The sequence below is a fragment of the Lynx canadensis genome, chromosome C1 (genome assembly GCF_007474595.2).
Source record: "Lynx canadensis isolate LIC74 chromosome C1, mLynCan4.pri.v2, whole genome shotgun sequence".
NCBI classification, from domain to species: Eukaryota; Metazoa; Chordata; class Mammalia; order Carnivora; family Felidae; genus Lynx; species Lynx canadensis.
This window is the reverse complement of record NC_044310.1, coordinates 51,914,186-52,058,364: the sequence shown is the minus strand read 5'-3', so window position 1 is coordinate 52,058,364 and position 144,179 is coordinate 51,914,186. Positions and strand designations below refer to the sequence as shown.

The 144,179-nt window shown below is 43.1% G+C and overlaps 1 protein-coding gene and 1 pseudogene across 4 annotated transcripts; one reads left to right on the top strand and one right to left on the bottom strand.

Annotated features, from left to right (window-relative positions):
• The first annotated feature begins 3,474 nt into the window (after window positions 1-3,474).
• LOC115519726 lies at window positions 3,475-4,154 on the top strand (annotated as a pseudogene).
• A 75,400-nt stretch (window positions 4,155-79,554) lies between these two features.
• On the bottom strand, window positions 79,555-142,398 carry PGM1 (phosphoglucomutase 1). 4 transcript variants are annotated; one of them, XM_032594313.1, is made up of 12 exons: window positions 141,887-142,332; window positions 108,358-108,520; window positions 107,866-108,012; window positions 106,270-106,395; window positions 102,997-103,187; window positions 101,553-101,707; window positions 98,415-98,530; window positions 88,735-88,870; window positions 85,262-85,445; window positions 82,645-82,779; window positions 80,094-80,201; window positions 79,555-79,884 (listed from the first exon to the last, which is right to left on the bottom strand). In XM_032594313.1, exons 1-11 carry the CDS (start codon window positions 142,130-142,132, stop codon window positions 80,112-80,114), a joined length of 1,689 nt encoding a protein of 562 aa, XP_032450204.1. In that variant the 5' UTR covers window positions 142,133-142,332; the 3' UTR covers window positions 79,555-79,884; window positions 80,094-80,111. The 4 variants fall into 4 exon arrangements, with proteins under 4 accessions (XP_032450204.1, XP_030181819.1, XP_030181820.1 ...); XM_030325959.2 differs by lacking the exon at window positions 141,887-142,332 and adding an exon at window positions 113,914-114,313; XM_030325960.2 differs by having other exon boundaries at window positions 79,555-80,201; window positions 141,887-142,398.
• Between the last annotated feature and the right edge of the window lie 1,781 nt (window positions 142,399-144,179).

Genomic DNA, 144,179 nt, shown 5'->3' with positions numbered 1-144,179 from the left:
TATATTCAGTGCCAGCGTGCTCAATAAGGCATCTTTTGAAACCAGACAGAGAGGGGAGTGTCAAATACATGTATCAGTTGTAGAGTGGCCAACCATCCTAGTTTGCTCCAGACTCAGAGGTTTCCTGGAAAGTAGGAATTTCAGGGCAAACCAGGATGATGGCTCACACATCAAGTTGTGTAGCCTTAAAGAAACTACCTCCCTGCTCTGGACCACAGAGGAATTTGGACCAGGATGATCTCTACAGTTCATTGGAGTGTTACTGTCTGATTTCCTTCTCTGCAGAGGGACAGGGGGTCATCTCTTTGATCCCAACCTCAAGGAATCTTTACTGTTTCCTTCTTTATGACTGAGTTCTTCCAGTGTATTCTAGAAAGCCCCCTCTGATTGGATCTACACAGCTACAAGAAAACTCATAACAACAGCTTTCGACTGAACAGGCCTGGGTGTAATAAACTTCCATTGGTATCTGCCTTCACATTGTAAGGGATACTTCACATTTATCACATCTACTCAAACTCTCTCAGCCTCTGTTTTCCCATCAAAAGGAGAATAATAAAAATTGTATTTCACAGAATTAGTGAGAATCAAGTGAGATCAAAGATGTAAAAGTGCTTTTATAAATTGTAGAAAAATATAAAAATGTATCCATGCTGTCTCTTAACAGAGAGTGGGTATGTGATTCACAAGCCCACTTACATGTAGCCCCAGGTCTGTGTCTACCCCCATAGTCTTGCCCCACACAGTACCTAACCCGTATGGGCTGCTGAAGATGGAATTTTATATTCTAAAGGCTCTGGATCCTTTCTCATTTTAGCCATGATTCTAGCCATTTGCTGTCTATAACCTCCTAATTCAATAATCAAGAAGCAGAAAACTTGTACTCTACATCAGGATTGGATATGGAGATTAGGAAAACAGGATGAGAAGAACTCAAACTCTGGGACATTAATTAAAACGTTTAGAAGAGAGAAAAAAGGAAACCACATCATTATGGTCGTGCAATTGTCTAATCTCTTATATAGGCAAAATGGCCTCTATCCAGTATAATTCATAGAGGTATTTTGAGGATCATTGGGACAGGAATATGAAGGCCCTCTCAAAACCATGTAAAGGAGGCTACAAAATTAAGCACTAGGCACGCCTATGTATATGAAAATAGATGGCACACATATATTTCATCTCGTCTGACATTCTTATTTTACAAGTGATAATATGAAGAGCTAGAGACAATTTGTGCACAGAGACAAGAGCCATGATGAAAACTCAAATCTCTTGACATTCAGCCAGTGCTCACTAATCATAAGGATTACCTTACTTTGGGATCCCCCAGAAGTAGGTTTTGAGGCAAGAATTCAAGTGCACATGGTTTATTTAGGAAGTAGCTCCTAAGACCTCTAGTTGGGCAGTGGGAAGTGAGATAGGGACAAGAAGGAACCAATCAAGCAAGGCTCCACTGTGGACAACTGGAGTGTCCTCCTGCTGAGAAACTGAGGGAAACAGGATAGATCCTGGGTCTCAGAGTTATTCCAACTGAAAGACAACAAGATCAGGGTATTTAGCCTATCCTTCACTTGGTGACAGCTGCTGGGACAGTGTCAATTCCTCCATCACTTCTAGCATACAGGTAGAATAGGCTCCAGTGACCAAAGACTGCCCTTGGAAAAGATTCACAGGATTTGGGAATTAGAGGTTAAGACAGCATACCCAGCAGTGGTACAAGCTGGTACCAGTAGACACTGGCAGGCACGGATGGCCATCTATGACTGGTATCTTGGGGGTCCGCTAGTCGAATATACCAGAGAATGGTGCAATTACCACTATATTCTGTTGCAATGTAAACCCCATTAAGGCAAAACTGTATATATTTTTTGGTCTGTTTTGTTCATTGTTGAATCTTTAAGGTCTAAAACAGTGATAGCACATCACAGCTACTTATTAAATATTGGTTGTGTAAATGAATAACACCCCTCACAATTGGCCAGTCTGCTTCTCCTTAAATGCTCCACCAGTGAGGAGGTACTGGTGAAAAGTTAAGGCAGCTGGATCATTTACTGAACCATCCTCTGATAGAAATTTCTTCCTGACATTAACTTCCTATGTGCTTCCCTGTAACACTTATCTTCTGGTTCTAATTTTCTCTGGGACCAAAGAGGAATAAATTTAGCTCCCCGTTCCACTTGATATATTTCAGATATATTTGGATAGCTGTGTGTGCCTGGTTTCTTCAGCTGTCCTCTTATGATATGGTTTTTAAGATCTTTCACTTTGATGGTAGTGGGAAGAACATGGTATTAGGAGTCAGCCCCGTCACCTTCAAGGGGAGTAATCTTGGACAAGCTTCTTCCTCTAAAAATATGTAGATGAGGTTAATAACACCTATATTTCAAGGTTGGTGTTGAAGATGTACTGAGACCATGTAAATAATGCCCTAGCCCCATGCCTGATACTTGGAAGGCCCCCACAAAAGTGGGTTATTTTCCACTACCCACAGCCCAGTCAGCAGCCTCTGGTTATGATTCATCTTGTCAATAGATGGTTTAGGTATGACACCCACAAATGGGCTTTCTTGTACATCTCTACTTAAAGACAGAATATAGAGGGACTACAGTAACCCTCACTCTGCAACGTTTAAAAGACCCGAGTTGGTCTGTGATAAAGTCAGGACTAGAAAGCAACCCTATTAATGCACTCTAAGAATACAATAGGCTTTTTAGGCATCCCCATAGCAATACTGTTTCCTGTTAAGCTTATACTACACAACTAAAATCCTAAGGCCCTCTTTTTGTGAAATATTCTACTATACCCTGCATCTAGTACAGTTGATTTTTTGAATCTAAGTGTAGGACTTTCTATTGATCCCTACTGGATTTCTTTTTTAGTTATTCCCTCTTTTCACCACACCACATCTGCCCTTACAACAGACAAGACTACCCTTAAACTCCTTACTACGTCTTCCCTGTCTTCCAGATCACATCATCATTTGGTGGCCTGTCCTCCAAAGATTAACAGAAGACAGAGAATATTAAAATCCCTCTGCCAATTTTGCTACTTTTCAGCTGCTCTTTTAAAACTTCTACATAAGGATGGAAGTGGAAGCTCTTAAACCACTAGACGTTTGTAGAGAATGCGCATTTGCTTTATCCAAACTCTTTTTGACCTCTAATTCCACAACTATGAGAGAAACAGTAGTTTAGCAAATGGATGCAAATAATGAAAGGAGATCCTAAAACACAAACTCTAGAAAATGTCAGAAAACCAGCCCACTAAAGTAGCAGAAGTGCTGGATTAGAGGTTGAAGAGTCACTTTTGAGTCATGACTGTGTCACCAACTAGCTGTAGGACTTGAGAAGGTTTTCTTAACTTCATTAGGATTCACTTTTCTCATCTATAAAATTAGAGGAATTGGGCTAAAAATTAAAAAAAAAAACCTTAATGAATAAACTATAGCTCTTTGTCACATCTACTGCAAGAATGAACAGCAATCAGACTGTTGACATTCCAGGAAATGTCCACATCACTCTGAAGGGACCCACCGTTATTGTGAAGGGCCCTAGAGGAACCCTGTGAAGGGAATTCAATCACATCAATGTAGAGCTCAGTCTCCTTGGAAAGAAAAAGAAGAGGCTCCAAATTGACAAATGATGGGGAAATAGGAGAGGAGAGAGCTGGCTGCTGTTCACACTATCTGTAGTCATGTGCAGAACATGATCAAGGGCGTTACACTGGGATTCCATTACCAGATGAAGTCTGTGTGTGCTCACTTCCCCATCAATGTTGTTATTCAGGAGAATGGTTCTCTTGTTGAAATTTGCAATTTCTTGGGTGAAAAAAAATACATCCACAGAGTTCGGATGAGGCCAGGTGTTGCTTGTTCGGTATCTCAAGCCCACAAAGATGAGTTAGTTCTTGAAGGAAATGACACGGAACTTGTAACAAACTCAGCTGCTTTGAGTAAGCAAGCCACAACAGTTGAAAACAAGGATATCAGAAAATTTTCAGATGGTGTCTATGTTTCTGAAAAAGGAACAGTTCTGCAAGCTAATGAATAAGATCTAAGTTGTCCAGCTACAGGAACAGCAAGATGCCAGATGATTTTTCAGACTTGTTTGTGATATTTTAAAGATGCAGTAAAAGCTGTATTGATTCGGGAAGAAATAAATAAATACATAAGCTATAATGATCCAGACAATGGAATATTATTCAGCACTGAAAAGAAATGAACTATCAAGCAGTGAAAAGACATACAGGAAACTTAAGCGTATATTGTTAAGTGAAAGAAGCCAATCTGAAAAGGCTAAATATTATATGACTCCTACTACAGGATATTCTGGAAAAGGTACAACTATGGAGACAGTAAAAAGATCAGTGATTGTTAGGGATTGGGAGGGCAAAGGAGGGATATATAGGTGGAGCACAGAGGATTTTTAGAACACTAAAACTTCTTCAGGATACTAGAATGGTAGACACATGCTATTATATACTTGTCAAAATCCTTAGAATGTACAACACCAAGAGTGAACTACAATGCAAAAACAAAAACATCAACAACAACAAAAAACAAAAAACCCACCTTGCACATGTTAAATAATAACTACCACATATGCCTTATCATTTACCTCCCACAGGTAGGTTTTGCCGTCACCTCCATCTTACAAATGAGGAAACTGAGGCTGGAATGTGAGCACCAAAGATGGGATTTGAACCTAGATCTTCTGACCACAAGCTCAGGGTCCTTTGCTTTTCCTCGTATGGCCTACCTCCCAGATCTCAAATCCTATGACATTTTCTTGGAAATCAATTTGTATCTATTTAGTGTCCAGACTACAAAGGAGATTCTCTGCAAAACTGTTTCATTTGTTTTGTGCTATTTAAAGTTTATGCAGTTTACATGGAAGGCAGTAAAATAGAATGATTAAAAGGATGGGCTTTCGAGTCATTTACTAGCTATGGAATATCTGGCAAGTTAGCATCTCTCAGCCTCAGATTCCTCATTTAGAAAATAGAAGTAACGACAGGACTTTCTCTCCAGGAATGTTTTAAGGATTATGGGACATAGAGCATGTCAAGCCCTCAGCACAGTGCTTGATATAAATATGACTAAAGAAGGTTCTGTTACTATTATTCTTGGGTACACTGTGTAGGTCATGAGATGCGGTATAGCATGGTTCAAAGTGTGGAGTCCCTGGGTTGAAATTCCAGTTCTGCTACATACTAATCATTTACTTTGGGCAAGTTGCTTACCCTCTCTGTGCTTTAGTGTCTTTACTCGTGAAAAGGGGATGACCATAATAGCACTTACCTTGTAGGACTGTGGTGAGAAGATAATGAGCTAATGCATTTGATGCTTAGATTAGTGCTTGGCACATAGGAAGCTTACATACATGCTAGCTATGGAGATCATCCCTCTTTCCTTCCTTCAGTAAATCTCAAGTCCATGGTTGCAACCAATCAAACGCAAGACCACTTTGGAATATATTCCCATTTTCTTAAAACCCACACCAAAGGAATCAGCTGTCACTGCAGTCTCCCCACGTCTGACTCGAGGCTATGTGTCATCTGTTCTGATGAGCGCGCTGCAATTGTCCCTAACACCTGTGCAGATTGCTGGCACCAGGAGGCCTCTCTGGAGCAAAAAGCCCACTAGCAAGGGTCTGGGATGATCAGCCAATGTTGGCAACGCTAGCTGGAGTAAGCAGAGCCCTTTGGAGTCAGAGTGACAATTTAGAGATCCTTGGCTTCTTGCAGGGAGTGTAGAGGAGAGTGTTCCCTGGGTGATGGTGGAATCCACACTCTGCCTAGGAAGAGTTGCCCAAAGGGTTATGTAAGGTACTACACAGAGCTTACAACCACTCCAAGGACCTAAATCTTGTGTTCAGCCCCTTCAACTGAATGTCCCACAGCCAGTTGTGTGGCTGGGCTTGCTCCCCAGTTTGTGTTTCTGCCTAGAGAGCATGTTTTCTGCTCTGCACATGCACTCAGTGCATCTGGCAATGCCCAAAACCTCATTCTTTCAAGCCTCTCAGATGCTAAACATACCTTACAAACATGTGTCTTTCCATTGTCAACATAGGATGGAATGCTTGAGGCAGATGGTTTAAAGGAAGACCCAGCCAACAATACCAATTAAAAAATAACATCCTTACTGGGGTAAGGGCTAAAATAAAGCATTTCTTCAGGTGGTTGCTGTGGTTATGTGAGTGTCTGTTGCACACTCATCTTGCCGACTGGTTGGAAGTGTCTAGAACCTAGTGGCGCAAACCTCCACAGTTACCAGGGGTTAAGCAAAGCTATATTCCTGAAGTATTTATCTGAAAGAAGCTACAATAAAACCTTACTTTTATATTAAGAATATAAACTATACCTGGCACCTGGGTGGCTCAGCTGATTAAGCATCTGACTTTGGCTCAGGTCATGATCTTGTGGTTTGTGAGTTCGAGCCACACGTCAGGCTCTGTGCTGACAGCTCAGAGCCTGGAGCCTGCTTCAGATTCTGTGTCTCCCTCTCTGTGCCCCTCCCCAGATCATGCTCTGTCTCTCTCTGTCTCTCAATAATAAACATTAAAACAAATTTAAAGAACATAAACTATATCTAATATAATATGACATAATTATTAAATTAAAATTCATAGTTTGAGTGAATCTTTTTAGATAAAACATAGAGGGGCACCTGGGTGACTCAGTCAGTTAGGCATCCAGCTTTGGCTCAGGTCATGATCTCATGGTCCGTGGGTTCAAGCCCTACATTGGGCTCTATGCTGACAGCTCAGAGCCTGGAGCCTGCTTCAGATTCTCTGTCTCCCTCTCTCTCTCTGCCCCTCCCCTGCTCGCTCGCTCTCTCTCTCTCTCTCTCTCTCAGAAATAAACATTAAAAAAAATTTTTAAAGATAAAACACAGAATCTGGTAGTAATTTTGCATTTCTAGGATATTCATTCCCCTCTGCCATAAGGAATGTTTCTATGGGAAAGTTTTACAAATGTTGGGCCTAAGTCATGGTGAGAAATACAAGAGAGAAGACAGCATAATACAGAAGATGGAGGGCTGGGTGTGGGGTCCAGAGACCTGAGTGTGGGCTGGGACTCTGTCACCCAACTTGCCGTGTGACCTCATGGTTAAACAGGGATGTTAATCCTTGTCCCGTCTGCCTCCCAGGGCTGTTGTGAGAATTGAACGAGACAATGCGTGTGAAAAGAGTTTTCCAAACTACAGTGCGCCACAAATGTAAGTTATTATGACTCAGCCTTGTTGTTTTTGGAAAGCGTGTTTCATTTTATATATCACATGTATTCTCCACCCCGCCCCTCCCCCCACAGATCAAAAGTGTTTGCCTTCCTCCTCAGAGTGAGGGACCTCTGATCTGACAAAAAGAAATGAAGTCACCAGGCTTGCTCTTGCCCAGTTTTATGTCCAGGCCATGGGAGAAGCACGCTCCCCGCAAGGCTGAGCGGCCCAGCCCTCGTCGCCCATACTGAGGGGAAGCAGACAGAGCCCAGCAGTCACCACTGTCTGAATTTCATTATGCAGGTCTCCAGACAAGCAGAGGGGAAAAGTGCAAAGGAGCGGGTCAGCGTCTGAAATGTGAGAGGGACACCAGTCTCTGAAGTGTATGGGAATGGAAGGAAACTTAATACTGCTCCAAAGGGGAGAGGGAACATTGCATCATGTGAAAATAATAGCAAGCGGTCAGTAGAGCTTGGGGTTTGGGAAGGCAGGCTTGCCCACTGACCCATTTGCAAAAAGGCTTTGATGCCATTCTGTGCCAATCCAAGGTGAATCTGCACCAGGAGACTGATGTAGAGTACAGGAGGCTGGGTGCTCACAGGGACTGGAGATTGAGCTCAGGTCCTGAGCAACCTGAGAATACTGCTGGGGGTGGAGCGGGCAGTGTGAATCCGAAACAGAGCTCTGAAAGGAAGCCCCAGAGTTGGGAATTGGAGAGAACCGGTCGAGTAACCAACCAATTAGTCAAAAGTACTCTTTACTGAGCACTTAATATGTCCTGAATACATACTTCACTTATTCCTCACAATAATCCTAGAGATAGAGAGCATAATCCCCATTTTTAGTACAAAGAAACTGAGGGTCACTGAGCTAAGGGACATTTCCAAGGTCACAGAGCTAGTAAGCAGCAGAGCCAGAGTCTGATCCAGATCTGTGCAACTCCAGGTTTCTTGATTCTGAACTCTCTGCTAGCCCTCTCCAAAGCAGAATGGTTGGGAATTGAGCGGAAATGGATTAAAACATAAGCATGGAAACAAGAGAGAAAGGTCTGGATTTTTTCCATGTCAGTGACTTACTTTTCTGGGCTAGGGGAACACGAGTGTGGTTTCCTGTGGACATTTGTAACACAAGAATTGGCTACCTTTCCCAAGTAGGTAACTCATAGCCTATCTTCTGTGGGTCTGGGTGAGGATGGAACTGAAGCCACTATTGAGAGCAAATGCAAAAGTTAGCAGGAACCTGGGGAAGAGTGCATGTTGGAGGGGAACAGACTTCCTGTGTCACTGATGAGATCTGCCCTTGGTACTTTCATCATTGATCTATTGCCATAATAATGCTGCATAACAAACCATCCCAGCATTTAGTGGCTTAAAATCACAACCATTTGTCGTTTCTCATGCCTTTCAGGGCTGGCTGAACAACTAGACTGATCTGAAATGGGCTCATAGGATGTCAGCTGGGTTTGCTCAGGTGTCTGCCACCGGCTGGAAAATCTGTTGGAAATGGTTGATCTAGGATGGCCTCAGCTAGGATGATGCAGCTCTGCTCCCCATGTTGTCTCATCTCCCAGCAGGCTAGTTCAGTGTTGTTCTCATGGTGAAGGCAGAAGAATATGAGAGAAAGAAGAGGTGTGCGAGATCTTGGGCTTAGAACTGACATGCCGTCTCTTCTGCCCCATTCTAGCAGCCAAATCAAGTCACAAGACAGCCCAGATTCAAGAGGTAGGGGAAAAGATTCCATCTCTTAATGGCTGACAAAGTCACGTTGCAAAGCACTTGAAGAACTGCAGGCATTTTTTTTTTTTTTTTGGCAGTCCGTCTACCACAGGATTCAATCTTAGTCCCAAAAGGAGATGAAAGGCAGCATCATTTGCCAATATTCTGGGCCATGCCCATTTCCCTGCCAAAACCCCTTTGTCCACTAAATGTCATTTCTTTTTTTTTATTTTATTTAAATCCAAGTTAGTTAATGTACAGTATAATAATGGTGTCAGATGTAGAATTTAGTGATTCATCACTTCCATGTAACACCCAGTGCTCATCCCAACAAGTGCCCTCCTTCATGCCCATCACCCATTTAGCCCATCCCCCCACCTGCCTCCCCTCTAGCAACCCTAAGTTGGTTCTCTGTATTTGAGTTTCTTATGGATTGTCTCCCTCTCTGTTTTTCACTAAATGTCATTTCTTTGTCCAATTTTTATGTGTCTTGCTGGCACTAGACTGAGAAAGAAGTGACACAATGACTCTATAGTTGGGCAAATAAAAGAATGCCTTCTTTTTTTAGTAGTAGTAAAATTCAGACTGCTTACCCACTGACTTCATCTCTCATTTCCTAAGAAAGTTGCATTAGGAATTATACTTACACTTTCTCAGTGAACCATCCCAGCCTATCTATATGCGTATGGAAATGCTATCAAATTCCAGGAAACAGAAGTTCATTTAATATGATGAATAATACTGGTTTTTTTTGTTTAAATCCAAGTTAGTTAACCTATAGTATAATAATGGTTTAAGGACGGGGGCCTGGGTGGCTCAGTTGGTTGAGCATCCTACTTCGGGTCAGGGCATGATCTCACAGTTCGTGAGTTCGAGCCCCGCGTTGGGCTCTGTGCTGACAGCTCAGAGCCTGGAGCTTGCTTCAGATTCTGTGTCTCCCTCTCTCTGCCCCTTCCCTACTTGTGCTCTGTCTGTCTCTATCTCTCAGAAATGAATAAACATTAAAAAAAGTTTTTTTAAATAATGGTTTAAGGAGTAGAATTTAGTGATTCATCACTTCCATAAAACATTCAGTGCTCATCCCAACAAGTGCCCTCCTTAATGCCCATCACCCATTTTGCCCATTTCCTCACCCACCTCCCCTCCAGCAACCTTCAGTTTGTTGTCTACATTTAAGAGTCTCTTGGGGCGCCTGGGTGGCACAGTCGGTTAAGCGTCCGACTTCAGCCAGGTCACGATCTCGCGGCCCGTGAGTTCGAGCCCCGCGTCAGGCTCTGGGCTGATGGCTCAGAGCCTGGAGCCTGCTTCCGATTCTGTGTCTCCCTCTCTCTCTCTGCCCCTCCCCCGTTCATGCTCTGTCTCTCTCTGTCCCAAAAATAAATAAACGTTGAAAAAAAAATTAAAAAAAAAAAAAAGAGTCTCTTACGGCTTCCTGGAGACTACTTTAGATTATAAATATGTAGAGGACAAATATCATTTTAATTGACCTTGCTATATGCTTTACCTAGTACCAGCTTTTTAAAAATTTTTTTTTCAACGTTTATTTATTTTTGGGACAGAGAGAGACAGAGCATGAACGGGGGAGGGGCAGAGAGAGGGAGACACAGAATCAGAAACAGGCTCCAGGCTCTGAGCCATCAGCCCAGAGCCCGACGCGGGGCTCGAACTCACGGACCGCGAGATCGTGACCTGGCTGAAGTCGGACGCTTAACCGACTGCGCCACCCAGGCGCCCCAGTACCAGCTTTTTTACTTTGCAAAGTGTATTTTTTTTTGTCATTGAAAGTTTTTACAATCTACTTAAGGAGACAGGACTAAAACAAGATAAATTAGAGAAATAACACAGCCAAAGATTTATTAAGCCAAGTGTTTTAGAAATCTTATCTTATTTAATCTTCATAAGGGGCAGATCTAGGATATGAACTCACTGTTATCTGACTATCAAAACTTTTTTTAGCCTAAAATAATTATTTCCCAAACATTTGCCATTCATATTTTTCATATCTGAGTGTCACCTGCACTATTATTTCTTTGACATTTTTCTTCAAATTGGTCTCAGGTTTTGTTTTTTTTTTTTTTTAAGTTTATTTATTTATTTATTTTAGTAATCTCTACACCCAATATGGGGCTTGAACTCACAGCCCCAAGATCAAGAGTTGCATACTCTTCTGACTGAGCCAACTCAGCACACTGGCCCCGCTTTTTATCTTAGCATTATTCTAAACTATAATACCCATGAGTTTCAAGGGTAGGATAGATACCTATTTTTCCTGATTTACATTAAAATATATATGTAGCTATTAAAATAGAAAAAAAAATGTTTATCTGTGTGCCATCCAAAATTATATCAAGCCTTCAGTGATCATTGTACCACTCGTTGGGAAATAGTACACATTTTTAGATGAGCAATGATATTAAACATAAGGAAGCTCTAACCCATGCTATAGATTGTCCAAAATGGGAGAAAGTCACTGCTGACTGTGGCTGATTTCATCTCATTCTAATAAACCCTCCATGAAATTAACAACAACAACAAAGGTAAATGCTACTACCACTGCCACCCCACTGCTAAGACTGAGCTTGTGATCTCAATTGAAGACACTGAGCCAGTAATTTATTTCCTACGATGCGGAAATCATGAGTTCCCCAGAGGTGTGCCTTTGAAATCCCTTATATATTAAATTGTTGGCATCACGTTTGACATTGCTATGCCAAGAGCTGGCTGTAAATGTATTGAAAAGACCAGACTTCACTGGTGCTGAAGTCAAAGGAGCAACATGGTTGTCTGCTCTGATGCCAGACTTCCTGGATTTGAATTCCAGTTCTATCATATATGATTTGTAACCCTGAGCAGGTTACTTACATTCTCTGTATCTTGGTTTCCCCATCTGTAAAATGGGGATTATACAAGCGCCAATGTCACAGGGAAGACATGATTCAAATAAGATGCTGAAAACAAGGAAACAAAATCACTATCTCCAAAAGATAGCTGTATGCTCGGGTTCTTTGCAGCATTATTTACAACAGCCAAGACATGAGGGCACCTGGGGGGCTCAGTTGGCTAAGCATCCAACTTCAGCCCAGGTCATTATCTCGTGGTTCATGAGTTCAAGCCCCGAATCAGGCTCTGCACTGACAATGTGGAGCCTGCTTGAGATTCTCGCTCTCTCTCTCTCTCTTTCTGCTCCTACCCCACTTGTGTGTACTCTCTCAAAATAAAGAAATAAACCTTAAAAATATATTTTAAGAAAATAATAGCTAAGACATGGAAACAACTTAAGGGTCCACTGATAGATGAATGGCTAAAGAAAATGTGATAGATATATATATATATATATATATATATATATATATATATACACACACACACACACATTCATATGAATATTATTCAACAATAAAACAAAATAAAGAAATCTGGCATTTGTGACAAGATGGGTGGTTGTTGAGGGTATTATGCTAAGTGAAATAAATCAAAGATAAATACAGTATGATCTCACTTATATGTGGAATCTCAGACACTGAACTCATAGATACAGAGAACAGATTGGTGGTTGCCAGAGGCCAGGGATGGGGGGTTGATGAAATGGGTGAAGGTGGTCAAAAGGTATAAACTTCCAGTTATAAGATAAATAAATCCTGAGGATGTAACTAACATACAGTATGGTGACTATAATTAATACTGCATTGTATATTTGAAAGTTGTTGAGAGAGTGTATCTTAAAAGTTCTCATCACAAGGAAAAAGAAATTGTAACTATGTGAGGTGATCGAACTTATTGTGGTCATCATTTCACAATATAGAGAGATTTCAAATAATTACTTTGTATGCCTTGGATTAATGATATCTCAAACTAGAAAGAAAAAAAAAGATGCTGAGAACAATGTCTACGGAGCACCTACCACCAGAGATTTACTTGTCATTATTGGCTTTAGGCCTTGCAGCCTGGAAGACAGTGAGCAAGTTACTTAGTCTCCCTGGGCTTGAATATCATCATTTAAAAAATGGGAGAAATACTACCTGTCAAACCTACAGCACTCACCTTATTGGATCTTTCAACTTCAGACCTCGGATGGGCTTTCCTGCTTCTGAGATCCCCTTGTAACAAAGCCATGGTTCAGGCTGACTCACAAAGATAGGGCACCTGAAAGGGGAGAGAGGGACTCAGTCATTCTTCTACTCTCAATACATGCTTCTACTACTGATTCAGTATGAATGGTGTCCTTCTGTGTGCATGACACATGCTAGCTCAGCTCACTTGCTCTGCTCTCGGGAATTTGGTGGAGGTACACAAGACTCCTTCTTGCTCCCTGCCTACTTGCTACTCTGTCAGCCACCATCTGGAAAGCCCTTTCTAGATTGACCTGCAGCTACTCTGCCCCCAAATATGCAGGAAAAACCAAGCTGTGCATGCCTTCCCTGCCCTTGGGGTCTATCCCTCCTGATGTCCCCCTTTCTTTGACCCTGGGCCCCAGATAGTAAGAAACAACTTCTCTGTTGTCCTCAGGGCAAGAGCATGGAGGGGGATGAGACCCTCAACACAGAGCAATGTGCACTCCGGTTTGGGGACTGGAAAGCAATAATGCACCCAGTCGTCCAAATTAGAAAATTCGATTCAGTCATGCTCAATAGGTCCCCCCACCAAGTCCTGGCAATCCTAATTAACTGATATTTATTCAAAGTAGTACATTTTTCATCATCCCTATTGCTATTACCTTAGTTTTAGTCTCATCCTGAGCCACCCGGAACATGGCAAACATTCCCACCCTGCTCTAGCCTCTTCCTCCATGCCAGAAAAAAACTTGCTAATTACTTAGCCATTTTCCAGTGGTTCCCCAGATCCTATGGGATAATCAAAACCTTGCACTTATGAACCTTAATAGTTCAGCTGTGGCTTTCCTCCATTCCCATGCCATGCCATTTCCCCCATACACAAGCTTTGCTGCAACCAAATTGAATTTCTCCCCAGGCCCCGAACATACCATCTTCTCAACAAGCTCAGCCTTTGAATAGCATCTTAAATGTCACTGCCTCTAGGAAGCCTCCCAGCTCTTCCAAGCAGGACTAGCTATTGGGCTTCACAGCACTTTGTACCTATTTCCATCAGCACACATACCATGTTATGGTGTAGTTGTGTGTCTATACAGGCAATCCAGATCTTAGTCCCATAAGGTTCGTTGAATTCCAGTTCTATGCCCTGTGGAAATCTGAAGCCTTTCCTATAGTTTTTGTGAATTCCCAAAGGTCTGTATTTTCCTTGTCCCCCAACTGCAATTCCTGCTTCTATGCATGCTGCCTCTGGTCTGCACAATGTTGACCCCAATGTGACCAGGGCCATCATGTAAGGCTATATAAATTTTGCCCTGCTCAAGGGCACAAAGCTAAGGGGGAAAGGAGGTCTGAAAAACCAACCTGTGCCCTACTCACCTTCTATACCCACCCAGAAGGGGCACCTTTCTCCAATTTTCACAAATGTGTAATGAGGGCTGGCAGTGGTCCTGTGCTCTTCCCAAATTTCCAATACAAACCCTTCCTTATAGTGAACATTTGTGATACCAAAGACTACTTAAATGGTGGGTGGGGGGAGAGCAGGGTAAAATGCAGGCAGTGGCATTTCTATCCTTAAAATACTGTTTTAAGTTTCCTCTCCACCAGGGAAATTTTACTGCCATTTCCTATACATAATCCCCAACCTCACACCAATTCATTGGATCCTCTCATCCCTCCCATTTCTGTTCTACTACCCTTCTTTTCCCTTCCCTTCTCTCCTTCTCCCCCACCCCTTCTTCCTCTTCCTTTCCTTCCTCCCCTCTTCCTCCTCTCTCCCCTTCCTCTCCTTCTCCTTCTTCTATCTCTCATTTTCCCAGGAGCAACTTAACCACTTTATTTGTTCTTCATTTTTCGGCCAACACAGACTCTCTCTTTCACCTCAGAAGTTTATCAAGATGTTTTTGGAAAGAAAGAATGTTCATTCCCTAAAGGATGCCAGTTAACATCTACTGTTAATGCACATTTCAAATTATTACACATATGTCTGTTTCCCCCCATGTCTATTAATTCTTGGAGGGTAGAAGTTGTGTCTCTGGGGTGCCCTTCTTAGATTTAGTCAATATTTAGTAAAGGACTGAAGCCATTTGGAGCTAATTAAGACCAGGCTCAAGTTTTCACTCTGCCACTTATTCACTGAGGACTTTAGACAATTAGCCTAACTCTTAGAGCCTCAGTTCCTTCATCTACAAAAGCATCAGGACTAGCATGAGGGAAGTGAGGCACACAGGGCTCAAAATTTAAGGAGGCGCTCACTTGTAGGTTTGACAAAATTTAAGGAGCCTGAGAGTGAGTGCCTCCTTAAATTTTGTACTTTGCCCTAGTCCTGACCCAGATTATAAAATAGGGATAATAAGGGTATCCATATTGTGAGCCACTAGCATTTTTTTACTGAGTTTTAGTGAGTGTTTTAAGTGTAGTTCCTATTATCATTTCAAGCTGCTTTATATGACATTGTTCAGGAGAATTGTTAAATTTAATAGAAGCTATTTGAAAAGTAATGTTTAGAGTTATAATGATTCAAACAGACTTCTAATAATTTTCAACTTGGTGGAAAACAATGTTTTATACACACATTTGTTGTCCTAGGAGTTGGGATATATATGAATACCTCTTCACGTCTTATCCTGAGTTATTATTACATAGAGTTGTCATGTGAGAAGCAGTTCATTGTTTATCTTGGAATATCTGTCCACAGGAATTTTGGTTAAGCCTATATTTGTACCTCAAGTTTCATTGCTCTAAAAGACAAATGCCCATCAAGTTGGATGTTTCAGCACTCCCAGGTTGGACATGTGCCCCAGATGCCCTTGGAAAAGTGTGCCTCTCCTGGCAAACTGCCATGAAAATTCTCATTGCATGTCTCCTCTTTGGTTTTCAAACAAGATCCCATTCTGACATGTCTGACTCCTCTAATGTTCTCTTTTTAAAAAAATTCTTCCTAACTTGTTGTGATGAGCACTGGATATTATATGTAAGCAATAAGTCACTAAACTCTACTCCTGAAACCAACACTACCCTATATGGTAACTAACTTGAATTTAAATAAAATATTGGAAAAAAAAATCTTCCTGACATTAAAACAATGCCTTCAGAGGGCATTAGGTCAGGTATAATGCATACTCAGGTATAATATATATAATTTCTTATATGAACCTCTGGGGAAAATATTACGATTATTTTGAAATATACTAAACTCACCCATAAAGTTAGAGCAAGCTTTTAAAACTGTAAATGTCTGGACTCAACTTAGTAAAATCTTCACAAGAAAGTGTCATAGTGCTCCCTCTGGGTAAAAATAAAAAAGCTGAGTCACCCCCACCTCCTTCCCCCACTCCCCTCCCCCAGTCAACACACACACCTGAGGCTTCCCATGGTGAAAATTCCATGTCATGTAGCTCATGTGAAGTAAGATCATCCTCAAATAGCCTTTAAACTGGGTGAAACTTCATCCAGCTGTTTTCGCACAATGTGATGCCAAAGAAATGCTCAGGGACTTAAACACGTTTATGTAGTGGTGGTTGATGATTGACAGGTGAGAATGTCAGGTGGGCTGAGGGACACCGAACAGCGGCAGGCAGTACTTGGCACATAGCAAGGCTTCCATCGATGCTATTATCTGTTGTGTGGGACATGCAGAGTGCAGAAGGGTACACACTCTGTCATTACGTCTACGAGAAAAAAATGAGGGAATATACGTAAAGCAAAAAGACATCCAGAAACTACATGAAAATGTCAACAATAGTTGTGTTTGGACAACCAGGAATTCTTTCCCTTTCTTCTTTTCGATATATTCTCATTTTTCTTTAATGAATTGTATTATGTTTATCATGTTACTAAATTTTGAAAGATATTTTTGAGCTGCTCTGTTTTGTCTGCTCTCAGCCTTTATAAATCAAATACTCTCAAGACCTCTAAGGTGTTTGTCCTGAGAGAAAGGATGTGAGGGTGACTTCAGGGGAACTGACAGGGAGCTGTCCTCTGGCAATAAAGCTAATTGCTTTTTTACTTTTTCTTTTTGTCTTTTTCTTTTTTGTTTTCCCTTTTCTTTTTCTTCTTCCACCCTCCTTCCCTCCCTAAGTGGAGCTGAATCAATGATTTGCAGCTGGGAGAGCAGCCACAATTATTTCTCTAATTATTTTTTTCTACCAAATATTCCCATTGCCAAAGCTGCCTGTGCAAAATGAAAACACATAAACATTTACAAGCTTGTTATTGCTTTTTAAGCAAAACAAAAATGAATTTATCCTAAAAGCAGCCAGACGGTGTGAGTCGACCTATTTTTTTTTCTTTAAGTTCCTTTTTTTACACCAGCAGATTTAGTAGCCAGAAACTGCCGGAGTCTCTTCACAGAATCCGAGCAACATAAAGACATTGACCTCTGTTAAACTCCTGACCAGCCCATCCAGTGAATAAAGTAAACAAAAAGCCCACAACTAAAGCTTGATTTTATGCCCCAGCTGTGGGACAGGATGTGAATTTTTTAAAACAAACAAACCAACAACAAAATGCAACCACTACCACCAACACCCCAGCATAAGGTGTGGCCCCACTCACCCAGAGCAGCACAAGTCCTTCCCCGAACGCTCCTGCACTAAACCCTGCATGAAACATGACTCAGAGCTCTGGGACTGTAAGAACCCAGCCAGAGTTCACCTGGCATTAATTAAAAGCTCTGACTCAGGTGGTATATATGGAGGGACTTAGCATAAGTCAGTGCAGCAGTTGACAACCTTGGATGCACTGTCCTGATTCTTTGTGGTGAAAGGAGGGAGGGGGTTAAAATGATTGAGCACCCTTACAGCTCAGGCCCCCTCACCTACCTTAGCTCGGTTCATCTCTACAACGACCCTATGAGGTGAGGATTAGTGTTCCCATTTTGCAGGAACAAAATGAGGAAACTGGGGCCTAAAGAAGTAAAGTAACTTGGGGAGTGTCACCCAGTAAGTTCTTGGCAGAGCTAGGAATAAAACCCAGCTCCCCTTCCAGTTGCCCAGTAAGGATGGACTGGGAACTCCATAGTTTGAAGGATGCATCCCAGGAATCTCAAACCTGTTCTTTACCCAAATATTCAAGTACCTCAGCCCGACCCTGTGTCTAAACGGGCTTCTGAGTGGTTTAAAGGAAAGGTGGGGTTCTTTTTTAAATGACATTTTTGCTCATGGTGTGCTTATGACACCATAGCAAGCATAACTTCCCATGGAGTCCGTGACCAGGTCTTAGGAGATGAAGAGGGTGATCCTGTCTTGTCTCTGAATCTTGTCACCAGATAGCACAGGAGTCAGGCTCTTCCAGCCTGATCCTAAAGTAGCTACAGCTCCCTCAGCAGGCTTTAGTTTAGCCTGGAAGGTTATGGGGTTAGAAGATAATGGGCAAATATTTTAGGACCAACTCCTCATAAAAGAACAGGAAGGCCTGGGAGAGGATTTCCCCAAATCTTATCTATTCCTGGTTGGACAACAGTCAATCTTCAGGACGGTGACACATCACAGTAAAAGAGCTGATTGCTGTAAACTTGATAAAGTTCTCAACCCAATGTTAAAATCAGGAGAAGATGCTTTTTGAAAAAATGTATGTCATAAGGAGGTCTTTTCAGAATTAACAGTATATTTTAAGGCACTCAAATAATTTGTCTATTCTAAAGCCTCATGTCTTAATCAACTATTACAAAATCTTCCCTCTTTAGAATCTTGGCAGGATTTTGAATTGGGCACTGATTAGTTTGGGGCAAGAGGGGATTGGTAGGCATTCACTTGGGGTAGGGAGAGATTTAGTTCTTTTTGAAAAGAAGGAGCAGAAGTGAAATAGATATAAAAAGGTAACCCTCCTCACCAGGCCTTGGTTCCCACCGCTGAACTGCTGAGTCTATAAGCAGGCTCCTGCTTCATAAGAAAATGACCCCTTAATTTTGGCTCAAATTTCCTTTTAGTCATAATTACCTGTTATTATAATAATCTTATTACCACAATACAAAGCTCTAGAGGATAGGGAAAATATAAAAATCACCACTAATCCTATCACCAGCCCATAACAACATTTCAGGGTTTTTTGTTTTTTTTTCCCCCCCTGCAAGTCTTTTTCCCTCTGTACGAGCTTCATTCATCCATTCAACAAATATTTACTGGAGAACTGCTATGTGTCAGATACTGAGTTCTCCATTGTTATAGCTATTGTGCTAAACACAACCTTTTCCCTCATTCTCACTGAATAGTACAAACAGCTTATATTTCTAGCATTAGAAAAAAATGGGCAACATAAAACCCCTCAAAATTAAACTCTATCCTTGAAGCCCAAGGTGATGTCCCAGGAGCACCTTAGGAGATCCTCAATGTGGGAAATGACTGGAGATCTAAACTCTGGTTATTTCCTATTCATTTGTGCAAGGAGAGGGGACCTCAGCTGGTCAGAGAGCCTGGTCTATCACTCATATCCAGGCCCGTCAGCCCCAATTACATGAGACCTTGACTGGAGGACAAATGTCCTCCCAGAAAGGAGCAAGCCTTCCCCTCCACACCTCCTGCACCTTCTCACCTCCACTGACCTGGAGCCTGGGCAATCTGGAGGCCTTGGGCACTTTGTCCCAAAGAGCACAAAACTAGATAATCTAGACAATCTGTTGTGCTCCTTGGGCCCTTGGAACAAACAAGATAGTAGTCCCCAGTTTGCCCATCTTGCCCTCCATGACAGTCAGCCTGGAGCCATACTCCCTCCAGGTCCTTGGCCCCCTGTGCCACCAATGTTGGAACATAAATGCAGAAACCACCAATCTTTCCGGGATCCAACAGCTAGCACAGGGTGCCTGTGTCTCCAGCCCACCTGGCAGGAACCCAGCACTGTCCTCCCACCCCTCTTGTCGCCCTCTCCACTCCCCAACTTCACGGCCCTAAACTGCCTCTTCCCGTGTTCATCACATCCCCACACAAAGCTCGGGAGGGAAATTGAGCTGAGAGCACATGGGGAGACAATGGGTCCAGCAGACTTCTTGGAGGCCTCCTCCTAATGCAGAGGGGCTTTCTCAGTGTGAAAGGCCCTGAGGAAATAGGGCCTTCATCTCCTTCCCCAAGGGTCACTCACCCCAACTTCCATCATGGTCTTTGTTCTTAGAACAAAAGCAGCATACATGAGGCCAGAAAAAAAATTCATGTGACTATAGATACAGTCAAAATCTCTTGATGATGATTTGTTCCCATTTTAAACATGAGGAAATTTAGGCTCAGAGAGGTTCTGTGACCTGCCCAAGGTCACACAGCTAGTAAGTAGAGAAGGTGGGATTTGGACCCAGGCAATCTCACGGCAGAGCATGAGTCCTAAAAACTGTCCTACATCACCTCCATGCTAGTTACATGGTACCTACTATGTTCCAGGCATTATGCTGGGGCCTTTATACAGGTTTCTTTAGTAACAAAACAACCCTATGAGGAGATTGTATCTAATCACAGTAAGTAATTTTCTGGACTCAAATGGACTCTGCCTACATTCTTTTAAATTCAATTAAGGCTATCACCTCTGATTTTGTGCCCTTTTTCCTCTGCTTTGATGTGCCACATTACAAAGAATGTGAATTTCAGTGTGTAATAGGCCTGCATTCAAATCCCAGTTCCCCCATATAGCAGCTCTATAACCTTGAGGCTCAGTTTCTTTACACATAAAACAGAGGTACATAGAACTTCCCAGTGGGTTGGGGGAAGAGGTAGTTAAGTGAGAGAGTACGGGTAAAGCATGATACCTAACATCGGTGTCCAGTCAATGACAATGCTTATTAGTAATAAACAGCAAGTATCGAAACGATGCATGTTCGGGGCTTCCTGGCTTTGCCACAGAAGCTCCACAAGTCGGCACATGGTGTATTAGAAAAGAGTTCAGTGATATTTATCCAACGTCCTTATTTACATGAGAAACATGATATGACAGCTTTGCTCCTCATCAGCTTGCAAGCGTGAGCACCTTGAGTTATACTACCTGTTCATAAAACAAGGATGATAATGTACTTATTCAACTCACCTGAACCATATGCTTCCCCACACTTCTCCATTCTCACTCTTCCTAATTTCCACAAGACAAAATGTTATTTTCTCTGTGGAGAAACTCTCAGACACAGAATCCGAAGCAGGTTCCAGGCTCTGAGCTGTCAGCAGAGAGCCCCATGTGGGGCTCGAACCCATGGACTGTGAGATCATGACCTGAGCCAAAGTCGGATGCTCAACTGACTGAGCCACCCAGGCGCCCCAGGATATTTGCCATCTAAAAAAAAAAGCGTCAACTTTGGGGTTTGGGCATGGTGGGAACAGTTTCAATCTTGGATGGTGGCAATGAAGACTGCACAATTTTTTTCATTCTATCCAGCCCTACTTTTAACTGAGTTTGGCCTTATAAGTAGCTCCTAACTCTAGTAAAAGGAAAGAATGCTGAGCCTGACGTCAGGAAACCTGCTTTTTATTTTTCTTATTCATTTTTTTAATGTTTATTTATTTTTGAGAGAGAGAGCACAAGTGGAGCAGGGACAGAGAGAGAGAGAGAGAATCCAAAGCAGACTTCGTGCTGTCAACACAGAGCCCGACCTGGGGCTCAAACTCACAAACCATGAGATCATGACCTGAGATGAAATCAAGAGTCACACACTCAGCCAAATGAGCCACCCAGGCACCTAGGAAACCTGCTTTTTAGCTTTACCCTTGTCAAACACTAGCTCTCGAATTCTAAGTGAGTCAACAGATTCCTGGGAGTCTCCGTTTTCCTATCTGTAAAAAGGGAGAAAACGCCTAGCTGCTAGTGTTGTGAGGCTTAAAAAAGATAATGGACACAAAAGCACTCTGAAAATCCTGGATAGCCAAAAGACATGAGATGTTATTGTGCACTGTACTGATTAAACTCTAAATTATCATTGATAACCATAATACTAACAGTAAGTTCCAGTTGCATTTAATTTCTGGTAAAAAGCACTTTCCAGAATGACATCCAGCTTTGGTCTGTGGTCATATAGTTTACTGGTAAATACTTGTGTATGGGTTGCAAGTCACATCCCAGATGTGTCTATGCCAACAGTAATGCAAGACAGCAATCGTTCCAATGTCTGATTCCTCCTCTCTGAAAGATGTTGTCCCATTGTAAGTAATGGCACACATTTGGTATATTTGGAGAGTGGCAAGTGGCCATTGTGGCTAGAGGAGAGTGAGGCAGGGAGATGGCGGGAGGGAATGAGTTCAAAGAAGCAATAATAGACAAGGGTTTGTGGCATCATGGAAGGGGAAAGCCACCCAGAGGGCTGTGAGCAGAGCGTGATGTGATCCAGCTTGGGTCTAACTGGATTAGTCCTTGTGGAAACAGGGAGGCCATGAGAAGAACATAATCTCTACAAGAGGCATGGTGGCTTGGAGTAGGGAGCTAGTGGTGGAGATGGTGAGAAGTGACAGGAGTCTGAATAGAAGAAATGATGTGTAGGAGAGAATGACGTCAAGGATGAACCCAGATTTTGGCCTGAGCAACTGGAAAGAAGACAGTGGAGCAGGTCATGGGGAGACCAAGAGTTCTGCTTTTAAAAATATTTGCAAGCATTATACTTTTGAGTTTTACTAAAAAAATTTCCCATATATGATTTAAAAAAAAATAGGGGTGCCTGGGTGGCTCAGTCGGTTAAGCTGCCGACTTCGGCTCAGGTCATGATCTCGTGGTCCGTGAGTTCGAGCCCCGCGTTGGGCTCTGTGCTGACAAGCTCGGAGCCTGGAGCCTGTTTCGGATTCTGTGTCTCCCTCTCTCTCTGACCCTCCCCTGTTCATGCTCTGTCTCTCTCTGTCTTAAAAATAAAACATTAAAAAATAAAAATAAAAATAAATTTTTTAAAAAAATAAATAAAAAATAAAGGGACCACATACACATAACCTGCATTATACTTTTCAAAACAATTTCTCATCCACAACCTCATTTGGTCCTTGTGAAAAGCAGTCTTGTGAAATTGCTGCTACTATCCCTACTGTATCAGTGAGAATTCAAGCAGAGACGTGGAATCACTGTGGTTGACAGAAAATAAGGGATTTGTTTGAGAATTAAGACCTTCTGCAAGTGTATGAACTGCCGGAGAAGTGTGTTGGGTGTTGTGCCTACTGTTGACACAGGTCAGTGGACTGCAAGTTGGGAAGGAAAGCTAGATGTGAAGTGATACGAGCAAGAACAAACCGGAACCCACATGAAAAATCTGGACCTCATATAGATTGACTGGAACCCTTGTCTGTCTTCTGCCACCTCCAATCTCAGTGTCATGGATGAGCTGTAGGAGAAGCTGTGCCCTTTGCACCCAACTACACGTACTCTGGCCAGGACTTGACAAAAGCTAGGATTGAGGATCTAGGAGGATCTAGGAGGAGCTAGAGGCCCTGTGGGCCCACCTCTGTCAACTAGCTGAGTTAGTAGATCAGCAGCAAAGTGCATGTGCTTCCACAGTGCCTGCCACAGCTTGAAAAGGGTTCCTGCCCTCTTGCAGTGTTGGTGGGAATGCAAACTGGTGCAGCCACTCTGGAAAACAGTGTGGAGGTTCCTCAAAAAATTAAAAATAGACCTACCCTATGACCCAGCAATAGCACTGCTAGGAATTTACCCATGGGATACAGGAGTACTGATGCATAGGGGCACTTGTACCCCAATGTTTACAGCAGCACTCTCAACAATAGCCAAATTATGGAAAGAGCCTAAATGTCCATCAACTGATGAATGGATAAAAAATTTGTGGTTTATATACACAATGGAGTACTACGTGGCAATGAGAAAGAATGAAATATGGCCCTTTGTAACAACATGGATGGAACTGGAGAGTGTGATGCTAAGTGAAATAAGCCATACAGAGAAAGACAGATACCATATGGTTTCACTCTTATGTGGATCCTGAGAAACTTAACAGAAACCCATGGGGGAGGGGAAGGAGAAAAAAAAAGAGGTTAGAGTGGGAGAGAGCCAAAGCATAAGAGACTCTTAAAAACTGAGAACAAACTGAGGGTTGATGGGGGATGGGAGGGATGGGAAGGTGGGTGATGGGTATTGAGGAGGGCACCTTTTGGGATGAGCACTGGCTGTTGTATGGAAACCAATTTGACAATAAACTTCATATATTGAAAAAAAAAGAAAAGAAAAGGGTTCCTGCTTCACTACCACCTTCCAAATCTAGCAAAATGTGCCTTGGAGCCAACTTGAAATGGAATCCACCAGCTTATGAGTTGCTAGAAAGACTCATAGCTTTGAATACCCAAGTGGACAATTTGTTAAATAAAGGGAAGGGAATTCTGGGAACCAGGATCCCAGCTTAGCTAAGTTGACATGGTATAAAACCACCACCCTTACTTTACAAGTGAAGAAAATTACCACCCAGAGAAGTCAACCAACTTGCCCATTGCCTTGCAGAACATTGGTAGCATTTTATCAGGTCCCAGGTTTGCTGACCCCTTGCCAACTGACTTTAGTTTATATTCTTTGAATGCTTGCTATGTGGCAGACACTGAATCATCACATCCTATGCTCGCCACAAGTCTATAGAATAGGTATTATTATGCCCGTTTATAGATGAACATGCTGAGGCTCAAACAGAAGTCAATGAACCAATGTAACATGGCTATGGAAAGGGAAAGCTGAGACTCAAACACAGGCTGGTCAGACCTCAAGCCTCACACTCTTAGCCTCCCTCTGGGTGTGTGGTCTTTCCTGCCACTAACTCCATGCCCGCCCTCTTTCCCAGGGTGGAGTATCCGAACATGGCTCACACTAAGAGAAATCCTGACACCCCAGTTTCTCCTCTGTAGTCTGTGGTGCTGGTCTGCGGCCAGTTCCCTGCCACTCCAGGGACAGTGTAAACCCATGGTGGGAAGTGCCCTGGTTTGTGCAATTAGGAGGTGCACCGAAGGAAACATGTACTCCAAACACAATGGGCCAAAAGCACCAGAACACAGCTCGGACCTGGAAGAAGCCCGTCTGCTCTTGGCCACAGTAACCAGAAGCCTAAAAATCAAGCAAATGTTCCCTTGATGCTGAGAAATTTCCCATGATTCCAGAGAGGCCAGGAAATAGAGCTGGGTGGGGGTAGGGGAAGGCCTAATGAATGCTTTAGTAATGAAACTTAAGATCTGTGGCTTTGGAGTTAGCAAATAACTCTATATTCGTTTAATTCTCTTGATGATGACCCTAATAATATTAATAACATCCATTATTACTCATTGCAGTTGACTGTTTATTTTGTGCCAGGCTCTCTTCTAAGCATTTCACATTAATTAACCCAGTTATCCCACACAGTAAGCATTTAGAGTAGGGAGTATTATTGTCACCATTTTACAAATGGGGACGCTGAGGCACAGAAAGTTTAAATAACTAGCCCACAATTATAGGAGCCCAGGGAGTCTGCCTCCAGAGCATAACCTCTCAACCTTTACCCTAATCTGTCCCTCAACAACCCTGTGACAGAGGGAGACAGAAAGGGAGAGTGGCAGGACTATGGTTCCCATTTTGCAGATGAGGAAACTGAAGCTTGGGATGGTTGAATAAGACATCTAAAGCCTTCCTGGCAAGCCAGGTTTGAAGCCAGAGCTGTTGGACTACAAAGCCCATGCTCTTTCCACTCTGCCACTCAGCGCTGTTAAGTGAGTGGCACATTCAGGACTTGAAACCAAGTCTAACACAAGCCCAACCACAGTTGCTTATGATTTGCTAGAAAGACTCATAGCTTTGAATACCCAAGTGGACAATTTGTTAAATAAAGTCAGCCTAGAGGCCCAAAGCTATCTGCCTGGTGAGTGAAAGGGTGCTCTCACACTTTCAGCCAGGAAAGTACCAACACTGACTTCCCCACCTTGGAAATGTTGCCTCACACCCTGGAACCAAAAGAACAAAAATATTCTGATTCTTGGAAGTCAGACAACCCCAACTCTGGTCTATGGCCCTAACTGGGGTCACCTCAGTGTTCAGCCCCTTGGAGAAAATGGTGTAGCCACTTATCCATAATTCAACAAAATTCATTCATCCAGCATGGCCTTACTAGGCATCCTCTCCATACAGACACACTACGGGGGGTGGGGAGGACATACACAAAGGAGCTCACACACAGCTCCTGCCCTCAGTGACTTTATTGGGTACCTGGAGAATTCCAGTTCCTTCCCACGACCTTCCCCACCTATACCACTTAACCAAATAATGTCAAGAAACACTATCACAGGAACCAATGGAAGTTAGTAGGAAACAGCTGATAAAAATTTCTTTCATCATTGACTCAGTTAATAAGTAAATATACGTTGAGTTTCTCTTATTTGTCAGGCACTCTGCTAGGCACTTTGGAGGCGAATCACATTTAATCTTCAAAACACCCCTGTATAGGAGGTATTACTATCTTTATTTTACAGATAAGGAAACTGAGACACATGGAAGGAGAATGACTTGCTCAAGATTATCCTGGGGGTTAGTGTTAGTAATTATAGAACCCAAATCTGACTTCCAACTCGGAGTTCTTTTATTTCATTGATCTATTTTTTTTAATGTAAGCTCTATGCCCAACATGGGGCTTGAACTCATGTCCCTGAGATCAAGAGTCATATGCTCTACCAAGCAAGCCAGCCAGGTGCCAGGTTCTTTTAATCCCATCATACTAGAAAGGAAATTATAAGATCCTGGAGATCCAAGAAACGGGGAGTGAGAGGGGAAAATTGATGAGAAGCTAATTAAAGTTTTCTTTTTTTACCTACCAGTGAAAAGCAGAAGTGACTAAGACAGCTAGTTACCCAACAACGTGACCTGTTCCCCATCCATAGTGGACAGATGTTGCAGGAAGTGACTGCCAAGCCAGGTCTCCCTTTCCCCTTGCATCATGCTATGGCCATGTGACTTGTTCTCACCAATAGAATGTGGACAAAAGCAATGTATATCACTTTTATGTCTGAGTATTTAAGAAGTAGATGTGCTTTCTACTCCCACTTCTCCCATCGGCTGGTGGACGGCAGAGGGTCCTGTGGACACTGGGATCCTGCAACCCTCTTGGGAGAAGAGCACCTTGGTAAACAGATATGTCTGAGCTTGATGTGAACGAGAAATGAATTTCTATTCTGTTGGTCCATTATACATTTGGGAGGAGCTGTTATTTATTACAGCATCTAGCATGACCTTAACTAAATGTTGTGGCCATATTTAGGCCAACATGCTAGGCTCTGGGTTATTCATTCCACCTTACAGGTAGTAAAGAAATCAATCTATCTGTACCTGTATCAAATCACAGTTACATACAGGCTAATCAGCCTTTCTTTTTTTTTTTTTTAATTTTTTTTAACGTTTATTTATTTTTGAGGCAGAGAGACACAGAGTATGAACGGGGGGGGGGGGGGGGGCGGTGGTCAGAGAGAGAGAGGGAGACACAGAATCTGAAACAGGCTCCAGGCTCTGAGCTGTCAGCACAGAGCCCGATGCGGGGCTTGAACTCACGAACCGCGAGATCATGACCTGAGCCGAAGTCGGATGCTTAACCGACTGAGCCACCCAGGCACCCCTAATCAGCCTTTCCAAGGACAGGAAAGGCCCTTGATCAGAGGTGCAACCTTCACTAGACAGTGAGGACTCCAAGGACAAGAGCTGTCTCACTGTTCTCTGCATCCCATGTCTCAGACAGTGCCTGGCTCCTGGTGAACATTCAATGTGTGCTTAATGAACAGATAATTTCCCAGGACCTCTTTGCCACCAGAAGATAGTAAACGGATGCAAGACTGAAACTTAGTGGCAGATACCTTGAAACCAGAAACAAAGGGAGTATTTCTAAAATCTCCAGGAGAGAATCTTAAGTAAGTCTTGAGCCTCCTCTCCACCAGACAGACCTGACAAACACAACAGCAGATAGCAATACGGAAATATTTGGGACTTACAACAACATTACACTTATAGTAAAACAAAAGAAGAAATCCCTCAATAAAATACCCTTGTGAAGGCCCCAACAGGGAAGGTTTCCTATGTCATGAGCTGAAGGGTTTCAATCCTGTCCTAATCCATGACCGGCCCTCGTATTCCCAAAGGATTTTTCTGCTTAGAAAGTTTTATGGGGAGGGCCTTGAAATACCCTGGGGGAGAGCTTATGGTAAATGTTTTAACAGGGTACAGTAGCCAAAATATGATACTTGATGTGGAAGAAAACCCAGATGGTGGCTGAGATGTCAGGAAATACAATTTTCTGTTTTATCTGGGGAAAATTTTTTCCCTGAATTCCAGAACCTATGGTGATCTGGCCTCATAGAGAGTCAACTTGAAGCCTCAACACGAAAGGATCTCTTTGTATTTGTTAGGAAGGGGGTCCTGGACCACTACATCTGGGACCACTCAGCAGCTGGACTAGGTCCCTCTAACTAAGCTGCAGCAGAATTCAAATGATTTGACTAAGAAAGAGATTCATTCATTTGAAGGCCTGTGGGCTGATAAACATGAATGAGTTGACAAGAGCCCATGCTAGGTGACATGTGCCCTGCAGATATTGCTTCTTTACCATGGATACTTTGAAGATATTTATCTTCACAATAACCCTGAAAAGAGGTATCATGCTACCACCTTACAAATTCATCAACTGAGGCATGCCGGCCATCCAGCCAGGAAATGGCAGGGTCTGGCTTCAAGTCCAAGTCTTAGAGGATGCCAAAACTGCAGACGCCCCTTGGGTAGTACCCTCCTGACTCCTGATCCAACATGTTTCCCACCACAGCACCACTGCCTGGGGCAAAGGGAAAGACATTCCTGCCTTAAATTACACACAGTGCCTCCACGTTAGGATTTGGTTTTGCTAAAGGGACAGGGCTAAAATATCTATAATTTAAAGGCTTAGGACATACCATAAATACATGAGCTCTCAGGAAACTCCTTGGCCCCTCACTTTGGTGTCTAGTTAATTCAATTGCCATCACCACCAAAGGCAATAGCATACATTTCTCCTCTTTTGCTTCTATCCTTATGAGCACAGCGTTAGCTGTTGTTCTATAACCTTCTTTTACGATGAGGTGCCTGAAATATAACACTCTCAGCAGTTTAGAGCACAAAACTGACTTTAACACATTATGGTACATTTGGGGATTCAAACCTCTTGGAAGCAGGTCAAATGCAGGTACCGAGTTTGCTGCAGAATTCGGCTAGCTGAGTTGGACACATAAAGCTGCCTTTGCATTCCAACCTGTTATACCTCTAAGCCCAGCTCGATGATTTCCCCAAGCCCCAAAGCTGGGGAATGCCAAGCTCATTCTGGCTGGAAACCAAGTACAGTCTCCAGAGCTTAGACCAAAATTGTTTTTTCCAGGACCCCTTGACATGCCTATGTCACCTGCCTCCTTTTCTGAGCCCCTCTGAATTCCCCTCTCTCTAGGCCAGCCATTCTTGCTCTCTACCCCAACCTCCTCTCATAAAGTTTTCTTTTCCTTTTTTATCCTTGTTCTGCGGAATAATCATTTAAAAATTTTTTATATCCCTTGGTATTTAAAACTGCCTACTTATCACAAAAATAGGACAAAAAGCATCATCCACATCCTGCCACTTGCCCTTCCCTAGTTCATTTGCAGACATAATACCTACAGAGTTAGCATATTTATATCATAGGTACAATTTGGGCAGCTGATATATTCCTTTATGGCTGGGTGGCAAATGGATTTCATCTCTTGTCCTGACTCTGTTCAGCCTACCTGGGCAGCTGACTTAAAAGATCCTAGACTCAGCAGGTAAGTGTGGTGGGACAATTCGTGTTTTTGCCATTGACTCATGTTATGGAGAAAGGACAGTGTGGGAGCACACAGACATACTTGCTTTTCTATATTGTCAGTGTTTGTGGTAGTTGTCTGATAATATCATCTGTACCAATTCTTCCCATCCCTGGGGGCATGGAAGTCGAGTCTATTTCCCATTGAATCTGGGCTGGCTTTTTGACCAGTTTTGACCACCAAAAGGCAGTGAAAGTGACACCGTGACTTCTAGCCCTTTGAGGTTTTTTTTTTTTTAGTTTATTTATTTATTTTAAGGTGGAGACAGAGAGAGAAGGAGAGAGAGAATCCCAAGCAGGCTTCTTGCTGTCAGCACAGAGCCTGACATGGGACTTGATCTCACAAACCATGAGATCATTACCTGATCCAAAATTAAGAGTCAGACACTTAACTGACTGAGCCACACAAGTGTCCTAGTCCTTTGAGGTCTTAAAGCCTCTTGGGATCTAGCCACCATGTAAAGAAATTTCAGTTGGACTAGATGGGAGATCCCATGGAGAGAAAGAGAAGCCCAGTCAGCCCCAGATGTTCCAGCCACCTCAGTGTAGCACCAGGCACAGGAATGAAACTACCTTGGTTATATAGCCCACGCCAGGTTCCTAGCTAAATGCAACTACATGAGTGACCCCGTCAGTATGACATGCACCAGAAGAATTTTCCAGTAGAACCCAGCCAATCCACAGAATCATGAGAAATAATACAATGTTGTGGGTTTGACCACAATTTGGGGTATTCTGTTACATAGCAGTAGATAACGCATATGACACGATTATTTTACTGGCTGATTTTCCTAATTTCCACTTTAGACCATCAAGTCACCTCTTGCATAACATATTCCCTGACCCTTCTCCACCCAGATGGAAATTGCAGTTCTCTCTTTTGTGTCCCTTGTGACTCTTCAGCTGTCTCCTCTCCTGGACTGTGGATTGCTGGAGGCCACCGTCTGGATTTCATTCATATGTGTACCACCAGCTGGCATAGTGAGTGGTAAGAGCTCAATAAGTGTTTGATGAATGAACCCAATTAATAAGTTTACCATTGCACTATGTCTTCCCTCTGCTTGCACTACTGCCTCCCCTCCCCCATGCACTGGCAAGTCTCCCTCACTTCACCAAATCTCTTATCAGCAAGGACTTCCTCTACCACCATATTCAAAATAGCAACTTCCTCTATCCCTCTATAGCCTTTTATCACTTTTATTTTCCTTGATAACCTGTATAACTCTCTGAGAGCTTATATACCTATTTCTGGCATGTCTCTCCCCATTAAACTGTAAGCTCATGATGTCAGAGACTTGTTTTATTCACTGCCATGCCCCAGTACCAAGAACAACACTTTACATCTAGTAGGTGTTCAATAAATATCATTGGATGAATAAATAACTTAATATATGTATCATAACAAGAACTACAAATTTTGGTAGTTTTCTCACTTTGAATTTGGGCTGTCCTGTATTTCATCTTTGAGCCTTTGTGGTAGGCATGGTTAGCACACACCAATATCCAGTTCTCTCTTCCTGCCTGGGCCTATAGAAGACTAGTCATCCCAACAATTTTGCAGTTAGGTGTGGCCATGTGAGTAGATCTGGCCACAGGAAGTGAGGGGAAGTGACAGCTAGCACTTCCAGGCTGAAGCACAGCTGAGAGAATGTGTTTTCTCCACAAGTTCTCACCCTGCCTTATGTTGAGATGATGGGGACACCAAATCAAAGGAGTGTGGGATTGTGGAGACACTGTATGGAGAACAGCTGCCCTGGAGAGTCGCCCATAACCACAGGGGACTTTTCATGAGTCAGAAATAAACTTGTGTTAAGTCACTGAGATTTTAGAGTGGGCTGTTAGTACAACAGCCTAGCCCAACCTGATCCAAAAGAGCCTATTTGGTTCAAATTCCTTTAAATCTGAGAAATAGATGAGGCACATGTGTGGGAAGGAGGGAAAGAATGAGGTGTTTCCATCACCCAACTACTAATCTACAATTTCAAAGCACAGAAGTGCAGACACTCAGAGAAGTGTCTGCTCTGAGCCAGGCATGATGCCAGATCCTAAGCGAGGCACTGAGGAAACAGGGATGGATCTGACCCTATCCTTCTCCTCACAGAGCTCACAGACCAGTAAGAGAGACAGGCATGTTACTAAAATATGATGGAATATTGCATGGGTATAGTTCTACTATGTACAAAATGCTCAGAGCACACAGAGGGTGGGACAATTCTTTCTGCCTGTTTCCGTATTAAGGTCACTCTGGGCTTAGCTGAACAGGCACTGTTCCTAGAATACTCACAGGAGCCAGAACAGGTCAGACTATGTCTGGCAGTTAAAGTGGGCAAACAAGAAAAGGGGGTAAAGTTTTCCTTCCTTCCTTATCATCCCTGCTGTTGTCTCCTGCATTCTGGCTCTCCTTTCCCAATGTGGAAGGCCTCCCCTGGCTCTGCATGTCTCCCCTGAGGCCTGTCCCCTAAAATCAAACTCTAAGCTGCTGTACTAGTCAGGATTCTCCAGAGAAACAGGGTGATTGATTGATTGATTGTAAGGAATTGGCTCACGTAGTTATGGAGGCTGAGAAGTCCCAAAACCTATAATCACAAAGTCGGAAACCCAGGAGAACCAGTTTTGTAGTTCTAGTCCAAGTTCACAGGCTTGAGAATCAAGACAGGCAACAGTGTAACTTCTGGCCTGAAAACCTGCAGTCTCAAGACCCAAGAAGAGCCAATGTTTCAGTTCAAGTCCCAGGGCAGCAGTCAAGCAGGAGTTCCCTCTTACTCAGCTTTTTTTGTTCCATTCAGACCTTCAATCGATTGCATGAGGCCCACCCACATAAGAGAGTGCAATCTGCTTTACTCAGTCTATTGATTCAAATGTTAATCTTATCCAAAAAGAGTCTCACGGGCAAATCCAAAAAATATTTGACCAAATGTCTGGGCACCCCATGGCCAGTCAAGCTGACACATAAAATTAGCCATCGCAGCTGGTGACACTTGTCCTGCCTGCTTTCCCATTGATTCACGGTCGGTTCACCTTAGGAAGCAAAAAGGAGAGGAAGAGAATCCAATAAAACATTGCACAATGACAATGAAAATAAATCTCATTCATTTAGTGGCTATGGATAGCCAGGCATGTTAGACACATGCTCTCTAATCTTTGTAACAACTCTGCAACATGGGAAGAATGAGCCGTATTCTCTAGAAGGAACTTCAAGGTCAGAGAGGTTGAGTACCTGGCCCAAAGTCGCACTACCAATAAGTCATTGTATCTGCTAGTGGCTCTTAGAAGTCTGTACAGCACAGGCTTCTATCTCCTGCCCTGTGATCCCTGCCCAAGATCCTGACTTTCACATCTGTTCTGCCTGCTCTGGAGCCCTATGGTTATAGTTTCCTTCCTATGTATGTGCAATAGTGAAGTAAAAAATCCCAGCTACCTGCCACTTAATAAAAGGATGTGGTCATGTCAGCATGAAGACAGCAGGGCAGTAGATCAGCCGATTGCAAGAGTTTCAGGAACTCATATTCCCTGACTTCTCCCAGCAACCTCACCTTGCTACTTCTGCAAAGTCATTAAGGGAACAGCTTCTGGCCCGGAAGGTGTCTTCCAAGGGCACCCATGGGAAGACAATTCAGAAGCTGGTGCTCTGATGACAAGGGTCTTCTGTATCTGTTGCCCTTGAGCCTGGAGACCTCTATCATTTCTGCCTAGGTTAGTTTTATAGACTCTTGAGGAACCATGAGGCTACCACTTTAAAACAGCTCCTTACCCTTTATTCACTGGTCACTTCAAGTATGTGATCCAGTTGCTTCTCCAATCGGAAACAATTAAGGAGGAGGTAGTGAAGTCAGCCAGCTGAAGTGCAGGTGCAGGTGGCCTCAGGAAAAGTCAGAAGGACTGTTGTCACTGTACCTTTGGGTGCATGACGAGAGGACAATGAGTCAAAACATAAGCATAAGCCAATGTCTTCACCCGTTCTGGCTGCTGTAACAGAAAACTGCATAGTGGATGGTTTATAACAACAAAAGCTTATTTCTCAGAGTTCTGGAGACTGGAAAGTCCAAGATCGAGGTTCTGGTGGATTCGGTGTCTGTTGGGCCCATTTCCTGGTTCACAAACAGCTGTCTTCTTGCTTTAACCTGACATGGCTAGAGGGGAAGAGAGGGCTCTCTGGGACCTCTCTTTTAAGGATACTATTCCCAGTTCACGAGGGCTCTGCCAAAGGCCCAACTTCCAAATATCACCACATTGGGAATTAGGTTTTAACATATAGTTTTAGGAGGCACAAATATTCAGTCAATAGCAGGCAAGGAGCACAAGATCTTTAGGAACAAAACATTTTTAATGTTCATCTTCTGCTGAGAAACTGTTAGCCCAAGAACCAGGACATTTCCTTGGTTACAAAATTAAACTCTGTGAGGGTAAAGGGCAAGATAAACATGCCATTCTAAGAGTTTCTGAGGACAAACCCAGCGACTGTGTGTGTGTGTGTGTGTGTGTGTGTGTGTGTCTTTAAAATAGTTCTTACCTACAATTGCAGTTGGGCCAAGACCAGAACGCTTACTCTAAAATCCACACAAACACCATGCATCCTCCATTTCATCCAACGTCACCTGTACAAGAGGCACGTTTAGTATAAGAAAACACTTATTCTTCCCATCTGAAATACAAGCTCTTGGGATTTCACAGGGACCTTTTGAGGAAAATCTATAACCAGTGATTTTTCAGTCTTTGTTTTGGACTCCAAACAAATAAAAAAAATAAATATTGGTGTTTCTACCAGCAACAATAACTCATTATTGCGTAGACATAGGGTTTTACTGCAGGATGGGAGGGTGGGGTGAAGAGAGGGCATGTGTGAACTAAACAAGCCCCTCAAATGATTTGGATGCACAATGGAGAGATAATTAGCGTGGACTTCTACATGACACAGATCCTAATAGGGGACTGCCTAGTCCAGCTTCGTAGACCAGACAGATCTCACTTTATTTCTTCTTTGTCTAATTTAAATTTAAACAAATATCTATTAATAAGACAATTAAAAATAAACTTGAATCTCTTTGGATCACTCTCTGTTTTCTTTTTATCTTTTCTAGAAAATTAAACCAGCCAGGAGCTGCATTTGCAGGAGGACATGACTTTAGAATCAGAGAGATCCAGGCTTGAATTCTAGTTCCTCTCGATGCAGGGCACTAAATCCCTTGAACCTCAGTTTCCTCATCCTTGGACCCAGATAATCCTATCACCTTTTAGCATTTGAAGTGTCTTTTATGCAACAGACACTCACTAAATGTTTTCTGGTCCGCTGCCTCTCACTGTAGGTTACCTCCCAAGTACATTTCTAAGAATTGGCCTGTTGTATATATTTGTCATTTTTAATAGCTCTAGAGTATTCCATTGTGATAATGTCAAAATTTGCCCTGCCATTTCTCCAGTGGCATTTGGATTGTTTCTATTTTCCTTTCTTATGAATTGTACTGCTATGAACATCTTTAGACAGATTACTTTTTTCTCCTTATTTCCGTGAAATAAATTCCCAGCAGTAGAATTACTGGATCGAAGAGTAGGAACAGCTTTGTAGCCCTTGTTATTTATTGCCAGATGAATTTTCATTTTCTAAGAAACTGTCATCTGAGAGAGCCCAGCATATGTGGTAGATATTACGAACGGTTTCCATCTGTCACTGCTGTTCCTGTCACAAGACGTACTGGAGAAACCATTCCCAGACTCTCAAATCCCATGAAGGGCACTAAGTGGTAGGAAATGTGGAGTAAATAGAGAAGAAATATAAAGACCTGGAATGTGTACAGATGCAGGGCTGGGAGAGTGAAGGTTGATCAAGTTCTCTGCATTTAGGGATTAGGATATGACAAGACCAAGTACTTTTGTCTGAACATAAAGGATGCTGGGGGACAATTCTTCAAATAAGTTCATGTTTACTCTTTTTATTCTATATACATTTATGAGCACTTACCTAACTTAACTCACCACCGGCATTTATGTGGTGTCAGAACCTGCCCCCCCCCCCCCCCCCCCCGCCGCCCCCACTCACTTTAAAGTTTGAGAAAGGTGAGAGGTGAAAGTCTGGCCCTGCTTACCAAGGGCTTCTTTCTACTAAGATACTGGAAGAGAAGAGACTTGCTTAAGAAGCTAAGGAAGCCACATTAAGGGTATGAGTAGAGCCTCATAATCAGAGGCAAAGAATAAAACTGAGGTACAGAACACAAACAAGAGCTTCCCTGGGATAAGCAAATAAAAGAGAAGCAAGAGTGTCGGGGACATATTTGGAATAAAGGAGGAAACTGGACAGGAGTAGGGGTGGAGACAGGAGTAAGACAATAGTAAACCAAGGCAATTTCTTAAAGCTTTTTAATAGTGCTATTCAAATCTCAAATATCTTTGCCAATGTTGTTTCCTGCTTGATCTATCTATAACCAAGAAAGCTGTATTAAAATAGTGAAGGATTTGTTAATAACTCTTTGTAGATCTAACAAAGACTTTACATATTTTGAAGCTATGCTCTTAGATAAATGGGTTTTCAACTATCTTCCTGATAAATTGAACTTCATAGTATCATGCTAAGTGATTATCTTTTTAAAGTTTCCCCTCAAAGTCTATTTTAATTTGCATCAATTTCACTAACCCTGCTTTCCCTTGGTTGATATTTTTCCTGTTATATTTTTTTCTAGCCTCTGACGTTAAAACTTGTCTGTGTTCATACATTATAATTGAGTCTTTTATGGAAAGCATGTGCTAAATTTTGGTTTTATATAGCCTGAGAGTCTTTGTGTTTTAACAAGAGAGTTTAATCCATTTACATTTATTTGGATTACTGATTGATTTGCATTTATTTCTACTCCCTTATTTCTATTTGTCTTTTTTTTTTCTATTTGTCTTTTCTATTCATACCACTTTTACTGTCTAATGCCCACTCTTCTTACCTTCTTTGGATTGATTGCATTTTTTTCTTTTATCCATTCCTATTCTTTTCACCAAAGTTAAATAGTTCCATTACCTTTTTCTCAAAAAATACCATGTGCTTAGAATGCCTTAAATCTGATCACCCACTTCTCCACACTTACACACTATTTTTGTCCATATTATAGTTCTATTCTCTTTGCCCCAAACAGACATTAGACATTATCATTATTTTGGAAATTAAATGTTTTCTTGGTTTTGTCTACAAATCTACCAAAATCTTTACTCACCCTTATCTTTCTTCAAAAACATCAATTGCTTCCAACCACACCCATCCAATTCCATTCTCTTCATGGATGTTTTCTCCTTATTACCCAAACACCTGACCCATCACTGTATGGAAGTACACTTGTATACCTTCTCAGTTTACCATGGGGAAAATTTTAACAATCACACTGCCTCCTTTTGCCAGGAAAACATATGAGCTTTATCTACCATGAGTGATGGCATTCTTATTGCCAGCAATCAGCTCAAAAGTTTCATGTTAACATTTGCATTCTTAGACATTCCAGGAACTGTCTGCTGTGGGTCAGATTTCCTGGAAAGCAGACTCTGATATGGATATTAACATATAATAAACTTACTGGGGGAATAAGCTCAGAATAAACACAATGAAGGGCATGAAAAAGCAGAATTAAACTGAGGGAGAAGTTAGGGTATTGAAACACTCACAGCAAAGTTCTCACCTAATCCTGGATGGAGCTCTGGAGCTTGGATGGATCTTCAGTCTCTCAGGACCCCTCAGAAAGGGGGTGTGACCTTGGACGAGAGCAATGTTCACATAAGTTTCAAGTCAAAGAGAAGGAGAGCAATGGAGCGACAGCTTGAGGATGTGGTATGGTCAGGAAGAGATTTCTTTATTTTTTTTAAGTTTATTTATTTACTTCTGAAAGAGAGAGAGTGCGAGCAGGGCAGGGGCAGAGAGAAAGGGGAACAGAAGACCTGAAGTGGGCTCTGTGCTGACAGCAGAGAGCCTGATGTGGGGCTTGCACTCACAAACCATGAGATCATGACCTGAGCCAAGGTCAGATGCTTAACCGACTGAGCCACTTAGGCACTCCAGGGAAAGATTTCTTTAAATGAAAGAAATGTTAGCACTTTTTAGGTTAAAGGTAAGGAACTAGAGGAAATGGGGTTTTCCAACCATCAGGAGGCCTGGCAGTGGGAGGGAGGCCCTTTGCTGAGGCACTATGGCACCGTGAGAGAAGCAGCCTTGAAAACTCTGGACCACTAGGGAAAATAACTCTGTGTATGAGTGCAGATGTGCATGTTTGAGAGTTACTCATTAAACAATCGTGAGAATGGAGAGGTATGCCTGAACCTCACACAGATGGGGAGATCTTGAAGGGAACCAGACCTAGAAAAGAATCTATGCTTTCAGGAAATATACAATTTAAAAAACCTGTTGAACTTACTGAATCACTATTTCCCAAACTTCTATACCACAGAACTTTTCGTTTTTCTGGAATATCTGTTGATGTGTCTCATAGCATTCCTCAAAACATAGTTTGGGAAATAATGGGCCAAGTAACAACCTCAAGACTTTACTCAGTCTTCCAATGACCAATTCATAAACCAGGACATAAATTGAATGAAATAGAAGGCTGATTTAAAAAAAACACAACTTTTTTATTAACGGTGTTTCAATTTGGAAAACATTTACAGAGTGTCTATTATGTACTAGAAACTGCTCTGCGCGCTAAGGACATGGAGATGACAAAGGCAAGAAGGGCCTTCCTTCCACGAGCTGGCAGCCTGTAGGGGGTCTCAGGTGGTCTCTAAATAAATGTTACACTGAGCAGCAGACCCCTTGATAGGAAGACAGACCCTGGGTGACCAGCACAGAGTGACCTTGCGTGTTCAGACATCGCCTGGACACCTCCCCTTTGTGACGATGGCTCTGAGGAAGGAGAAAGGCACAAACCAGGCCTTGGTGAGGTGAGTTCTGGAGAGTCTGCAGAGTGCAGGGGGAGACCAGGAGTTGGGGCAAGGGTCCACCCAGACTGATACTGTCATTATCTGCTCACATAATCCCAGCCCAGGCCGGGTTTCTTAATCTCCTGGAGCTTCTGTCTCATTTGCAAAATGACGATAGTAATAATTCATCCTCACAAGGTCTCCATGAGGATCAAACAGGAGAAAAGGGATGTGAAAAAATTACGTAAACGGTAAAGCACTCCACAAAGAGGGATCTTATGACTTACTTATTCCTTCACAAAGTGCATTTCAAAGAAAGCTAAACAACTCCCCCAAACTTTCCACTCTCAGGGCTATTTTTATTTTGTGATTTTCCAAGCCTCAAAATGAAATTGAAAAAAAAAAAAACCCAAAACCTTCCGCGGCTGCTTTTTATATGGTAGTTTATAAGAGTCAGGATGAAATAGAAATCATGATAGCACAAGGCCCCAAGTTTACATTCTCAGAGGGAGGCCGAGGGCTGGGAGCGCTGATGACTTTAGAGAGGGCAGCTGAAATCACTAACGCCAGCCCCGCTCTAACCAGCCTGTGTAGTTTTAAGTGGTCTAATCAGCCCTGCTTTTCACAAACACAAATAAATAAAAATTGACATTACATCGGGCAACAATATGGCATGCCCTGTGCAATTAGAACCAGCTGAGTTTATGCACCCCATGGTTTACAGAGAAGGCAGCCATGCACTGCGCTCTGGGGACAGATGTCTATGTGGCTTCTTAACACACATGTTCCAGAGCAGTGGTTCCCAATCCCTCGGGGGGATGCAGACTTCTTTCAAATGGCTCTGGGGATCCATATGTTGCAACAGTCATGTCAATAGACTAGCTAAATATTGGCTCCCACATATACGTGGGCAAAATTTTCAAGCGTGCATGCATCTACTACAGGCTTTGTTCTTCAGGTATTTTCTCAATTAACTTACACTAAAATCACAAGACTGTGACATGGGGATGAAGTCTTATGTTAACAAAGGGTTGTCATGCTCAAAAAGGTTGGATCCCATTGCTTTAATGTGACAAAAGCCCCAGAATTTATTAAAATCAAATTTGAGAATGCTGTGGTACATGGAAACAAGGAACAACAGGGGTCGGAGAAAGGACAGGTACCAAAATTTGTTCTGGAAGTTCCAAAGCCTGGACCTGCTCTTGGAGTCAAGATTCTTCTGCACTATTATTCCTTTAGGCCATATCTGGTCCTCTAGCCTTGCCTTCCTCCAGAGGGAGTTCCCAACTGCAGTGAGAGTGGTCTCCCTAAATGCATATCTGAATGTGACACTCCCCAGCTCCAGAAACTCCTTACTACCCTGGGCACAGATGGCTCACAAGGCTCTGGCCAAGACCTGCCCCACTGCCCTGCCTCTCAGACCTCATTGTCCCTTCACACTCTCCACTTAGCCACTCAGCCCCCCTATTGATATACCCCCACCTCACCTTCTTCATTATACGCATTTATACCCTCAGCCCCCCTCCTCACCTTTGCCTGAATAACTTCTACTCTCCCAATTTCACATCTCAGTTTGGAAGGTTTGCCAGAAGCTTCCCCCTCAAAGCAGGTGTGCAAAAAGGAAACTTCATTTAGAAAGGAGTCAGGAGGCCAGCAGGAGTAAGCACTCACAGCCTCCCATTCCTGGTCATTTGCAGACCCAACAGGAAGAAACCATCTGGGTGAGGTTACCACTTTAGTATCCCAGTAGGAGGAAGAAAATTTTTCCTCCTCCCCCCTTCAACAGCCCAGCCAATAAGAGCCTGTCACAGCTTAGCCAATGAAAAACCACTGTGCTTCAAACTCCCAGTTTACTCCAATGGACTTTTTGTTTATAACAACCAACCTTCCCCTCTTCCTCTATAAAAGAGCCATCCTCTCCTTTGTTCTGTGGATTTGCCTATGGTTGTGTCATAGCTTGCATTGTATAGTGTACATTATATTGTAATTCTCAGTTATTCCCAAATAAACCCTTTTTTGCTGATAAATAACTGGCAATTTTATTTTTTTAAGGTTAACAGGTCTGTGTTAGTTAGCCCTCCTATAGATATAGCTTCCTGTACCTGTGTCCTGGGAGCATGAAATGAGCCTGATTCCTTAACCATTTCTCCATTACCAGACCTTAAACTTCATGAGGTTGGGGTCTGAGCTTTGTTCCCTAGTGTAGCAGAAGGTCAATAAATAGTTACTGAATAAATGTGTTTCAGCACTTAGCCCCATCACATCACCCCACATAGTCAACCACCTACTTCACAAGCCCAGAGGTCCTGGGAACAGGTACTAGCTCTTGTTGAAGAACAGAGTAAAGGCTCTCAGAAGGTTTTGACATTGGTTACAAGCTCTTTGAAAAAGAGATGCTCTAGTTGGGGGGAAAAGTTGACTTAGTGGAAAAGACTGAAAAAGAGACCACTACAGCTCGCTCGCTCTCTCTCTCTCTCTCTCTCTCTCTCCTGAGTCACTCACTCATTGAAAAACTACTGATATTCTCTCTTGAAGTCCTAAGATGCTACTAAAAACGAAAGTTTCCAGTTTACCCAACAAGCGAGGGGCAGAGCTCAAATAAGAACCCAGGTCTCCCAACGCCAAGTTGCTTCCTTTTTGCAGAATGCCACGGTGCTTGAGCCTGTGTGCACACTTCCCTGGAGAAATTGTTCCAGCTCCCAGAAGTAGCATATGTGCCCTTCAGCCAGAGACTGCCTTGGTAAATACGTATTGCTCCTTGGCTTGCAAAGCAAATATTTACCCAAAACCCACATAGCGTGGAGCATAAATTCCTGACAGCCCTGGGCAGTTTCTAACTCACTTATCGTTTATTTTTAATTTGTTTTTTAGTGTGTATATTTTCTGCATTAGACCTGGAATAAACAAGAGTTCAGAGTAGAAGGCTAGGGGAACTGAAAAGTGGTTTTTACTAAAAAACCCTAGTCCGTGCCTATTACCTCTAAATTCCAGTTTCTGACAAGTCCATGAGTGAAATCAATCAAGTTTAAGTGGAGTCAGTGCTCCATGTAAGGGTGGTCTTGAAGGCAATGCGACATGCTGAAGAATTAAGGAGACACGAGTAGCTCAGGACATGCATCAGATTGAGACTCGGGATATCTGGGTTCTGGTCCTGCTCTGTCTCTAACTACTTGGTGACACAGAGCATGTCACTTAACCTCTCTGAACTTCAGTTTCTTCAACTGTATAATGTGACTAACGATGTTCTACCTAATTGACTGTGTTCTCAAAAGACTGAATTGAAGGTGAAGTTTAATATGTATCCACCAAGTATTTATCAATGGCCTACGAGGAGCTTGGCAGTTCTAGGAACTGAGAAGACAACAGCAAACAAAATGAAATTCTGTCTTCAAGGAGCTTTCACTCAGTGTGGGGCAGACAGATGATAAACATAACCTAAGGAATAGGTCTGATGCTAAGTTCTAAGAGGAAAAATCATCATGATAAGGAAACAGAGGATGATGGGGTGGGGTGCCATTTTATAAAGGGTGGTCAGTAAGAGGCTCTCTGATAAGGCAAGTCCTGAAGGAAGTGAGGGAAGAGAATCTCAGGCAGGAGGAAGAGTGAGAACAAGGATCCAGTGGCAATGCTTGGAGTGTTCAAGTAGGAAGACAAAGGTTGCTAGAGTAGAGTGAGAGAGTGGAGAGGGGTAGCAGATGGGGTCAAGGGGAAAGGTTAGGGCTCCCCAAATTTAATATATATAAGCATCCCTGGGGGCACTGGGAAAGGTTGTCTGAGATTCCCCCCCCCCCGCCTTTGTAATAAACAGTGGCCCAGAATCTTGCATGTGCAAAGGATTCCCTAGACCACAATCAACACCATCCCAGCCTGACTCAGAAAGTAAAGCACTTCCTAGTCACTAATGAACATGTTCCTAGTCACACTACCTCAGCTCATGTAAATTACATGGTATAAATTTTAGCCCTTTTTAGATATGGACGCTGTGTCTTAGAATCTGCAGTTCATCTGCAGAACTTGACATTAATTTGGACATTGTTAGATATAGGCATGAGGGACTGAGCCACTTCTGCCTTTTTTCATGAGGCAGGCTCTGTTTCTTTGTGTGAAATCTGGCAGAGGTTCCCAGTTTTGATCCCTTGCCTGCCAGTATCTTGCCTGTCTGTACTTCCCAAGAATCAGAGAAGTATATTGGGCCTGAGTCTTGATCATAGCCTGGGAGCAGTTGGAATCCCTAGCAGGTAGAGGGGAGTCATCAGCAGGCATGCATGGGCCGGGGTGGGCTGGCCAGGGTGGGCCCCGTAGGAGTGATGCAATAGGCCAGCCCAGGGCTCCACTGTGATGAGGGAAGGATTAGACCTGGTCCAAGGATCACTGAGTAGGGCTTGGAGGGAAGGGAAAGGAATATTTGTACTAAGTACCTACCGCTTCTAGGCAGTGGGTTAGGCTGTTTTCATGCACAATCTCATTAAATCCTCACTAACCTGCAAAATAGAATTACATTAGTAGTTTATGGAAGAGAAAAGTGAGGTCCAGAGAGGCTGGATGAATTGCCCAAGGCCACATAGTTATCAGAAGGTAATTGGGGGATTAGAATTCACTGACTCCAAAGATTGGCCTCTTTCCAGGCAGGACACCACAAAATTGCTTTGAAATGAATGACTTTATCATGAGCAGTTCAGCAAAGACCTGTCTGGAGATGGATAGTTGAGGCAAATCCTCCTCTTTGCCATCCCAGTGGTCTGGAGAGATGGCCATATTCTCTGGACAGATTTAGGGTTCAATAGGGGAGAAGGGTCCATGTTCCCTAAGGGCTCTGTTGATCTGGCCCTTTAAAGGGGATGCCCATCTCTTTACCATCAGAGCCCTCATCCTTGGCGTCCCTTTAGTCTGGGCAGGGCTTCCGGCACTGGGCACCTATTCCCCTTCACATCGACCCAGCACCCAGCTACCCAGCCAGCCCAGCTGGCTGACTCAGAGATGTTGGCCTAACTTTTGTGTCTCCCCCTGTCTGAAACACTGACTTGTTTTATAACCATCTGCCTCTGCTTCCTTCTTCCTTCTTGGGCTTGTTGGCACTCACTCCCATTTGCGGGCACCCTTGTTAATGGAATATCATCTGCAAATATGGGAATCTCTGCGCCAGCCCCACATTGTTGATATCTCTGGAGTCGTTTATAAAAATATCCCTGGCATTCCCTGCCCGACATGGTTCCATGTCATGCTCTACTTGCAGGCAGCTTTGCCAGCTTGATAAGGAGCCCTTTATTTGCCCTTTAGGGAAGTTATGACTCAGATCACCAGCTTTCCTTCCCTTTCTAGAGCTCATGTTATCCATAAAACGGGCCATTATAAAGGTCATGGAGAAGATTAATCCCAGTCCTGGCTTTTAAATATTCTCTTCAGGACAATAGTAACTTCAGGACAACTACTTTGATTTGGAACTAGTTAGCTTAACTGGAGGTTGGTTATCTTAGTGACCTGTCTACACATCTTGGGACTGGCTAGTTTAGCAAGGTGCTGGATTGCTCAGCTGAAATCTGGTTAGCAAAATCTTGGACTGGTTAGCTCATATTTGGATTGGAAATTACAGCTCAGGGGTTAGTTAATGTATTTTTCTAGCTGATTAACTCAAGTTTCTATAACACTGGGCTTTGGAAGAAAGAGTCTGATCTTTATCTCTCTGAGAATAAGTCAGCACCACTCCACTAGGTTCATTAACCACATACCTCAGGACTAACCCCCAGTAGCAAACATCCTGGGGCTGAGTATGAATGGATCCCTGAAACACATCAGCATGACAGGAGGAGCCACTCCAAGTACAAGCCCAACCTTAAGCTCATATTTAGGAAATTGGGTCTCTATTATCTTTGAACCTCGAGCAAGGCACAGGTAGAAAAGTGATGGCAAGCAAATGAGATAAAGTTCATCTCTGTATTTATTCAGTGGTGCTTACTGAGCATCCAGCCTATTCTAGAGAGTGTGCTAGGCACTGAGAGTACAGACAATACAGTATTGTGCACACCATTTGATATTTCCCAGCCTCCCTTGCAGTTAAGAGTGGCCATGTGATTGAGGTTAAGTCAATGGAATGTGGGCAAAAGTGATGTGCAACACTTCCAAGAATGGCCTATGAAGGCTTCTCCACAATCCTCCACTGTCTTTTGTCTTGTGTTTGCCAGCAGATGCAGAAGGTCCAGAACGGGACTCAGAGATCCTGCAGAGCCATAAAATGAGGAAAGCCATAAAACGTATGGAGACTTATTTCCTGATCACTGCACAGAACAGAGGCCTCTCCTAAGCCACTAAAACTGAGGGATGGTTTGTTACAGTTTTAATCTATCCTGACTGATGCACTGCCTTTCACATTATACTCATCACTTTCTCAGAGGACTTGGCCTCTTTTTGTTCCAAGAAAGACAGGCCATCCAGAGAGTTCCTTAACTTCCTTCTGCTACATCCTTGACTTGTCTATGTGTCTTTACCCTTGCTTTCCCATCTGCACCACCCTAGAGGATGGATCCATCAACCCAGGGGCTTGATTCCATTCCCTCATCTGCTTTGCACCTACATCTTGTTGACTGTCCTCTGCCCACCCCCCCCCCAATGCATTGAACCCTCCTCTCTCCTTAAAAAAAAGAGAGTCCCACCTAGAAGCTGGGTAGTTGAGGCAAGTCATCCTCCTTGTCATCCCAGAAGTCTGGACAGATTACCAAATTCTCCAAATAGACTTAGGGCCAATGTTCTTTGAAAGCCCCATTCATCTGGCCCTTTGAAGGGGATGGTTCTTTCCCTAGATAATGTTTGTAAGAGAGGGCTGTTTATCCATCCTGTATCTCACTAAGACAACTGACCTATGTCTCCAACCCTTCACGACCTGATTTCTGGTGAATAGGCCAGAGTTACTATTTCTACCTTATCGGTCATTGATGCCTTAACCTGCAGCAATCTGGCTTCCTCTCTTGCTGTTATCCTGATACTTTCATGCAAAGGTCACTAATGACCTCTAACTGTCAACTCCGGGGAATTTTTCTCTGCCTCTTCCCGCTTAATCTCTCGAAAGCACTTGACACCTGACCAGCCTCTCTTCTAACTCACTCTTGTCCAACATTTTCAACTCTTCTCTCTCCTGGTTCCTTCTGATGCCCCTAAATGGAGGAATGCCCTTATGTTCTTCCCTCTGCCAACTATTTTCTCTCGAGATCCTCTTGGTTGGAAAATAGGGCTATTACCACTAATAATAGTAATAATAACTAGCATTTATTGAATACAAATGTCAGACAGGTGCCAGCATATCACATGTGTTATCCTACCTCATCCTAGCAAGCACCCTCTGAGGTTGGGGTGCTGTAACCCCATTCTACAAATGAGGAATCAAGGCAAAAAGCTGAATTAAGGAACTTGTGCAAGGCCACTGGAGATGGAACCAGACGAGGTCAGTTCCTGCCCATAGGTGTCTTTTCTCCACATTTGACAAAGGAGCCCCCCTTCCTCTGGGCAGATGCAACCCCGATCCAGAGAGCTTAGTTTGGCAAACACAGAGGGCATTTAGCCCCAGTTGCCTCCTTAGCGAAGCCCCCACCCACAGGGCCCAAAGTGCAGGACTGTGCCAAGCACTCATGGAGGTGACCCTCATACCCCTGGCCTCTCTGACTCCAGAGATGCAGTGCCCCTAACAGTGTCCTCTGTCATTGACCTCACAGGGCGTTGCAGAGATGAAAACTAAATTGGTCACAGATCTAAAGCTCTTGGCTCAGAGTTGGCATGTGAGGAATACATTATATAAGAGAGTTACTATCATTGTCATTACTGTTCCTATCACCATTCTCAACCACCTCCAAAGTCTCAATAAGCAAACTCATCAAAGACTTAATTACATCCACTGTGCCAAACAGTATGCTAGGTGCTCAAGTTACAAAGGAACAAAACACTGTTCCTGCCTCCTGGAATTAAAAATCCAGCAGAAGAGAAAGGCACACAAGCAATGAATTAAAGTAAAAAGTAACAAGTGCTATAACAGAGGTGGTACAAAGTGTTGTGTGAGCAAAGAGGAGAGAGCATGATGCCAGCCTGGGGAAAGGATCGGCACCAAGGCAGCTTTGCTGGCACCTTTGAAGATCAGGGGACATTTCACAAGCATTTGGATCACTAGGAGGGGCAATCCAGAGAGGGGAAACTGCATAAACAAAAGCATGCAGGTGGGCAGTTACTTGGTATGTGTGAGTTGGAGTTTGTACTTGGCAACGGGAAGTCACTGAAAGTATCTAAGCAGGGCTGTGACATAATCAGATCCTGGTTTTAGAAAGAAAGCCTAGCACCTAAAACCATGTTGTGCACATAGTGGTGCTCAATAAACATTTGATGGATGAATAGATGGTTGGAGGAATGAAAGAATGAATGAGCAACTCTAAGGAAACCCAACTTTGCCTCCTGGTGTAAGCACTGACATTCCATGTGAGTTTCAAAGTCCTCTGGGGTTGTGTAAACATGTATGCTCATGTATTTATTTTAATCCACTGTGGAACAAACTTGGACTCAGATGGAGAATGTTAGCACTAGAAGAGTCCCTAATGAAGAATTGTTCCTGTCCAACCCTTCCAGCCCAGAAGCTGAGGCCCAGAGAGGGAAGTGGTTTATTGAAGTTATTTGTCTCATGAGCCAGTCACAGTTTTGGTTGGCTGTCCCTGAGTCTAATGATTTTTCCAAGTTTCTTTCTTTTTTTAAAGTTTCTTTATTTATTCTCAGAGAGAGAGAGAGAGAGAGAGAGAGAGAGAGAATCCCAAGCAGATCTCATGCTGTCATCACAGAGCCCAATGTCGGGCTCAGACTCACAAACCATGAGATCATAACCTGAGCCAAAACCAAGAGTCAGATGCTCAACCGACTGAGCCACCCAGGCACCCCTGTAAGTTTCTGACTTGAGAGGTTCTCCATTCGGGGACCTTACCCTCTGTTAAGCATACCTTTTATATTTCTACTCCATGCCTTGCTTAGATGTCTGTGCCCTGCCTAGAATGCCTCCTTTTCTATTCTTTCCAAAGACTATCCTTCAAGGCTCTTTTCCTCCAGGAAGACTTCCCTGACTACCTTGGCATGAACTAATCTTCTCTTCCACTAGCAGTAGTTCTTGAATATTTATTATGTGCCAAGAATCATGCTCGGCAATTTACACCCTTTATTATACTTAATCCTTACAAGAACCCTATGAAATATGGATTATTGTTATCTGCAGTTTACAGAAAAGGAAACTGAGGCACAATCAAGATAATAAAAGCTAATTATGTACCAGAAGCTGGACTAAATACCTTTCATGGATTGCCTGCGTTGTTATATGGATAACAGCACTGTTATTATAATTTCCACTTAACTGATTAGAAAACTGAGGCTCAGAGAGGTGAGCTTGTCCAAGTTGCCAGAGATGAGGAGCTGGTTCCAGGATCAAACCCCGTATTCTGTCTCTATTGCCCTGTTGGCTTCCCAGTGAGGTTAGGACTTATGCAGGGCCAGCCCCCAACTCAGCAGAGCCGAGGTGCCCACTGACTTGAAAGCTCACACTGCATCCCCTGTGCTAGCCAGTCTTCCGTGTCCCAACTATCCACCTGAAGCACCCATGTGGCTCTTTCCATTGTTATTAAATAGCATGTCTGTTCCCGTGTTTTACTCTAGCTGGATTGCAAGTGACTTCTGGATAGAGAATATGCCTTGGAGATCTCATTATCCCTCAGGACCCCCAACAAATTGTCACCAACACATGGGAGCTTATGCCCTATTGGTCAATTGATCGACTAATGAGACAACTCAGCAATGGAAATAAATCTTGCACCTTCTTGAGTATGGAGAGGTTTGTGGAAGGCAGCACCCCAAAGCTATACTGCAGTAACAGTGGTTGCCTATCCCATTTACTTTCCATACCCTATAAAGTAGATCCCAGAACAAAAACGTTCAGCTTATTGTGATGTGCTCAGTTTGTAAAAATCTTAAAATTTCTATTTCTTTTGAAGGTGGATTGCCTTCTTTGAATGCCACACCATAGTTGCTAGAACACCACCAAGTAGTTGCTCTCTAAATATTGCTGATCAGGGGCCCCTGGGTGGCTCCCTCGGTTAAGCATCTGACTTAGTGTCATGATCTCATAGTTCAAGAGTTCGAGCCCCACATCGGGCTCTGTGCTGACAGCTTAGAGCCTAGAGCCTGCTTCAGATTCTGTGTCTCCCCCTTCTCTGCCCCTCCCTCACTCATGCTCTGTCTCTCTCTCAAAAAACAAATAAACTTGAAAAACATTTTTTAAAAAATAAATATTGTTGATCAATTGGTACATAAGGACAGATTATATCTTAACACTGAGGAATATATTAGGTTTTTATTAGGTTTTTGGTCCCCTGGACTCGTTATTATAGCCTAAATCCCACTGCTTTCACACTGGACCTGATTTCTTTATGTGAATTTCCTTCCTCACTAACATAAAGACCTACTCCCTGAGAACAGACTGTAAAGTTTTGAAACAGCTTTCTACGAGAAAAAAAAATGTATATATATTTTATTGCCAGACTTTGTTTTTCCAGCTTCTCCATGAGGTTAGATGTTTCCTGTAGGGTTCCTTCTCCAGGACAAGCCTTAATCCATCGTGTTGTCGCCCCCTACTGGTGACAAATGGAGGGTGACTTGCTCTGTAAGGTTAGGGCTTGGAGCTTCTTGCCTGGAGTCCGGATGCCTTTGCAGCTAAGAACATTTTGTTTTCGACAGTAAATCTGCCAATCAGAGGCAAACGTGCTTCACCTAAAGTTTTCCCCCATTCTCAGAGCCCTCCAGCACTAACTGTACAATAACTCCTACTTTCAGTTTATTGTGATCATATCCTATATTCTCATTGCTCAGAGCTCCTTCTGAAGAATTCCATTTTGTTCATCTTTGTTTCCTCTGCACCTAGCACAGGACCTGAGCCATAGAAAGTATTCAATAAAAGTTTGTTACACACGTGTATGCATAACCAAATGAAAGCACGAAAAGAAGGGAGGGAAGGATGAGGGAGGGAAGAAGGTGGGAGAGAGGGAAAAAGGAAGGGCATTTTTTAAAGACTTTGTTTAAGTGTATTTATTTTTGAGAGAGAGAGTCCAGGGGAGGGACAGAGAGAGCAAGGGAGAGAGAGAATCCCAAGCAGGCTCCACACTGGCAGTGCAGAAAAGAAGGGAGGGAGGTTGGCAGGGAGAGAGGGGAAGAAGGAAGGGAATTTTTAAAAATATTTTTTTAAGTTTATTTATTTTTGAGAGAGAGAGAGCGCAGGAGAGGGGCAGGGAGGGGGGGCGGGAATGAGAATCCCAAGCAGGCTCCACACTGCCAGTGCAGAGCCAGACCTGGGACTCTATCTCACAAACCATGAGATCATGACCTGAGCTAAAATCAAGAGTCTGACACTTAACCAACTGAGCCACCCAGGCGCCCTGAGCATTTTCTAAGCCTCTCAGTTCTGTGTGAACTACAGAGAGACACATTTGGTTTACAGAATCATTTAGTTATCAACAAGTGCTTCAGAATTTTCATCAGCAGGTTCTAAAATTAGGGTAAAACTGTGTTTTTCCTGTTTCCCTTTCTCCTGTAGTTGAGCAGAATCAAAAGCTTGGTGTTACTCAAATTGTGGTCATTAGACTCTCAGGGTCACAGGCTGTACTTTTCACTTTTTTCCTTGAGGCTTTCAGTAATTGCACGGCAGCCGAGGCATTTTCTCTTTTCCAGAAGGAAGAGGACACTAGCCCTGCATAGCTGTGGTGGACATTTGCAGGTCTGGTGTCCAGCATCAGCCCCCTGTCTATTAGGGGACTGCCTGCTGGAGTAGCCTGTGAGGGGCAGTGCCCTGCCTTCCCCTGGTCCCCTGGCAGCCATGGTCCTAGTATATAGCCCAATATCAGCCAATTTATCATTCTTGCCCTTGATTTGGACTCCTGAAGGGATGGTGCAAAAGGAATGGTCATGAAAATCCTTTTGTAGTAGCAGCTCTTGTGGGGAGCAGAGGGGTATCTTTGGCCACAGTGGCCATGTCTGCATCAGGAGGCAGTGAAAGGGTCCCAGCTCTTGATACACAGCGGGGGTTAGGGTTCTGGCTTCTTGGCCCTCTGGAGCTGTCTGGCTTCTAGCCTCTCTTCCAAGCATGGTCCTCCAGACTTTCTGAGAAATCTGTGAGCCCATATAGTCTTCCAATCAATTTCTCTTTTGACTCAATGAAACAAGAGTCAGTTTCTGTTACTAGCATCTGAAAAAAATTTTAACTAATACAATAGTAATCAAAGGGAAAAGAGAAATCAAAAGGGAGAAAGAAATAGAAAAAGAGAGAAAAAGGAAGGAAGGAAGGAAGGAAGGAAGGAAGGAAGGAAGGAAGGAAGGAAGGAAGGAGGGAAGTCCTCTGATCAGCAAATGGGTGTGCAGCACATGCTCAAGGCATAGTAAGTACTCAATAAAGTTGGATGCAAGGAAAGTCCCTTTATAAAAAATTAATGTAGTAGAAGATGTTTGTTTGGTAGTCTCCTAACTCGATCCCCATCTCAGTTCTAGGGGTCTTTTAGGGGCAGGGAAGCTCAAGTCAACTATTAACTAGCCCTTGCTACTCAAAATTGTGTGGTCCACAGACCAACAGGAGCCACCTGGAAACTTGTAGAAATGTGGAATCCACCCCCCTCCAAACCTACTGAATCAGAAGCTGCCTGTAACCAGGCCCCCAGTGATTCATACACACAATACAACTTGAGAAACACCGATCTGAGATCATGATTAAGTGACTTGCCCTCTCAAGCCTCAGATTTCTCATCTATATAATGAGAATAACAATCAATAAGACCTAACCCATGTATAAAGTAGAAACATATGAAATTTTGGTATTTAACCACTTTGACCTAAAGAAATGACAGTTCTACATGGTTCAACCTAATACCCTGCTCTTAGGATTAAATAAAATTATCCATAGAAAGTGCTTACCACAGTGCTGGTAAGACCAGGAAATATGTCCCCAGCCTGAGTTCTGGCAGAATTTTTTCAATTCATGTTTCACACACTCAGTACATTGGAAGTAAACTCCAATAATTCTTGGATAGAAAGGGATAAGGTGATGAGTTAATTGACATAGGGTGAAAGCAAATGATTATTTTAATTCAACATTATTTCTCATGCACCTGCTCTGTGCCAGTCATTCTGCCAGTTGCTCAGGATACTGAGGACACCCCAACAGCCAGGGTCCCTAGGAGAGAAAGACACCAGACATATATTCAGCCATATATTCATGCAACAGTGGAAAGTCACTTACATACATTCTCTCATTTCGTTCTCACATAACCACGAGGTGGGAATTAGCTCCGTGTGTGCATGAGAACTAAGGCTGAGAGTTTAACAAATGTCCAAGGCCAACAGCCAGGAGGTGATAAAACTACATTTAGAATCCAGACATGGTTAGCTAACCATTGAGCTCAACTGCCACAGTATGTCACCATGGTGGATTGGAAGCTTTCTTGAGAGCTTTGACATCTTCTCTCTCAATCCCCTTGCCTCTCCTGACATCCAATTCCAATTTGATAAACCATTGCCTCCCACATCAAATGGCTTGGGGACTGGACAGGGACAACTTGTAATTCTGGGACAAGGATGCAAACACAACATCAGTCTGGCGGGATTTCCTGGAGATCTGTGCAAGGTGTTGTAGACCTCCCTGAGTATCTTTTTGCCTCTCCAGCTTCAGATGCTTTAGAATTTTCAAGTCTTTTCTTTATTTCCAATACATTGGAGTCCCAAGACCCCCAGGCAAAGTTGTATCCAAAAGCCTGGAGCATGAAAAGTTACCACACCCGGGTACCCTGCCATTTCAAGTTGCACCCATGGGTTACATCGTCAGCCTTCACTGTGGCCTTTCCAAAACAGATGCAGTTGTGGATTCATTCAGCTGGTGGAAAAATACTGAGTGCCAGCTGTGGCCGGTCACTGTGCTGGGGCTGACAATACTGCAAGGTAGCAGATGCTGTTGGTACCTGCTTTTATTCCCTCAGGCCTTCCCATTTCAGAGTGAGCTGATCCAACAGACACCCATGCTTTAGGGTTTTTTAATTTTTTTTTTTTAACAAAGGGAATTTGCTCTGCCTATATTCAAGGCAGGACAGACACGTCCTGGAATCAACACCCCCTGGAGAAGCCCTGTACCAATGATTTGTGGGAGATGGCATATAAATACTCAGCTACTAGGCTCCTAGAGCAGGATGAATCTAAGCCAGGTATTCTACGTTAGCTCCCAGTGTTCCTCATTGGAGTCAGGCTCTAGCTTCCCACGATGGTGAGGTGATTGAAAATGCATTCTTCACTTGCTTCCTTCCTTTTCCTGTCCAGCCTCCCCACTCCCCTACTGGTGCTGGGATCACCTCCTCAGTAAACTGTCTACATTTTCCTGGTGTTGAAGATGGCCTCTGGGAAAAAGCCAATCAAGACAAACTGCACGAAACTCACACCCTTGCCCGCTCAGGCAGCAAACACTTGTTATGCCTTTCAGATTATTATTCTTTGGTTTTATTCCAAGTTATTAAATTGGGGTTTGCAATTTCCTATGGATAAATATTATGAAAAATTATGGATTTCCTATGAATAAATACTATTTACAGAAATAACTCAATTACTAGGACTGAAGCAGAATCAATGTTCAGGGAAATTTGACAAAATTCTGTCCCCCCTTTCAGAATTTGTGATTCTCTCTTCAGTTTTCTTTGCTGACTTCCTGAAGTGGACTTCTTAAAGAGGGACTTTAAAGGATTTTTTAAAAAATGTTTTAATGTTTATTTTTGAGAGAGAGAGAGACAGAGAGTGAGTGGGGAGGGGGTAGAGAGAGAGAGGGAGACACAGAATCCGAAGCAGGCCCCAAGCTCTGAGCTGTTAGCACAGACCCCGACATGGGGCTTGAACCCACAAGCTGGGAGATCATGACCTGAGCTGAAGTCAGATGCGTAACAGACTGAACCACCAAGGTGCCCCATAAAGGATTTTTAAATTTAGATAAAAAAATAAGTCATAAGTTCTCAATAAACAGCACTAACAATTCTATGGTTTTCAGAACCTCATTAGATTATGAGTTTCACAAAAACTCAACAGTAATTGGCAGGGGAGAGCAAGGAGCATTTTTCATTCCTGGTGATGTCATCTCTCTTAGTAGAAGCAGAAGCAACTTACATTTTGCTAATTTAGTCCCTTGTGAAGATCAGCATCCTGACTGGCCACTGCCTGGCCTACTCCTTGATTCAACTCCATCTGCCCTCGTGGTTCTCTGCCTTCCATTGGTGTCCTTAGCTCTGGCATTAAGAGAGTCTTATCAGCAGGAGCTCTGGATCTCCTGGGCCAGAGGTCAAGGTAAGTGCTGCACATCAATCAGACGTAGGACATGGCTTCAGCATCTGCCTTTCTCTCCACCCCACCCCTATCTCTTCCTTAGATGCTGGGTGGGAGCTTTACCGCTGTCAAAACAATCTGGCAAGGGCCACAATGATGGCAAGAACCCCAGGACATGAACACGGGGATTCAAAACAAGCATGCATGTGGGAGCCCTGGCCTGAGGCAGGGGTCTCAAGAAACTTCTGAGCAGATTTCTGGCTTCTTTCTTCTTGACAACTGAGAGAAGTGGGAGAAAGATTGACTTGAATTAGATCTGACAACTATGGAGTGTTCACTATGCCCTTAGCACTGTATTGAAACCCCATGCAGGGGGGACGAGTGTAAGATGTGCTCTATATATTTGAGGAATTAATAGGCTTCTTACCAGGGAAATGACTGATTTATACACATTAAACTACTCATTAACAGCCTGAATCTGAGTCAGGTGTAGTACAGACTTTTTGTCCAATTTTTTAGAGAGGAAGGGGCAATGGGAGAGGAGAGGAAATCACTTGTATTAAGCATGTACCACCTGCTATGTAACTTACATTCCGTTTCTCATTTAATCTTCCAACCACCTTATGAGGTAGATATCATTATCACTATTCTTCTTCTTCTTCTTCTTATTATTATTATTATTATTATTATTATTATTATTTCCAATTTACAAATGAGGGAGCCAGAGACTCAGAGGGAACAATTTTTTCACATAGCTATGGAGGCGGCAGATCTGGGATTTAAGCCCATGTCTGTTGAATCCCAAGTCTTGTGTTCTTTAATGTTACATCCAATCCAGAGTTGCACTGAGCTCATTTGGATTTGTAGTGAGAGAAGACTTCAAGGAAGATGAGGGACTTGAACTGAATGTGAGAGCTGGGTAGGATTTGGACGGGCAGAGAGGAAGGGGAAGTCGTTCCGAGTGAGAAACAATAAGAGAGGCAATGTGTCATGAGACATTAGCACCTAGAAGAGGGCCTGGTACATGGAGGACTGTAAGATGGATGGATAGATGGCTAGCTGGCTGGCTGGACAGATGAATGGCTAGATAGATGGACAGACAGATGGGTGAGTAGTGGATGGATAGAGGGAGGGGTGAGTGGATGAGTAGGTGGGTGGGCATTATCAATATCTCAACTTGAAAACCAATGTCGTCCCTCAAATGTGTCACCTCAAAGAGTCTGTGGACATATTCCCCGGAGGGTTCCGACTGCCTTTAGAGTTAAGGTGGTGTGGTAGTTAAGATTAAAGACTTTGATTTGAATTTATGTTTCACTATTTCCTAGCTTTATGACTTTGAGCAATTTTCTTAATCTCTCTGGCCCTTGGTTTCTTCCTCTGTTTAATGAGGAAGATACCTTATAGCATTCTTTGAGGGATAAATGAACCAATGCATATAAGGCTCTTAACATAGCACCTGGCATTTAATAAATGATAAATAAATTTTAAAAATAAATACATACTGGAATCTGATTAACCTGGGAACTTTTTGTGGCCAGAGGCCTACCTAATAAGCAAAGCCTATCATTTGTTGAAACCATTTTCAGGGAGGCAGAAGTAGTTTACCGTATGCTAATTAAGGCTTCTAAACAAACACACGACAGGCCAGAAAACAAAACTGCAGGCCATTCAGCTTCTAAAATCCAAAAGACAGTTCAGCAGAGCAGGGACTTCACATTCAGAGACTTCTAAGGTACAGCCATTTTGAAATGGGAAGTCACCCATTATTTACTTTCATGACAAATCCATGGCTTATGAGTGGGAAAGAATCATATCACTCTACACAGCCCAACAGGCCATGGCAGCCAGAGGGTGGTCTCAGTGTGGAGCCACAATAGAATTACCCAAAGTACAGGACGTGGCCATGGACAGATTTAGGGTTGTACAGCTTGAAGCTTATAAATCGGGGAGATCTTCTTCAAGAAAAACAAGAAGAAACTATATAACTATTACACATTTTAAAAAAGCACATGATCCCATCAACACATGGTAAGGGTTCTTTCCAGGGCCTGAGGCGGGGAGTGGGGGGAGCCAGTGCAAGTGAGGGAGTCTGAAGTTTAAGCTCCATTAGCCTTGTGGCGCCTCTGCCTCTGGCTGTAGGAGGTGTGCCCTGCCTCTAAGTGGGACTGTGTTTGCCCTCAGCAAATATTATCTAGTTTGGATATAGACCTACAGAGCCTTAGAACTGAAATATTACCTCAGAAAGTAGCTATCTAGCCCATTCATTTTACATATGGGGAGACAAAAGTAAAGTGTTTTGGTCAAGGTCACACAGACTGGAATAATTAGAGTCTAACAATCAAATGAGTTCCATGAGAGAGACTGCACCTTGGAAAATTAAGTATGCCAATCTGTTAACCTTTTATAAATGGATATTTTCCATACAAATCAGTACCTATTTTTTTTTCACAAAAGGGAGAAGCATAGCAAAAATATATAAACCTATAGGCTATGCAGGCAATTGAGAATACCTTTTAGTAATATTTTTCAAGACTGTGATGGGGAACCCTTCTTTAGTTGCATGGAACCATTCATGCACACAAGAACTGTGAAGCACTAACTTAATTTGGGAACCCCTGAAAGAGAGCCCAGGGCAAGGAGTTTGATGCAGGAAGTTTATTTGGGAGGTGAGAAAGAGAGCAGGAGGCAGTGAGAGAAGTGGGGAGGAAGACAGAGGAGGAGGTAACGCTAATGGAGGGTGTGAGCTACTTTCTGCTATGGGCAGAAACTTCTGCTGGGGACTCCCTGAGGAAGTTTAGAGAATACCCCTCAGGATAGTCCCACTAGAAGATTGAAGGACTTTTTAAAATTTTATTTTAATGTTTTTATTTATTTTTTGAGATAGAGAGAGACAGAGCATGAGCAGGGGAGGGGCAGAGAGAGGGGGAGACACAGAATCTGAAGCGGGCTCCAGGCTCTGAGCTGTCAGCACAGAGCCCGACACAGGGCTCGAACTCATGGAGTGTGAGATCATGACCTGAGCTGAAGTCGGACGCTCAACCAACTGAGCCACCCAGGCGCCCCTTTAATTTTATTTTATATATTTTTCAAATTTTTAACTAATATCCTACACCCAACATGGGGCTTGAATTTACAACCCTGAGATTGAGAATCACATGCTCTACCCACTGAGCCAGCCAGGCGCCCCCCGAAGATCAAAGGCCTCTTATCCATCAATTCCCACTCCCTGTGTTGAAGTTTGCCCCAGAAACATGACCTTCTTAGCTCTTTTGGGTTCTGCCTGTACCTTTTTCTTTTTCCTCTCTTCTCCCCTTTCTTTTCCCTTCCTTTTCTTTCCTTTGCTTCCTTTCCCTTTCCCTTCCTGTTCTTCACAAAAGCCCTAAGAAAAACTCAGCTTTGCCCACCACAGAACTGCCCACCATAGCAGCAGCTGAATCAGAAGCAAACTAAGGAGATGTGGCATGGGGCACTGGAAGTGTTTCTACACATACCAACTATTTCCAGGAGCCATTGTTTGTCTAACCGAATATTTGTTTTAACCAGGCTGACCTATCCACATGTTCCAAAGAGGCACGAACATACGTCTCAAAGCCATGAATCAGTCATTTAATAAATGTTTGTCCCATGCCCCCCATGGTCCCAGTATTGTTTTAGGAAATGGATATAGAGTGGTGAACAAGACAGATTTGTCTCTTCTTCATGAAGTTTATACTCCGGTGAAGGGAAGGGGATAAAGAAAGAAATGAATAAACAAAAACACAGTAAAAGTATTTGCTAGTAACAAGTACTCTTCATGCTGACAATTGCAAGATGGTAATGGGATATGACTAGCTACTTCAGAATGATTGGTCAGGGAAAGCTTCTCTGAGGAGGCAACATTTGTCTCAAGAGAATATTGGCAAGGGGGCCAGGGAGGGAGGGGATTCTGGAAAGAGGAAACAGCTAGTGCAAAGACTTAGTTCAAAAGGAAGTTAGATGTGTGAGGAATCAAGAGAGGTCAGGGTGGCAAGGGATACAGGAGTACTGATGCGTAGGGGCACTTGTACCCCAATGTTTATAGCAGCACTCTCAACAATAGCCAAATTATGGAAAGAGCCTAAATGTCCATCAACTGATGAATGGATAAAGAAATTGTGGTTTATATACACAATGGAGTACTACGTGGCAATGAGAAAGAATGAAATATGGCCTTTTGTAGCAACGTGGATGGAACTGGAGAGTGTTAGGCTAAGTGAAATAAGCCATACAGAGAAAGACAGATACCATATGTTTTCACTCTTATGTGGATCCTGAGAAACTTAACAGAAACCCATGGGGGAGGGGAAGGGGGGAAAAATAGGTTAGAATGGGAGAGAGCCAAAGCATAAGAGACTCTTAAAAACTGAGAACAAACTGAGGGTTGATGGGGGGTGGGTGATGGGTATTGAGGAGGGCACCTTTTGGGATGAGCACTGGCTGTTGTATGGAAACCAATTTGACAATAAATTTCATATATTGAAAAAAATAATAATAAATAAAAAATAAATTTAAAAATTAGTTTACAAATAAAATCTCATCAGGAAAAAAAAAGAGAGGTCATGATGGGAAGTTGAAGGGGCAGTCAGGAAGAGACCATGTGAGGTTTACTGGGTAGGGCTAGATGTTTGGAGTTTATTCTTAATATGTTGTGAAGCCTTTGGAGGGTTTAAACAGGGGAGTAACGTGTGGTGACTTTGTCTTTAAGAGTTCACTTTGGCTGCCTTGTGAAGAAGCGAGCTGAGGCAGAAGCAGCAGCACCGTTATATGGAAGCCATTGTAATCTGGATGGGGGATGGGGCCTTGGGTTGTGGAGGTGCTCATAGAGAAGAGAAAAGTGGAGAGTTTAGGATATGTTTCTGAGGCCAAGGTGATAGCAGTCTTAGATCCATCAGATAGGAAAAACTGAAGGATAATGCCTAGATTTTTGGCCTGGGGATTATTTAGTGAGATGGGAAAAACCAAGTGTACTAGTTGGGTTCTCCAGAGAAGATATAGATACGTGTCTATATAGATAGACACAGACAGAGATGAGATGATAGATAGACTGAAATAACCAGAGAGAGAGAGAGAGAGAGAGAGAGAGAGAGAGCGCAAATTACTATAAGGAATTGGCTCACACGATTATGGAGACTGAGAAGTCCAATATCTGCAGCTGGCAAGCTGGAGACCCCGGAGAGCTGATGGTGTGGTTCCAGTCTGAGTCCAAGTCCAAAGGCAAGAGAAGACTGATGTCTCTTTTGGATGATAGTCAAGCAGAAAGAAAGAATTCTCTCTTTTTTTCCAGGATGAATACTTTTCTATAAATGAGGGAAAATAAGCCACATATTTTGAAGAAAATATCACTAAACTTTACAAAGGACATATCTATAACAAATAAACTATTTCTACTTTTTTTGTTTTGTTTTTTGCTGCTTAGTGTATGGGGAGCTAGCATTGTTTCTTGTATCAGGTCAATGTCTTAGATGATCCACTCAAAGAAGATCACTTAGTCTAACCTGATAAAATTGGTATCTTTCTTGGGGCACCTGGGTGGCTCAGTTGGTTTAGCATCAGACTTCAGCTCAGGTCATGATCTCAGGTTCAAGCCCTGCATCAGGCTCTGTGCTGACAGCTCAGAGCCTGCAGCCTGCCTCAGATTCTGTGTCTCCCTCTCTCTCTGCCCCTCTCCTGCTCACACACTCTCTCTCCTTCAAAAATAAATAAACATTAAAAACATTAAAAAAATATGGGGTACCTGGGTGGCTCAGTCGGTTGAGCGTCCAACTTCGGCTCAGGTCACGATCTCACAGCTTACGAGTTCGAACCCCGCGTCAGGGTCTGTGCTGACAGCTCAGAGCCTGGAGCCTGTCTCAGATTCTGTGTCTGCCTCTCTCTCCGCCCATCCCCTGCTCATGCTCTGTTTCTCTCTGTCTTTCAAAAAGGAATACACTTAAAAAAAAAGAGAGAGAGTGTAAGACAGAGAGCCCTGGGCACTCCCCCATACTCTATATACATTAGTTTTGTGGGGTCGCTGTAACAAAGCATGGAAAAAGCAATGGCTGCCTCAGCTATGCAGATATAACTAGATTAAAGACCTTGAGATGGAGAGATTATTCTGGATTATACAAGTGAGCCCTAAATGCAATCACAAGAAGGGTGTTTGACACAGAGGAGAAGGCATTGTGACCACAGAGACTGGAGTGATGTGGCCACAAGCCAAGGAGAGATGGCAGGCCTCAGAAACCGGCAAGGTGAGGAAGGTTTCTTCCCTGGAGCCTCTAGAGGGAGTGCGGCCCCACAGACACCTTGATTTCAGATTTCTGCCCTCCCCGACTATTGAGAGAATACATTTCCGTGGTTTTAAACCACAGGTTCATGGTGATTTGTTACAGCAGCCCCAGGAAATAATACACAGTATGACTCATTGCCCAGTGCTCGGCCCAAAGCATACCACAGCTCTGCACAGTTGCTCTGATGGCTCACTGTCATTGTGGTCTTCTGCTGTGTCTTGTCTCCATCATCCCTGTCTGCTCACAATTCCTGCTCCCTCACAGCACAGGCTTACACTTAGCCCATCCATGTCTCTCCCATTCCTGTCTGTATTAGAATCTTCTAGCTTAGACAGCCATGGCTTTTTTCACTGCTCTTTGTGGTTCACATTTTGCCCCAGGGCACATCAGTTTGCTGGGCAGTGGAGAGGTTGGCTGTGCCCTTAAGTCAAGTGCCCCTCTGTGGCGAGTGTCCCTGGCCTGACAGAGATGGAAGATGAATGGATGGTGGGTCACTGGAACACATATCTCTCCCTCAGGGGCTATGGACTGTGCGTGAGGCAGAGGATGGGGTTGCCAGATCTGGCTCAGCTCAAACGTCTGGAAATTTTTAACCAAAGCAATAGGAACTTGGTTCTGAGGCAGCACGTGTATACCGAAGGAGAAAATGATCCTCAAAGAACTAACTCTTCCTAATGAGGAATTACCAGAAACTTAGAGGTGGGCCAGAGCCCTCATTAAATATGGGATTCTTCCTCCATGTCATGTTTATGTTCAGTTGTGGGGCTACAGCTATTTGGACAAGGGAGAAACTGATCTTTTTGGTTCAGCTTTCCAAATGAACAACACTTGTGTTGACATCACTAAAAAATTGGGTGGCTGAATGAGGCCAGTCTACTTAGTGAGCTTCCTGGTCTACTGACCTCAGCTTGGCTATACTCCAACATAGAGCTTCCAAGATCACCTGGGGATCCAGTGGGACTGGGGCAAAGAGTCTGCGTTTCTAATGAGCTCCCAGCTGATGCTGCTGTGCTGGTCTGAGCACTTAAGTAGCAGGGCTCTGGGGCAGATTGGTTTCTGAGGACTCAGTTCCATGGATGTTTGTAGGTGTGCCTTGAAAAACATAACTAGATCCAATAATTTGGGGAAACAGTGGGTAAAGAAAAGTTCATCAAGGTCCCCATTTTCAGGACTCCTTGCCTGCCTACATGCCTGGTGCTGCCAGTGGGGATCAATTATATGCAGTGGTTCCCAAATTTATTTAACCACAGCATCTTTGTCCCCATACATCTCAAAGACTAGGATGTTATAAAGTATACCCCTGGAAATGCTTCTCTGGGAACACATTCCTTACCCCTTGCTTTTGGCTCAAGATGCCAGGGGGGAATCTTTAACAACAGGAATGAACAGGAGACTGTGTTCGTGGCTTCAGAGCCAGACTCTTCCTTCAGGCAGAGACTTAAGTCAGAGAGGTTAACGCTCTGAAGACTGGAGAATGTGTACAGTGCAGTGGCTGGAGTGATACAGACCTGCGTTTTAGTCCTTGCTCCACATTTACTAACAGTACGACTTTGAGTCAGTCATCCTCTCTGAACCTTGGTTTCCCAATCTGTAAAATGGGAGTTCTGGCATATTCCTGTTTTGTGAGGTTAGGGTGAGAAATAAATGCATGTTGAGGACTCCATATGTTGCCTAGTACATAGCAAATGCCCAGTGGAAGCTCTTAGTATTAGAATGATGCAAAAATGTCACCACATTTCACATGCACCCCATTTTTTTACTCCAGTTTTTTTTTTATTTCAAGAGAGAGGGGGAAGGAGATGGCGAGAGGGAAAGAGAAAGCACAAACATTCTGACTTGGAAGGGAACTTGTGCTTTGAAGCTGACAAGTATAATTTGTCTTGAGACTGCCAAGCTCTTGGGTTGAGCCTTCATATTGGAAAAAAGAGACAAGTGAGATTAATCTGGGGCCTTCATTACTTACTCCATCTGGCCTGGCTTGGCACAGCCCCTTCCCTCTACAAACCGATTACTCCTTCAAAAGCCTCAGCAGAGTGGCCTCTAATGGGTTCTGACACGGCAGGAATGGGGCTCACGCAGCACAGAGATAAGGGCCCCAGCACCAGGGCCAAACACTTCCAGCACTACGGCCCAGATGCTCCACCACAAAAGAAAGAAATGAACTGAAAAGGAGCCAAGGCCTCTGGGCCCGGGGAGATCTCAGGATTCCTGGGAGACCTGGTTCCCCACAGCGGGAGCAGCAGCAGCAAGGCTCACGTGGACGGGACTGGTGATGTGGATTATCTGACTGGGGTGTGTTCCAATGACTATGGGCACTTTTTAATCTGACTTTACAGTCACACTGGGGATAGGAAAGTGCTTGGGGGAAGTGAAGAAGGTTGTTGTCTTTAGACATCTGCCAGTGAAAAACTGTTGAGGTGGTCTCGCATTTCCCCCAGGTGCATGTGGTCCCACAATGATGGCAGTGGGTGGGGAGTGGGAGGGGGAAGGGAACTGATGTTTCCTAAGCACCTACCATGCTCCAGGCAGGGTGCCAGGTGGCCTGGATTGTGCTGGCTCCACCACTCTGCACAAGCCTGAGAAGTAGACATCACTACCCTCTATTGAGAGAAGCTGAGGTGTTTATTCTGGGCTACCCAGTAAGTGATATGAATTTGAACTGAGGACTGTCCACCTGTGGGTCCATGCTGGTCGCTGGGCTATTTTGCACCGTCAGTAGCAGCCTTTGGATTTGAGAGAAACTGTAAGGTCGCTGTCCCACAGCCTCAGGAGGCACAGACGCAGTGTCCTGAGCCTTCTCTCCGAGGAGGTTGTAGGGCACAAAGGCTGACACCCTGGGGAAGGTGGAGCTCCTGAACAGAGCGGCATCCCAGATCGATCCATCAGTGCGTCAGGAGCTTGTTTATCTCGGACTGGGGCACTGCCAGTCTCTGAAACAAAGCTGTGCTGCAGAGCTGCTGTCAACAACAGCCCTTTCAAAGGGCCATGGACTTTGGCTTCCAGGACAGGAGGGTCAATGTCCAGCAAGGTAGCTCCCATGCCTCGGAGAAGCGACTTTAGAGGCTTGATGAGCCACAGACTGTACAACACTGCCATCTCCTGGGAGCAAGGCCCACTCTGGCCTGGCCAGGTAGAAATCTGGCTCAAAATACCTGATTAAATCAATCTTCCCCCAAGGAGCCTTTTATAGTCCCATTACGAATCAGGACCCCCCTTTTTTCGTTAGTTACCAAAGCCCACAGAGACTGAAAGCATAGGCTTTCAAGTCAAACACTGAACTGTTCATTTTTTTCCTTTGGCAAATATATTTTTTAATGTTTTTTATTTTGAGAGAGAGATGGAGCAGGAGTGGGGGAGGGGCAGACAGAGCAAAAGAGAATCCCAAGCAGGCTCTGTGCCATCAATCAGCACAGGGCCCGACATGGGGCTCGATCTCACGAACCATGAGATCTTGACCTGAGCTGAAATCAAGAGTCGGACCTTTAACTTACTGAACCACCCAGGTTCCTCTCACTTGGCAAATATTTACTGAGCACCTATTTTATGCCAAACACTGTGCTAGGCACTGAATACACAAAAATGATCAAGACAAATGGTCCATAACTTCGTGAAGCTTATATTCCAACAAAGAAGATGAACTGTAAATAAGAAACAATCTTGTTGTAAACAAGGAATGTGTTCATTATTACTGTGATGAGTTTAGAAGGAAGAGCACAGGGTGAGCAGGAGTACTTAATGCTGAAGGGGAGACAGGGACTCTGGTCTAGTCAATCAGTCAGGAAATCCTTCCCTAAGGACATGATCTATATGCAGACACCTGAAGGATGTATAGAAATATGAGAAGCAAAATGATCTAGGAAAACAACATGTGTGAAGGCCCTCAGACAGGAAGGAGCCTGGAACATTTGAAAAACAGAGTGGGGCGCCTGGGTGGCTCAGTCGGTTAAGCAGCCGACTTCGGCTCAGGTCATGATCTCGCGGTCCGTGAGTTCGAGCCCTGCGTCGGGCTCTGTGCTGACAGCTCAGAGCCTGGAGCCTGTTTCAGATTCTGTGTATCCCTCTCTCTCTGATCCTCCCCCATTCGTGTTCTGTCTCTCTCTGTCTCAAAAATAAAAATAAACGTTAAAAAAATTAAAAAAAAAAAAAGAAAGAAAAACTGAGAGTTCTATATTGATGGGCCATCAAGATAGAGAAAAAGTGTATGTGAGGAGAAATAGGCAGTGACCACATCACACAGGGTCTTAGAATGCCTTGTAAAAGGTTTGGCCCCATGTTGGTCAAGTCTCTTTGTTAACATATGACAAAGACCCAATGCAAACTAATTTAAGTGAAAAGGCAATTTATTGGTTCGTTAAGTTGGGAAGTCTGGAGTTAAAGCATCAGGTAGGACTGAATCCAGGAGCTCAAATAGTATCATTAAGACTTTCTTTTCGGGGAACCTGGGGGGCTCAGTCAGTTAAGCATTTAACTTCAAGTCAGGTCATGATCTCGTAGACCATGAGTTGGAGCCCTGCATTGGGCTGTATGCTGACAGCCCAGAGCCTGGAGCCTGCTTCGGATTCTGTGTCTCCCTTTCTCTCTGCCCCTCCCCTACTTGCACTCTGTCTCTCTCTCTCTCAAAAAATAAATAAATTTAAAAAAAAAGACTTTCTTTTCAACTAATTAATTGTCTCTGTTTGCTTCTGCATTTCTTATTAAGTAGGCCTAATATTCTTCTGCACTGACAAATTCTGTCAATCCTGTAGGAAAATAGTAACTGATATTCACCAGGCCTACATCTTCACAACCCAATGGTCCAAAAGAAAATGAAAGTTACTCCTCTATCTCCGTTTGGAAAATAAAATCAGGGCAAGACTCTGATTTGCCCAGCTTAGGTCACATGGCTACCCATTAGACCAATCACTATGTTCATGGGGATGTGTCACAATGATTGGCTTAACATGGGCTGTATTCCTGTAGCTAGAATGGAGGTGGGAGGTGAAGAAAGGAAAAGGGAGGCCACCATGCCTGACCTCCCCAGGGCCATATGGAATATAGGAGGAGTTTCTCCCATGGGAAAGTGGTGCTTGATTGCAGAAGAGAAATGGGAAAAACGGCGGGATATATCAAAACACTGACAAAACAATATCATAATTGGCAGAAAACTATGAGAAACCACTGAAGGGCTGTATACAAGTGAAAAACAAGATAACGTTGTTTTTGTTTGTTTGTTTGTTTGTTTGAAAGACCACACTGGCTATTGTAAGGTTAAAATGGAAGGGACAAGAGCGGAAGCAGAAAGGACTTCAGATTCTAGGCAAACTCAAACACTTCCCAACTACCTAGAAGTTATCTAGAAAAGCTCAACAAACAATAGCAGAGATCATTTTAAATGCACAACAGAACTTGCCAGAAAGTATGAGAATCCTCATGGGGTAAAGACAAAGAGGAAGCTGAAAAACAGGGTTAAGTGAGTAGCTGAAGCAACAGCTCCCCAGGAAAGTTCTTCCAATCTTAGGTAACCAAGAGACTTATATTTTAACAGTCATGTGGTGAAAGGAGAAAGTCTTGGGCCTGCATGGATGGGTATTAGATCTGAGAACCTTCTTCCCCCTATACCCATACCACACATAAAGCTGGACATGATAAAATAATGGACCAGGATAAAAAATGCACCCATTGCCACAGAGAGATAGTAGCATTTGTGTCTTGGCCTGGTCTGTGGATGGAAAAAGCCATCCCCTTTGAGACTTTATAAATATGAGTTTTCTCATGGGTTTGGGGTTGAAATTCATTCCATTTGCATGGTCCTAGAGTCTTCAACTTTAGAAAAGGCTCCACACTTGTCACACCCTTGTGGTACCTGGGAGAAACAAACACAGAGCTTCTCTGGGGACCCTCAATCCAGGATGCACCCAGAGGGAAATCCCACTGAGCATATGCTCACAATCCCATGCTGAGGTTTTTAGCTGTCCCTTTCCCCCATGATCTTCAACCGGCTGCAGGCCACTAGGGCATTCCTGACCCCTTCCCAACCTGTTTCTGACATTCCTAGTTTCTGACCTCAAGATTCCTCTTCCTACCATGGCCTGAACGGAGCCAGCTATAGCCCTGATATTTACATCAGTTCTCAAGCTGGGAACAGCTACCTCCCTCTCAACATAGCTATGGAACATAGTTCTATTAGTTAGGAAGCCTCCGGCTGTCCCCAGGGGGCAATTTTTCTCTGCCTCTTAGACCTAGCCTGGTGTTAGGAGGCTACATCCTGGTGTGACCCCGCATGTGTGATGCCCCAGTCATTTTGCCCTGCCCTACATGCTGGACCATTACAGAGGGAACAAGGGAGAAAGACATGACAATCAGGGGCATGCTCTAGGCTGGTCTTCATCCCAGTTTGTGACATCTCATGGAGGTGGTGTGGCCTGGTGGAGCCTGGGCTTCTCCTGGCACCAGAGCCCTATTCCTGGCCAAGCCCGAGTCTGGCAAATGTTAGACAGTGGGTGTGAGAAGCCACTCCTGACTCTACCCATCTGAATTGAGGAGTGTAATCTCTGACCGTGCTCTGGGAACCCACTTTCTTCTTACACCACAGCCTGTGGCAGTGAGGCCTGCTATACGGAATGCTGGCACTGACTTCTGAGGTGGAAACCAAATAACTATCTGACTTAGAAAAACAGGTCCAACACACCAGTCTTTGTGAGAAGAGAAAAGCCACAGAGCAGGCCAGAAACACTAAGGGAGTTTGTTGGCGGCTCCACCCTGCCCTGCAGTGGGGAACAAAGGGCCGCCTTCCTGTTTTCCTGAGAGACAAAGGCCAAGCCTTCACAGCCATTGCCAGGTCAGGATTCTCTACCTGGGCTCCAAAAGGCCAGGAAAATAACCATGTAGAGGCACCCATCCCAGGCATGTTGAGAGTGTTGAGGGTGGTGATAATGAGCTCGATGAGCTCACACATGGAGATGTGCTTTGCTAACAGCAGAGGGCAGAAAGGTTGGTTCAGGCCCTGGGCTATGCACCTTATATAGATGCCTTGGGCACTCCATTCCTTCAGCCCTCACTGCACACATACATCTGACCCCCTGCCTGTTGCAGGGAATTGCCATTGTTTGTTTTACCTTTGTTCTTGAGTAGTATATGGCTTCCAATGTAGTGCAGTGACTGGGCACATAGCATAGGCTCCATAAGTAGCCGCAAATGCATTCGAGACCTTCATTTTCTTGCTGCAGACAGAGGAGGTTAGACCCTCTCTCTAAAGGATTTTCTTTTGCATACAATTTAGGAATGCAGACTCAAATACCAGCAACAAGAGTTCAAAGTCTGGCTCCACCATCCAGTATCTAGGACTTGAAGCAAGTTATTTAACCTCCTTATGTTTCCCATATGTGAAATGGGCATATTACAGTACTTACCTCATGAGGATGTTTGTAAGAGTGAAGTGAGGTCACCTTTGCAAAGCACTTAGCATTGTGCCAGGCCCATAGTGGGAACTTGGCAAACGTCAGACTCTGAGGTTTTTTTAGCATTTACATATATTTATTTCATAATTCATTTGTGCATTCAATCATTCATTTAAAAGCAAAGTGGATTCAGAGCACCATAGCGACATAAATGAACAAAATAGCCTCATACTGGAGGATCTTGTGGTCTAGGGGCATTTGCTTTGTGTTAAGAGCTCTAAGAACACAAAAGGCCACATATCATACAATTCTATTTATGTGAAATTCTTAGATCAGGCAAATCCATTGAAACAGAAAGTAGATTTGTGGTTGCTAGGGGCTGGAGGGAATGGAGTGAGACTGCTAGTAGTTACCAGGTTGTTTTAGAGGGAAAGAAGGTGTTCTACAATTGGACAATGGTAACAGTTGCACCCTCTGCACAACCTTATGAACACACTGGAAACCAATGAATTATACACGCTGAAAGAGTGAATTTCATGGAATGTGAGTTACAACTCAATTTTTAAAAACAACACTCTAGAGTCTGACTGCCTGCCCCTTAAAGCTACTGGACCTTGGGCAAGTTATACAACCTCTCTGGGCCTTGGTTTCCTCATCAGTAAAAAGGAGATAATAATAATCATCTAATGGAACACTGAGGAAAATAACTCACTCACCATGCTGACTTTATCGGTGCAATTTTATTACTTCCCCTGGAATGGGAGATCTCTCCCCATCCTTTCTCTTCTAGTCTGTATGTTTCTTTACATCTGAAGTGAGTCTCCTACAGGCAGCATGTAAATGGATCTTGGGTTTTTATCCATTCTGCCACCCTGTGTCTTTTAGGAGCATTTAGACCACTTACATTTAAAGCAATTATTAACAGGTATGTACTTATTGCCATTGTGTTCATTGTTTTCTGGTTGTTTTTGTAGTTCTTCTCTGTTCCTTTCTTCTTCTCGTGCTCTCTTCCTTATGACTGATGACTTTCTAGTGTTATGTTTGGCTTTCATTCTCTTTACTTACTGTGTATCTGTTATAAGCTTGGGGCTAATAGTGACCATGAGGTTTATATAACATCCTAAGCATACAGCTTACATCTATATTAAGCTGATGGCCACTTAAGTGTGAACACATTCTGAAAGAACTTTTTTTATTACCCTCCTCCACATTTTATGTATATATTGTCGTATTTTACATCTTTTAATTGATAATTTTCTTACTTCTAATTATGGCCTTTCATTTCCCACTTAAAGAAGTCCCTTTACATTTCATGTAAGGCCAGATTAGTGATGATGAGCTCCTTTAACTTTTGTCTGGAAACTTCTCCTTCAAATCTGAAATAGCCTGGCCAGGTGGAGTATTCTTGGTTGAATATATCATGCTACTCCCTTCTGGACTGGAAAGTTTCTGCTGAGACATCAGCTGATAATCTCATGGGGGTTCCCTTGTACATAACTGTTCACTTCTCTCGTTCTGCTTTTAAAATTCTCTCTTTATCTTTAACCTTTGACACTTTAATTATTGGGTGTCATGGTGTGAGCCTCCATGGGTTCATCTGGATGTCTGTTTCCTTCCCCAGCTTAGAGAAGTTTTCAGCTATTATGTCTTCAAATATGTTTTCTGCCCCTTTCTCTTTCTCTTCTCCTTCTGGGACCCCTATAATATGAATGTCTGTTTGCTCAACATTGTCCAAGAGATCCCTGACCCATCCTCATTTTTAAAAATTCCTTTATTCGTTTGCTGCTCAGCTTGTGTACTTTCCACCGACCCTGTCTTCCACATCACTGATCCATGCTTCTGTATCCATAATCTACTACTGATTCCCTCTAGTGTACTTCTCATTTCAGTTATTGTATTCTTTAACTCTGATTGATGTTTTTTTATATTTTCTCTTTGTTGAAGTTCTCATTGGGTTCTTCCACTCCTCTCTCCAGCCCAGTGAGTATCTTTATGATCATTACTTTAAACTCTTCATCAGGTATATTGCTTATCTCAGTTTCATCTAGTTCTTTTTCTTTTCTGAGGTTTTGTCTTGTTCTTTGGAATATATTCCTCTGTCTCCTCATTTTGCTTGACTTTCTGTGTTTGTTTCTATGAATTAGGCAGAACTGCTACTTCTCATAACCTTGAATGAATGGTCTTGTGTATGATCATCCCCAGTGTAGACTGTGTAAGCCTGGTGGCTGGAGCTGTGGCTGGAGTGGGCTGGGAGTTCTAGGACACTCCATGTGGGGCTGCCCTGGTGGGATAGCTGGGGCTTTAGTGGGGTGGGCCTGAAGTGGTCTCAGGGCTTTCAGTAGAAAGAGTGTCTTGGCAAGAGAGCTGAAGCTTAAGTAAGTGCAGTGAGATACCCCAGGGGGTTCCATGCAGGGGGCACCTAACAGGACCGCTGGAACTGAGCCAGGAATGGCTGGGGGTTCCCAGGGTACTCTACACAGGGGGTGCCCTGGTGAGGCAGCTGGAGTTGAAGCAAGCATGAACCAGGAGGTACTGGAGCACTCCACTCCAGGGACGCCCTAGAAAGCTGTCTGGAGCTGAAATGGTGTTGGTCTGGCATGTTCAAGGTTCTTTGCACCTGTGTCACTTTGGCAAGATGGCTAGAGCTATATGCTAAAGAGGTATCCTGAGGAAGCAGGCTGGCAATGGTGCCCAGTCCCTACTCCCATCTATCAAGGTCAAAGGGAATGTAAACCATGGCACTTGCCAGCCCCTCTGACCAAGAGAGAGTTCTAGCAGCTCCTTGGCTTTTGGGTTCTAAGGATGGTACCTTTATATTCTAGTTGCCATTTTAAACCATGTTTTTTTTTCCTGTCCCCCCAGGGTCTTCTTACATCACCATTTGGGACCAGAAGACTCTTTACCAGTGTGATTTTAATGTGCTGTATTACAAAAAACTTCCAAATCGCCAAGCAGAGAATGACAAGAGTAAGATCCATTTAAAGAAAAAAAAAAAAAACTTTTATAAACATATTGCTTAGGTATGTCACATCGCACTTAACGTGATCTAATGGGAAATATCCAGAGCTTTTGAAACCTATACCACTCCATAACTTAAGCTCTAACTTCCAACGTTTATTTATTTTTGGGACAGAGAGAGGCAGAGCATGAACGGGGGAGGGGCAGAGAGAGAGGGAGACACAGAATCGGAAACAGGCTCCAGGCTCTGAGCCATCAGCCCAGAGCCTGACGCGGGGCTCGAACTCCCAGACCGCGAGATCGTGACCTGGCTGAAGTCGGATGCTTAACCGACTGCGCCACCCAGGTGCCCCTAAGCTCTAACTTCCAAAGAAAAGCAAGCAAAGGCTTGACCTGATGATCTGGAAAATTTTACTCTGAAGTTAAATTTTTCAAAAGGAGGAAAGCATCTGGGCTTTAAAAAATAATGCCTTCTTGAACTAACAGCACCTTGAATTAGTATTTCAAAATATGAAATTTTCAACCATATTTAGTCAAATTTTCTCTTATATTCCCTGGGACAGAAGGTAGCATAAGGCAAGTACCCATTGTTAGCTCTAATTATTACACTGCAGGAAGTTCTCTGCAAAAGGTGTGGATAGATTAAATATGAATGAAATAAGTGCTGAAGAAACATGAGAAAGAGAGGGACCAACTGATGGTGGCAAGGAGTCTTAGGTCCACAGAGCATTTTATTCATTCATCGGTGCATCACAATGATGGAGATGAAATCTGAGAGGTAGTGATGAAAAGCAAGGACTTGACTTACTATGTTTTAGCTGAGATCTGTCACTTATTACAACTGTGACCTCAAGCAAATTACCTAAACTCTCTGCACCTCTGCTTTTTCATGTAGAAAAAGGGAATAAAAATTACATGAAAAGTGTGCAATTAAAAAAAAATCCTGGCAGCCTACTGAAATAAGGGTCAGAGCCAGATTTAAATTGCACTGAGGTAATAAAGAAATGTGAATTTTTCTTGCTTGAGTTTATGGACTCACTACATATTTACCGAGTCTCTTCCATGCACCAGGCATTGAACCAGACTTTGGGAATACAATGCAAGACACCATTTTTCTCCCTGAGACATTACTGTAAGGAGGTATGAAGTATTGTGGTCACCCAGAAGAGACTTACTCCTGGCTAGGCAGATCAAGCAAATTTGTTCTTGTCTTACCTCAAATTCTCAGTAGAAATCCTGATTACTCTAGCTCATCCTTTTGAACCAAGCCACAGGTCATGTGATAGGTTGCTGACTCGAGGATTGGCTGCCCTTGAGTCAGGTGCTCACCCCTGGTCTAATCAGCTGTGGCCAGGAAATGTGATGGTGGCTCATGGTACAAAGTGTGGTCATACCCTCTCCCCCATCAGAAGCTGGTTTCTCTTAGAAGAGGAATGGGGCACAGCAGACCACGCTGGGGTACAATAAGGAAAAATTTTCCAACAGATGTAACAGCGTGTGCAAAGTCGGGCCAATGTGGAAAAATATGAGATATTTGGGAAACTATGAAGATGGGAGGATGAAGAAGTGGATTGTAATTGGAGATAAACCTGGAAAGGGAGGCTGGGGAGGAGCTAGCTGGGCTGAACATTTGTCCCCTTGCTATGGAAGTCAGGACATTCTTTCACTGCAGGACAGGAGTGAGGGTGGTGAGAATCATTATCCCACAAATGCTCACCATGGACCACTCTGGTTCAGAGTCATACTGGACCCAGGAGAGGGAATCCCTGGTCACTGTTGTCAGAGGTCCTCTTCCCACCCATTCCCCCACCCCCCCAAAGAGTCATTTTGAAGGTAAGCCTTTTTTCTCTGGAAATTGCTAAACGATAGAAAAGAAAATCTACCTTGAGCATACAGACAGGAACATAAACCTGAATTCAGGGGTTCTGAGAGGAGCTGTTCTTAGGATGCCAAGCACTTTCCCCACAGAATAACCAGTACCAGACTGATTCAGGGAGATGTGGAGATGTGGCAAGCTCCCGAGTCTTTCTTCCATAAATCAACCACATCGCAAGGGGTGATCTACTGAGGATACTTAGGACCCCTGAACTTGGGCATTGACCTCTTCCCAACTATAAGTTGTGCATATATGTGTCTCTACCACTACCATTGATCAGTAGAAAACATTATTATCAAAGTGTAATAAAATTTTATTATCAGTTTATCTTGCCCAAACCATCATTAAAAAAATATAATAATCTGAAAAAATAAATTTATTTTTCAATGGAAATAACCAAGGCCTTGGTTCTAGCTCTAGGTTTTACCTGGACCTTATAGTCTGATCAACCCAGGTTCAAATCTCAGTTCTACCACTTGCTAATTTCAAACTCAGGCAAATTACTTAATCTCATACAGTCTCCATTTGCTCATTTGTAAGACAGAGCTAATAATTCCCATCTTTCAGGTTGGGATAAGGATTAAATGACAAGGTGTATATAAAGTGATTAAAGGTATCAGGTACCTAAAAGGTGATCAATATACGTTATTTGTAGTAGTAATCCGTTATGATTTGGGACAAAGAATCTGATTGCTAAATGTCGTGTTCACTGCAAATCTGTTACACAGCACAGCTGTGAAGATTAAATGAGACAGTGAGTTGAAGTGTTTGGAAAAGTGCTATACAAACTTTAGAATTCATGAAGTCACATATGGGGGACTGTTACAGCCAAGGCAGCAAAGTGGCAGATGGGAAGAGTCAAAATGTAGAAAAAAGCTGGGACCATGACCTTAAGATAGTGAAATCAACCTCTAGTCCACTTCTTAGTTTAAAAATACCACTAAAATTATTTTATTAGTATGGTTTAGGCTGTTTCTGAAATCAATTGTGATTCATCTCATTTAACAGTAATCACTAATTTTCTCCATATTGTGAACATATTTTTCATCAATTTACAGACTGGCTGTTCTTGTAAAGGTAAGAAAGTAAGAAGATTCCCAAGTAGCAAATAAGTTTTCATTCATATCCCCACTGAAGTGATTAATATTTTTCATTAATTTTCCCCCTTTAAATTTAAATTTTAGTTAACACACAGTGCAATTGTGGTTTCTGACTACTATTTCTTGTCTAGTGTATTGTGTTGAGTTTTCTGGAGCCCTGAGGTTAGTAGAATCAGTGCCGCAATCAATTTGTCATGTCTGTCATGGGTATGGGAACGTGAGATGGTATCTGGAGCCCTGAGTTTAGTAGGAATGGTGCTGCAATCAATTTGTCATGTCTTCCATGGGTATCAGAATGTGAGATGGTAACACGTGTCTATACTCAGGTAAGTGATGGATGCTCCTGGTGATAATAATTTCTAAATTAAATTCATTTTCATACTCACATGACTCAGAATGGTATATTCACTGGAAGAAAATCTGAAAATTGTGACAGATTGTATTTTCCAAAGATGCCTACAAGAGCTCCTGTTGCACATGTTCTGCTGTAAATGACCTTGCCACCCCTACCCCCTGCAAGAATAGGTAGGATGTAACTCCCCTGCCCTTGAATCTGGGCTGGCCCGAGTTGGTCACAACCAGTAGGATATAGCAGAAGTGATGCTACATGTCTTCCACAGCCAGGTGGGAAAGGAAAATATAGCTTCTGCCTGACTTTCTCAGTACACTTGCTCTTGGGAAGCTCCCTTTTAGAAGCTAGCGCCGTGCTGTGAGAAACTCACGGTTAAAGAAGTCATGAGCCAGAGAAGCAGTCAATAGTTCCCAGTGTCTGGGAGCCTCCAGATGATGCCATCCCCTGGGCATGTGAGTTATTCCCCAGCTGTTCCAGTATTCTCAGTGAGGGTCCAGACACTGCAGATCAGACAAGCTTTTTCCACAGTGCTCTGATGTCCTGACCCACAGAATCCATGAGCATAGTAAGATCGTGCAAAAGTTTACCGCCACTAGATTTTGGGGTGCTTTGTTATACAACAATGGTAAACTGGAAAAAGAATCCCAAACACCCAAAGGATGGACATGGCTGGTCTGCCTTCTCCCTCGTCGTGTTTGTGAGACTCTGTAAGGCCCTGTAAGCTCCCAGAGTTTCCATCTCTTTATCTGGGATAATAATAGCCCTTTTAATCACAGTACGAAAAATGAAGTCAGAAAGGAACGGAGACAGAACTTTTACAAAATAACACTGTCGTGAAAAGCAAACAGATCGCTACTCTTAACTGGCTTTTCTGTCGGCTGGACAGCAGCCCTCTGAATCACAGAAGACATACTTTTTGGAAAATAGTTATTAGCCCACACCCACAAATCCAGCTTAATAGATCTAGGTAGAGTCTACATGTGGTGAAAACCCAAACCAAAGCCCTCAAAAGGTCCCCAGGACAAGCAGACAGACATGAGACACAGTCTTGCTGGCAGTGACCTCACTCCTTTTGTGTAATGACATGCCAAACTGTAAGAATGTGTCTTGCTCTCATAATAGGAATAGAAGAGCCTCTCACTCTTCCCCAAGTACATGCTGTGTGTGCCAATGGTGTGAGGCCCGGGGCTGGTGTACCCACCTTGCCTGTCATGGCTTTCTTTCCGTGAATCTGCTCAGAGGCGGTCTTCAGGGCCTGGGGCTGCCTTTGTTGACTCTACTCCTTGAAGAAAAATAACTCCTTTCTATATTCAGGCTAATTTGGTAGAACTCTTCCCCAACTATACCCCCAATTAACGTTTGTAGCAAGGAGAGATAAAATACTTTTTAACATTCAAATTAAGTTTTACTCAAAGTGACCATGACACGTGTATCTCCCATCTGCTGCCAGTAGCCACCCTGACCCTCTGTCCTGGGTGCTGTCTCCCTTTCAACCTCTAATGCTTTATTATGAAAGATTTCTTGGTTAGAAGAACATTCACAAGCTGGGAAAGTTGGTCAACTAACTTGTCACCTGCAAAATGAAGCTACTCGTACTCCATGGGCTGGGTGGACACAGGGGGGTCACAGCAAAAGTCGCATTCTGCCACGCGGCTAGATTCCATTCACTCTTTCCAGAAACTGTTCACTGGACTTTTACTATGTGGTGGGCACAGGGCAAGATCCTGGGTTAATACTGACGAAAAGCCAGTCCCCAAGAGCTCACAGGGCAGTGGGAGAAATGGAAAGTAAACAGGCTATTAATATAGGGCATGGTAAGTGCTGTGAGGAGGGTTCTATAGGAATACCTGAAAAAGTGCTCAAACCAGACTTTGGAGGCTCAGGGAAAGGTTCTTGGAGAAGACAGTATCTAAGGAACAAGCAGGAATTGGGGGGATATTGTGGAGGGTGGGATGGAGGGGAAAAGGGATGCAGGCAGACCGAAGAGCAGCTACAGAGACATGGAGCCATCAGAGCACAGGACTTCCAGAGAACCATGGGTGGTTCTATACGGCTGAAGTACCAGCCATAAGGCCGAGAGCAGAGGACAAGGAGTTGGTGGGGTAGGCCACAGGCAGGACGCCTGGCCTTATTGGTGACACACACAGGCACTTGGACTTTACATTTGAGACAGCACTTAGCTGATGACGAGGGGAATGGATCAGAAGGGGCAAGAATGAAGGCCAGAGGCCATGAGGGAATCTCTGCTGTAATTCAGGCAAGATGCAGTAACTCCAAGCATAACGGTTGACATTACTCACATCATTACTCTTGCTGGGAGTTCAGAACATGAAAACATGAGGGGTATGTCTCCTACACTTTGTAATATGTTTTCTAAAGGATTCTTACACAGCAAGGCCAATATTTGTCTAGTAGATGAACAAGAAACGCAGAAGAATGCAGCATGGATGAACTCCGAGGCAGAGGAAGCAGAAGGACCAAGGCCCCAAGGCCTGGCCTCCCCCAAAACACAGTGAGCTTAGCCTTTGTTTTCATTCTCTGGCGCAAGGCCCATCCCCTGTATGCCTGGCCATTTTCTGGACCTGGGGAACATCCCTGACCTGGAATCTGCTTCTCCAAAGTGAAAGCAGAAATGTCAAGAGGGAGGGGGAAAGTGAAATTTCAGAGTTCAGCCCCAAACAGTTCCAACCCAATTTTCTCACTGTAATCCTCACCACACCCCAGAGAAAACAGGCCTGACTCACAGACCACATCAATCCTGGCAGGCGGGGAAGCTTGGCAGCAGGCCTCTGGCCAGCCTGTCAGGGTCCCATCCCCCAGCATTCCTGGTGGGCACATGTGTTGGGGTGTCTCTCTGGAAGCCACAGAGGGAGGAAAGGTGGCCCTCACCCATGCTCACCCCCACTGCTCCATGGCTCCAGTCACCTCCTTCTTCCTCCCCTGAGCTTTTAACTCCCAAACCCGTAGCCACGTGGGGTCAGGGAAAACAGCTGAATTATGATCAGGGATGAGGAGGAAATTTATAAAGCCATTCTAGGGGCCACAGACCTGGGAGTGTCTGCAGCTGATTCAACAGATGGAGAGGCAGAAAAAAGGTCATGGAAAGTAAATGAGATTCCCAGTCAAAATTCCATTTCCATCACATGTAGCTGGAAACCAGGGGCAAATGACTTGAGCTCCTGTTCTGCTTCAGTTATCTGAATTCTAGAACCGGAATAATAACATCTTGCTTGCAGGGTTACTGGAAAGCTTGTAGCCCAGCATCTGAAACTGAACAGGTGCTCAGAAAATCTGGAGTCTAACATCAGGTATTGCCTACACAACTCGTAAGGCATTTATCCTGTTCAGTCTTCTATTTGTGCTGACTTCATTCCCTTTGCTAGTGTCATAGGCAGTTGGAGCGTAGCAACTGTGTGTCACACATTCCTCCCTTCCCATGGCATCTCACACTCAATGTGGGTCAATACATATCTCCTGGCTGACTAATATACCCAAGTATCAAGATCCCAGGGCCAAAGGGAGGGCGAAGACAACAATGGCAAAACGAACTTTCTGGCACTGAACGCTCACGGTATGACCCTTTAATAAATAAAATACAGGGGCATTTGTGCAAGTGCAAAAAACCTTTCTTTCACCTGTTAGAAGCAGTGAGTCAATAGAAGGGGCAATACAAAACACTGGCAAACCAGGCAGGGCTGAGCTTCACAGACTGGGGGCATGTCACTGCCATCCAGCAGTGAGACAGTGGGCAAGTAACTAGACTTCATCTGTAAAATGGGGATATCCAGAGCCATCTACCTCATAGAGTGATTGGGAGCATGTAAAAAAATATACACAAAACACTCAGAATAATGGCTGGCATTTGTTCGACAAATACTCCTCTTCCTCACATCTGGGTGAAAGCTCAGTTCCATCTGCTGGACTAGACCCTGTTGCTAAATGGCAACACTGGAAATCTCACGCCAGATGGAGACCCTGTCACCTGGAACGGGGGGAGTCCACTCTGGGTCGGGGAGGGGTGCAGAGCTGGGCTGCCTCTCTGGAATAGTCTGTATGTTAAGGTGACTTTGTGGAAATGCCCTGCAAAGCATAAATGCATCACAAGTATTAGTGTTACAACTTTTGTTTTTCTGATACTTAATAATCTAGAAACAATAGTATAAGCGTAATCCCAGTTCCCACTTGCTGGACAACTTACCATGAACTAGATAAAGTGCCCACTGCTTTTCCCAGGTCCACTCACTGAATGTTCTCAATGACCCTATAAAGTTGGAACTACTTTCATCTCAACAATTTTTTTTCAATAATTTTTTTTAAGTAGGTTCGACGCCCAATGTGCAGCTTGAACTCACCACACTGAGATCAAGAGTCGCAACTCTACCAACTGAGCCAGCCAGGCGCCCCTTCATCCTAATTTTAAAGATATGGAGAATGATATTCAAAAGTGACTCAAAGTCTCCAGTGGGATTCAAACTCAGGTCTGCTGGCTCCCAAGCCTATGCTTTTAACTATCACATTTTACTTATGGATTAAATATATGTGTTTTAAGATAAGGAGGATGCCAGTGGGCTTAAAATATCCAGCTAAATGCCAGTAATCCTACTGATGTATTCTGAGAGCTCTACTTCTAGCCCCTCAATAGCATTATGGCATCTCAACACCATAAAGCACATGGCAGTGCTTTGCTATTTAAGATCTCCTGAAGGGGCGCCTGGGTGGCTCAGTCGGTTGAATGGCCGACTTCACCTCAAGTCGTGATCTCTTGGTCCGTGAGTTCGAGCCTCGCGTCAGGCTCTGTGCTGACAGCTCAGAGCCTGGAGCCTGTTTCCGATTTTGTGTCTCCCTCTCTCTGACGCTCCCCTCTTCATGCTGTGTCTCTCCCTGTCTCAAAAATAAATAAAACGTTAAAAAAAAAAATTTAAGATCTCCTGAAAATCTTGCTTTCCTTCATCCAAATTAACCATGTCAAGTTTATTTTACCCACTTCCGATAGATCCAGGGCTCAGTTGACCCTGCTAAGATCTGAAATTCCAGTTTTTGAGCATTTCAAGGATTTCAAACTTAGCACACAGAATATTTTGTTTTCTAGCTAGGACATCAAAACAAAATACAACACCTTCCTTTAAAAAAGAAATCTATTGGGGCACCTGGGTGGCTCAGTCAGTTGAGCGTCCGACTTTGGCTCAGGTCATGATCTCGCAGCTTGTGAGTTCAACCCCTGCCTCGGGCTCTGTGCTGACAGCTCAGAGCCTGGAGCCTGCTTCGGATTCTGTGTCTCCCTCTGTCTCTGCCCCTCCCCCGTTGGCATTCTGTCTCTCTCTCAAAAATAAACAAACATTAAAAAAAAAAAACTTTAAAAATTTTTTTTTTTTTTAAATTTTTTTTTTTTCAACGTTTATTTATTTTTGGGACAGAGAGAGACAGAGCATGAACGGGGGAGGGGCAGAGAGAGAGGGAGACACAGAATCAGAAACAGGCTCCAGGCTCTGAGCCATCAGCCCAGAGCCCGACGCGGGGCTCGAACTCACGGACCGCGAGATCGTGACCTGGCTGAAGTCGGACGCTTAACCGACTGCGCCACCCAGGCGCCCCTAAAAATTTTTTAAAAAGAAATCTATTTTCTTTCTGAAATTGAAAGAGCATTTTGCTGTTAAGAAAAAAAAAAGACATCAAGAAAGAGTAGCTTATTTTGCTTTAATATCCCAAAATATTTGTGTGACTGGGACTATGTTGCAAACCACGGCAGAAATCTGTAGACAAGTACGTCTCACTCTGAGGAAAGAACTGACTGGAGAGAAGGCACCAAAAATTGCATTTTGCTGGATCACATGTAAACAGTTAATGGGGAAAGAATTCACGGAAGAGAACAAAAGCTGCAGTGTCCTGTCGTTGGTACATCCTAAGGATGAGAAATGGCCTCACTAGCTGATGCTCAACCTCCATCTCACATTGTAGTCAACAGAAGCTGGTGCTAGGGAGACAAATACCCACACAGCAGCAGGGCCTAAGGGCACAAAAAGGAGGTGGCATTAGCATAAGCCCCTGGGTCCTCTTTTCCTCTTTCCCACAAATGGCAGTGTCGCACTAATGTGCCATTCATCAACAACTGGTTAGTGGAAAAAACGAATCCTAAAAAGCCTGGGTGAATACGCTTTGCTTCTGTCCATGCTCTTCAATCAGATGACTTGGAGGGTCCGGGGTGGAGGGACGTACCGCATCTGGCCTGTCTTCTTAGGTGATAACAGTGGGTGCAGTGCGTCCCGTCCTTTCTTGGAGCTGGGACACCTTCAGAGCAATGGAAATAAGGGGAGCCAACATGACCTGAGGGAGACACAAGGAGAACCTTTTCCATTACTTTCTCTAGACACAGATCCATAGCTCCAGCCCTCGGATTACCTCCAAGACCCACAAGTCTGACGGCCTACTCCCTACTCCCACATCCCAAAGACTGCAAGTCTAAGCACAAAGATGTGTCTTTCCCCTAAAACCTGCTTCCAGCATCCCTATCTCAATGACTTAACACCACAGTCCATCAAATAAAGCCAATGAACAGCTAAGAGTTACTCTTGACCCCTTCTTCTCCCACATTCCCCTTCTCCAATCTATCAGGAAGCCTATGTGACTTTTACCTTCTAAGTATCTTTCAATGGCCGCCATTTCTCTCCACCTCTCCCAGGGCCACAGATCTTTCTAAATCAATGTTCTCTTTCTTACCTGGAACAATGGTGCTTCTGCTTCCATTTCTGCATCCTCTAATTTGTTTCCTACACTGTACCCAAAGAGATCTTTTCAAAATGCAACAACACTACCCTCCCATCTACCTCTCACTTGTGGGGGGGGGGTGGCAGAGGGAGAAGAGAATTTTACTGTTACAGAATAATATAAATATCTTATAAATATTATTTATAAATATAAATATTATTCAATATTTTTTAAATTAAAAAATATGTTTATCTAGCTAAACTGCCCATTTTACAGATGAGGAAACTGATATCCAAAAAGATGAAGCGATTTCATCAAATGACTCAACGGCAGAGCCAACAGTAGTTCATTTCCTACTGCCTACTGTTGCTTTCCCTAATCTTAATTTCCACCAACTTATTATTCCTGGGTGAAGGCAACAGAAGCAACTTCACATGCTGACCACACTACTTGCCATTCCCCCTGGGGCTCCCACAGTCCCAGAAAGTGTTGAGGCTGAAGCCCAGCAGCTCCAGATTAAGGAAGGCATCTCCTGGCTGGAACAGTGGTACACCTAGGTATTGTGAGCACCTTATACCTTTCAGAGCCTCCCACCTCCCTCCCACTTCCCTCCTACCCCCTGAAGACTATGGTTCAAAGAAACTGATCTTTCATTCATTCTTTGTATCGACCATGTGCCAGGTATTAAGACAAAGAAAACAATTTCCTTCTTCCTTTCCTTTTGCTCTGTCATTCTGTGGGTCTACAATATAGACACCATTGCCTCTGTTAAGTTTTAGGAATACCTATAGCACAACAGAGATCTGGCAGTGATTGAAACTGGAGTCTGGCCACTGTAAAAAATATAAAAGTGAAGCATCCTCTCACCTCCCTCCTTTTGTAATAACAACAACTATCAGAGCCACGGTTTCTCAAAAGCTCATCCTATGTGCCAGGCACAGTATTTATAATTTTGCATCCCTCACCTCCTTAAATCACTATAATGACCGTATGAGGCAGGTAGGATTCTACCAGGAAACCAAAGCTCAGAGCACTGAAATGACTTGCCCACAGACACACAGCTACTCAGGCGGCAGGAACTGAATTTAAAACAAGATCTTTCTAACTCCAAAACTTATGCTCAAAACAGCTATGCCAAGGCTTTCCAAATGAGCTTCCTAGGATTTTAATTAGGTGTCAGAGGAAAAAAGGCTTTGTGGAAAAATAAGCATGGTGAGATGCCACTTAAACAGGTGTCTTCACCATAAGCTTTCTCAGAGCCCTTAAGGCACACTGTGTATTATGTGAGGAAGGGCTTAATGTACCACAGCACTTCCTAAAAATTTTGGCTATGGAACTCTGGTTGGGGGAGCATTTGTCAAGACCAGCGCATGAGGAACAAATGAGGTGAAAGTCCCCTGTGTGCCAGTGCCCCCCCCCTTGGCTCCTCCCCTTGGGTGGCTGTCCTCCAAGTTCTCTGCCCCACCCCTGGCCCCAGAGTCCCTCCTCACTCTGACATACTTCTGGAGACTCTTCAGGTAGGGCTGGGAGCCCAAACCACCAGGCTGCAAGTCTGCAGGTTCTTCCATATAGACCTTTATTTCTGGGTCATGAAACTGTCTGCCCCACCACCTAGCATGTGCTCTGCCAGAACAGGCAATGAGACCAAGCAAAGTGGCAAATGACCAGTGACAGATCAGAACATTGGAGGAGGGGCTGATTTGAAGATTAGTTGTCCTGAATCTGCTGCTTACTGGGCATGTAACCCTATTAACTGCCACTTAACCTTTCTCTGCCTGTTTCTTTATCTGTAGTAGGGGTAATAATAGCGTCTACCTCATTTGAGACTTAAATGAATCAATCCAGTTGGGTAATGGGTTTAGAACAGAGCATGGCAAATAGAAAGTACTGACGTAATTGTTAGCTAGGACTGCTGTTAGGATGTACTGAAGGAGACATGGAGAAAAGTGAGCACACGTGTTTGGCCATTTGAGAAATGGGTTGTGATGACACAGACTCAGTGTAACCTCTATCATTCCCTCCAACAGAAAGAAGTAGCCTGGGCACAAGGCTGGGGCATTACCTGGGGGTCCTGGTAGATCTTGGCAATGTCCTTCTCATAGCTGTCGATATATAGTCGAACGGTGGCCCCTGCACTCCCAGTGCCGCTCAGTCGAAAGATGATGCGAGAACCATCTGCAAAAATGAGCCGCAAGCCCTGGAGAAGAAAAGCAGAGATGTCTTCCCCACATGCTGGAAGGGAAACTGAAGGCTGGCAAATTACAACGGGTTTGTTTTGGAGATCTAATTTCACCCATACGTGATCAATTGGAGGATTAGATTCTTGATAAATGGCAGCAGTTAAGCCCCACGAGTCTGCCTTGGTCAGCCTGTCACTGCATCCAGCCAAAGGGGGCTGAGCTCATCAGGGGTGGGGGGGTAGAAGCATTCCCAGGGTCAGTGGGAGATCTGACCTGGGGCGCAGGGATGCTGGATGACACAGGCCTGCCCTCCCCACCTCTCCCCACTTCCCTGTAATTTATGGACTAACCATTCCAGTTTGAAGCCTGATAAATAAGTAAACAAATAAGCCACTAGATGCAGAAATCTGATCCCCGGATCAGGAGGAAAACATGGACAGAATGGGCTGAAACCAGAGCAGATGAGATTCCAGACAGATGAGAGGAAGAACTCTTTGCAAAATACTGATGGAGAATCTCAAAGAGAGAACAGGAGGCCCAGATGGCAGAAGCCGGCTCTTCCCAACCTATCAAGCAGGATCCTGTGATCAATCTCCCCACCCATGACTGAGGACTCAAAGCCCGGTCCATGTTGGCGCCATGCAGAGCCATGTCCCTGACCCCCTGCTGCCCTCTTTCCCCGCCCTGGCAGCGTCTCTCGTCCTCAACAATCTTCTTGCTTCAGGGGACCTGAGGTTGAAGACTCGGGTAGATACTCTGTGGCGACAGGTAGGAAGGTTTGGCAAGACAGTTATCTGAGAACTCTCTAGTCTTTGTGAGCCTGTCATTCTCCCATACAAAGAAGAACTTTGCATAAAGCCAAAGACCAGCCAGAGGGAAAGACACCGCTCCTCACCTGCTACTGGTCACCCAACCCCATCGAGGGCTTAAATGTGCCATTTAGCAGTGAAGACAGCAGATGAAATGCACACAGTACATTCCTGACTCTGTCGTCACAGGGGGGATACAGCTAACTCCCGTTTACCATATCTTGCTTTCTAGAAACATATCGGGTTGGTCTACCCCATCCAGACCTTCAACGTGAAGCTTCTAAATTCTTTTCACTTGATGGCAGATGCTATATCTACTCCACAAGATTCTCCCTCCTACCTGGTCTTTGATCTAAATGCCCAGACTTTCTGATTATAGAATGCAAAGCTGCTGAGTTCCTCCTCACAGAGTGCAGAGCAGCACGCGCACTCATGCTGACACCCTTCAGTTCCCCTCCTCCCTCCTCGCAGGTGCTGGGTACATGGCAGAGTTGGGGTTTACTTTCCCTTAATGCCCACTTTCTCTCTGAAGGCTTCTCTATAAAATCTTCTGCTCTGCTCGGCCATCCCCTGGACCCCACCCTCTCCCTTTCCACAGCCACCCTCTACTCCACCCTGGGCCTCTCTTTCTAATTATCCCAGACATCACTTACAACCATCCACACTGGACCCAGAGTTCTCACAGGGGCTGAAAAGGCATAGGGAAGAAAGCCCACTGTGCTCATATTTTGAGGATGGGAGACTCCTGGCACTGAGGGCCACTGTGACCATGCTCCATCCACCCATCCACTATCTGCTCTCCAGAAAGGCACTAAATCAATCCTGCAGTGCATCTCCTTCAAAGCTGTCAGATGCCTTGACAAGGACCAGGCCAAAAATCTGGGTCTGTCAGGAAAAAGCAAACTGGGGAGCTGTAACAGAATGTTCACCTCCTTTATTATCTCTGTTTCTCAATTATTAGTGGGAAGTCCATCCTGTGACAATAGAACCAGAGGAAACAGGACCCCAGGCCCTAAGTGTTTGTGAGAAGCCTTGAGAAGGGCTGACCTAGCCTGCAGCCTTGGGTCCCTGGCACCCACTGAGGGAAACCCTAACAGCTCTGTCTCCATCCAGACACAGCCCAGGCTCTCAACTGTGATTATCTAGATGAGCGCTGCTGTGTTAGGATTGGCTGCGTGTCACATGCTATGGGTAGTAATAGTTAACATTTCTAAGTCTGGAATGCCTCGTCATTTTTTTTTCTTCTTTTTTTAGAAACTAGAACATACCATAGGAACGTCTATGATAACCACACTCTTGCGGCTGGCATTGTGCTATCATCTCTTGAGAGAAAAAGGGATTGATACTTAAGGCAGTTGTTCACCTTTTCACCTTTAGATTCTAGAGCTTCTTTCTGCACACGCCTTCAACACAATGCCTTACGTGGGATTCTGGAGGCTGTAAAAATCCCTCTGGAGCTGAGGCTAAGAATCCCAGGGGGAGGGCATAGGGAAGTACATGGAACCAGGGCAAAACCCATTTCCCTACGAGTATGTTTGTATGTTGTGTGTCACCCAGCAGAGAACTGTCAACCCCAGGAAAACAAGGCAGCAAAGGAGAAATGATCGAGGGGCTTTTTTCCTTTTTCTCATGAGATTTCATAGATGAGGCTCTGAGGCCTCTCTCCCAATTCACATAAATCTGCTCCTACCTGATTCCTTGAAATGCTTCCATCCACTGGATCACTGTATTCAAAGTTGTCAATTTTCTCCACAGTGTAAACTTTATCACCCACTGGGAACTGTTTCCCCACGAAGGAGCGATCAGATATCAGGGCCTCCAAGTCCTTCATCATTTTGTTGGCACCCTCAGCTTCCACCTCCTCATAGTCATACCTGCAAGAAGTCACAAAGGCGGGGCCCCAGGCTGACTTCAGATCACACTAAGTAGATTACCACCTTCTTCATCATTTGTTTGGCTGTCCCCCCAAACCCACCTAACTTCAGAAGAAGCTGGCAAAAGGCTGACCTTGTTCGTCTCTGGGGAGGGAGCAGGTCGGGGATGAAAGGAAGGCTTTGCAGGATTTCAGGAAAGGGTTAGGAGCTTCTGAATAAGCAGAAGACTCCCATCTTGGCTTTTGTACAGAATAAGCTCTCAGAAGCTTCAAAGAAAGGCTTTTGAGAGATTCTATCTAACATTTAATCACCACATCCTGAGGAGGTAGAATTAAATGCAATGTTATCTCTAGAGAACTCTGCATCAAGGAGCATATGACTCAGGCACTTCCCTTCCAAACTCCTAGAGCTCCTTTGGGATAAATGCTGGGCCAGCTCCCAGTCTGGGACCTGCCTGAGGCTGCTGAGATTTTGGCCAAGGAGAGTTCCAGTCTCCACAGGAGCTTCCTAAAGTAAGGCCAAGTTTTCACTGACCAGATGGAAGGAGTCAAACCCTAACTCTTTACATCTGAAACACCTCTGTCCTTTCAGTGAAGGTGGATTCTGGTCCAAAGTGCTTTGGCTTCATCCCCACAGAGGAGGCCTGGTGTGGACACAAAGGGTCAAAGCAAAAAAAAAAAAAAAAAAAAAAAAAATCACAAAAGAAATTCTATAACTGTTATTATTACTCCAAGAATTGTTTTGGACTTCTTTCTTATGAGGTTAAAGACTCTTACAGGTGGATTTTCTTGACCTAGTAGCACACACCCTCTTGAGAGAGTTATTTTTTAGAGGCTCAAGACAGCAGAGTCTATATTTATTTGTGATAGTGAAACAAATATGATATGTGTAAGATGACACCTCTGAGACATGAGAAATACTGGGGAATTAAGGCCAACCTGTTCTGGCTCCAGATTCTATGAATCAAGGACAAGAGTCTCCTTAATCTTGAAGTCAGCTCTTTCCCCTAGTTAAAATGATAAACAGCAAGAAATTACAGCCAGGTGTTTGTGCTTTACATCTGTGACCTTTGGGCGTTTGAGGGAAGTGTTCTATAAATCCTAGGCACAGAGGGGTATAATGGAAAGAATCTGGGCTTTGGCCATAGAGCATGCGATGAATCTAGCCCCTATCGGTTACTAACTGTACAGCTATGGGCAAGTTGCTTCATCCCTGAGAATCTCAGCTGCCTTATCAAGAACTGCTTTGAGGCTGATACGAAACAATGCAGCTGAGGCGCCTGGCACTTTTGTTAAATAAATGAGGGTACAGTGGAGTCTTAATTAACCATAAATGCAGGTTCTAGGGACTTTATTTGAAATACTTACATAGCAATTATTTGACATTGATAAAAATATGTTAAAATGGTTTTTAGATGGAGACTTTTAACTGGTTCAAGAGTGACCCCTTCCTTCTCCAAACAAACCCTCCTAATCTTATTCCACTCTGGCTACTATTCACTTGTTAACTCATCCATTTATTTATTCAAAGCATATTTACAGGGGCACCCGGGTGGCTCAGGCCATTAAGTGTCCAACTTTGGCTCAGGTCATGATCTTGCAGTTCATAGGTTCGAACCCTGCATCGGGCTCTGTGCTGACAGCTCAGAGCCTGGAGCCTGCTTTGGATTCTGTGTCTGCCTTTCTCTCTGCCCTTCCCCTGCTCGTACTCTGTCTCTCTCAAAAATAAATAAACATTAAAAAAAAACTCAAAGCGTATTGACAGTGTCACTACACGTGAGGTGTTTGGTGATACCATGAAGAACAAAAACAGAGATGGTCCTGTCTACATGACACTCTAGGCTCTAGAGTTCATGACTACCATTCTGAATTACCACGTTTTTCTGGTTGTTAGAAAGTAGAGATTCTTGCCTTGGTTTCCAGGTACTGTTCCAGTACCACGTGACAGCTATTGCTTATACCTTCCTCAAACAAATAACTTCAGGAAGACAGCAATGAACTTCTCCAAAGTTGATAAAGGGATTCTGATTAAGGACGCTGAATTGCTTAAGGTTAAATTCTTACTGACTATCCAGAGATCGTGGACTATTCAATCCATGACATATTTTTTAAATTCTCCAATTTAACTCACCTATTTTATAGAAAAGGCAACTAAGGTCCAACGAAACTACATCTTTGCATTTCTTACATAAACAATTCATCTACTCTCCTTTTTCTCGTATTTCCTATGTAGGAAATATGAGAAATTCTAGGAAAAATTTTGTTAGATTTTTACACTTACCAGGGGAAGGCAAATTGGAATTAGTGAAAAGCACTACTCAAAAAAAAAAAAAAATTAATGCTTTTTAAAAACAGAAGTGTGCATGGCAAAGAGGAATTACTAAGTATTCAAAGTATTTTGTTCACTGCTGAATCCCCAGTGCCTGGAGGAAAGTAGGTACACAGTCAATATTTATTGAATCAATGAAAGAAGTATTGACAGGTATGCAACCTTTGGGGACCTATTTTAATGAGTCAGAAAAGTTGATTTAGACTAGGCATAATTGTTTCCATAATTTCAGAAAAATAAAGTTTCCATACTTTGAGTGCCCCAGAGTTTATAAAACACTTTCTGACTCCTATTTCATTTAACCTACTCAATGGCAGACTGTTATTTCCATTTCTACAAATGTAAGAAATGAGTACAGTTTTCTGTTAGAGAGAGGCTAAGTGACTTCCCAGTGCACTAAGGGGCAGAAATAAAATTCTAATCCGTTCTTCTGAATTCAAATTCAATGCAATTATCATGTCTACCTGCAGGTACATTTAAAATTTTTTTTAATTTTTAAAAATTTTTAAAAACTCTTTAGAGAGAGAGAGCATGCATGAGTGGGGGAGAGGGACAGAGGGGGAGAAAGAGAAACTTAAGCAGACTCCACACTCAGCACACAGCCTGACACAGGCCTCGATCCTATAACACTGGGATCATGACCTGAGCCAAAATCAAGAGTCAGACGCTCAACCGTCTGAGCCACCCAGGCACCCCATACCTGCAGGTACATTTAAAAGGCTTAGAAAACATTCTTTTGAATATGTTAATTAAATTTTTTAAGTCTCATTCTTTATGGCTAACATAAAAGATGTAATTTCTTTGGACGCTGACTGAATTATTTTAAAGTCCTTCAATTTGCAGAGGCTGGATGAACTAGGGTTTTATTATCACTTGAGACGGGAAAAAATTTGTACACATGAGAATTCTCTCCGCCCACTTCCCCACCCTACCTCTGTACTCCAGCCAGGCTGTGACTTACCTGGTGAAGAAATTCCGGCCATACTTTTGCCAGTGATCTTTGAGAATGTCCTCCACACTCTGTTTGCGGGTGGCTAGAATGGAGAGCCAAGCAAGGACAGCCCAGAGTCCATCTTTCTCACGGATGTGGTCAGAACCTGGTGGGAGGACAGCAAACAGCTGTGAGAAACGTGATTTCTCTAAAACATTTGGGAACGAACTCAATAATAAACATGTAGACCGAACCAAAACAGTCACACAACTTTACTGAGGAACTTGAATACATACTGAACAAAGTAACATAATATTGAAAAGAAGTTGATGCTTCCCAAAGTAATTTAGATATTTACAGCAAATGCCAATAAATATGTCAGCGGAATAGTTGGTAGAATTTGATATATCATTTATAAAGTATGAATGTGAGCAGAAAAAAAAAATCTTAAACAAATAATGGAAGAACATGGCCATTATAGATAGTCAATAATTAAAAGTCTGGTAGCTTAATGGAACAAAAGAGAGTATTTAGAAAGAGACCCATACACATATGCGACTTGAATATATGATAAAGGTATCACTTCAAGTCTGTAGGAAAAGAATAGATTACTTTTTAAATAATATTTAGGTAACTAAACAGTTGGGGAAAAATTCAGTTTTTTTCCCTATAAAACACTATACCAAAAAGATTTCCAAATGGATTAGATATTCAAATACAAAATTTGAAAAGCTTTAGGGGTGCTTGGGGGGCTAGGTCAGTTAAGCGTCCAGCTCTTGGTTTCAGCTCAGGTCATGATCCCAGGGTCATGGGATTGAGCCCGCATGAGGTTCCACACTTAAGCATGGAGCCTGCTTAAGATTCTCTCCCTCCCTCTGTCCCTCTCCCCCACTCATGCTCTCTCTCAAAAAAACTTGAAAACCTTTAAATCCTAGAAGATACATATATATATAAAGATACATAGAGATATAGATATAAATATATAATGTAAATAATATAAAATATATATAGTATATTTTAAAGTCTTAGGGATAGCAAATACAGGTAAATTCAGAATTCATAAAGGAAAAAAAAATCTACGTTATGTGTCTACTAAAAAAAATTACCATTTCAGGGGCACCTGGGTGGCTCAGTCAGTTAAGTGTCCGACTCTTGATTTTGGCTCAGGTCTTGATCTCACAGTTTGTGAGATCAAGCCTCACACAGGGTTTTGCACTGACAGCCCAGAGCCTCCTTGGGATTCTCTCTCTCCCTCTCTCTCTGCCCCTCCCCAGCTCGTGTGTGCACGCATGCATGCTCCCTCCCTCTCTCTCTCTCTCTCTCTCTCTCTGAAAATACATACATACATATATACATACATACATACATACATACAAACAGTTTTTAAAATACATACATACATATATACATACATACATACATACAAACAGTTTTGCTGATTTCTATCAGCAAAATCACTATAGATAAAAGTAAAAGGCCATTGGCAAACTTAAAAAAAAACACATCTGCAATATAAAATAGATGTTTAATACATTCAGTATAGAAAAAAAAATTATATATTAACAAGAAAAAAGTAAAACCTCAATAGAAATACAGACCAAGGATATAAATAAGCAATTCACCAAAGAACAAATACAGGTACCCAATCACATAAGAAGCTAGCATTAATTTTTTAAAAAAATAAAGTTAAAACCACAATGAGAAACTGCTGCTTGCTTGGCAAATGCCACAGATTTCAAAATGAGAATACCTAGTATCAGGGGACGTTTAAGGGAAATGGGATTTCAGCATGCTGCTACAGGGAAAGGTACAATCTTCTGGAGAGCAATTTAGCAAAAAGTATCAAAGCCTTAAAAATGGACCTACTTGTGGATCCAGCAACTCCAATCTAGGACATCTTTCTTTAACCAATAGAGATTTGGTTAAATCAACTGTGGCACATCTGTCCCCTTCTGAGGTACTTGCTAAAATCTTTCTGAAACCAACAAGTTGTTTCCTCTGTATGTGTTCTGGAGATCCTTTCCAAGACCCTTCCACAAGTCTCCTTTTTAGACTTTAACTTCCTTATTCTAAAACAAAACAAACCAAAACAAAACAAAACGCCACTCACAGATATTAAGTGCTACTTTCTGACTTCTGAATAGGACTCAATACAATCCCTCTCTGATGGTGCTTTGCATATTATCATGCCTTGAATTCTTTATGTGCCTGTCTGTCCTTGATTTCCCACTGAGGTTTATTCTTAAAAACTCAGAGTATCTCACAATGCTAACTATGTAGTAGGCATGAATATCCTTCCCCTTTTCATCCTTTTAGACTCAACTCAAATGTCCTCTCCTCTCTGGGACTAGTTGCCAGCTTCCCTAGGCAGTTATGAGCTACTTTCTCTTTCTTCTCCTATAGCGACCTGCTCAAAACCTCTGCTGTGGGACATACTCCTTGCTAATCTATTTATGAGCCTTTCACCCCACTTTTCCTGTATATCCTAGAGACATCTCTTATTTATCCTTAAAACTAAGTCTGGTGACTAGCACAGCACATGGAATAGGTAAATAACTGTGAAGGAGTGCATGAATGAGTTAATTAATTAATTTACTCCAATACTTTCTCTTTCTCCTTTAGGATCATAAAAACACACAACTTTTTTTTCCCCCCCAAAGATCTTCTCTTCAATAAGATAACCACTTTTAGAAACAATAGTTTTCAGAACCCGGATGCTGACAAAACCGGAGATACTAGGCAATACTTTTAGCGCTTTATGTAACAAATTTTTCGTTTACCTAATTTTATTATCTATGGACTTTTATTCGCCTGTATTGCTATTTCAAGGAACAGAAATTAGCTCTCTGGCCCTCACAGAATTTGCAAAGGATGTTATGGTAATTGCTCACCCTGAGCAGCAAGATTTTGGCAGCTTCCCCTATACATTTAGAATTCATGACAAAAGTATACAGCTTTGCAATTATTTGTCTGTGCTTCCAGGGGTATTTTTCTTCCTTCCTTTTCTTTTCCTTATTTATTTAGTTATTTATTTAGGCTAGCCTAAAAGCATAGGGTTCCTTTGTGCTTTTCCTGTTCTAAGTAAATAAAATAAAATCTAAAAATCTTACCCAACTCTTTAGTTATTTGGAGATAACTAAATGACATACCTAATATTATCAACAAAATATCTGCCTTTGATAACATACACAATTATTGTATTCCATTTGCACGCTCCCTGGTCTTTCTGGAAATTCTGACTACTCTCATTAATCACATTTATCTAATCAAAACTCTAGGTAACTCTATGGGGTGCCTGGGTGGCTCAGTTGGTTAAATGTCTGACTTCACCTCAGGTCATAATCTCACAGTTCATGGATTCGAGCCCCACACTGAACTCTGTGCTGACAGCTCAGAGCCTGGAACCTGATTCAGATTCTATGTCTCCCTCTCTCTCTCTGCCCCTCCCCCTCTGGCAATCTGTCTCTCTGTCTCTCAAAAATAAATACATGTTAAAAAAAAATTTTTTTTTTAAATACATAACTCTAAGTAACTCTAATGCTCAGAAAATCTGGGCACATTCATTTTCTTTAGGGTTCTAATGAATGATGACAAGCTCCTAGTGAAAAAAAAAGACAATGATGTGTGGGTGGGTATGCAGGTGTGTGTGTTTCTAAAGCTGTTGCTTTTGCAGTCATGGAGGTTATATTTCAATGGAAAATGCTTTATATTTAAGAGTCACAAAACCAGAATCTGAAACACTGCTACTTATTAGCTGTTTGAATTTGAACAAGTCACATAACATTTCTGAGCCTCAGTTTCTTTGTACAATGGGGATAATGTCACCTTTCTCACACAATTGTAAGACTTTAGTGTGACAGAAAGTAGCACTGGTCTATGAACTGTTGAATACTATATAAATAAATGCAAAATACCATCATGGATAAGGGAAAAATAAAAAACTTTTGGGGAAAATGAGTGCTTTCTACTACCTTATTAAGTTTTCAAAAATATCTCTTAACTACATACTGGTGAAGAAAATGGAATAGAACCCAATATGCTTTTTTCTCTCGGCAATGGGATCACAGTGTTTTTCTCTTCTTCCTTATCTAATTTTCCGATTATGAATGTGAGTTACTGGTATCATTTGTTTCATTTTTAAAAAAGTAAATGAAGCCAAACTCCCACAATTGTGAGACAAGGGAAACACCACCCACAAGCACCACTAGTCCTCGCTGACACAAAAGCAGTGGTGGGTCTCTTTGTATTTGGTCCAGCTCAGAGACCAACTGAGTGCATGGGAATTCTGCCCCTTCAGCATCTTCAAACACCTGTCACTTAACTTCGGCCTAATCAGCACCTTGTGATAAGTATAAATTCAGCTCAGTCAGAGCGGACTCCAGGTTTCGGCCAAGAAAAATGTCAACCCTTGCCGAGGGAGCCAAAAGCTAACAGTTTAGGGATTAGGTTCCATCTACCAGTATAGGCATCTCAGGAGTGCTGGGCTCCTCCTGCTTCTGGCTGGTGATGGGTCTGAGGACGGGGAAGCGGCAAATAAAAAAGAGCTACGTGGAATTGTATGAAAACACATGCATCTGTCTCATGTCTCTCTGTACCTCTCTCTGCCCATCTTTATCTCCCCTTTGGTCTTCTATACACGCTATTTTCTCTGCCTGAAAATGTCCACTCCAAACATACCTATCAGCTTGGCTAACATTGCCTGCAATGACTTTCAACTTCCCCCCCAAACCAGGATGCCCTTCTTGTTGCCCTTCAGGCTCACCTCTAGTCTATCATACCGTGTCTGTTCTTACCCTACCTGGACTATGAGTTGTATCCCTAGCTGGTGCCTGGTACATAGCCAGTTCTCAGTAAGGGTTTGCCCAAAGAATGCTCAGACCCCCGCTGACTGGATGGGAGGTTCAGCAGACCTGCTCCATCTTGTCTTTTTTATGGCACAAATGAATTTACTCTGAAAGGGCTGCTAAGCTGCTCAGGAAGCCACTTCCAGATTGCTTGAGCCTTTGGGGGCTCTCCTCCAGCAGCCCACAGACTTCCCATTTAGCAAGTAACCCTCTTCTGCCTTGTGACTGTCCCTGGAACTATTTCCTTTGGGGGAATATAGTAAGTACCTGACAGGCAGGAACTGTGTCTTAACCCAAACTCCATTTTATGCTCAACGAATATGAATCAGTGCCTATCATGTTCCAAGTCCAAGGAAAATACCAAGATGCATAAGACATGTTACCTGCCCTCACAAATAAGCACAGACATACAGGTGAGGGAAATAGACATGCAGGTAATAGTGTAACTGAGTTACTTATAATTAGGGCATCAGCCCAGTTTTAGTAGGGTACTTGATCTGGCAAATCTCCAGAGACGGGATGTTCTAACCTTCCCATGGGGACTTCACCTACAGGAAAATGTACTCCACAGCTATGCAAATTAGAATATGCAGAGAACCAGACAGAAAATCAGATCTCCTTTACCACAGGTTGGTGCCCTGACTAAAAGCTCCCAGGGCACCCTGTACTTCACCTCTGATCACTCTGCACACTTGTAAGTACGTGGCCAGAGTCTGACTTCCTTCCCCAAATGCAGACTTTTCAGAGCCCTGTACAAGGTCATGCTCGGCATTGTGACCCTTTAGACTAACCCAGTATCTGGTTCACAAAGATCAATAAACATCTGAGGAATGAGTTGATGAAAAGAAGCACAAACATGAAAAACTCTTCATAAGAAATTAAAATTAAAAGAAATTTGCAAAGCAAAGTACAATGTTGTACTTCTAGTTATCACTCCCATAGGATGCATCATTGCTAGAACCCTTTAAAGATGAAAGAGGAAAAAAATATTTCTAATCTCTAGACCTGGCCAGATCATAATTTACTGGCATATTTCCTTATGATACCAGGTTCATCTTCAGCTGGTTTCCTATCCCTGTTTCCCAAGCCCCCCATTTTCCTGAAGAAGAGTTTCAAAAGCAGTGACATTCTATTCTATTTGGTGATTTCACTTTCTATTTCCTTCCCAGTTTCCGAACAAATTCAAGGTGGGACAGAACTGACCACTCTGCCCTCTGCCATTGTGTATAAACGTACATATCATCATCCTCAGTTAGGAGGAAAAACAACTTTGCATCATGAGATCAACCAAAAACAATAGGTTGATGCTGTCTTCCGCTGGTGCCCATTTCTGAGTCCCTTTATCCCAGGCATTTGTAATGCTGATGACTGAGGAAGTGTTCTAGCCTCTGTGGCTATGATAATCGTGTGAGACAGCTGCTGTTTCTCCACCATGGACAGGCTAATATATGCTTGGTAACATTAGTAATATTATGGCTTGTGCTCTGAAATGCTGGTGGCTTGTTTTATTTGGCGAGCCAGTTCTTCTGAACTCCTTCGTGCCTCTTTGCAAGCAAACCTCTTTTCTTTTATAAGAGCTCATCTGTTCTCACAAAGACCTTGGGTCCCCGACTCTGGACTATGGAGTGGGAATGGTGTTAAGTTCCCACAAGAGTGACAGACTGCTTCAAGACGTAAGGTGAAGATTCCCCACTGAGGTGGGTGTTTAAGCAGAAGAGAACCGACTGCCAGTTATGATTCCAACAGATAGGAAATCACACCGGATGGCTTTTGAAGTCTTTTCATGTCCACCTCCAGGATTCTGTTTGTCTAAATGGAGGATGCCAAGTGAATTATGTGCTCAGTCACTCATTTATTCAACAAGTGTTTGCTGAGTGCCTATTCCATGCTGGCCTTTATAGGAGGCTCTGGGGATATGATGGACAATAAGACACATGTAATTCCTGTCTTCATGGAAGTTACAGTCTAGTGGAGCCTAGATATTAATCAAGTAATTGTAAATATTTTTAAAGATTACAGCTGCAATATGTGCAACAAAGGAGAGAAATGTGTAGTGCCATGAGAGCCAAGAAGAAGGGGTTGTGACCCACAATGGAAGGTTAGGGAGGCTTTCCTAAGAAATTGCCTCTGCTCTCGCCTGGAAAAACAAAAATAAATGACCCTGTACTCAATGAAGCTACAGAATTTAAACACTGCAAAGCTTGTATAATCACTAATGTCTGCCCTAAGAAACTCTGTAAAGAAACTGCTGAGGTTCTAGCAGGTGGGACTAGCAGGTGGAAATTAACTCCTTTATAAACAAGGAGATCAGAAGTTCAGTTAAATAACTTCAGCTGCCACTCATTCACAGCAGTGGAGACCCATAGCTATGCAGGTTGGTTTTTAAAACGTTTATCTCAGAAACATTACAATTTTCTTTATTTCAAAGAGAAAGAGAGTTTGTGGATTATCTTCATGATGCATTCTCTCTTTGCAAAAAAAAGATATCAAAGAGAAGATAAAATCACAGTTGGCCCTTAGCATTTGAATGGGTTAATAAATAAATAAACGAACAAGCTTTAGCAAGAAATCATTTACAGTCTAATGTGTTCAAAGAAATCAATCCCTCAAAGGTAACATGAAAGACGAATTTTCTTGACAAATTCTCCTGAGTAAAAACTTAAAGAGGTTTAATTATCTACATTATATGAGCTAAATAGTATTATGAAATGACCTGAAAGCTAATATAAATGAAAGTTGTTTCCAAAAAAAAAGGCCAGGGCCCAGTTCTCTAGAAATAATCATCCTACTCTAATCTTTATTTGTCAGTTAGGTCACACATGGATTTGGGCTCAGTTCTGGACATGATGTAAGAGAGGCGCTCGTGAACTTGGAAGCATCTAGAAGCTGGTGCTGGGTACGTAAACAATGTGAAGTGAGGAACGACCAGGGGAACTGAGGATGGGTGACTTGGAGAGGAAAGGACCAGCAAGCTGCCTTCCAGTACGTGCAGCCCTGTCACATGAGAAAAGCCACTTGTGCTATGCTGTCTCCAGGTTTGTTCCCAGCCACTCTATATCAGGGACTCCTACGTGGGTCCAGGGCTCAGACCTACCTTGCCCAGTGCTTCCCACATGGGTCTGTGGGGCAAGATGTTACTGGATATACCACAGAGAGAGAGAGAGAGAGGGAGAGAGAGATGCAGCTAACTATGTTTAGATAAAACTGTACAAACAGGATTCCTTATAGTAAAATGTTTTGGAATCTTCAAATGTTAATATCATTATGAATATCCAAGACAGAGCTGCATTCCAAGTTTTCCAATCTCTGTTGAACTCAGAGCCCTCTCATGAAATTAGTAACCTTCCACATAGCCCAACACCCTGGAAACCCCTGTTCTAAACTTTTCTCACTCTCACAATGCTCAGCACTGGTATAGGTACAGAGTGTTAGGAAACCAAAGGTTAAGATGTGGTCCCTGCCTTCAAAGACACCTTCAACCATAAAGAAGAATGGCTGAAAGCAAGCCTGCACTTGATAACACTGGGTGGGAATTTCACAGAATAAGACCACCTCACAGGTTCATGGGCATTCATCTGGTATCCCATGGAGTAATGTGGCATCATCCATATTTATGAAGTAGGAAAAAACTAGGCCAGTGGCCTTGATTTCTCTGACCAAAGATGTAGAACATAGTAAACCATCAAGTCTTCTCTGTGGACGGCTGTTCAACCCCAAGACTCATCCATCTTTCTTAATACCCCTCCAATTCTATCAAGTCAATTCATTACCAAGGAGCATTACCACTCCCTCAAGGATATTAAATTTCTTAGAACTTTGTAAATAGGTGTCTCAAATTTACCAGCTCATTCTATCTACTTACCCCAGGACTTGTAGGAAAAGAAATAAAATCAGCAATTTATTCTCTTTAACCCAGTATGAATTGCAACTCAATTGGAAGGCTTATAGAATGCCAGATTTTGATCTTTGCTTTGTTTTGGTACTGAAGGACCAAGAAGATTAGTCCTTTTGTTTCACAATGTTGCATAAAGAGACGGAGAGGAGAAGAAATGCAGCCAGTGAAGTACCTTGTAACCTGACTGGAGACCAACACTTGGAAAAGGGCCATAGGCCTGAATGGTGTTTAGAAAGGTGAGAAATTGATGTAGGTTGGATGAGGTAGTAGAGAAGGTCATGTAAGTGGGACTTCAGGATAATATTTGGACAGACAAAGAGGAGGAGGGAGAGCACAAAAAGTGGGGTCTAAGGGTCTTGAAACATCCCCCAGCCTACCACGCTCCCCTTTTCCAACATACTACAATTTATGCAGACATCTTCATGGACAAGGACATATTTTTAATTTCTTGATCACCTAGCAACTTAGTTCCACCCTAATGATCTCCTCTCATTTAACCTTAATAAATCATAACTTGTTGCTATAGAAAACTCGGGCCCATTAAAGAGAAAGATTTAATGCCATGCTGACACCTCCTCTTACAGAAAGACGAAAAACTGACTCGCTGCACCATATTTCTTCCCAGAAATGAAAACATTTATAAAAGTTTCCTTGACCACGGAGGGAAGAAACACATGTTTATCACTCTGTTTAATCTCTACAGACTCAGTGACCATGCTGCCAGGGAGGCCCCCAAACTTCCTGTCACGGTGGATGTGATCCTCTGAAAGTAAAATTAGCCCTCCTCAGCTAAGCATGCTCACTGCTTTTCCAATGTGTACACTTCACCAGGGTTGTTATAAATAAATTGCATCTTGATTTAGGACACATCAGCTACCGTTGCTATTTCAGTCCTGCCTTAGCAAGTCTGTGCTTTCCCTGCAAGTAATGTTTACAGGAAAGAAAATGGTAGCACAGGGCCACGCACTTACCAGTCCCAAAGCTCTCCTCCCCACAAAGGGACAGTTTGCTCGCATCCATCAAATTCCCAAAAAACTTCCAGCCAGTTGGGGTCTCATACAAAGCGATCTTTGTAGCATTAGCCACCCTTCAAAGGCATGAAATCAAAGTTACATCACAGCAGGACTGTTAGCTTAGCCACGTGAGGGATGGAAAATAGCAACCGTTATTGTAATCAAGGGTCCCATTTAGCATTGCTCAGAGGTACACATAATTCTAAGATTGGTGGAAAATCGTAGGAGAAAACTTGTGCACAATGGACTATTATATGTGGAATCAGAGGAGGGAGTAAAAGAGGAAGGAGAAAGAATTAATTCAGGTCACTAAGTTTAATATTTTAGAAGAAGCAACAGTAGCGAAATGTGCAAGGCTATTTTTTTAGGCTATTTAATGTTTTGGTTAGAGACTGCATCTATACCCATTCCATAAAGAACAAAAGAATGACGTTTTGATGCACTTATAATCACAGAATCATAGAATATTGAGTTTAGGGGGTCACCATTTTACAGAAAAGGAAACAGGGTCTAGGATGTTATGTGACCAGCCCAAGGTCACACAGCCAGGATGACCAATGGCCTGCTATTCAGGTGCCCCATCAATGCTCCTTTCATTTCGCCAGAGGCCCAGAAAGGACAGGGTACAGTAGGTCTCCCATTTGTAGTGACTTCCCCACACTGTTCCTTGGTCCTCTCTCGCCTCTAACACATCTTTTACTCCTATATATCTGTAGACTATTTAAAACCTTTAAGGGGCGCCTGGGTGGCGCAGTCAGTTAAGCGTCCGACTTCAGCCAGGTCACGATCTCGCGGTCCGTGAGTTCGAGCCCCGCGTCAGGCTCTGGGCTGATGGCTCGGAGCCTGGAGCCTGTTTCCGATTCTGTGTCTCCCTCTCTCTCTGCCCCTCCCCCGTTCATGCTCTGTCTCTCTCTGTCCCAAAAATAAATAAAAACGTTGGAAAAAAAAAAAATAAATAAAAAAAAAAAATAAAACCTTTAAGTGATCTCTTTTTAAAAGATCCCTTTCCCTCTGAAAAGTAAGACTAATCTACATTTCATTCACTGTTTTAATAAGTTCTGCCTTCCAGAATGCTTGCCTTATTACTAGCAAAGTAATGTCATGTTTAGATTCTAACATCTGAGGAAAATTAAATCCATAATTTTGAAAGTGAAAGTACAATAAACCTTTACCTGGGTAATGAGATATTTCCATTGTGGTTCTATGTGTATTATCGATTTTTTCCAAAACTTAGAATTAAGCTGCTCTTGGATGACACAGACGTGATTTCAGGATCTGCTAGGTCTAATTACAACAGCCTGGCCGAGATCAGCTCACAAACTTCAGATGCAGGATGTGGAGGCAGAAGCACCAGCCTCTAATTCTAGCTCTGATTTAGCTGTGGGGTCCTCGACAAGACAGCTAACCTCTCTGACCTTCAGGTCCCTCTTCTTTAGGGTAAGCATTGCTGTGGCTCTGTGTAGACTAGAAATCACTCTATGAATATTAGTCATTACCTTCTTCTTAGCTGAAGGGAAGTCAGCACTAATTCTGTAATACACACATATGCGTGCACACACACACACACACACACACACACACACACACATACAGTGGGAAACTACTACATGGCCCAGCTGGGCCAATTAGGAGCCACGGTTCTGGGTTCAAATCCTCACTCGGCCATTTACTAGCTGGGTGACTTTGAGCAAGTTACTTAATTTCTTTGTCCTTTTGTTTTCCCACCTGTAAAGCAGGGCTATAGATAAATTGACCTCGTGAGGTTGTTCTGAGAATTAAATGACTTCAAACATAAAATACTTAGTGTCTCACACAAGGCAATGTTCAATAAATACTAGTTATTACTATAAGAACCTAGATGTATCCATTCTGCTTTCTTCTCTGACCTTGACCTTTTATTCAGTCACTCATTCCTTATCCATTCATTCTGCAAACATTTGCTGGGCATCTAACATGTTCTAATTAACATTCTTCCTAGTCCTCATTTATTATTTCTTATATTTTTCAATTGTTTTAGATGTGATCTCACAAGCCACCTCAAAGCCTTTGTAAATGAGGGGATATGTAATAAATAGATAAACAAATAAGCAAATCAGAGATATCAAGTGTTTATTGTCACTGGGTCCTTTCTTTCTCATAAAAACTGAATTTTCTTTGATTAACTGTTGGAGCTTTCTATCTATTTGGATTTGGGATAAATGAACATTTGTTGTGTTTGTGCATGGATGGGCATCCAGCCAGGGATGGATGGGGAATGTTTCTTTATACACTGATCTTATTTCAGATTGCTCTCTCACTCTAACTGTGTGCACACCTGCTAAAGGACAGTGATGATTCTCTAGAACGATGTCTTTGGTACAACAGGGCTGCCATCTGGGCATTTCTTCATTAACATTCAGTGGTTCATTTCCTAAAAAGGTGTCTGTATGGGGGCGTGTGTGGTCTACTATGTGCCAGGCATACTATGGACAGGCAAAGTTTAGGACAGAGAATAAGACAGTCTTTTCTCTGTAGAAGTTTACAGTCTACAGGGCAGACAGTCAAGCAAACAAGCTATCAGAACAGGGTGGTAAGTGCTGGAATGGAAGAAGTGCAGTGTAGTAAGGAAGCACAGAGAGGGGGATATCTAATCCAGAAAAAGCCCACCCATTCCTTCATAAAACAAACACTTATATCTGGAATATAAAAACAAAACAAAGAGACTCTTAAATAGAGAGAACAAATTGGCGGTTCCCATAGGGGAGGGTGGTGGGGAAATGGTAAAAGAGGTAAAGGGGATTAAGAGGTACAAGTCACAGAGATGAAAAGTACAGCATAGGGACTATAGTCAGTACTACTATAATAACACTGCATGGTGACAGATGGGGATGACACTTATTGCGGTGAGCATTGAGTAATATACAAAACTGTTCTATCAATGTGTTGCCCACCTGAAACTAACAAAACATTGCATATTAATTATACTTCAATTTAAAACAATTTAATAAAACAAACATTTAGCACATACTATGCATCAGATGCCCAGGCTGCAAGGGAAGGAAGACAGTTCCAGACACAGAAGAGCCTGGTGAGGGCCAAGGGACTAGAGAGACTTACCGGTCCAGGGCCCCACTGGTGGGCATGCTGCGGGCAAAGCCTCGGACCCCAGTTTGCTGGAAATACGGAATGCTGAAGATGTTGGCAGCAATGACAGCCACGGAGTCTGACGGGTTGACAAAGAACCCGTGCTTACCCAGAATCATGTTTCGATCCTTTGAGAGAAGGGGGATTCAAAGGAAGAGCTTTTAATCAAACTGCTGGAAAAACAATCTTACATGGGGAGGGAGGGAATGGGAAAGGGTAATAAAACTCTAATTTATAAAACTTAAAACTGATACCTTTATTCCTACCGGGTTCTAAACACTGGACTTTGTTTCTAACGGATCTATACAGTGCCACTGCACCAAAGGCATCCCCATGCCAAAAAACTAAAACTGTTTTCAATTAAGTGTATGCACAAACTCCTTCTGAACAAAAACTCTGTTCTCCCTCCAGAGGCCAGCTGACTTTAACCTCCCAGACCTCTTCCAAACTCTGGAATCCATCACCTCTCTCCCAGAGGAGAGAAGAGATCGAAACAAGAGAGAAAATGTTGGCTATTCACATAGTTTGGTGGGTCTACCAGACATCTTTTGAGGAACAAAGCAGACTTCTTCAGGAAAGGGCACCTAAATCACGGTCCCGCCATTGGATACAGGACCCAGCAAAACATGCTGCCACCTTCACTGCTTCCTTGATGCCTGGTATACAGGAAATACTCAAGTAACTCAGCATATGGAGGAAAAAACTCTCATCACACACTGCTGCAGAAAGATGCATTGCAAAATAGTCTCTCCAGGGATCCTTTTCATTTTTCAAAATTTTGATATGGAGAAATTTGATTTTTAGGAAGTAATGGATTCTAGCTGAATTTAAAGGACAAGAGCAGTAAAAATATTTTTCAGCTAAGGAAATACATGTACTGCCTCTCTCTGAGATACCAAGAATACAAAACCACTTAAATCACATCTATCCTTTGTCTGCTATGTATTCACCAATGTAAATAAAACAGCCTGCTTAGTAAAAGTATTAATTGTAAAGGAGGAATAAAAGGTTTATTTTCTCATTATAGTTTTATCATTCAACCAATGAGAACGAACAAATGGATATATTATAAGGCCAAAATGCTTTCCAGGGGTTGAATAAACCTAGGATGGGTTTCTAGAACCGGACCAGCTCATGAAGCACCATTCCATCGTAACTGAGCCCTGATCACCCTGCCACTCTTAGAAAATCTGAATGTCTAAAATTAAGCACATGGGTTACATTTCAAGGACTCATTTATGTTCAAGAGGGTCTTCTAACAATTTAGCCCTGACCCTGTGGTGCAATAAGGACTCCTCGACTATCACTCATTCACCGAGCCCACAAGACCTGACAGAAGCAGCCTGCTTCTTCCTCTTTTGTAGGAACAAAGGGTACTGGCCTGTACCAGAGTTCACTTCAATGCACTTGTACCCACCCCATCTCCATCAAAAGCAGCCCCAAAGTCGTGCTCTCCTGTCTTCATGGTCTCCACCAGGTCAGCAGCGTAAGTGAGGTTGGGGTCAGGGTGGTGGCCTCCAAAGTCTTCCAGAGGAACACAGTTAACTGCTGAGTTCGCAGGGGCACCGAGTTCTTCGCAGAGGATCTTCTTCACATACGGTCCCACGACTACGTAAAATGTGAAATGAAGAATCAGAAAATAGAACTTATTAAAGTATTAGAAGACTAGGGGAGGAGGTGGAGGTGTTCTAAGGAGAATGGCATGGACAATGAGAACATGAAAACTATATTCAGGGGCCAGTGGAACGGTAAGACTCACTAGGATAGAAGGTTTTGCAAAAAGAAATAATGAGAGATTCAGTTGGAAAAGGTGGGGCTAGTTGATGAAGGAGAATGGGGCAAGGGAGGGAAGTTAACTTCTATGAAGGCCCTACTATAACCCTTTGCAACCATTTTCTCCCTCTTTCAAAAACAAAAAAAGCTCACAATGTGGTAGAGCTTAGTGCTTAAGAGCTTGGACTCTGGAATCAGAATGCGTGGATTCAACTCCCAGCTCAGTTAATCACTGACTGTACAACTTTGGTAAAGTTATTTAATCTCTGTGTGTCTCCATCTACCCTATCTGCAAAATGAGGATAATAACAGTAGCTACCTAACAGGGCTGGTGTGAGGATTCAATGAGTTAATAAATATGAAGCCCTGAGAACAGTACCTGGCACGTAGGTTATAAATGTTTGCATTATGATTATCACCTCTACTTTATAGATAAGAAAACTGGTCTGAGATGAAGCCATTTGCCCAAACTTACATATCTAGTAGGAGTGGGAGCTGGGATTCAGAGCCCTAATCTCTTAACTGTATCCAGCTATAGGACAAACTGGTTAAAAACACAAACAACAAACCAAAACAATAACAACAACAACAACAACAACAACAACAAAAAGAGGGGTGCCTGGGTGGCTCAGTTGGTTAAGCGTCTGATTTCAGCCTAGGTCATGATCTCGTTGTTCCCGAGTTCGAGCCCTGCATCGGGCTCTGTGCTGACACCTCAAAGCCTGGAGCCTATTTCAGATTCTGTGTGTGTGTGTGTCTCTCTCTCTGCCTCTCCCCCACTCATGCTGTATCTCTCTCTGTCTCAAAAATAAATAAAACATTAAAAAAAAACGAAGAAGAAAGAAAAACAGAACTACCAACCACAGGAAAAAAACGGTCACATACTTTTATGGTGACATTTTATACAACTACCAAGAACCTTCATCTCTAATATGCTAAGAATGTGTTTTCATCAAGGAAGGTACTGACACCCATAGAAGCCACAGAGATCAGAACAGTGGAGAATATGCTTCTCCAGTGATTGGGGCCACATGTTAAGGATACTATGGACACACCACAGAAAAAGGTCAAGGCAGCCAGGGAGGTGAAGGATATAGAAACTGAGGTGTTAAAGGAATACCTGAATGGCCAGGAGAATGAAGTATACTTCATGACCAGCTTTTCCTACCCCATCTACCACCACAAGCCCTTTCTTTTTATTTATTTATTTTTTTTTTATTTCAAGTTTTTATTCAAGCTTCAGTTAGTGAACATATAAAGCCTATTCTTAAGCCATTCTCCTCATTTTTCTAACATAACATCTTTTAAGCCTTCATGTCTTTGCTACAGCCATTGCCTCAGCTGGAAATGACTACCCTAGATCCTTCTTTCATGAAAGAGTTGGTTGCCAACTTCTTCCAGGAAACCCTTCTTGATACGGCTAGTCAAGTTATGCCTTCTTCCACACCCCAAAGAGAATACTTGAAATTTTATCTAACCCTCATTTTGTTGGCCTGACGGTAGTTTTTGACCCATCCCATCTCCCCAGGCATTGCAAGCTCTTTGAAGGAAGTCTTCTGCTGAGTCCCAGCCCACCACCCCCTGTGCACACATATAGTAGGTACTCAATACATACTTGTTGAATACTTTGAAATGACAGAATAGCTTTTGTCTAAATAAGGAAGTAGACCCACTCTATGAGACTCCAGAGGCAAGCTAGGACTCAACAGTAAAGTTCCAGGGATAGAAGATTTCAGCCCACAGAAAGAAGGTTTTTTGTTTTTGTTTTACAGAGAAAGGGGGAAGGAGAGTGAGTGGGGGAGGGGCAGGGGGAAAGGGAAAGAGAATCTTAGGCAGGCTCCATGTCCAGCACAGAGCCCAATGCCGGGCTTGATCTCGCGATCTGAGCAGGAATCAAGAGTTGGATGCTCAACTGACTGCCACAGAAGAAGGTTTTCTGTGGTTTTACAGGGTAACAGGAGGCCCTGAACAACATCATTGAGAGGGTTCAATCACAGACAGAAAGTTTTCCCCACTAGGGAAAATCCTTCCCACTCAAAGATTCTAAAATTCTAAATTTATTACAAAACAAATAAACAACCTAAGTGCTTGGAATTCCCATATTCCAACATGTGAGACAGTTTCATGGTTCTGATTCACAATGATGGCTGCTATCTCTGCTGACCTGGCCATGCACCCAGAGAGGAAGAAGAGGGAGAGATACCCAACTGTTGTTCTGGAATTTAATCCTCAGCTTGCTCTTGTAGGCTCTGCTCTTCTAAGAAAAGGTACATGTGGGGGCAGCTGAGTGGGGTATGGGACTCACAAGCATGTTTATTTCATCTAGCAAATGATACCTCCCCCTTGGAATAGATGGGGGTGTGCAGGAAGAATGTAAGGTATCTTCTGAGGGGAAGGAAGAGTCCATAAAAACAGTTGCATGTTATTCAAGGCCTGATACTTAATGTGGAAACTCTGACCTTCGCACTACCTTACCATGAGGAATGTCTCTCCTATTTTTGCTGTGTACAGTTAGATTTTCATCTATGTGAATAATGCTCTGAAATGGTTGCAAAATCACTATTTAAAAACCATGAAACAGGGGCGGCTCAGTTGGTTAAGTGTCCAACTTCAGTTCAGGTCATGATCTCACAGTTCATGAGTTCGAGCCCTGCGTCAAGCCCTGTGCTGACAGCTCACAGCCTGAAGCCTGCTTTGGATTAGTGTCTCCCTCTCTCTGCCCCTCCCTTGCTCACACTCTCTCTCTCTCTCCCTCTCTCTCTCTCTCTCTCTCTCAAGAATAAATAAACATTAAAGAAAATCAATAAAAACCGTGAAACAGTCTTGAGAAAAGGCTTGCTAAAGCATCACGATATGCAAGGTAAAAAGCAGTTCCATATCTTTGAGAGAAGGGAAGGGAAGAAAACTGGCTCCTTACCTCCATGCATGGCATCTATACGAATCTTTAGTCGGTTTGGACCAGAAAGCAGTTCCTTCAGTGCGTTGAAATCAAAGATGTTTCTCAGCATTGTAGCATAAGCTTCCACAGAGTCCACAATTTCCACTGTGAGAACAAGCAACGTTAAAAGATGGGGGAGCCAAACACATGAAGAAATAGTATCCTCTGAAATGATTCTACTGCTGTAAACCCACAATAGCTATTTTAAAAGGACAATTATCGAGGAATGTGTTCCAATGTGCCCGGGCTGTCACATGATCTCTTACTCAGTACCAACCATTTTCCTGAGACGTAAATGTTATTAGTTCTATTTTATAGACAAGAAGATGAGAAAGCTTAAACTCTGAAAGGCTGAGTAACTTGCCCACACAGCTGGGATGGGGCACACAAGAGATTCGGACAGGGGTTTGCCTGGCTAGAAGCTCAGCTATGCTGCCACATTGACTCTTTGCCCATCACCATGAGAAGTGTATTTTGGTGTCATAAATAACAGAAAATGTAAGGCCCACTTTTCTTTCCTTTTTCTAGGCCCACTGCCATAAGACTTATTAATGGTAAAAAGCAGAAAAAAATTTTTTTAACAAACCACTTTTCACACGCACTGCTAAAGGAGTAAGACAAATATAAGAACTTAGTCTTGCTGCCCTCGTTGGATGTCAAGGCACATCTGAACATTTTCAAAACATTAAGAGTTTAAGAAATTTCCTACTGGTGTTTTCCAAGCCCTAAGAATGTCTTCAAGATGTTCCAAAGGCACCGCTTTATCTTTGTTAGGACGCGACTGCCAGCTCTCGATGGGTAGGTTCAAACAAAGAAATGTTTGCCATAAAATGGCAATCCAGAGGAGAGAGTACACGTTGGAACGGTCAAAAAGTAAGTCGCATTACTAACCACCTCACCCTTGTTGTGTTGATATGAACAATGTTATAAACCTTTACTCCAACAATTATTAATACCTTGGCATTCTACCCCTGCTGCCTATGCAGGGAGTTTCAATTTAGCCCCCTGAATGGCTTACTTTGATTTCACTGAATATTAAGGCAGGAAAAATGAAGAATCAAAGCCCAGGCTTTGGAATCCTTCACACCTGAGTCTGAATCTGGTTTGCCACTCACTCACTATAGGACCTTGAGCCTGAGATGTAAGCTCTTCTCAACTTTTGTTTCCTCATAGGGAAAAAGTGAATACAGATAGTGCTGCCTTCACAGGGCTCTCTAAGAATAAAGTGGGATAATGCTTGTTGAGAGTTTGGCACGTAACAAAAGCTCAATAAAAGTTAGCTATGAATGTAATCTTACAGGTCTTCTAGTCAAGGCTATTCATTTAATAGGTATGGAAGGCAAGGCCTAGAAAGTTGGAAATGCTGCACCCAAAGTCACACGGCTGATTCCTGGCAGGGCCCAGAGAGCCCAGGTCTCTAGGCTCCTAGACCCAATTCCAGACCTGCTAAACAATCCATGCAAAGCTTAGTGACCACAGTCTTTCCAAAACTGAAGATCTACTTTATTAAAACTTGGAAAGTCCAACTGCTTAAGGTGGAAATAGGGGGGCAAGAGGGGAGGAAAGTCAACATGCCTGTGAATGGTTTGAACTTGTTTTCCAGGTCAAACTGCTGCTTTCCCAGAACTCCAAGGTCTATTTTCAGGTCAGGGCAAATTGCATATTCTTCAATTGTCTTGCTGATTTGGAAGATTTTATCAGTTATTGCTTCTGGAGCAGGACCTGGAAATCAAACAGCGAACCATGGGGTCATTTTGTGGGACTGACATGAAAATACAAAGAACACGGAGCTCGTCAACTCCTCTTCACTCACACATTTGCCATTTCATCATTTAGACAGCAAAGTATCAAAATTGTCTAAAAGAAAAATACCATGTTAATGATGATTTGTGCATGGCTTCTCATATTCAGGGACGACGGATGAGAAGCATTCCACTTTCACCAAAACGAAACAAAGAACCCCCTTGTTAAGGATCAGAACCAGAACACTGGCCTTCCAAGGCCTTGGTTATTGGTTTATCCTAATGAACATAAATGGACTATCCTTCAAAATGACAGCAAACTCACCTCCATTGGAAATATTAAATTTGATTCCAAAATCTCCATTGGGCCCTCCCGGGTTGTGGCTGGCTGTCAGAATGATCCCACCAATGGCTTTGATCTTTCTAATGATGCAGGATACAGCAGGGGTAGAAAGGATCCCATTCTGCCCAATAACCAAGCGACCAATCTAAGAGAAGAAATCCAGACACACACTTTAACACCAATAAACCCAGAACTACTGCACAGAAACAACAGAATAGGCAGAGGAACAAAGTGAACCAGAAAAGATGTTCTTTAATGAACATCCACAGCTTGGATTACTATTATTTTATTACAAAGTAGAATACCGTGTTGAATAACATTATTATTGAAGTAGAATCAGCATTGCTGAACAAGGCCATCCTTTCAGATAGTTTTTGGGGACTTTATAGTTTTAAAATAGTATATGGTCTGGGGGAGCTATAAGGCTCTGGCAAGAAAACACAGAGCATTTGAAACACAGTCTTTCCAGACCAGGTTCATAATTTTCCCTGAAACATTGTTAGAAAACCCACATTTTTATCCAGTTCAATCATACTTTCAAACCACACTGGGGGAGGATATAAATTTAGCTAGTTAAAGAAATCCTACCCAAAGAGAAGCCTTTTTTGTAAACTAAAAAAAAAAAAAAAAAAAAAAAAAAATTTAAGTAAAAAGGGCAAGCTTTACATTGAAGAGTTTTACAAAATCTGTCTCATAAATTTATCTTTCCTGTCAAGACTTGATTTTGATATGGTGGTCTCCCCAAAGCAGGATACACCTACCTATGTGAGAGTGTATGTGGATTGCCTGCTGGCCCTAAGGCAGAAGGTGCTGGGGGTTATTACTGAGTAAACCGGCCAGAACCACCCACAGGGAAGGGCTACAGGTGGCACTTCACTGCATTCTTAACTTGCCTTCCCTTATCTCTCACAGATGCTATCAGCATGGCTCCTAAATCTTCCTTCACTAAAATGTAATTTATATTTGTTGCAACATGACCCACGTTGGGAAAGAAGGAAGAAGTTCTATCAGTTCCTTGAACATACTTGGAGAAAATGCAGCCACTACATAAATAGATTTATAAAATGAGGAGTCTGTGCCCTCCTTCCATTCTCCCTTCTGAGAGAAGGGACAGGAATGTTTTTGAATTTTCCATTTGTTATTTCTTTTGGCCCCACCTAAATAAACATGCTTGAAGAAATGACTTATGGTGGAAGATGTGTCGGATGATACCTGGAATCCCTGGTAAAGTTTGTCTGGGACTGTTACCTTTGCCACACTATAAGTTACTGAAAACTTGACTGCCTTATCACCAACCCCTCCACTGTCAACCACCTCCCAGGAAGTAGCCTGGCTCTCATTTGTCCATCTCAGAACAGTTTTTGTTACACTAATACATTTGTTATGCCCTGCCTCCCTCAGGAAGTGGTAATGACCAGGGTAGGTGCTATAACTAGTCTCCTCCATAGACTAGAGGGAGCAGCAGATGGTGTGAAATCAATATTAACGATTATCACTGGGCACAGAGTGCTTTCTAAAAACCCATGGCATTTTCAATAAATTCCCATATATGTTCCCTAGTACTGTTGTGTAGATGAAGAAGCTGAGGTCCAGAGTTATGATGCTGCCCATTTGTCGATTCTTCCATCCATCCAAAAGCAATCATAACAAGTGCTTATGGAAAGGTGGTATGGGAGGCACTGGGATAGATGACAGGACAAGGTCACATGGCAAATTAGTGGCCATAGCTGGGAGAAGCACTGAAACCTGCCTCAATACAGAGAGAAGAGTAACAACTCACCCTTCTAGCACTTTCCAGGTGTGGTTCTGATAAAGTGAGAGTTTATGGTTGAGTAGTTGTGTAATTTTAACAGGAGGGCCTTAATTAAGAAAGGCAATTTAATCAGTCAGAGTGGCTGGTGGAGTTATCTGGAAATTGTACTTGCGCATCAAGCATACTGACTTTTACTAGGGGTTTATATGTATTTTGTGTGGAAAGGGAGACTGATAAATGAATCTTAAGCTGTACCACCCAGGTCACCCCTTATTCTACCATTCTGTATGGTAAGATCTGCAGTCAGTAATGGTCCAAGACTGAGGGGATAATACCAGGGGTAAGAGTAGGAAAGTCAAGAGACAGAAAGGAGGTCTGTAGTACCTTCTTTCTCTTGAGCCCAAGAAGAGGTACAGCTGGTCAAAGTCTCTCCTTCCAGAGAAGACCCTCTCCTGTGAATCACCCTCAGGAATATTAATCCTCAACCTGATACTGAGGAGATATTACCCACCTTCCTTTAACAATATCTAGAGTATTGCAACAGCTCCTGACTCAATCCCCACTTTCTCTCTCCCACCTGTACCTCCCTTACTCTGCTCTGGCTGAATCCATCCTTCCAACTCAGGACCACCTACTTCATCTGTTTTAAACCATAGTTCTTACTATGTCCTGCCTCCACTCAAAAACCTTCCCTGTAGAATACAATTCAGAAATTCCAATTCTAGCTATTGACACAAAAGAAAGCAAGGACTGAAACAGACAACTTGCACACCCATGTTCATTGCAGAATTAATCACAATAGCCAAAGGCCCATCAACAAATGATGGTATATACATATACAAAATATGGTATATACATATAATGGAATATTATTCAGCCTGAAAAAGGAATGAAATTCTGATACATGCCACAATATGGATGAACCTTGAAAACACTATATACTAAGTAAAATAGGCCAGACACATAAAGACAAGTATTGGATGATTCGATTTACATGAGGTACTTAGACGAGGCAAACTCATAGGCAGAAAGTAGAACAGAGGTTGCCAGGGGCTGAGGGAGGGGAAATGGGAAGTTATTGTTTAGTGGGTATAGTGTTTCAGAAGGGATGAGAAAAAAGTTCTGGAAAAGGATAATGGTGACGGTTGCAGAATATTGTGAGTGTAATTAATACCACTGAAGTGTGCACTTAAAAATGGTTGATACACTAAATTCTGTGTTATGTATACTTTACCACAAAAAATAAAAAATTTTAAAAACAGAAAAAATCTTCCCTGGCTCCCAGTGTCTACCAACTTAGAGATCACTCCATCTACCCGGTACGGAAAGTCCCCCATCAAACAGCTTTTCCTGCCCTTCCTTCCCCTTCTTGCTACTCTCTCCCTGAATAACAGAACTCACACTGCCAGGCTGGATACCTCACTGTTTGCCCAGCATTTGATAGTCAAACATAACAGGAGCAAACTTAATTTTCCTTGCAATTAAAATAGGGCCTGGTGTTTTCCTATGTTTCACAAAACAAAAACAAAAACAAAAACAAAAACAAGTTCCATTTTCTTTGCCCTGCTAGTCATACACACATATTCTTATTTCTAAACATATCTCTAAGTTTAAAGCTCTGGAAGCCAAATGAGATATCAGTATTGTAAATGGGGCCCCACCAATGTCTTATTTTATACATTAAAATTTCCTATACTTCTTAGCTCCCAGAAGCATCACGGAAAAAAAAAAAAACTCTCTTGTAAATGCAGACAGCTCTATGTAAATAAAAACAAAAGGAAACTTCTAACAAAGGCAAATTATATTTTACAATCCATAAATGCACAAAATGAAAGTGTAATAAAGAGGAAAAAAATGATATGATTTCCATTTTAGCTCACAAGGCTGAAAAGTCTTCCGAGAATCAGCCCAAGGGGGAAGTGGGTACCGACAAAGGTGAGGAAGGCACACTGACTCCTACCAAAATCTGTGGCAATACATTATCTTTCCTTTACATTTCCCCCCTAACGCTCTGTCCACAATCAAAGGGACATTAAAATAGTCAGAAATGAGGACATGTTAGAAAAAGAAGAAATCGAACTATCTAGGATTTGATAGGTTTTATCAGATCAAAGTGCTTTATTGGTCCACTCATGTTTTAAGTAATCCAGTTCAGTTGCATGAGTGCTTTAAATGCAATACTATTTTAAATAAAGAATGCCCTTGAGAAGATTTGAAAATATTGCTTGGGCTGCCACAGCTCTAACAAATAGGCAGTTGCCATATTTAGTCAATTATTATCACTTAAATGCATTATTTAGCAAACCTTCAGATCATAAATCTGAGCAAGTCTATAGGGTCTGCCTGAATTACACATTCCTACCACCTCTTCCACATCCTTCAGCTCCACACAAAAATGAAATGAAGCCAAATATATCACAGCAAAGGGGACAGTGTACCAGATCCACTCAACAATCTAGATATATGCGGAGAAATAATGTTCCTTTCATTCTTTCTCTAAAGATTAAAAGCATCTTAATACCGTTCCCTCCACAGCTCTCCTCAAAGGTGAAATTTATAGCATGTCACATTTTATCTTAAAAATGTGTATGCTTCATAATAATTTCATATTTGAGTGCTTTATCAGCAATTTTTACATGAGAGGCATTCAGATTCTGAAAGTGGGTATGAAGGAAACTTTGCATTATAACTACAATCATTTTTAAATTTCATTTGGTGGTGTGTTTTTGTTTTTAATTTGGGTTTTGCAATCATACCTGCTCGGCGTATTATTGAAATAGACTGACGATGAATGTCTAACATATTTGGTTGCCATGCTAAATTTTTATGTTCTCAGAACCAGAATCACTCCCAGAAAGGAAATACAACAGATTTTTAAAATTTATGAGTTCTGAGGGGCTGTGTGCTCCAAATTATTGCTAAGTATAACCTAAAACACTAAAAATATATTTTTGGTCCCACAGAGGAATCTGCAGAGCAAAAACAGCAATGTCCTGATGCCCACCTTACAGCAAATCAGTGGGACTGTGCAAATTGTTAGATTATCAAGATCAATGCTTTCTGGCACAAGATTCCTTCTGATTTGGTTAATTCAGGCAAGGCAGTTTTTCACAATGCAGAGCTGTTAGCAGAGCCTCCTTATATTATAGTCTTACAGGAGTTATTAACTCTACCCTGCTGCACAAATTCACTGCACACAGGGCTTCTTTGTGTCCAAGGTCATTATAAGCAGGTTCCCCTGTAACAGGTCCTCTTGGTAGGCTTATACCTAACATTTTCCAATCCCCTCCTGGCATTTCTGCATGACTACCAGGATCCACAAACAACAGCATGCCCTGGCTTTTGTTTTCCTGTTTGACAAGTGACTGAACTTCAACAAGGAAGCCATTGAAAGAAAACAAAATCCTCCTCTCTCTACTACTCATTGGAGCTTTCTTACATAGGATAGGGTACCCCTCGGGACTAGTTAGAATGTAGATAAGACAGCTTAAGGCTGGGGGTGTGCTTTAAATGTCTAAAAGGCAACAGGTATTTTTTCAAGCAAGAGGCACAGAGTACAACAAAGAGCCGAACTTACATTCCCATATCCCAATGTGACTAATGTAATTTCAGGAGTAATATTACGAAACACATTCTCTGAAGTCACAATGAAACACTAACTGGATGTTAGTAGAACTGAAGTGTATATAGCATACAAATCTGTGTACTCTTGTATATTTCTGCAAAATGAAGAAAGAAACATATGTGGAGAGCCAGAAACATAACAATACTTATCATATACCAACCCCATTAGCGGCCGCCATCTGCACTATTGTTTCTATCGCCGATTTATTAAAATACCTCCCATCTCCACCAACTACCAGTGAGGATCCCTGGCGATCTTTAAGGTCTATGGAAAAAAATAGACTCTGGATGAAATTCTCCAGATAACAGGGCTTCGCCTCAAAACAATAGGTTTTCTTCCGTAATCCACTAGTTCCTGGTTTCTGGTCATAGTAAGGAGCAGTAGCAAAAGTCAACAGAGGGAGAGGACCTTCTTCCATTTTTCTGTATTTTCCAGAAATCCATTCATCAAAATCACTCATCTTTCATTTTCACCACTTGGCTCAAAGAGGGTGTCCAGAAAGCAGTCAGGGGTCCTCAAAATAGTCTGTCTGAACCTGAAGCTGCAACAGTGTCATCTGAGTAAGTAAATAGAGGTCGTGCCTGGATGAGGAAGCTGGGTTAATTCCTTGCTGTCGTCACCCCTTGAGAAAAGTTAAGGGCCACACGCCCACCCACACCCACACACAAAGCACAACTTCCAAGCTGTTTTGGTGAGGACACTTCTGCCCACATAACCACGTCAAATACCCTTCAATTATTTTTGCTTCATTTCCCCATTAGGTAGCTCCAAAGGATACTGCTTGTGGCAGACGTCAGTCACAAACACCAGATGGCTGCCAGACTCCACTCTCAGAGCCCAGGCAGCAATGGAGCAAGTCCAGTCCCAAGAAGCAGGCTCGTTGTTGAACAGGACACCCTGGTGTGGCTCCTTACAGCCCTTGAAGCAGAGTCTCTCTGGGCACTCACCACTGAGAAGGCCATCTGCTGCTACAGTTGTTCGATGCCATGTAGCAAGTTAAAGGTCAATCTTAAAATGGAAGTGAGGGATCTCGGTTACCTCTGGTTTCCTTACATCACATCATTTTGATACCCAAGCAATTTTTTACGTCTTGCATGCAATTCCAATTGGAAGAAAAACAGATTTATTCATTGCCCACCAAGGATTTAACAAAACAGTATTCAGCTCTTCTATCAAGAAGAAAAGATACCTACAAATATGCCCTGAATGGTCAATAGCTTGGTCATTCCCTTGACCTTATGGAAATGGAAATGTGGGGATGGAGATGCACCAAATCCTTGAAAATGTGGGCAAAACAGGGAGGGGGAAAAACGTATACTTTTCTGAGTGCACGAGGTTTGATCAGGTTATTATCTGGAAAAATAATATGAAAATAAGATTACATTTTGTGTCCTCATTTTCTCAGTTTTACACAGACGTGGCTTTTAAGAACACATTTTCAGTGAAGCAGGTTAAGTCCTTTCTTTGCATTTGACGAACCTAAGATGTTTGAAAACATTCTACCTGAATAAAGTTATTATCCAACCCCCATCTGATCCTTAAGATTTTATTAATAATCTACTTAAATGCATACACGTTCTTTACCTGGTTCAGCAGAAGCTGACAATTAAGGAGCTCCGCTGTCAAGGTTTTGGTGAACTTGCTAAGGATGTTTGAAAAGTCAACCAGCACCAGTTACGCCACATGTTTGGAGAGTCTGACATGCATTACAGTCCAGGTTTTCAAGTGAAACATGAATAACCCCTTGATAAACAAAGTCCGAGGGGTGCCTGGGTGGCTCAGTTAGTTGGGCATCTGACTTCGGCTCAGGTCATGATCTCACAGTTCATGAGTTCGAGCCCCACGTCGGGCTCTGTGCTGACAGCTCAGAGCCTGGAGCCTGCTTCGGATTCTGTGTCTCCCTCTCTCTCTGTCCCTCCCCCACTCACCCTCTGTCTCTCTGCCTCTCAAAAAAAATAAATAAAAATAAACATTAAAAAAAAAATCTGAGTATTTTCCTGCTAATTTGTCAAGCCAGGTCCAAAAGCCAACAAGACTGGGAGCAGCAGACTGTCCTAAGGCAAGAACGTCCCTGTGGTTCAAGGGCTGCTCTGTGCAGGGCCAGCAGAATGAACAGGCCCAGGAGCTGGAGCCCACTGGCAAGAAAGCCTGGTCTCCTTCACGTGACAAATGGGGCTGGCCCACGTGCAGGGAAGACCTCGAGACATAACATTAAAAAATTCACAAGACCATGTCTATTTAGTTGAAGACCAGTCAGCCAACAGACACTTGTTACAGTTTATTTTGGGGTCTTAGTTTTTAAAAATAAAATTCTCTAGAAATTAATTTATGAGGCGAGCTTGCTGTATGAACAGTAGTTTACATACCTACTGTATTTCAACTTAAAATAAATGCAGGCTTAATTCGTTTTTTTTTTTTAAAGTTTGGTGCTAAGTTTTCTGGTTTTAGGTAGGTTTGCAAACTATACCAGCATATGTGTCTTGACATATTTAATAACAAATCAAGATTTATGAAATAGCAACCCAATAATCTTTTCATTGGGAATAATAGAGCAACCAACCACATAATTGGTAGTTTTCTTAACAAGAAATCCCAGGGTAGACTTAGGGGCATTTGGTCACAAGGGTGCTCCGACATCCCCAGCTGAAGCTTCTCTGCCCATATATTCCAGCATGTTCTCTGCTGGTGGTCTGCCACTCTCTCAGTGCAGCTCTTTCTGAAGCTGGAACCAAGAAAGTATCACTCTTCTGGGTTTTTTTTCCCCACGCATTGATTTTATTTACAGTTTCTGGTTAATGCAAATCAATTTCATAAAATGAGAACTTATGAAGAATCAAGGCATAATTATGCAAATTCAAAATAGATGTTCAATGCAAAAATTACAAGCATAAAAGTGGGTTTGTTCACAGCATGAGATCCAACAGATCTTGCCTCAAAGGATAGGAATCACTTGTTTTTTTTTTTCTTGAAGACTATGGCCACGTCACATGCTAGAACACCTCAGCTTACTAGTGAGGAGTTTTCTCATAGGAAACACAACGTGTTTCTAAAAATGTTTTTTTACACTGTAAAGTGTCCTAAAAGCCGCACTTTTCCAGAATCAAACCCGCTCTTGCACCTAGCACCAGTTGCTAACCATCTAAAAACTGATACAGAAAGTATTCCAAATGTAACTATTCTGATTCTTAAAAGTAAAAAACTTTTACAAGGTAGTTTAGAAAGAAATATTGCAAACCAGTAATGCTGGAGTTCTTCCAGTCTGAACCTTCCACATACTAGATACGCCACCTTAGGGTTGATGTCATTTCGGGATTTTTAAATCTACCTCCCCTGTAGATCATCTTCATATTAAAAAAATATATATTTAACACCAGAGGAAACAGAAGTGACTGAGCACCAGGGGATCATACATGCTGAACCTGTGGAATCCGGTCACTAGGTGAACCCACTATATCCCTCTTGCATGGAAATATCTATGTGGGCACATGGACCTTTTTACCTTCCTGTGTATGAGCCAGCCTTCCAGCGAGGCATGCACCGGGGAAGATTCCCTCTCTCACGGCTCTTGCACATGTCAACGAATACCCAGCAATTTAAGTGTACGCTGAAGCTAAGCCCCCAGAGGAAAGAGTTCTATATCCCAGAACAGAGAATAATGTTGTCAGCAACTACATATGCCTGGCACAGTGTTTGTCAATATGCAAAACTAAAGCATCATAGCCCTTGCCCTAGAAAAGCTTCTATTCTAAAAATGGGCCAGAGCCGTAATTTTATGGACACTGTAGAACTCAACCCCATATAAAAATATTACCAGAGGCAGCAATGCTAGATGGACTGTGAAGTGTGGTAAAAAAAGAAGGGGCATTAAGAACATGAAGCTTCCTACGACGCTCAGACTAAGTGGGGCAGCTATTAAGAAACTCATTTGTTTTAGCTCTCCAGCAAAGGTTGAACTTCATCTTCGGAAACGTTACTGTCGAGCATAGCGAACCCAATTTGGCCTAATGAATTCGCCTGCATCGCCAGTACTCCCTTCACAATGACACAAATTACATTTAAACCATATGGGGGATTTAAGGATTACTCCCTTCAGACAAGGAACTTTCGTACTGGTCTTGGGTCCAATCAATTTCACGACGGCAGAGTTATGAACCCCTTCGCTCCCAGGCTCACAAAGACTCCAGCCCCCGTTCTCATCTGCAGGCACCTTCCTAGCAGAACACAACAGAGACTGTAGACTGACTTGCCAATCCTTTCTTCGATCTCTCTTTCTTTCCATCAGTTAAGTACTTATTGGGTAGCTAACTACTATGTCCCAGGCTTCCTGCGAGGGCTGGACCCAGCCCCTGAACAGGTTCACCTCTTCACACCAAGAGCTCTTCTTTAGCTGATGCCACAGTAGTGGACGTGGGGGATGGGCTGTCCACAGTAGTGGAGGCTGTCTCTAGGTGTAAGCACGAGAAAGAATGCTACTAATTGGGCTAAAAGCAGCAGGGATCATCACACCCCCAGCCTGAAGCCCTGCACTTGTGACAGCTGCAGGTGCCTGCCTGAGTGGTTGGGGTGTGTGACCCAAGTGATGGGAAACACTCATTCATTTCTCCCACCAACAGTAAGAAAGCATGTAGTAAATGCCGGCCCCAGGCAAGGCAGTGCAGGACGATGCAAAGACCACAGGTTTAGGAGCCAGATACAACCAGGGCTCAAATCTTTGACTTTAAACTGCATGAGAAATTCAATCTTGAGCAAGTTCCTTAACTGAACTGAGCCTGTAAAATGGGGACAGCTTTCAAGGTTGTCCTGAGAACTGAATCAGATTACATATGTGAAAACACTTTGTGCTGTGTCTGGCATCTAGTAGATTATCAGTGACTGTTAACCCCTTCACCCTTCCCATCCTCAACCTCCCCGTCTCTAAAATGGGATAATAATACCTGCCTCGCAAGGTTTTTGTGATAACGACCCCACCAAATGTCTATGAAAGTCTTTGTGAACTAGAAAACGATGTAAAGATATGAACTTTTTTTTTCATATTTGGGAGGTGGAGGAGGAGAGAAAAAAAGTGCATGGGCCTTTGTTCTTAACAAGTTCATGTCAGGGAGAAGCCATCACAGTGTGGGAGCCATGGCCCTGTCCCAGAGGTGCACGCACAGCCCTATGGCTCTTGAGAGGTTGCAGGAATGGGGTGAGACTGCAGAAATAGTTGGGGCAAGATTACAAAGTCTCATGAACCACACTAAAGTTTATTTTGTAGCTGCCGGAAGCTATGGAAATTTTTAAGCGAAAGGAATCTAAACTGATATGTTTCTGGAAAGTTGGCTGGCTGCCAGTGGCACATCAAATAGCTTAGAGGAGAGACTGGAAGATTAGCCAAGGTCGCAAAAAAGGATTCCTTCCTCAGCTGTGGTGGCTCTGAGGATCCTGCTGTTCCTCAGCTGGCTTCCTGTACAAGACTTCCACTTGAATACTTCCAAGCTTTGCCTGTTAAATAAGGAATTTTAATTTATTTTATTTTTTAAAGTTTATTTATTTTGAGAGCGAGAAAGCACAGGCGGGGGACGGGCAGAGAGAGAGGGAGCGAGAGAATCCCAAGCAGGTTCTGAGCTGTCAGACAGACACGGCACGGCGCTCAATCTCACGGTTCACGAGACCGTGACTTGAGGTGAAATCAAGAGTCAGGCACCTAACCGACTGAGCCACCCAGGTGCCCCGTGACAAAGAATGTTAAAAGTAAATAAATGCATTTGATTTACAAATTTGAAATGTTCATAGGAGTTTGAGCAAATGAGTTTATAACTAAGATCACATGCACACACACACACAAAAACCTACCAGCTCACACTGACAACCGTGTCAGCGGAGGAGAAAGAAACAAAGCAGATGTGCTGAGATAAACAGAGAGGGTAGGCAGAGAGTGGCTGCAGGGCTTCCTCCTGCCTCAGGCTCCTGTGAGACCCAACTGTCCACTCCACCCCCGGCTTTCAGGAGGCCCCTCTCTAACCTTATGGAGCCATCCTCTTGGCAACTCACGGCAGTCGGCCTCGCTTCCTAACACGTGCTACTACTTGCCGCTCTTCACTCTGCTGAGTGGGCCTCAGTGGTGCCTGGCTCCCATCTGGCAGCTCTGAGGCAGGCTCCACCGGCTGGCCCATCCAGGCAAGAAGAGGAAGAGAGCAAAGTCCTTCTCTTTCTCCCTTTCATTTTTAAAAAACAATTTCCATGTTTATTTATTTTTGAAAGAGAGAATCGCTTCTCGGCCTTTTGGCTAAGATCAAGTGTATTTTTGAAAGAGAGAGACACAGTGCAAGCAGGGGAGGGGAAGAGAGAGAGGGAGCCACAGAATCTGAAGCAGGCTTCAGGCTCTGAGCTGTTAGCGCAGAGCCCGAGGCGGGGCTCAAACCCACGAACCGTGAGATCATGACCTGAGCCGAAGTCGGACGCTCAACCGAATGAGCCACCCAGGTGCCCCCGTCTCTTTCTCCCTTTGAGCAACCTCAGTCAACAGTAAGGAGACAGAATATCATTTACTATTAGGGTGAACGTTGGGCAAAATACCTAAGTTCTTGGTGCCCCACCTTCTCATATTTAAAATAGGGACTGTAAATAGTACTTACTTACTTAGACTTACTGTGATCGTTTTGCAATATATACAAATATCAAATCATTACCTTGTACACCTACAAGCAATATGATATTACAGGTCAACTATACATCAATGTGTGTGTGGGTGTGTGTGTGTGTGCGCCAAAACCTGGGAATTATACATCAATTTAAACAATGTATCCTTGGGGCACTTGGGTGGCTCAGTCAATTAAGCATCCAACTTCAGTTTGGGTCATGATCTTGCAGTCTATGAGTTCAAGCCCTGCATCGGGCTCTGTGCTGACAGCTCAGAGCTTGGAGCCTGCTTCAGATTCTGTGTCTCCCTCTCTCTCTGCCCCTCTCTCTCTCACGCTCTGTTTCTCTCTCAAAAATAAATAAACATTAAAAAAAATTTAAACAATTCATCCTCTAAAGAGAGTTTAAAAAATAAAGAAAAACTAGTATATACTGCATGGTTTTTGCATAAAGATACAATGACTTAATAAATGTAAAGAACTTAGCAAGGTTGTGGTGGAAGATTACATAAGGGTTAGCTTTTTTTACTGCCCCAAACCCATCTGAAACTATGTAGCAGTGTTCCATACCTATCAATGGGTATAGTGTTTTAACAGAGTTAGGAAATGTCCTTTCAAGAAATGGAGAAGTTACATTAAACTATAAAGAAGGTACAAGGTCTGAAGAATTCCAAGGGCCATGTGGCTCAAAGCTGTACAGAATCTCAGGTTCAAAAAAGACTCCTGAAGCGTATTTTGACATCAAAAACGAACAAAACCACTGCATCAGAGCGTACACATCTTTTAGCATCTGTCTGTCATCCATCTGTTTATTCACCCACGTATCCAATATCTACTATAAAACTGACTTGCTCCATTCATTTTATCAAACATTGTGCACCACGGGAGGACAGACTCCAGTCATTAAGAAACTTTTGGTCTAAAGAGAGAGATAGATAAATCAACAGATTGTTTTTTTTAAAAAAGGGAGTAAGGGGTGCCTGGGTGGCTCAGTCAGTTGAGCATCCGACTTCGGCTCAGGTCATGATCTCACAGTCTGTGAGTTCGAGCCCCATATCGAGCTCTGTGCTGATGGCTCAGAGCCTGTAGCCTGCTTCCGATTCTGTGTCTCCCTCTCTCTCTGCCCCTTCCCTGCTCATGTTCTGTCTCTCTCTGTCTCAAAAATAAATAAGACATTAAGAAAAAAAATTAAAAAAAAAAAAGGGAGTAAGATGGGGCACCTGCGTGGCTTGGTCAGTTGAGCATCCAACTTCGGCTCAGGTCATGATCTCACCATTCATGAGCTTGAGCCCCACATTGGCCTCACTGTTATCCGTGTGGCCATTTCAGATCCTCTGTCCCCTTCTCTCTCTGCCCCTCCCCTGCTCATGCCCTCTCTCTCTCTGTCTCTCTCTCTTTCTCAAAATAAATAAATATTTTTAAAAATTAAAAATTAAAAAATTAAAATTAAAAAATGGAGTAATAAGTGCTAATCTGGGAATTCAAGAGGGATTTATGAGCTCCTGAAGAAGAAAGAGAATATAAGAAAGGCATTCCCTACCTCCACAAATGCCATCCTTAATTCATATGATTAAACCTAAAAACAACCTTTGAAGTTGCACAGGGCTTCCTACATATTACTTACTATATACTGCACTGTAAAGAGGGCTCCTGTTTTATTAGAAATTACCAGTATTCAACCATTTTGACCTATAAAAGAGGCCATTTATATGGGTCATATAAAATTTTTATATGTATCTTTTATTTCCTTTTTGGAACACCCTCAAGAAAATTTTCATTTAACTCCCTTAAGAGTATTCATTTGGAGCTAAAAGAGTATCTTTCCATATTCTGGATATTACCAGAAACTATTTATGAAAACCCCTTGGTTTAAAAAAAAATTAAAAATTAATCAATTTAAAAAGTCAATCTAAAGAACTGCTTTATTTTCAAATTCATTCATGGTTGTGTGTTTCCCTCTTGTGGTGGAAAATGGAAAAACATGCAAGATTTCTCATGACCTCACAAGGGGGCGCACTAGCTGGCCCAGCGGCATCGCACAAGTCTAGGGGACCCCATTCTCCTCAAATATAATGGGAATCATGCACCCTGGAGTTTTGTGGCAGACAGTGGTTGGCCCTCTACGAAATAACTAAAACGTGGTGGAATTTCTGGACTTTTAAGAAGGGTATGGTGAGGTTGTTCTCGGTCTCATTAAGATTTTTACCAATTACATGGCCTGGCGAAATGAGGATGTCCAGCTGTAAAGGAAGTAAATGGAGATGACCACAAAAAGTGGATGAATTTTTCTGTGGAATCTTTGTGAGCCTAAGTTTCTGTAAAATGGGGATAGTAGGGGCGCCTGGGTGGCGCAGTCGGTTAAGCGTCCGACTTCAGCCAGGTCACGATCTCGCGGTCCGGGAGTTCGAGCCCCGCGTCAGGCTCTGGGCTGATGGCTCAGAGCCTGGAGCCTGTTTCCGATTCTGTGTCTCCCTCTCTCTCTGCCCCTCCCCCGTTCATGTTCTGTCTCTCTCTGTCCCAAAAATAAATAAACGTTGAAAAAAAATAAAATAAAATAAAATGGGGATAGTAAAACTTCCTTTAAAGGTTCTCAAAGTATGTGAGAAAAGGCATGTAAAGCGTTTACCACAATTGCCTGGCAATACAGTAGCCACCCAATAAATGCTATCTAAGCTACCAAAAATAGAAAGACCTATTGATAAGGGCTGATCACATCCTTCTAATACAGCCTCTGATCTCTAGAGCAAGGGAGACCAGGCAGGAAAAAATTAATGCTATAGGGGGGTCTGGGTAGTGAATATGTATAAGGGGCCAGGGAAAAGGTGATGGAAGGGGAATTTATAGCCCCTGCTCTAGGGCTTTGGAGTCAGACAGGCCTGGGTGTGAATCCTGCCTTTGCCACGTTCTGGCTATGTATGGTCTTTCTGGGCTCAGTTTTCTTATTTGTAAAATAGAGACAATGACACCTGCTTTAAAGGTTGTTGTATATAGGAAATAATCACAGTAGGTCGGTGTGCTGGGCAGTGTTCCAAGTGCTTTACAAGCATTAACTCATGAGATGTTCACAACAACACTGTAAGATCAAGGCTGTCATTCTCAGCCCGTATCTTACGGACATGGACACAGATGACACAGATTTATCATCTGCCCAAGGCCAAACAACTGGGAAATTGTGGAGATGGGTCTTAAACCCAGACAATCTGGCTCTAGAGCCCACACTCAACCATCATGCTGTGCTGCCTCTCACTGTAATATGTGGCCATGTAAATGGTAAGTACTCAATAAATAATAGCTTTGTAAACAGCGATCTAAAGAACTATGGGTATTTTCTCCCCTCTGAACATTTATAGGAATTCCTGGGATGAACAGCATCTCAAGTGGGCAGCAAGGTACTCTCTTCTGCCCTTATGGCTTAAGTGCAAACAGGCTTCAGAGAAATAAAAAGTTGGACTGCAACATAAAAAAGTTTGGGAACCCTCAGACTACAGCTGTAGATAACTCTATTAAAAATGTCTACCAGGGCGCCTGGGTGGCTCAGTCAGTTAAGTGTCCAACTTGGCTCAGATCATGATCTCATCATTCATGGGTTCTAGCCCCGCATCGGGCTCTCTGCTGTCAGCACAGAGCCTGCTTTGCATCCTCTGTCTCCTGCTCTCTCTGCCCCTCCCCTGCTCTCTCTCTCTCTCTCTCTCTCTCTCTCAAAAATAAATAAAAGCTTTTTTTTAAATGTCTACCTTGAGGAATATGGCATAGTGGAAATCTGGGTTTGAATCCCAACTCTTGATAATTTTTAGTATGTTAGTGATCTTGGGCATATCACTTATCCTCTATTTCCTCACCTGTGAAACAGGGATATAAATACCAGGCTCTCAAGAGTTGTTGAAAAGGGGGCACCTGGGTGGCTCAGTCAGTTGAGCATAGGACTTTGGCTCAGGTCATGATCTAGCAGTTCATGGGTTTGAACCCTGTGATGGCTCTGTGATGCCAGCTCAAAGCCTGGACTCTGTTTTGGATTTTGTGTCTCCCTCTTTCTCTGCCCCTCCCCGACTCGCACTCTGCCTATCACTCTCTCAAAAATAAATAATAATGAAACATTAAAAAAAAATTTTTTAAAGAGTTATTGAAAAGATTGGGGTGACTGGATGACTCAGTCAGTTAGGCATCTGACTCTTGGTTTCATCTCAGGTCATGATCTCCCTGTTCGTGAGTTCGAGTCCCAAGTCTGGCTCTGTGCTAACAGTGCGGAACTTGCTTGGAATTCTCTGTCTTCACTCTCTCTCTCTCTCTCTCTCTCTCTCTCTCTCTCTCTCTCTCTCCCCCTCCCCTCCTCGTGAGCGCTCTCTCTCTCTCTCTCTCTCTCAAAATAAATAAACTAAAAAAAAAAAATTGTTGAAAAGATTAAATGAAAACGTACAAAGAGCTTATAGCACAGTGCAGAGCACTACATGTAGGTTCTCATGCAGGCTCAATAACAACCTTGCGATGCAGGGAATCTCACTGTTTCCCTTTTACAGATGAGGAAACTGAGGCTTGGAGAAGTGAAATGACTTACTCCACATCTTGCAACTAATAAATTGGGAAGGCAGATTTCAATGCCAGCTTTAATGCCAAAGCTGATGCTTTAGCTGTTTGTTTCCTTTGGGTAACCAAACACATTTGAACTTGCAGAAAATGAAAAGGAAATAGATCCCAGGTGACTGTCAAAGGGATACTGCCCAACTGCAAAGTATATGAGCTTTAGTGGACTGCACAACCCACTTGCACTTGGTAGGCAGAGCACAGGTTGTAGGTTGTAGGTTGAAAACTCCACCAAAAAAAAAAGCTACGTTGAAATCCTAACCCCAGATGCCTGTGAATGTGACCTTATTTGAAAAAAAAAAACGGTCTTTGAAGATGTGATCACATTAAAATGAGGTCATACTGGATTACAGTAGGCCCTAAATCCAGTGACTGGTATCTCTTTAAGAGGGAGATTTGGGGACAGAGACACAGGGGAAAGAAAGCTATGTGAAGACAGAGGCAGAGACGAGCTGGGTTGTACCAGTGACTGCGGCCACCACCAGAAGGTGGAAGAGGCAGGAGAGGATTCTTGGAAGGAGCACGGCCTTGTGATGCCTTGATTTCAGACTTGAAAGCCTTCAGAACTGTGAGAAAACAAATTTCTGCTGTTTGAAGTCACACCATTTGTGGTATTTTGTTACAGCAGCCCGAGGAAACTAATATAAATTTTTTAAAATACAAATAAATATAATTAAAAACAAACAAAAAAAGGCAAGCCCAGGTCCAGGGACAGCTGATCCCTCTGCATCAGAGCGGCTGGTCTGAGCCAGAGGCCCTTGGAGAGACCTCTCCCCACACTGCCCCAAAGTGTTTGGTTCTTACCACTAAATAACACGGTATGTACCATGGCTTGGAATATACAAATAAGCCTGCTCCCCTGCTCAGTGATGAGGAAAAGGACAGCACATTTTGTAACTTTGGTACCTGGAATAAAGTGGAGGAGACAGCAGCTTAAATATTTGCTGGCTGAACTGTCAAAGGAAGAGCCTCCTGTGACCTCTCTGACTAGAGTTTCTGAGGACAGAGGTGAGCTTTTCCGGGCAGTCAGTCACCCAGTACATGGTCTCCTGTCCTAAGACCAACCTCAACTATAAAATTACTCCCAGCATCAGACAACTTCCCAAACCACAAGGCATCCACAACAGAGCACACTCTGCCTACGTACTGGCATCTTAGGTAATTTCTACAGCACACAGACTTGTGCAATAACAATTAGGAACAGAGCTAGAAACTGCAATAGTGAAGGAAGTAGAGCTAGTTAGCCTGGGTGGTTGAGGCCCAATGTTTGGGCTTCTTCCAAGAGGAGCCCGTATAATTACAGGCAGAAAGACAGAGAGGTGCTCATTCCTGGAAGCAAACTTCAGTGTAGGCTAGGAAAGTGGGAAGAGAGAGACAGAGACTAAAGCTAACAAGAGAAAAAGAGGGTCATGGCCCACCCCACCCCTTCACTAATATCAGGGTGAAATCTATAGGAAACAGTGTAGCTACAGTGCAGGTCTAATTTCTTTGGTAAATTTTTGTTGTCTGTAAATGTGTGATTTAACTGAGTGAACTGTGCATCATACATTCTATGATATGGATTTAGATCAACCAACCCAAGTTAAAAGACTTGCCCTGATGAAAACTGGGTCACATACAGACTGCTGTATGCCTTATATTCTGGTGGTTAAAGACAGTCAGCAAACAGAGCTCTGACGTGTTACTGGACAAATACTGTGGCCCAGTCCTCCTCATAAACACCTTTTTAGGGGCGCCTGGGTGGCTCAGTCGGTTAAGCGTCCAACTTCAGTTCAGGTCATGATCTCACAGTCCGTGAGTTCAAGCCCCACGTTGGGCTCTGTGCTCTCAGTTCATAGCCTGGAGCCTGCTTCGGATTGTGTGTCGCCCTCTCTCTCTGCCCCTCCCCACTCATACTCTGTCTCTATCTAAAAATGAATAAACGTTTAAAAAAATTAAAATAAATAAATAAACAAATAGCTTTTTAGGTTTGCTAACCTAAGTCTCCATGATTCTCCCTTCCTACCAGACTCACAAGATAATTCTTAGACTGTATCTTAGGTTGGCCAGCGTGTAAAAGAAAGCATCAGGGGTTAAGGATCCATGTGGTCCTTAATTCACCACTGGCCACCTTACCACCCTCCTCCCTTTCTGCAGTACAGGAGTCACAAAGACTTCTATTTTTAAAGTCTAAGCCTGTGGGCTTACTTCTCACAATGGCCTCCTTGTTTTGCCCATACTCCCTCCATGCAGAATGCCTTCACTTTTTCCTGGCTTCCTTTTCATCATCCTTCAAGACTTGGCTCGAATACATCTCCCCTTGGAGGCTTCCTCTGACCACCTCTCCGCGCCCCTCTCCCAAGGGCTCCCAATGACACCCTGAGGAGGCACTTGTCACACTGTATGGTAATGCCCACTGGACAATGAGCTCTGCGGGATGCCAGAGACTGTCGCAATGCACCTGTGCATGTCCCAAATGCACAGCAGGATACTGAGCAACGACAAAATGTTCAGCAAATGTCTGAGGGACAGAACGCAACCCCTCAAATATTCAAAAGAGGCTGCTTGAGCAAGCAGACCCAACCACTTACTAGAACTGCGACGCTAAAACCCTCATGGGTAGCAGATCTGGTGCAAACACCGAACACTGAGCCTAGCACTTAAGCTACTCAGGGACAGTTTTACTTATTTGGGGTTACTTGGGTTATTTGGGCTATTTGTGTTATTTGGGCTGGCTTCTGTGTTCTTTTGATATGAGATAACTAAGTATCAAGATGATAACATATTTCTAAAAGCCTAAAGTTATGCAGAACAGATCCCCCAACCCATGCCCTGGGCATGAAACATTCTCTGTAAGAAAAGACATTTCAGTTCTGAAATTTATTGGCCAGCGGGTGTGGAGCATCTTGATAGGTCATCGACAAAGCTAAGAAGTAAAACTGAAAGGTGGGAGCTGGCTGGGGACCATTAACAAAGAAAAGTTTAAAGTATCTGTATTTCTGATCAGAATTCCCACTAGCAATGTGCTTATCATGAGTATGGTGTGAGGCTTTATGCTACGTGACTTCCTACGTATATCTTATTATTTCCTAAACACACCTCTATGACATTATTTTAATTTTATACGTGAGCAAAAAAAAAAAAAAAAAAAGTTCAAGCAGTTTGCCCAAGATTAAACTGCTAATAAATAACATCCAAGAATCAAATTCAATCTATCTGACATGAAAAGCTATACTGCCACAAAATTCTAATCTACAAGGGGTCATTTTGATATCCCACTAAGATCCTCAGAATGGCATGAGATCTCTACTCTCTGGTTATCCTTTAGCACATCTAGGTTTTGGACTTTGAGAGATGCTAGATAACATTGCATGTTGAGATTTGTTTTGGCAGGAGGCTTACATCAGTCCAGGGGAGTGACTTTCCTGAAATAACAGTGGAATTTCAAAACAACCATAATAACACACATTTGGCTCGCATCTTAACCATTCCCAAAACCTTTGTGTGCCTGTTACTTAATTTAATTCTTATAAAACTCTCCGATAGGACAGATATTAGAATGAATCCCATTTCACAAATGAGAAAACTGAGCTTTACAGTAGTTAGGCAGACTACATGATATTGTACAGTAAGTTGTACAACTGAGATCTGAACCCAAATTTTCAATTCCAACCCACTACTATGCACTAAAGTTGTTTGGTAAGATTCTGGGAGCCACCACATAGCCTGTCTCCCATCTGGCATTAGGTCAGAAGTCTACAAAGCACCTTGGATTATGGAGCTCTGGAATCTTCTCAACAACTATTACCAGTAGTATACTTTTCATTTTATTTTTATTTTTTTAATTTTTTTTTTAATGTTTATTTATTTTTGAGACAGAGAGAGACAGAGCATGAACGGGGGAGGGGCAGAGAGAGAGGGAGACACAGAATTGGAAGCAGGCTCCAGGCTCTGAGCCATCAGCCCAGAGCCCGACGTGGGGCTCGAACTCACGGACTGCGAGATCGTGACCTGAGCTGAAGTCAGACGCTTAACCGACTGAGCCACCCAGGCGCCCCAGTAGTATACTTTTTAAACTAGGATAACAAATTAGCCACATCCACTAAACCAGTGACTGCTCTCTGCCTCTGCCCTTACTTTACTCTCAGATAAGGCCTCCCTCATGGTTCCATACTTGCCCCAAAAATCACCTCATTGGGGAGAAGACAGCCTGGTTCTCCCCGTCCCCCTCCAGGTGGGGCTGGTTGCTCTCCTCTGTGCTCTCATGATTCCCGAACTTCTCTCCTCCAGCTGACGCAGGTTGAATGGTAACTACTTCCACCCTCTCCCTGCAAAGATATGTCCACCCAGAACCTGTGAATGCAAACTTGTTTGATAAAAGGGCCTTTGCATATTAATTAAAGATCTCGATATGAAATCATCAAGATTTGAAATCATCAGAGATCATCTGAGTTGGCCCTAAATCCAGTAACAAGTACCCTTAAAAGAGACAGAAGAGAAGACAGACACAGAGAAGGCCACGTGAAGGCTCATGCAGCCATAAGCATAGAACACGTGGAACCACCAAGAGCTGCAAGAGGCAAGGAAGGATTCTCCCCTGGGGCCTTCAGAGGACGCAAAGACCAGCCAACACCTTGAGTTCACACTTTTGGTCTCCAGAATTAGGAAAAAAATAAATTTCTGTTGCTTTCAGCCCCCCAGTTTATAGTCAACTGTCAGCTGCCATAGGAAACCAACATACTAGCATTTGCACCATATTTTTGTTAACTACCTATGGATGTTGCTCTACTTGCATGAGTATCCTGAGAATAAAGACTCTGTCTTATTCACCTTTGTACCCCCAACCATCTCACACAGTGCCTACACCTAGAGAGGGCTCAACAATGTTTGTTGAACAAATCCATACAGTCCGGCATATATAGGCAGCACACAGCAATGCCAGCATACATTTCTTGCAGCATCTCATCAGCAGCATGACATTAGCCTGGGCCAGATAACTATTCCACAGGTCCACCCTACGATCACCATTTTCAACTACCCACTGCTGGCTCAGGACTCCAAAAAGGTAAAGGCCCCAAATCAATGAGCGTGTGGAGCCTGTGACGGAGAGTCACAGCCACTGTGAACCTCTGCCTCACAGATCAAACTCAAGGGATAGTGTATGGATAGAGAGCGAATAAGACATCTATGTGGTGGGTATGGTGGCAGACACAGAAGACCTCCCCTCTGTGCCCAAATGGGCTCAGCATTTGGGATAATCATAACAATCATTAGAATCACCCAAGTCTTCTGTTTAGCAAAGACAATGTCAGGCACTATGTAAGCGCTTCACAAATTCTGCTTCATCCTCACATAAATGTTTCCAGGCAGATATTATTATTACTCTTTTTATACCAAATCTACACATGGGGGAACTGGTTATGGCGAGCTGTGTGATCATGTTTTTCTCACAGATTTGACTATGGCCAACCACGTGGCCCAGCTCAGAGAGGAGGTTTGGCTTTTGTAACAGGTGCCAACCTCACTCCCATTTCCATTTGGGTCTCCTACACTCATTTCCCTTTTACTTCATTTTTAAACATACTTCATTTCATTCTGCTCACAGAATGCATTTCTCAACATCCCCATGAGGCAGTGTAACATAATAGTTTCATTACTAAAGCAAAAGATCCTTTCCCATCCCCACCCAGTCAAGCCATCTCAGCTCCATTTTCTGGCCTCTTTGCAACCATGAGATGACCTCTTGGAGTCAGGTGCGCACAATCTTAACATCTAGGTCTCTAGTTTCTGTGGCTTAGAGCTGACAGGACTCTCATCCTAGGTCAGGGCCATTCTGTCTACTTGTGTTTTAACAAACCTTCTCATTGTGCACAATTTCTAAATGCCTGACCAAAGTATGTTTAGATGCCTACCAGAATGGAAGAGAACCATATCCCTAGGCCACCGCAGGCATCTGCCGAAGGAAAGCAGAATGCCAGAATCTTCCTCAGCATGAACTATCTTCTAAGACCCTCTCCACAGGGCAGCGTGCTTGAACAGCACAAAATATGGGAACTCATTTTTAACAGTTATGCCAGGGTATTTTCATTTAAATTAATGTTATCTCCTTCAAAACAATCATCTTGGGAAGCAACATATTTATTCAAACAGTGCTCACATTGCACTAACATTTCTGGAACTCTCTCAGCAACTGTCTTAACAGTCTGTGGCACTTCCTTTGAAAGTCTTCAGTCATAACAAATTTAATCCTCTGAGAGTAGATTTGAACTTTGAAAAGAGACAAAAATTGGTTGGAGCCATGTCTAATGAATAAAGTGGGTGATCAAATCTTGTTACATCGCTTTAGGTGAAAAATGAGGCATGACTATAAAATAATGTGACTGGTTTTCCTAGGTGACCCATAAACCGACTGGCTGAAAAATAATTCCCATAGAGGAGTTCCAAAATGCTTTGAGCACTAGACGCATCACTGGAATAAGTGTACGGTTCCCAGAGTGGTGATTTGGCAGGGTACAATACTAATTTGGATATATAAGTTCAAATATGTTTGCAAAAAAAGAAATCTGATTGCTTACACTCATGAAAATGAAGAAGCTATTCTCCTGGAGAAATTTCTCCTCCTTTTTACTGACAGCCTGGTCTGCTTTGGACAGGGAGTCTGCTGAGAAAAATCCATGGAGGATTATCTTTTTTTTTTGTATCACTCCTCCCCCATTCAATCAAAGGCTCTTTGAGAAAGGGGACTTCTTAAACTCTGTGTCGCCAGTGCTCAGGACAGCACACACAGAAGCATGAGACACTAATTCCACCATTCTTGACACAAATCCTTTGACTTTTCTTCTTGTGTTCCTGGAGCTTCACTTGCTAAATGTAACTTCTTCTGCCTAGCAACCCAAACTAGACTGTGTAAAATCCACCCACCCAAACTTCTAGTGGTTGGTCAGGGCCAAAAACATAGGGAAATAAGAGGGACTGATTACTAACACAAGGGGCTTCATTTAGGGTCATGGAAATAGTCTAAAATTAGATTATGGTGATAGTTGCATAACTCTGTAAACACATTAAAAGACACTGGGGCGCCTGGGTGGCTCAGTCGGTTAAGCGTCCAACTTCACCTCAGGTCATGATCTGGCAGTCAGTGAGTTCAAGCCCCGCATCGGCCTCTGTGCTAACAGCTCAGAGCCTGGAGCCTGCTTCGGATTCTGTGTCTCCGTCTCTCTCTACTTCTCCGCCCCCCACTCGCACTCTGTCTCTCAAAAATGAATAAATGCTAAAAATAAATAAATAAATAAAAATTTAAAAAAGACATTGAATTGTACACTTTGGGTGCCTAGGTAGCTCAGTCAGTTGAGCATCCAAATCTTGATTTCGGCTCAGGTCATGATCTCACGGTTGTGATATGGAGCCTTGCATTGGGCTCTGCACTGGCAGTGTGCTTGGGATTCTCTCTCCCTCTCTCTCTCTGCCCCTTCCTTGCTCATGCTTTCTCTCTCTCTCTCTCAAAAAAAAAAAAGATATTGAATTGTACACTTTAAATGGGTGAATTGTGTGATATGTGAATCATATTTCAATAAGGTAGTTTATTTAAAAAGTCCTTCACAATAGGAATGTTTGTGCCTTGATTCCTTTCTACTATGGCGGTTGGAATAAATGATAGCTTCTCTTCCAAAAATCTAGTTCTCTATATAAAATTAAGTTTCTGTCTTCTTCTATATCTCTATCACTTGAAAATGACTGCATGGTTTTCACCAGATTTGGAAAGCATGTTTAGGACAGTGAGGACTATTGAGTGTCCCCCAATATCAATTATCCCTTTCATTTTTCTTGACACCCCCAATGGTTAGCCTCACACACAGTACCCAGAATAACATGGGTATTTCCCAGCCCCCCTTGCTGTTAGAGGGCTTAGACCAAGTTTTGGTGCAGAAGACATGAATAAAATTGAAGATGTGCAGTCTCTTTGAAAAGTGTGCCTTCCTGGGGCACCTGGGTGGCTCAGTCGGTTAATCATCCGACTTCAGCTCAGGTCATGACCTCACAGTTCGTGGGTTCAAGCCCTGCATTGGGCTCTGTGCTGACAGTTCAGAGCCTGGAGCCTGCTTTGGATTCTGTGTCTCCCTCTCTCTCTGACCCTCCCCCGCTCATGCTCTGTCTCTCTCTCAAAAATAAATAAACATTAAAAATTAAAAAGAAAAAGAAGAAAAAGAAAAAGTGTGCCTTCCTCCCACTTCCTCCCCTTCCTCTTGCCCAGAATGACCATATGGTGGTAGGAAGCCATCTTGGATCATGCAGATAAGGGCAATTCACTAGGAGAGGCTGAGGAACAAAAGAAAAGAAATAGAGGACCCTTTACACAACAGAGCCACCCACAACAGCCCAGGACTGTCCACACCCAGTCTATTACAGAAAGGATTCTATTACTATGATCTTTTATTTTGTTTAAGTAACTTGTTTTCACAGACAAATCTATGTTAACTAGTGATAAAATCTGATATTCTGTACCAAAACAGAATCTAAAATATGCAGCATCAGCATACCTTTTATGCCATGGCAAAACTATTATCACTGCTACCTTGGAAGGCAGACCACTGGTCAACCAAACCCAGGCAAACAGGTGAGAGAATTCAGAACAGGAGCATTTGTTGGCTGCTTCTTGCCACAACAGAGAGGAGCTCAGGCAAAGACTAGCTAGTCCACAGGCAAAAATGGAGGTTATAGCTCTGCTAAGGATGTTTTCTTCAACTATGGTCTGCAAACTGTGTTGTCCAAGTCCAGTATTTGTAGCCTTACAGAGTTGAAATGACCACTACCTATGTTCCCCAGCTAAGGCAGCTTATACATGAAGCAGTAGGTGTAGAGGAAAGGGCTGTGGACTCAACTCTTTCCCAGGATTCCCTGCTGGACAATGAAAACTGACCCACCAGCAAAGATCGAATTAAAGATACCGCCTTCTTATTTAGCCTAGCTTTTCCTGTCTCAAGGCGGCTATCATGATGGAGACATCAGAGGAGGAACAGAGCAGAGGCCAGAAAATAAAAGCCAAAGTTTTCAGGCTTAAAACTCTATCTACGTGAGAATTTTCACTGTGGTTATCAGTACATGGAACTGATCAGAAGAGGCCAGAAGAAGCCTAATAAACTTTTGAAGTAATTATATAGTGAAACAAACCACACTAACTTGGTCTGCAAAAGCAACTCCTGCCTTCCTACACCCCCCAACTTTTATCAGCAGAAAGCAGGATGCAAAAGCTGTGCAGATCCCAAACTCTCAGAACCTACAGCCTAGTGTCTAGGGCTAAATGAGCATGGAGGACAAAGAATAAGAGAGTCCCTCCTGTGGGCACCTGGGTGACTCAGTGGTTAGGCGTCCAACCCTTGACTTCGGCTCAGGCCATGATCTCACAGTTCATGAGCTCAAGCCCTTCATTGGGCTTCACGCTGACAGTTCAGAGCCTGCTTGGGATTCTCCCTCTCTCTCTCTCTCTATCCCTCCCAGCTCGTTCATTCTCTCTCTCTCTCAAAATAAATAAATAAACAGAAAGAAAGAAAGAAAGAACAAAAGGAAGGAAGGAAGGAAGGAAGGAAGGAAGGAAGGAAGGAAGGAAGGAAGGAAGAAAATCCCTCCCGGAGTGCAGAATCAGGGCTCCCTGTGGACCTACTCTATTGTCAGACCAAGGAGTCTGCACTCCCAGCCAGCAGCAAAGTGTGAATACTATGGCTGGCGATTGCTCTACTTCTATAACTACATCACTCTATATATTTATTGGAAGGAATTAGAGGTGACGCCCCCAAGGAAGAGTGATGTGCTTCATGGGCGGGAAGAACAGTGGGCATGGCTGTCTGCATGCCCAAAGAAGTGGCCCATGGCAGAGATCTCTACTTGCAACTTCCTTTCTTAAGAAAACAGAACCACCCCTTTTTAGCTGGCCACATGCCTCCCAGTATAAAGTCTGCACCTTTTTGCCCTTCTTGCAGGTAAGTGTGGCCTGTCTGGAAAATCTAATCAATGGATTGTGAGCAGGAGTGAGGTGTGCAATTTCCAGATTGTTTAACGGCAAGGAAAAAAACAAAACAAAACACTTTGCTCCACCTTTTTCCTGTGCCCACTGGCTGAAATGTGGATAAGGGTGTGGGGGCCACCTGTAACCAGGTGGGCAAAGGCAACACCTTCAAGATGGCAGAGCCATATGATTGAAGGAAGTTGGGTCCCATGGCTCTACCATACTAGTCCTGGTGTGCTTAGACCTAGACTATTCCACGAGAGAGAAACCATTTTGTTTCATTCACTGCTGTTTGAGTTTCTGTTACAAGTTGAACCTATGTAATTGTACACATTAGTTGAGTTAAAATACAGGCCACTGGTGTACATCAAATTCACCGTTAAATGTCATCTTCCAGAGCCTCCAAAACTGAGTGATGATGGGACACCAGGCCTTGATAGGGAACTCTAACAGAGACTTCAAATATGAGCCAAGCAGAAAGCCACAGGGCACAATGCTGTGTAGTGCGTGTGCTGAATTATGATGGCTCTCCTTCTCAAATGTGCAACTCTGAGTAGCAGTGGGAGTGTGCAGTGTAACAGAGTGAGAGGGGAAAAGAGTCTGACTTAGATCAGTGAAGCCAAGAAAGAGAGGCTCCTGAACAAATTGCTTAAAATATTTTTCATAACAAAGGCTGTGTAAGGGCTAAGTGCCTGGCTCTATAAAACAGTCTTGTCCATTCCTCTACTTAGCTAGCTCTTTCGGCTATGCACCCCCCTCTTCTGTTCGCACACTATCCACTCTTCAAGACACAATTCAAGTTCCACCATTTCTTTCCCCAGTCCAGAATGTTCTCTCCCTTACTTGCACTCAGCACTTTTTCTAATTCTGTTCTTTGCACATATATGTATTTCTTGTGTCTTATTTCCCCCACTCCTGGATGGAAAAGGACAGTATCTCATTTATCCTGGTATTTAATACCAATTCAAATAAACAAAGTGTGAACGATAGTTCATCATTATCTCCAGCAAAAAAAATAAATAAATAAATGCCTGCGTGGGAACTTGTGAGTAAGCTGGTTTTCTTTCATCAACCCACAGGGGTTCTTGTGTGTTGAATTCCTTTGTTTAGTCTCCAGACTCCTTACTAGAATATATCTTTTTAAAAAATAGATAAAACAAAACATACAGGATTACAAAGGAATTATTATATTGAAATTCAATTATCAAAATATTAATCAAATTTGTGATGCAGCAAGATCTGTATGCTTCCTTACTGACACATTAAATAACAATATTTAGTGGGAAGTCTAATACTGTCTTACTTTAGAGTGGTGATAAGTGATATTTTGATACATCTGCAATCTCAGTAATTTTAGATAAGTATAATATGATATGAAAATATCTGTGATTTCTATTGATGATAAAGTCCCTGGTAGTATTTGTAATGGTAATAATAATAATAATTGTTTGTTGCCTATATTCATAATTCAAAGAGATGCTAAATTTCATTTAGAGGTTAATGAAAATGAAGCTTTTGTTTGTTTTGCCATTCAAATTCAAGGACACCATTGAATTCTACCCGGGATTTCTTCTAAGGATCCTGAGTTAAGAACCCCTGCACTAAATAAATGATCCTTTTTATTTTTAATGTTTATTTTTGAGAGAGACAGAGAATGATAGGGGGAGGAGCAGAGAGAGATTGGGAGAGACAGAATCCAAAGCAGGCTCCAGGTTCTGAGCTGTCAGCACAGAGCCCGACGCAGGGCTCAAACTCACGAACCGTGAGATCATGACCTGAGCCGAAGTCAGATGCTTAACTGACTGAGCCACCCAGGCGCCCCACAAATGATCTCTTTTTAGGGTCAGGTACTGCTTGCACCAAAATGGGCATCAAATACATGACATAGAGATTAAGGGTCTCAGGTTCTCAGATCAAACCAGTGGGGCTTTGAGAACTTTGTCTTAACTGGAGGAACTCCACTGTCTCCCATTTGGGATGAATCACCCTCTCCCGAACTTTCATGAGGCCAGCTGTAAACACGGGTAAAGGGACATGTTTCTAGATACAGTTCTGAGAAGGAAATGAAAGAATACTGGGGAGGAAGGGGGATGTTTTGGGACTCTGAGGTAACTGGTGTTAGGTAGAGGCACCTTACTACCTTTCCTTAAAATCTGATGTCCTAGGGCAAGGAAGACTTGGCAGAGAACCATCTTTGGGTCAATGTTTAATATGCTATGACTCCCATTAAAAAAAAAAAAAGTCCTTTAATTATGATGGCTTATGAATGATTGTTCTCCCCCTGTTCACACTTTGTTTATTTGAATTGGTATTAAATACCAGGATAAATGAGATACTGTCCTACATGAGATAGGATAGATAAATGAGATAGTCCTTGTTTATTTGAATTGGTATTAAATACCAGGATAAATGAGATACTGTCCTACATGAGATAGGATAGATAAATGAGATAGTCCTACACGAACTATCGTTCAAAATATCCAAACATTCTGGGGCACCTGGGTGGCTCAGTCGGCTAAGCATCTGACTTCGGCTCAGATCCTGATCTCATGGTAGGTGAGTTCAAGCCCCACATCGGGCTCTGTGTTGACAGCTCAGAGCCTGGAGCCTGCTTTGGATTCTGTGTCTCCCTCTCTCTCTGCCCCTTCCCTGCTTGCATTCTGTCTCTCTCTCTCTCTCTCTCAAAAATAAAACATTAAAAAAAATTTACAAAATATCCAAACATTCATTTACTTGGGAGTTTGAGCTCTCCCCAATTCTTAATACTGGTCACATGCAGACCATTGGGCCCAAGAGCAATTTTTAGAGACCAGGAGTGGTTTGAACTGAGTTGTCTGCTCTGGTATCTCTTAAGACATCTCAGTTACAGAGGCCTGTGAATTCCTTTCTCACCGTGCTAATCTGAGTTAGGTCTTTGCCACTTGCATGCAACTGGCTTCTGACTAACATGGAGTCCCTCTATATTGGTTGGGGCCACTGAGGGTAGAGGAAGGTGCGGGACAATGATAGTATTTATGAAAGGTGGGGAAGAGATGTTAATATCTGCATCAGGTTGGGCCTGATCAGCTTAGTGTCCCCAGATCAACAGAACACTGATAACACAAAGTCCTGTCCCAGGCCCATCGTAAGGTTTGCCCAAAGTGTCAATCAGCTTCCAGGTGACAAGAGATTACAGGTACTTTTTTTCTTTAATTTTTTAAAAATGTTTTATTTATTTTTGAGAGAGCGAATGTGAGTAGGGGAGTGGCAGAGAGAGAGGGGGACAGGGAATCAGAAGCGGGCTGTGTGCTGACAGCAGTGAGCTGATGCAGGGCTGGAACTCACGAACCACGAGATCATGACCTGAACCAAAAATCGGATGCTCAACCGACTGAGCCACCCAGGTGCCCCAACACTACAGGTACTTTTAAACTCATTTCATTTAATCCTCACAAGAACCTCTATGGGTATGTCTCATTGCTTCCAACCTTTACAGAAAAGTGGGGGGAAGGGGATCAGAAGTTAATTAACTTGCCCAGCAGTGTCCAACTCCTATATTTTTATTCTTTTCTGTCTAGTATTCTTCCCCTGACAAACCCACCTTAGGAATTCCAACTTTAAGCCTCAATTCAGCTACCACTTTCAGTGTTCTCAGATTCCAGAAATAAACCTCTTAGTGTTTTCTGATACCTTAGGGCACATCTTGCTAATGGATACACAGAATAAATCAAGATAAAGCAGAGAAGCTCACACAGTTCAAAGCTATAGCGGCAGACGTTGAATGTAGGGGAAAGCACTTGGTGGAGCCACTCTCGCTGCTGAGGATGGGTCCCTGCTACCTCTCTAATGACCCCCTGCACACCATATGCTGACCTCTACTTTCAGTTTTCACCTTTCGTCATAAGAGCAAAAGTCCTCTTCAGATTGCTTTGGGTTTGCCGTTTGCAAAAGCAGGTAATTAAGGTAGGTCTTTCATCCAGGTGAAGTGGCCTAACATGAACTTTCAGAAAGGACGGCACACCCGTACAGCCCTCCATGCTGTTCCCCCTTTAGTACCTGGCACACACCTCCGTCGTAACACCTAATGCACTGTGCTCTGTTTATTCTTGTCTACCTCCCCTTTTATACTGTTTTTGCTGAGGACAGGAATATTTTCTATCCCAAGTACTCAGCACAATGTCTGATACAAAGTAAGCACATAATTAATGTTTGAAGAGAATAAATTTATTGCTCACCAACTATACACTGGCTTTAAGGGCTGGAATACACTTAACTTGAAGTATATTCCATACTGTTCACAATTCAGGGCAACTGAAACCAGGACTCACTGAAATCTGCACTATCTGCAGATACAGATAAAAGCAGACTCCATCTTAAAGAAGTTTACTCTCTAGAGGGGAGTGTCACATGTGAAGATAATTTCACTGGGATTTCATTAATCTATTCCAGAAGTGTCTATAAGAAAGGAGCACTTAATGGGGGGGGGGGGATGAAAGTGGCAGACAGAGGTTGTTGGGGAAAGTTTTCTGAAGATGTTATCTGAATTGAATCACACCAGAAGACAGGAGGAATATATTTACATCCCTGGTGAGGACAGAGACAGAGACAGAGACAGAATAAAATCAGAGAGCAGCAGCTGAGGACAAAAACTTAGGAAATAGCTAGGGTGTACACAGCACAAGCAGGTCATGAAGGAACTCTCAAAAAGTATGAGTAGAATCAGGAGAGTGATCAAGGCAAGGGAATGAGGACTTTAAAAGTGCAAAACCAGGGATGCCTAGGTGGTGCAGTCGGTTGACAATCCGGCTCCTGATTTTGGGTCAGGTCATGATCTCGCGGTTTGTGAGTTCAAGCCCCACGTCAGGCTCTGTGCTGACAGTGCAGAGCCTGCTTGGGATTCTCTCTCTCCCCACTTCTCTCTGCACCTCCCCAACTCATGCATATTCTCTCTCTCTCTCTCTCAAAATAAATAAACTTAATAAAAAGTTATTTTTTTAAAAAAAGTGCAAAACCAGCAATGCCAAAGGCAATAAGAAGGCCAAATAAGGCCTTAAAAAAAGTATTCAATGGATTTAGCAACCAGAAAGTCATTAGTAACCTTGGCAAGTGGTGAAGGAAGAAGGAGCCAGACTGCAGGGAGGTGGTAAATGAATGGGTGAAAAATCAGTGGTGGCAATTGGCCAAAAAGGGGAAAAGCAAGAAAGCAGTAGCTAAAAGGGGATGAGGTTTTAAAAACATACATGTATTTTTTTTTGTCTCAGCCTAAATTTTTCTTTCCCATCCTACACTACTCCCAAATGGACAACTTTCCTCAAAAATCCCCACTATGATGTAAGCTCCTTAAGTACGAGTCTTGTGTCTGAATTGTCTTTTTATTCCACACATTTTCTGTATATGGCATAGGTTCAGTCTTTTTGAATGAATGAATGAATGAATGAAATACATATTCAACACAGGTGATAAGGAAATGAAGGGATCTACTGGGTAACATCTGTTTTTGCTCTTAAGGGAATTTGTGGTTGTCCGAAAACCCAAGAGCATATTCTATTCAGAGGACCTTCTCTCCTTGATGCTTATACATGCCTGACTCAGGGAGGGAGATGTAGATTGGGGCCCAGTGTAGATTTTACAGACTAGGGAAAAATAGTTCCTTATAGATTTAAGGGTCCCTTCCTTCACAGAAGTTGTAATTGGTAGGTCTTTATTAGATTCTGGGTGCTGCTTTTATGGTTCCTCTTTAACCTGCCCAGGCTTCAGTTTTCTCACTGGCAACTTGAAGATGCCCATAATAGCATCGACCTCATAAGGCTGCAGCATAAATGAGATACTGCACATTTAGTGCTTTTCGTGGTGCGTGGCAAAATGACACTTATATGTTAAAGATAAAGTATTACTAAAATGAATAAAAATATCACTAAAAGAAATGAGTTCCAGAAAAGCTAGGTATAAGTCAAATCTTATTTTAAATACAGAGAGAAACTCGTTAGAAGATGTTTTATAAAAGTGAATGAATAATCAGCTCCAAGTTGCCTGTTTTATAAATCCACCTTTTCATTCATAAAGTTTACTGAAAAATCTTTCAGAGTTTCACCTATCCAAGTGGACCTGCCCCTGAAGTCAGTTAACGTTCCTTAGCTGGTGGGGAGGGTGCGGCGAGGGGCGAGCCAAGGGGTTGCATTAATTTCCTGGCCAGCCACGAGGGCTTGCATAAGAGCACCCTTGGGTATGCAGTTTCTGTTCTCATGAAAATTCAGCTCCAACTCCTCGAAGAACAGATCTAGAAGCACCATCTGGCAAAGACTAAGCGTTTTCAAAAGCCTGCGTCCCAGCAACCAGGCCGTGGAAGGGCGGGAGCTCAGTCCCAACGCAAACTAGGATGTGGAGAGACAGCAAGACTTGGCAACCTCTTCTCAGCCCTGCGGGTCTCACGCACCAGCTGGGCGGGCGCTCCCGCCAACCGTGCCCCACGGCGTCGGGCTCCCAGCCAGTGGGAAGCGCCAGTCTCAGACCAGAATAGCAAGCAACTGGGAGGGATGGGAGGGGGTTCTGAGCAAGGCAGAGGCCGTCTAACCTTTCCGGGTGAAGGCGACTGCACTCAGAGTTGTAACTGTATCTTTAGCCACAGGAAAGGTTAATGTAAATGTCAGAGGCCTCAGCCGGAGGGGTGGGGAAGGGAGGAGGCGAGAGAAGGGCGGGGCAAGAGGCGGAGGGTCGGGCCTCCCAAGGTCAAGCCCTGCTCGCCCGTCCCCGGAGAATCGACAAAGCAGCTCCGCGGAGCCCCGAGGACACCCTTCAGCACCCTGCGACCTCCGCGGGGCTTCCGAGCCAGGAAAAGCCAGAGCAAAGGAGTTGGGTGGAGACTAGGGCGGCACACGGAAGTGGCCGGGCCCGAGCGCGGCTGGGGGCGGACGACTCCAGCGGCACGTCGCGCACGGCCCCGCTCCTGGCGCACGCCGCGGAGGAGCCGGCGCGTCCCTTACCCCGTTGGCGGCGGCGATGCGCACGATGAGCTGGATGGCCTCCTTCATGTAGAACCTGCCGTCCCCGCCCACCACGAGGGTGGCCTCCTGCCGCTGCGCCGGCTCCACCGTGGAGATGATACTCTGGATGAAATTCTCCGCGTAGTTGGCGCTGCTCTGAAACACCTTCACCCGCTTCCGCAGCCCGCTCGTGCCCGGCTTCTGGTCCGGGTACGCCTGGGTCTTCACCGTCACAATCTTCACCATGGTGGCGACTCGCTTCTTGGGGCCGGAGCAGACTCTGCTAACCGCGGGGAGGCCGGAGCTGTGGCTGCAGCTGCTCTGGGGTGAGGGCGCGGACGGGCTAGGGGCAACGCCAGCTCTCTCGCCTGCGCTCGGCCCTCCTCCTTAAAGGGACAGGGGACAGGGCCCTCCCTCCGTGGCCAGCCCCACTTTGCAGGTACAGGGGGGCGGGTAGAGGAAAAGGAGAGCGCCCACCTCCAGGCCTCCAGTGAAATGGGTGGAGCCTCTCTGATTTCCCCTTCCCACCCCACCCCGTCAGCCAATCCACTATAAAATGAAATCCGCAACTCCTTCCCTACAGGGAAGGGCAGAACGTGGGGTAGGGACTTGGTCAGAGGGCAAGTGTTGGAGACAGGGTGGGAAAATTGCAGAGTATAATAATTTCCTGTGGTTTGGCCAGAGTATCTTATGTAAATAGCTTTCTGGAAACCTGAGAGATTGAAGTGGCAACCTTAGGTAGATTTCATGACTCCTTATTTTTTTATATTCTCTGTCCAAATATTAGTTTGTGTCAGAAAAAGGAGTCAGTCAGTTCCAAAAGTCGTATTCCACCTACTACTTTCCATGTATTTACTGATGGACCAAACCCTTTACTTCCCATTGGTTAGGGTGCCTTTACTAAGAACTAAAGTTTATTGAATAGAATGTTTCTAATCCTTGCTAAAGTACAAGTTTTATTTTTCCCTATTTTATGCTTACAAAACGAGATTTAAAAAATTAAATGGCTTGTCACGGCCATGGAGATAACTATATGCAGGAGGCCAACTCAGGTGGGTGTTGCTGCAAAACCAGGGCTCTTAACCTGGTTCGCCTGCTAAGTCACCAGATTTCATAACTAGGAAATGTACAGGGAGGCCTTAATATAGGTACAAATATAAGGTAAGGCTGAGTATAACATAATTCATCATCAAAATAAGTCAGTTATTTGTGTAATAAAAATTGGGTGAAGAGACCAAGAAGAACTGAGGTGGCCAGAAAGAGTTCATGGAGGATACAGAGTGAACAAAAGACCCTTGACTGTTAAGTAGGAATATTGATTCTTTCCTTTTGCTTTAGCATTCCCCTTGATTTGGTGAGAGTGATTGTCTTCTCTGCTCAGAAAATGTGTCATTTGTAGAAAAGCCACAGCTTCTCTCTGCCCCCGCTTATGAGATGTGTGGCATGGGGAAAGTTAATTAGTATCTGTGAGCATCCATTTCTTTACTATAAAATGAACAGAAAACCTACCTTAAAGAGTTTCTGCAAGAATTAATGGTGTTTTGTATGTCTGTAGTTCTCAATCATGGATACACAATACAATCACCTGAGACACTTTTGAAAGTTCCCAGGCTCCAGTCCAAACATTAAATAATAATCAGGTGATGTAAGTAACTCATTTAGCATTGTAGCTCAAACTTTACATGTCCCAAACTCAGGATCATACTGTACCACCCTCCAACCCCACACTTCTTAGAATAGTTCCAGTCTCAAATTGCTAGGAGATACCACTCCTATTATAAGAAGTGTGGGGTTGGAGGTGGTACAATATGATTCTGAGTTGTTTGCAACATGTAAAGTTTGAGGCTTCTGTCATGCATCCAAAAGGAGGTACAGAAAAAAGTGTTAGATATAGAGATCTAGAACTTAGAAAAGAGACTTGGCAGAGCGATATGAATTTATAATCCATTAGCATATAGATAGTATTTGAAAACTTGAAAATGAATGAGATCACTAGGGAGAGACTACAGACTGCAGGAAAAAAAAAAAAATCTGACACCCAGCTCAGAAACTCCCAACGTTTAAAGGCCAGTAACTGCAGTGTGGAAAAAAAGTTGAAAAGTTAGGCTTTTCTACCTTTGAAAGAGAATTTCTTTAGGAACATCAACCCAGCAGGAAGATTTAGATGTGTTTCTTCCATAAGCTATCCAGCTTTCCATAATCCTGAGCTCAAATCTACTAGGTTACATTCAAAGGCAAGGAAGATCTACTTCAGCAAGTTATTAATATGCCAGTTAGGAGCCTTCCTAGAGGT

What these genes read in the sequence shown, in the direction of transcription:
- PGM1 (XM_030325959.2), bottom strand. Translation starts at nt 114,213, where the DNA reads ATGAGTGATTTTGATGAATGGATTTCTGGAAAATACAGAAAAATGGAA. An exon ending in CAAGTTCAAACCATTCACAG is followed by an intron (nt 106,396 to 107,865) that starts GCATGTTGACTT and finishes TTGTTCTCACAG; the next exon opens with TGGAAATTGTGGACTCTGTG. An exon ending in GAAGCATTTCAAGGAATCAG is followed by an intron (nt 82,780 to 85,261) that starts GTAGGAGCAGAT and finishes TTTCTTCTCCAG; the next exon opens with GGCTTGCGGCTCATTTTTGC.